The sequence below is a fragment of the Harpia harpyja genome, chromosome 8 (genome assembly GCF_026419915.1).
Source record: "Harpia harpyja isolate bHarHar1 chromosome 8, bHarHar1 primary haplotype, whole genome shotgun sequence".
Lineage (NCBI taxonomy): Eukaryota > Metazoa > Chordata > Aves > Accipitriformes > Accipitridae > Harpia > Harpia harpyja.
The window spans coordinates 40,813,846-40,958,024 of NC_068947.1; the positions used below are offsets into that span (position 1 = coordinate 40,813,846).

The 144,179-nt window shown below is 39.8% G+C and overlaps 1 protein-coding gene across 4 annotated transcripts; it reads right to left on the reverse strand.

Annotated features, from left to right (window-relative positions):
• Positions 1-26,386: 26,386 nt before the first annotated feature.
• Positions 26,387-98,512, reverse strand: NECTIN3 (nectin cell adhesion molecule 3). 4 transcript variants are annotated; one of them, XM_052794504.1, is made up of 9 exons: positions 98,220-98,512; positions 70,271-70,609; positions 62,779-63,075; positions 60,780-60,897; positions 58,092-58,243; positions 43,775-43,913; positions 42,291-42,372; positions 29,964-30,026; positions 26,387-29,419 (listed from the first exon to the last, which is right to left on the reverse strand). In XM_052794504.1, the coding sequence occupies exons 1-9, from the start codon at positions 98,434-98,436 to the stop codon at positions 29,243-29,245; spliced, it is 1,584 nt and encodes a 527-aa protein (XP_052650464.1). In that variant the 5' UTR covers positions 98,437-98,512; the 3' UTR covers positions 26,387-29,242. The 4 variants fall into 4 exon arrangements, with proteins under 4 accessions (XP_052650464.1, XP_052650465.1, XP_052650466.1 ...); XM_052794505.1 differs by having other exon boundaries at positions 29,306-29,415; positions 98,220-98,510; XM_052794506.1 differs by lacking the exons at positions 26,387-29,419; positions 29,964-30,026 and adding an exon at positions 38,820-38,985 and having other exon boundaries at positions 98,220-98,509.
• Between the last annotated feature and the right edge of the window lie 45,667 nt (positions 98,513-144,179).

Here is a 144,179-nt window from a genome sequence, read left to right on the forward strand (position 1 = left end):
TTGCCTTAACATCTTTCTTTTTTCTTTATACAAGGTGACGTGTGCTGAACGTCACATTCAAAGAAAATATTTTAGTTCTCATTTTTCTTCCTTCTATCTACAAAGCTAAACATCATCTACATCAAACAAATATGTTCCTGACCTTCTGAGACACGTGGCTATCCAATGAGCATGTTTTCTCTCCCTTCAGTGGAGCTCTGGTGTTGAAATTATCACACTTTCCACCCACAAGTCCTTTGAACCTTTAATGTCATATGACGTCCAAAGTAAGTCCTCCATGGTCCAAAACAATTTGGGAAAAGTTGTCATCATTCCTCATCTCCCTCATATAACCCAGTCATTTGAACAACATGCCATGAAATAGCTACAATAAACCATCGACCCACTTGGCATGTAACCAGTGGGCTAAGCAAGGAAACTTCCCATTGCTTTAGTGCCTAGGGACCTGCTTCATCTGCTGTTTATAGTAAAATGTAGAATTTTTTCAATACATCAGTCATCATCTATACTGGGGCCACAAGTTCTTCAGAGAATCTGCTCTGCCTTTCAGGAGCGGCAACCCCTGAGCACCAGCCAGCTAACTGTACTCCATGATATCCTCCAGAGCACCCACGTTCATGCAACTGAGTCAACCTCCTGAGCAGCAGTCAGTGCACAAAGACACACTCTTTCCAGAGACAGGCTCACTTCAGACTTCTGATTCATCTGGGATCCTGCCCAAATTCTTCAGCTGAGAGAAGAAAGGCATGGAAATACCACTCTTCAGCAGTAAAAATGGAGGCCTAAATTCAGGCAAGTCCCATTCTCTAAATAAAGCTTAGAGGGATGCAACCCTTTCTTCTAGAGCTAAAAGAATCATTGTTCTGTCAAACACTTATTTTGGCATATTTTCTTAAAGCAGAGGGGCTTCTTTGAGCCTTCTCTGAGACAGGCTGCACAAACCCTGTGTCTATGCTGGATAACCTGAGCTGACACATGCTCACAGCAAAGTTTTTTCCGCAGCCATATAAGCAAAAGTGTGAAGCTACTATTTGGCAACATTTTTACTTGCCAAGATAGTTTCAGATATAGACTCTTAAAAGGAACATTACCATATTTTGCAAAGTTTTTATTATTTTGTCTCCTGCACTTCTCACGTACTTTTTAAAGCTCTAAATTTATGTGGAAACTAACCTTCTGCATTACCTTACTGTCCTTTACAAAACTGTTAGATACAGGCACCCCCTTCAAGAACTTGAAATGGAAGTATTTACATGGCTGTGTGCCTTGCGAAATTCACTACAGCTGCAGGGCACTCAGGGGATACTTGATCCCCCCCCACCCCATTATAACACAGAACTATCAGCAGAGTAGTTTGCACATGGAATAAAGGAGGGAACTTGAGAGCCGAAGGCAGGCATGACTCCAGAACAGAGCTGTAAAGCATTTGACATCTTTTGTAGATAGTAATCTAAAGGTGACTCCTAATGCATCAAACCAAGATGGAATAACTTGCAGAAGGTGCAAACTCAGGCGAATCCAATAAAGAATACCTTACAATTTGAGCAGTTGTGATTTTTTAATTATTATTTTAAAAAGCGGGGTACAAAAAGCCCACAAAAAAAAACATACTCACACACTGAAGGTTGGTAAATCACCAAACAAATTAGAAGATCTTCTCTTGAAAAGAAGTAAGAATCCCTGAAAATGAGATTTCTTTTCACAAATCATATACCAACTAGAACACTGTCTCTATCGCAACGATGCTGAGGGTTGACAGACAATAACAACATCCAAAGGAACTGTGCAATTAACTTTAAGGGCCATTTATTCACACTGAGTTTCAAGAAAAAGGTTTCCATATGAAGCCCTCAGCTTTCCTGTAAAACATATAAAAGAACTGGCACCAAAGACACCATCTGAGTCCTCAAAACCCCCTCACTTAAAATATCAGTAGATAAAGCAGTGAATAGATACAGCACTTTTACATATATTGATTCCCCTAATGTTTGGTCAGGTTGGCAAATAGTGGTTTTGTTAGAGGAGGCTGTGCATTTCCATGTTCCAGCCTCTTGCACCCACAAGCACGCTGCTAACACCAGTTACAGTCCTTCCAGATCCCGCCCTCCCCCCTATACTTACTGGATGGCCCAGCAGCTCAGCTGCTCCTCCTCTCTTAACCGACTTACATCTGGATTTTGTTTCTTCCAGGTCTCTTGCTTGATTTTTTGCTGCTGGCACTTTTTTCTTCCTCTATAGCTAGAGGCTATCGGGTGGTGTGTGACAGATCCATCAGCAGCCTCTGTCATCTGACTGTGACCTACAACAGCTGACTAAGGCATCTGTATACCTGGGCCTTGTCCCTCTGCCACTCTAGAGAGCTACTGTCCAGACGCATTGCCCCTTTTGAACATCTAAACCATGCCAAAGCCAATGAGTCCTCCTACAAACTGCTCATGGCTCTACACCAGATACCACGATACGTGCTCTAAGCTTGAAAAGTCTCAGGAAGGAGCCTTCACGTCCCCTTCTACTAATGGAAAAAATGAAATAGAAAAGGGGAAGGGAAAGATGACAACAGATTTTTTAAGAATCTAATGTGACCACCTGCAGCAAAAATAAAACTTCACGTGCAATAAGCACACTGGCACTAGTATGCATTGCACAGGTAAAAACATGCTTGAATAAGAAGTTCCCGAGTTATTTGTCAGATCAATCACTGCAAGATGCAACAACAGGGTTTTACTGACATTTTCATATTGCAAACATTTTTTATTATATTCCCCCATGTATTCCAATAGCTGTGCTATCAATACCATTGGTAATAGACTTCAGGTTCTCCAATTTCTTTGTATCTGCTATATTTAGATTTGTTGTTTAAATCTCTTGATCTGTGTGATGGGTTAACCCTGGCTGGATGCCAGGTGCCCACCAGAGCTGTTCTATCACTCCCCCTCCTTCTCAACTGGACAGGGGAGAGAAAATATAACAAAGAGCTTGTGGGTCGAGATAAGGATAGGAGAGATCACTCACCAATTACCGTCACGGGCAAAACAGACTCAGTTTGGGGAAAAATTAACTTGATTTATTACAAATCAACCGGAGTAGGGTAATGAGAAATAAAACCAAATCTCAGAACACCTTCCCTCCACCCCTCCCTTCTTCCCGGGCACAACTTCACTCCCGGATTCTCTACCACCCCCCCCCAGCGGCACAGGGGGACGGGGATGGGGTTTACGGTCAGTTCATCACACGTTATTTTCTGCCGCTTCATCCTCCTCAGGGGGAGGACTCATCACACTCTTCCCCTGCTCCAGCGTGGGGTCCCACCCACGGGAGACAGTCCTCCACGAACTTCTCCAACGTGGGTCCTTCCCACGGTGTGCAGTCCTTCAGGCACAGACTGCTCCAGCGTGAGCCCCCCACGGGGTCACAAGTCCTGCCAGAAAACCTGCTCTGTGGGCTCCTCTCTCCACAGATCCGCAGGTCCTGCCAGGAGCCTGCTCCAGTGCGGGGTTCCCACGGGGTCACAGCCTCCTTCGGGAACCCACCTGCTCCGGCGTGGGGTCCTCCACGGGCTGCAGGTGGATATCTGCTCCACTGTGGACCTCCATGGACTGCAGGGGGACAGCCTGCCTCACCATGGTCTTCACCACGGGCTGCAGGGGAATCTCTGCTCCGGCGCCTGGAGCATCTCCTCCCCCTCCTTCTTCACTGACCTTGGTGTCCGCAGGGTTGTTTCTCTTACATGTTCTCACTCCTCTCTCCGGCTGCCGAATACCGCCGTCCCAACTTTTTTTCCTTCTTAAAAATGTTATCACAGAGGCGTTACCACTATCGCTGATTGGCTTGGCCTTGGCTGGCGGCGGGTCTGTCTTAGAGCCGGCTGGTATGGGCTCTCTCGAACACAGGGGAAGCTTCCAGCAGCTTCTTACAGAAGCCACCCCTGTAACCCCACCCGCTACCAAAACCTTGCCACACAAAACCAATACAATCTGACTATTGGCACAACTCATCAATTGTTGGCAGCATATTATTATAACTAATCAGCATCTTACAATTAAAGACAATGGCTTCTGAATAAAATTAGTTGACTGGAATCCTTTTTGAGCCATTCAGCAGTAGCCATTAGAGAAAAAGCTTTACCATTTCTAATTTTGTGTTATTGATCCAAAAATGTTAGCGATAAAACACTGCTGGAAAACTTCCTGCAGATTATGTCAATACACACCGAGTATTAATACAATAATTTTTAAGAAGCCAGACATGATGATTCATCCCTTTTAACATGTGCCTGGACTTTGGAATTACCTGTTATGATTTCCATATCATTATTTACACTAACTGAGAATCGTACCTTTCTCCCCAAAAAGTAATTTTAAGCGTAACAGGAAAATTCATCCCAGCCCAAGCAACAGTTCTCCAAATAGTTTCTTTAACTGTCCAGATCTATTTGACTTTGCAACAGCACAGGCAACTACAGGTATGAGCTCTGAGATCTGCATTTTTGGCAAGTTCCCCTATGATGCAATTTGTTCTTGATACAGCTTCACAACAGAAATCAGTCAAGGCAATCTCTGGACTTTGCTGTCTCCGGTGCATCTGCCCAACATAGCCTGTGAGAAGACTGGAGCGACACACTACACCAGTGGAAGCTGTGGCATTTGGGGAGAGGTAGCAGCCTCCAGCTTTTGGCACAATCTGAACTCAGGTTAGCTGGGAGCCCTGCCTTCTTTTAGAGGCAACACACTGCTCGTCAGCTGCTGAATGGCATTTTGCCTCCAAGAGGCAATCTTCCAGTTTCCAGCATTGTTTATGGGCATGCTTCACATAATTTGGCAGGGCAAATTGTTATCTGGCACACCAGAAAGGTTGCTAACTCCAGGTAGAAGATATTTTAAGATGCTTTTATGCCAGTATAATTTCTTCTCATTTCCATTTCTACCAGGGAATAATTTTTAGCTCAATGAAAAGAAAAATATATCACCCTATTATCTTTCCAGAATAAGATTATTAAAATGGGAATTCAACCACTATCTTTACAAAGAAATCTTTGTTTGCAAGCCCAGCATATCAAGCAGTACATTCAGAGTGCCAGTGAAATTTAATTGATGGCATCACCTTTCCCAACAAGGCAGGAAATCTTCAAAAAAAGCTGTAGGAAGTCTGAAATATCTCATCTTTCAATAGTTTGCATTCAACAGTGTTGATTATTAATGCCCTCCTTTTAACTCCTACTCGCATAGCAGAATTTGCTGTTCGCCAGCTCACACAGTATTAACTTCATCTACAAGTGTCCCTGGCACCCTCCAATACCACAAGAACCCAGGGCTATCTACAGTCTCCACATCAACATGGGTTGTCAGTCTGCAGATCAGCCTCCCCGGACCAGTGTCCTGAGCCCACATGAGTTTTAAATGCCTGCAATGATCAGTCACACTCAAATGACAGCACAGAAGCAACAAGAACACAGAACCTGTTGCTTTTTTTCTTTTTTTGCCCCCCCTTCAAACTATGTCATTTAATTTCTTTTTTTTACTCTAGTCTTTGATGGTACTACAGAACTCAGCAGCAGGGTGATGAAAAAAGGTACAGCTCAATTCCTGACCTACCTTGCTGCAAAACACAGGAGTACGGAGTATGCCACACTACTCATTAGATCATCAGGACATCTTCCTGAGGGCCTCATGCTGCAATGTCACTCCTGTGAGAGACTAAGCATCTTCCTATTTTGGGAGAGTCACTGTCCTCTGGGACATACCTATACACTACGGAAAATTTGTCCCTCCTTCCCACATGCTGATTTAGGGAAAGGGAACAAAATAGACACAGTTGATGTGCAGGGAAAATACATTACATTAGTCTTCACAAATGGCAGATTCTGGAACAGGCACTTGGGCTGTTAAGATAGTGTTTAAATGAAAAAAGAAAAATACAACCAGAATGGCAGTAAATGGACCTATATCAAGTCATAAACAAGCAGAAAACTAGAAAGTGGCTTCAGGCTTTAGTCCAAAAATTGTTGGGACAACCTCACAGTAATATAGCACTAGACAGCAGGATTTACAACAGCAGCATCAATTTTATCCTGAAAGGCTTTCCTGTTACTCATTTACCACCAGCGTCAGCCGAATTCCAAGCCATGATTTCAAGTGTGACATCAGGGTGAGTTTTCATGTGTCAGGCTTGATCTTTCATAGATATTCCTTCCTTGGCATTTCTATATAACCATCGTAACCACTTTATAAGAATACTGACGCACATGGATTTACCAGTGCCTCAGCCTTTTGCAGGATCCAACACTTGTACAGTTGCTTTTTCCATTCTGAGCCCAAGTTCATCACTTTTCCACACCGTATTTTCCTCTTGCTTTACTCACCAGTTCCAAATCTAAGAGGCCAAAGGAGGTGGGAGGGAGGAAGACCACCTCTTCCAAAGCATTCTCTTTCCAAGCAAAACTAAGCTGCTTGGATATGGACAGTCTGAGCAGTTGCTCAGACTAAACAAGGACAGCTTCCTTGATGAATACATGACAGCGCAGGATTTCAAACGAGCAAGTAAGTGCTGGAAGTGAATAAATAATTCAGTAGGAGAGATGGCAAGTGTGACATTCAGCTAAGAATTATTTTATTATGAAAGAAAAAGACTCACTGAAGATTATGGGAAAACTTTCTAGAGGACAGGTTTTCTGCCAGCCGATGATTTGTGCAAGGACTGCATTGGTTAACTTGTATTTCAGTGCTGTTGGCAAGAAGTGGCTCTTTACATGCACGGCTGCATGTTCACATTTCTAAAATGCTGCACTGTTGCCATGAGCACCACCCACGGGGTCCACTGTGCCCTGTACAACAGCAATCACATACTGGGTTCCCTTGACTTTGGAGATCATTCTGCTAAGCTTTGGGAGAGATGATAACTGTTACATATTCAAGCCTAAACAAATCAAGTTAATTTGTTTCCTTGGTAGGGAAGGAGATTTTATATCAAACTCATACAGGTAACAGGCTTATGTTCAAACTAAACTTCTATGCAGCAGAATACATCACCCTGTGACCCTATTGTCCTCTAAAGAGCTTTTCTGTAATTTCCAGTGAGCTTTTAACATCTTCATGGGAAATAAATCTCAGCCACCAACACATGCTTAGCTTTTCTGCCACTGACCCCCTGTGAAGAAATGAACCAGAACTTCTGAAAGGGTTCAGAACTGCCCATAGAAACTTCATTTTTCTCCCCATTTCATAGCTTTGTTTGCACCTGTCTGTGCATTGTGCAGTCTCTTCTGATTGCACTTAGTACAAGGCATTGCGTTTCCTGGCCAGATTCTCATCTTTGGATTTGTGTTGCCATACCCAACAAATAATTATCAATGAAGTTTGTTTACTCTGAGAAGCAGCTCCACTTTTAGCCCTCTAAAGAATTGCTGAAGTATGGAGTATTTTCAAATTCTAGCAGAGATAGAGATTAATTCCTGAATGCTTAACTAGATTAAGTCTATAGACATTTATTGCTTAAGCCCATACTCTGTCTTTTTCTTTCAGTAATTACTGGTCTCCCTAGCAGAAAGATTTTGAGAGCCAGTCATTCCAATGAGGGTTAATTACTTTGTGTCTGGTCTTTGTCAAGAAGCAGCAATGGAGTCTCTACATTTATCCCGTTGAAATGATTTTACTAAACATAACTTTTAATTTTCAGGTGAATATAAGGCATCGAGATTCAATGGTTAGAGCTTTCAGACTGAACCTGCCTAATCCAGCCAAACAGGAACCTACTGTCAAAGGGGTGGTCTGCCTCCCCCAACACGCCCATTCCTACTGAAATATTCCCATTGTTTCCCATTGACTGGATTGACCAGTCAGGTGGCTGCAGTGCAAACCTTTGATCCAGCCAAAAAATTAACATCCCCCTAAACTAACCATGATTAGGTTGGAGTTGACTCATCTATCATTCTCCTGACAGCAAGACAAAATGAACTGTTGGATTTGATGCATGGTGGAAACAAGCAACTGGGAGAGTGGTATAGCCTATTTCAAAAATCAGCCTCTACACAGCTGAGTTAAAACTATGGTTTCATACTGTGCTAAGTCACCAAAAGGAGAGGAAAGGGAAGATGTTTCCAGCTTGTTGTGGCAAGGGATGGAGGCCTGGCAGTAGGATTGGTAAAACTATAACCTGATGATGGTTGCTTGTTTTTTTGCTGGGACAGGGAAAGTGGTGGGGGGAGATAGAGCAGGATAATGGAATAATCTATAACGAGCTGGTTAGCTACAGGGAGAGATGAATCTGTTAGGCCAAAATTAAAGCTAAGCTGTTTACATGAAGTAAAAACATTGGAGAATACACTTAAGTCCTGAGTATTCCCATGGAGTTGATCACAATTGCACTTGACGTGTGAAATTCTATATTAGAAAAAACCAGCATTTTTTTAAAATGAAAAAATAGCAACTTCTGTATCCCACAGTCAAATGAGATGAGAGTATCTTGTCATAAATATGCAGAATTTGGAAACAGGATAGATTAATGGGTAAGCATCAGAACTCAGAAACCCCCACTTCATCACAAAGACCTCAGTGCTTCGGATTCAATCTTATTCGCACACCACCTTAGTATCTTTCTCCTCTCTATTGAAGAAGCTTTATTTGCTTTTCATGAAAAAGGGTGAGAAGTCAATTATACTTGAATTCAAGATGTTACTTGACTATGAAAATTATGCCAAGAACCAAAATAAATCATCTGTTAACAGGGGGGAAAAAAAAAAAAAACCCATCTGTACCTTAACATCTTTATGACTCTACCTGTTCCTGTGAAGAATTTCTTTCTGCTAATATAAACTAGCCCAGGACTCTCTTCAGGTTTTCCTGCCTGCTGGTACAAATTTACTCTGTGCAGAGAACAACTTCTGAAGAACATACATGATGCAAAGCCAGATCTAAAGCATAGTGGAGGACTTTCAGTTCCTGTGGAAGGTTTTTGTGAGCCTGCTAGCTGCCTGGACTGCTTTGTGACATGGTGTGACACACAATAGGAGAGGGAAGGTCTCCAGGAGTTCTCTCTGGTGTGCAGTGAGACAGTGAGGAACTTGTTTTAGTCTCTGGAAGTCACAGTGGTACAACCTCCCAGTCTTATTGGGCAAGACAACAGCAGTGGCTGCTACCTCCCTTCGTTACTGTATTACCATGTGGCACTGTATGACTTGTGTTCAGCATTTCTATTGCTGTTCTGTATAAGAAGCTCACCTAGGGCAGCTAATTCCTAGCTTTGAATCCAGCAGAGCTATTCTGGCAGCACAAAGGCTGTATTAGCTTCTAGGTATGTGCTTTCCAACACCACCTTAGTTGGAACTCTGATTTATTTATTACACAGTCAATAGAAACATTCGACCCTACCAATTCAGTTGAGCACCGGCGCAACTTTAGTTTCCTCATTTCCTTGTATCTATTTTCATTTCTATGCTAATTTGATTTTTCACTGTTCTTTAACCACAAGCAGCAGCCTCTTGCAGATTTCTTGTTCTGTTATTTACTCATCTGCGTTCAAGTGTTGTCTGTGACCGAAATAACCCCAAAGTGTTTCAATGACTCCACTAGTTTTTCCCTCATTCCCAAGCATCATCCTTCTCAGTGTTGTACCAGGAATAGATACTCTAATATCCGAGCTCATTGATACAGAAGATAAGGAATAGGAATCCTGTGTAAATTAACTCCCATTGGCAGCGTTCCCCTCGGCACTACTGCAACAACTGGGCAAAAAAAGCAGACAACTATGAGAAGGAGGCATCTGTTCTTTTTTTCAAAGCAATTTATTACCAGTAAGATGACCTACAAATAGGAAGGTCTGCTGCTCTGCAAATGCCAGCTCTCCTCATGTGCCCCCTTAGCACTACTTCACTACAAATCTGCTAGTTTTTCAAGCACTGGTATGACGAGTGGTCTTGAGAAAGCAGCGTTTGCCTCGCCAGTTCAAATCATTGGTTAGTCCAGCCCAGTAACTGTACTGCAACAACAGCCAGGTCTTCCCATTGCAGATACGTGCAGAAGCACAACAGGTTTGCCACCTGAAGTCAGTCAGTCTGCGTGCACTCAATCCTGGGCTCACAACTGCAGCCTAGCAGTGTCTGCACATCGCAGACTTGCCCTCCCTGCTGAATATACTTCCCCCAAATCAATAGCCTAATCAAGGCACCTGCTCGAGAACTTAGGACAACATCCTCCTCCCAGAGATCCAAGTTCTGCCCGCAGCACCCTTCTCTGTATGCTCAGAGCGAACACCACCCCGCAGCACCCAGCTTCCCTCCCCGCACCCCTCCTGGCCCAGCCGGGCAGCCCCCCGCCCCGCTCGCCAAAGAGGAGCAGGAGGCACAGCCAAGGCCCCTCATTAGCACCTGTTTTCCTCCTTACAGCCATCAGAGAGCTGAGACAGGTCAGCACAGTTTGTAACAGCACACACAGCTGGAGACCGGACAGATCTCATTAGGCATTTACAAATCCACCTTTAGAATTGAAAATGAAGCTCAAACACTGAAGCAGCTGCAGAAATGCATCTTTGACCAGCCTGGGTAAACTCTCAATTTACCCAGCACTTGGAAGAGCCTTACAAGCATCCTGCTCAACATGCCATGGCACTGTGAAGGATTTCTTGCAGGCCTTCTGATTAGTTGGAATTTTCTTTATTATTCAGTAATGGGTCTAGATGCTTGTTTTCCAGATTCTTCCATGCTGCCAATGCAGGCTCCGCTGTAACTACAGATTGACATTTCTTACCGAGGTGCAGCAGTAGCGATGCAGGGGATACAACCAGGCTTGGACAAGTGTGACATGTGCCACGGGAGATTTATATCCAGAAAGGACACATCCCTGCCTCCTTCTAAAAAAGCCCAGGTCTTTGCTTGAAAGGCATTTCTGAATATTAGGGAAAGAAATGCTCTCTGCCCTTTTCTGCACTGACTGAGGAGCTTACACGTTCTGAGCTGCACAGATGCTGAAGGGGCGTCCCGGCTCCCTTCTGACATACTAGCCCATAAGCTATTTGTGGCATCTCCCTTTTTCCTCTTCCCTCAGCCACCGCAGGGTAGGGCAGGCTGACTCCCATGCCTAACTGCTTTCCTTAGCAACTAAAAATTCCTTTTCAAATTGCAAGCAGCTTGACCTTTTACCTCTTTTTCCAGCCTTTTGAGATTTTTGATGTGCCCTTGATATGAGACTGATCAGTGTTTTCATACTGGCAAGATTTAAAATCCTTAGAATTCACACTTTATACCCAGTTCCCCAAACTAATTTTACTTCTTTATGCATTTTGTAGACTATCTATTCTTCAGCACTTCCAGTAAAGTAACACTTCTATTTAAACATGTTACATGCTGTTCCTTAATAATGCTCTTCAGCAAGCAGCTTAGGACAGGAAGACAGGACTAAGGATTTTCCTAGCCAAAACCGAATAGGGTAAACAAGCAAAAAACCCCCCCAAACCAGGGAGAACAGTTATGTAGAAATCCCATGGCAATCAGCAGGTTCCCTTCATCAGAGTATCATGCTCGGACCAATAATAAAATGGCAAACAACAACAACAAAAAAAGTCTTCACATATCTTCAGCTGACAGGTTTGTGACCCAAGCACATGCAAGTTTCTGGGCATAAAAGGACCTTTTTGCCACTTTCCTATGCCCATATCTGTACAAAAGAAGGCAGAAATCAGATGTGTCTGTTCACTCATAACTAGCTGAGCATCCACATCCTTGCTTATGCATCCGTCACTGCCTAAACTTTCATGTGTCACAGTTGATCAGCCAGCACTATGTTATACTGAAGAAATACTGCTTCCCTGAAAATGGCTATTTGAATTTAATGGTAAATGTTTTATATCCCAGGGTTATCATCACTATTGCAGTCAGATTTCTACAATTAATTTGAAGATCATTGTCTGCCCTTGATGATTACATGGTACTTCTCCATGGCAACATTGATTTGTGAAGTTTAGTTTCAGAAAGAGACGAAACCCCAAAACCCTCAGATTTCAACATAGCTGGCAACACCAACAGCAAGAGCACTCATGCTGCAAATCCTACCAGACAGTAGCTGTTTGTCTAACTTCTGTGCTTCAGCAGTTGGCATGTTTAGCATTGCCCAGTGCTTACCTGGCCCTCTGCTATGGGGCTTGCAGCTGACTAGTCATGTGTTGACTCATTATTTCAGACGTGCTAGAAAACCAGCCAAAAGGAATGGCATGGGCTTTATAATATTTCGGGTTCCATCCTCATCTAAATGGAGCTGGGCTGCTGGGGAGGTGCCATTTACTTCTTGCCATGTTACAGCAGGACTTGTTTTAAGTTTTCCCCATTGCATGGTTCGATCATGCTTCTGATATTACTACTACAAAGTAGTAGGTAACAAATAGCACCTAGGCTTTAGACTGTTTTCTATGTTGGAAGATCCTAAAATAGTCTGTACATTTGGTGAAGCACATTCAAGACACCTAATAACTTGCCCAGCAGCAAAATACCTCTAAGTTGCAGAATGATATACGCTTAGCAGCAGACATCAAAGCTGCCACAAAGCATTAAATTGACATAGCAAAATCAGACAGAATTACCATGACTATACCTGGGCTGAAAAGGGTTATCAATGTTGAAAGAGTTGTAAGTTGCCAGTATTTCCTCATTCTTCAATGAATCAGGGACCTATTGCTATTTTGTAAGAAGACACAAAACCTCAGGAGAATCAATAAGTAAAATGAGAATACTTATCATAGATTCAAAAAAAGCCAACCCCAAATCTTCACCTTTAAGCAACTTTTGCCTCTATTGTATGGGAGTGCTTTAACGTGGGGATTAATAACGGCTACTCAGTCTCTTCTAGTCTGTTCTCAATATCCCCTTACTGAAGCTTTTCTGTTTTGAAAAACTAACCAGAGCAGGGACAGAAACCTTGCTTTCTGCCCACCAGACAGCTTAACAAGGGTGGTGGATTCTCTCTCCTCTCTAGCAAACACCTCATTATTTGTATAAGACAACACACCTCCACCAGGAGAAACCTTCCCATTTCAGTGGTCCTTGGCCTTGTGGCCCCTCTCCTGCCCCTGGCAAGGGGAGCCACAGAAGCCCTACAGACCCTCACAGCGCAGGTTAACCCCTGGCTCTTCACTGGATGTACCTCTGCTCTGCAAAATGCTGGGGGCTGGGGGAGGGGGGCTCATATGGTCACCCTGTGCACTGTTAACAGTGGAGCTGTCTAAATGAGTTACAGTAAAACAATAAGGGTTCAGCTTCTGCTGCACGCTGTTGAAGAAAAGCCTTGTCCAAAGGCATCATTGCTGTTACAACTACCAGCTTCCCACCCCTGTTGCTGCTGAACGCAAAGTATCTATTTCAGATGCAAAACTCATCGGGCTTTAAAAGCAGCACAAATCATTAACTTAACACCCAGACAGCAGGTCCATTGCGCAGGCCACAGAAGAATGTTGGGTGGGAGCAAATGAGCAACTACAGTTCCAGCAATGCCTGACTTAATTAAGGCGCTCTGTTCAACTAGCAGCTTCCCAGCCAGCAACATTAGCAGCACCCAAATTGTTCACGGTACCAATTGATAGGATTTCAAGTGCACTGCAAGTCTGCTCTACAGGACTTCCTGGCCACTCCCGGAATTGATTTCGTGCTAATGCCTCAATGTTCATGTTATGTATCTTCCTCCTACAAAAATAACATTTCAAATAATTAAAGCCAGGTTAATTACTCTGCCAGCTACTGGGAACACTTACAATGCCACCACATGTGGCAAAGGAACCACATGCAGCTAAGGAACACCATGCTGTTTCCCATGTGTCCAGATGGGAAAAAAAAAAAAACCCTCTGCCACCTTTTACATAAATAAGACTACTAACTAAAACGTGGATGTGATGTGTGAGATTTGATGGGGTATTTGGTGTGAGATCTGAAAGCCTAAGTAACAAGTGTTCACAACAAAGCAGGACAGAGGAAGGCTCAGGAACTATTTCTCTCTCGGGTGGTTACATCTGACAGTCTGGCATTACCAACAGAGAGCTCAGCTTTTTTAACCCAGCCCAGTGAAGGGCAAGGGAGAAATACAGGTGCTGTGTACCAATGCACTAAGAGGCAATAACCATGACATCAGAAAGGAAAAATTCAAACTGAAGACAATTCACCTCAAGAGTAAATAGTAAGGATTTACCAAATATACCTGTAAGATGGAAATCAGGAGGTCCCTGGCCAGCAGAGCTATCAGGTGTTCAAATAGTCTTTTACAAAACAACAGCTTTACACATGAAGCAATGTCAGTCTGTGAAAGTGAATGTAAGAGCAACTAGATGTGACAGTGGGGAAGCTTACTTTCACAGCCTGAGACATCCTTCTAGCCTTACATTGAAGTTCTTAAGTACTCCATATTTCCCAGCATATTTCACTGGGACATTTTTCACATACCCACCTCCCCCAGTCACCAACGTCTCAGAGCTCAAGCGTTTGTAAAAACAGGGAAATGGTTCGCCTGCTAGGCTTTTGATCTAACCATCATCTAAAATGGGAAGATGAAAGCATTTCAGCTCTCTGGGAAGCCTGGCCACTACTTACTTCGGTTTTCTACAGATAAAATATCTGGGACTACACAAAAAATTCAGAGTTGCAGTAAGGACTTTGTAAGACTTGAGAGATACATAGTGTAAGATCTGTTAAACCTAAAGCAACAAGTAGCCTGTGTTCTCTCTGTTTTCATTTATAGCTCCGGTAATTCAGCAGCCATGCTTTAATTTTCCGCTATCTGTTCAGACAGCATTTTTCCCCAGGTTCATAAATGTTACCTAAGTGAGATTCCAACAGAAGTCTGTTTGGACTTTAGGATGTTTAACTAGCATTATAAAACTAATCCTCCCCCTTTCACTGTTCACCACATCATTGACAAGCTTGTTTGCACTGTCGGTTTCAGGCAGCCTTAGTAAAGTCTGGGAACAGCTATCTTCCACTGCTAGCATTACAAATGGGATGAAAGTGTCTACCTCGGACTGAGCCCCTAACCCTAACTTTCTCTTTCCTCGCTGGTCAAGACAGCAGAAGATCAAATCTTGGTTTTTCAGAAACTGCAGAGTAGATTAACAGCTAAGAAAAGAATGAAAAGCACAGTTTAATATTATACAGTTCTGAAGTGGACCATGCGTTCCCCTTGACTTAATTATTTCTGAAGCCAAATAATTCACTGTTTTTTACCAAACCCCACCATGCTGCTTTTTTTCAGGGAGTAGAATATGGGGAGTGTGTATAGCACATTGTTTTGGCTTTTTTTTTTTTTAACTGGACTTGGTGCACACAAAGAGGTACATCAGTCTTTATTGTGACAAATAGCAAGCCACGTCCTTTTTCACTTATAACCTTTGACCCTCAACATGACTTCCTTTTCCATAAACCCTGAATCTGGGTGCTCCAGTGACTCTGAGCGCAAAAATCTTAAAAAACTTAAAACAGATTACACTCAAGGTCTGCCAGTCGCGAAGGATGCCTGCAGGACAGCAGAGTTCACTGTGTCAGGCTGCTTTGCCTTTCATGTACCTCCCCCTTCCAGATCTGAAGGCAACGATAATCAAGCAGAGTCCAGGACAGCAGTGTGAAAGATGATTTTACTGTACAAGGAGTTTAATATGCCTACCAAGTTTCAGACGGCTTCCTGAAAACTGGGAAAAGTTCTGTAAAAAGTCTTAGTTACAAATTAATTACCCAAAACCTGTGATAAAGGTAAAAGACCAGTAAGATTTATAAATTGATATATTTACTAGAAGTTTTCCTGTTATGAAGCTACATGCTACAATAAGCCACACTATGTGATCACTCACTAACGCAATCCTGACCTTACAACAGAATTTATGAAGAAACAGGAGCAATAAAGTGTGACTGCATCATTGCTCCTTCTTCTGCCCACAAATAATTAGATATTTTTTTTTTTAAATAAAATATTTTAGCTGGAGCAGGTCTCTGGAGATGATTAAGTAGTATTAAAGGCACTATTAAGAGACTGAACTTGTCTCGAGCTACACCTACCGTAACTATCTGGTTTGCAGATAACCTTTGATTCATTACCATGGCAGCAAAGAGCAAACCATGCCCCTGCAGTGCAACAAATAGTAAACCACAAACCCACAGCGTGACCAAACACACAAAGCAAATTTTCAGTTTATAAGAGAGTCAACATTGTTACCAAGGTTAAAGTTTAGTGATGACTACCCATCATAACTATATGCGTAGTACACCCATGTATTAAACCAAGTATATAGCAGGACTCAATTCCTCAGTTACAGAAGCTTGACTTGATCCATATGTTAAAAAACACAGGAACTGAGGAAACAGAGAACAAGTGTTGGCCTCTGCGGAGAAGTACCTGGGGGTCCTGGTGAATAACAACCTGGCCATGAGTCAGCAGCGTGCCCTTGCAGCAATGAGTGCCAACTGCCTACTGGGCTGTATTAGTAAGAGTGTAGTCAGCAGGTCAAGGGAAAATTATTACTTCCCTCTCTCTGGATTTGTGAAGCCCCGTGTGGAGTACTCTGCTCTCGGCCCTCCCAGTACAACACAGCGGTTGCCAAGTCTCTTGCAGTGACTAGGGGTGACAAAAAATTCCAGACTTCCAAAATGAAGCAAGCATACAATTAAAACTAAAGTAGGACACTTTTTTTTTTCTTTTCAGAAAACCTCCTCATCTGTAAATTCAGACCATCACTTCAGTCTCCAGAGGCTATTCTGGCACCATATGTAATTCTCTGAGAAGAGCATCCTATCATTTTTTCCTGTGTTCACCAAGACAATCTTCATTCTTTTCTAAGCAATTCCTTAAGCATTCAGGGCATTTTTAGTCACTGCAGGCAACTGCAAAAGAAGTAGTCCTTTAATTACTTTCACACCCCATATGGTTAGCTTCAAAAGCACAGGAGTAGATGCAGGACTGACAGCCTATCTCAGTATTTAGCAGGGACTTGTGGGATGAAAAATATGCATTCAGTATAGCACACGCTGGTGACATACTAACCAAAACCACCTGCTACCCTATCAACTTCATACAGAGACACTTACTGGGCTGACTCACAGCTGCTATACCTGTGACAGACTACACCACACAGATGAGCATGTTTCAATGCACAGGCTCTGTTGCAATAGCATTTTAAGCTGCTGAAGGTGCCCCATCCTGATGCAAAAGGCTCATTTTCTTTCCTCTCTTCACCCTTGCATCCCAAGATGCACTCACACAAAAATAAATGGAGAGAAGCAGCATTATCAACAACTGTGTAACTAAAGAGAGATCTATTCTCTATTACTTTCATTTATCAGCAAAAAATCCACTGAAACAAATTTTAAAAAAGTCTGACTTATTGGGAAATGTCACAGCTGAACACATTCCTGAGACACAGCTATTAAAGGGCAAAAACATGAGTGAGGGAGGATACTGAGGAAGAACACAAACTTGAAGCAGTACAGCAATAAAACTGAAACTTATTTCCCTTCCAGGACATTTTTTCCCTGTAATCTGAAATGCAGAATTTGCGCAAGACCCTGAGATGCAACAATGCTTCACTTCACAATAAAACTGTGCATCTTCAGATTTCACAAAGGCTAAAAGGAAGCCTAGGTTCTCTCGAGAAAGTTTAACATCAGCTCAAATCAGAACTTCATCTGTGTTTTTTCAGAGGTTTGCAATTTGGGAAACAAAAGAGCATTTCAGTTTGGTCTAAGCAACTTCACAGTAGATGCAGTGTTCTCTCAAGTACGAAAAAACAGGGGAAAGCTATGCTTACAGAGACAAAATTCACTTGAAAGGGTGCAGCAGCATTGCATCATGATGGTCATATAATTTTATATTCTTCTATCTTATAACTGACTGCACAAATGGAAAACTACTCAATAGTTATGCCAGGCAATCACAGACCTAATGAGGGTAGCAGTATTGACCACATACCTGGCAATAACCTTCAGCTTTCTTTTGTAACTACCTGTACAGACCTACTGGGAAAGATACAATAGTTTTGTCCTGATATTTATCATTTTAATTGAAGATAAATAAAACCTATTATCAGTAGTTATAGCAGTTAGCCCCATGTGTTCATATTTTGTAAACACAAAGCATTTCAGTAACAGCAAAGCAATTCACAGAGGGAAACACACAAAAAGCTACCTTTGATATTTTTTGCCTAAATGAAAGACTTAAATTTGAGAACTGGGTAGGGGAAATCCAAACAGCAGGGCAAACAGCAGCACAAACAGCTCACCTGTATTAATGTACCAACTACTCAGAGTTTAATACATTTTACACTTAAGTTGAATTCCATCTTTTTGCCCTTGACCAGCTGATGTCAAACGGTGACTTTCTGGAATTGCAGCCTTACAGAAGAGCTGGCCTTGCTGGCCTGTGAGTCTGTATAAATATCCAGAACTTTTCATTCATCTGCATTTACAGAACAAGTGTGTGCTTATGTTGGTATTAGAGCCCAACACGCACGAACAAGAATAACTGAGGCCATATTATCCTGTTACTTTATTTACGGGAACATTCAGTAGTGAAAACAGTTATTTGACAGCTTTCAAAGGATTCAAGAACACTTCTAATGAAGAGAGCCAGATTATATTTTAATTATTTCCTGATACTAATCAGGGTGAGATACAAGCTCTTTAATAGAGCTGAAGGTATCCTGAGATAGAGCAAGTGCTATCCAGATGCACAGCAGTCCTCAGCAATCACTATTCCCTTTAGCCTCACTTGTTTAGTGCTCCAGTAAAGCACAGTGGGACTTGAGTGACAGCTTTTAAAATGGGCTTTTGACACTTGTGTGGAAGCACATACCAGCTTCCTACTTGGTTAGTTTTTTTTTTTTTTTTTCTTTTTTTCAGTTTGCACCAAATATTGCAGTATCTTCAGAAAATATCAGGTATGCCAGTAAGTCTAAATCAACTGTCATTCCAAACAAATACACTTGTTAAATGCACAGACATATAGAAAATGGAAAGCTCAGTAAAGACTTCAGACTCAAAGTCACAAAGGGAAGGGGAGGAGTTGTTAAAAAGCCCTAAATAGAGGGCTCTTGTTTAGGACTTGTTAATTATGTCAGTCAAGCATGGTCAATGATGTCTGATCTTTTGAAATCAAATTTCCATCTCCACAGAAAGAAAACAATGCTTAAATTCAGAGAAGCAGCAAGCCTATCGCTGTAAGAGGAAGTAGTAAATAAGTTTCAGGGGAAATATTAAAAATACTTAGATTTCCTAGAGGGTTCCAAAATTCCAGTTACAAAAGCCAGCAAATAATTCATGCTGGTGTGTGCTATTATTGATACAATTAAACTTGCAAGAAATGCAAAGATGGAGTTTGACAGGGAACGTATGGTTTCCTGACCTACATCAACCAACACGCACAAAGGGGCAGAGAATCTTGTCATATGCAAATTGTGCGTAGGAAGCTTCAAAGAGTTTTCTTTCACTTATTTCCCTGCATCTTTTAAAAAAGATTTATTACTGTGTGGTATAAACGGACCCTATGAAATATTTTTATTTGGATTAGCAGCAACTTGGCCAACTGGATTTAGGGTGACTTCAAGGTATGCAATTTAAAAAAGCATCCTCCCACTTTTTGCAAAGTTTGGCATATCTCTACCTGGGCACATAATGGTGAGCACCCAGCTTCCCAGATTCTTGTCTAAAATAGCCAGAGCGTAACATGGTGAGCTCCCATATAAATTGCATTAATTAAGTACAGCACTTAATGTGGTCATTTCAGATTCAAGTTTACTTGCATATCACCTAGGTGGTTTTTTCTCCCTCTTCACTGAAAGTTTTCTCAGGAACAGGAAGACATGAATTGTATGTATTCAAATAAAGACGCTATCCGACTATTAACATTATGCTGTGAACTGTAATAAAACATCAACAGCAGAAAAACCCCACTAATACCTTTATGACTATGTGTGGTTTCATAAGGAAGCTCTTCCTTCTAATGCAAGTCAGGACTATTTCAGAGGGTACTTGTCTAATGGTGCTGGAGTAGGTCCAAAGCAGCTCCAAACATTTTCAGGGCATCCATTAGCCTACTAGAACATAATCATACTGTGATCTACCACAGTTTCTTTAAATCAACATCTCAGAAGTGCACCAACATCAGTTCCTTCAACTCTAGAACATTAGCATTTAAAATTAAAAAATTCCCCAAAATACTGCTAAAAGTGTCAGCAGAGGGTATGGGCGGAGGGAAGGTGCAAGGGGACAGGGAGAGAAAAGTCCAGAATTAAAGTTGGTACCAACTACGATTGCTGATATCAAGAGAACCCAAACTGCAGCAGAAGCCCTCCTGCTGAAGTTACTCGGCAGCCCCGCAGAAGAAGAACAGACAATTCGGTAAAAGAGCTGAAAGTCAAAAGGTGCAGTGAGCACCTACAGCATACAGTAGCCTCCATCTGTACACCTCCCATGGCTTTATCTTTAGACACAAAAGGCTGATGACTTTTTCAAACAAAGGCTTGCAAAGTTCTGAATCGTCTTTGGGTAAGATCGTTTACATTCTTGCAAGAGAAGGACTGATCTGAAACCTGAAGCTTCCATCACAACAAGCCAATGTCACTACTTGCTATGGTTATTCACTTGTAGCTTAAGTTGCTTTCTACTTCAAGCTGCCACTTCGTGTTCTGGGATCTTAACAGCAGCTTCTTCCCCCGCCCCTCCACTAGTCTTTTTAAAAAGAACTGATTTCTTATCTAATTCAAAATTACTGAGTTATTTCCCAATACAGTAACCCAACTACTGATTACTGTACAATCAACACTTTCAGCTACAAGTATCCATCAAGCATTTTATTTCATAGATATCCACGGGGTCAATTATGCTTGCTCTGCAAATCACGCACTCAAGCCTGATCAGTGACACTAGAAAACCAATTATCTTTGGCTTTCTAAATGAATCTTTTCATGGACTAGGGGACAGCTCTACAGCTATTTAATCTATATACAGATCCAATCTTAAACAGATGGTGAAACTTGGATGTGATTTCATAGTAACACATTTGAAAGTGACAATTCCAAATCTCTCACTTTGTCTCAAAACTGTGGCTTTTGGATACCCTACTATAACCTACAACATTCAGCTAAGTAGCATCAACAGGCAAACTAACCAGATTCCTCCTGCTATTAGGACACATCAGAAACTGAGGAGCTTTCTAGACAGTTGTCACCTTTGGTTTATTTTAAATGGTTTCAGAAAAGTGAAGAGTCAGTCACTGCTTTGGCAGAGAATAATATTTTTTTGTTGATTGGTAGTACTACTTTATTATGCTAGAAGCATGGAGCTTATTTGTACCATCTGGAGACCAAGATATTTTGTCATGAAATCCCACTACTGAACATGCTACCTCACTAGCTATCCTGCCTCAAGAAGGCAATAGGTAAGGAGTCTAAATGATATCACCTTCTTGTATAAGCAGAGGACTGTTTCCTCCAAGCTGTTATAGTCCACTCCATGTTTGCCTTTTTTCTTGCTTACTCTGTGACGTATCACCTGAAAGTAGAGTGATTTAACCATTCCTAATGCTGCATCGTCATTTTTCCAGCTATAAGGGGGATAGCTGACGTTGACAAGTTTCCCATTTTCCGCTTCGAAAATTTCTCACAGTTAAACACATACACACACACATACACACCACATCCCTCACGCTGTTATAAAACATGAAAGAGGAGAAAAAAAATTATGCAACACTGAATCTCAACCATTTCCTTATAGAGTCAAAAATTAGTTAACACTGTCCCAAAAAGCCAAAGCAGAAGGATAAGAGACAAATATGGTACAACATAGAACCTATTCTCCATTTTAGAAATGCATTAGATATTTTCTCCTTAGTAAAACCCTAACTAGTTATATTAGTGGGATATATTTAGCCAAGAATATAAAGAGAAAGGAAATCCTAGGGGAGAGACTGTTGCCTCTCCCTGCTGGAAAAAATGGTATGAGATGACTGGGCAAAGAAGGACCCTATGGATGTAGAAGGAGCAAAGATGTAGGGAAGGGATAGGAGACAGACGAGCTGTAGAATTAACAGAAACAAAGTAGGGTTTTTTAAGGTGTCTGACACCTTTTTGATCTGAATTACTTTAATTAATAACCCTGAATGGAATACATGGTGAATCTGTAAAACTCCCTTTTAAACACCAGAAATGAGGCAGATCCACATTGCAGAGGGCAGGCAGGAGAACCTGCAGGTTCTGGTATATGGACACTGGATGAACTAGCCTCTACAAAGTCAGAGGACACCAGGGACTTTGCTGGCTGATCAAATGAACAATCCCACAATGAAAGATTCTGGAAAGTCATCTTTCTGTCCAGACAGAAGCCTTGATAATGGCCAAGCCAAGTTTGGAAAATTAGAGACCGCTCAGCTTTGTTGTACATAGATACATCTGTGCCATATGGCTTAAGGCATCAACTCCAGCCAGGAAGAATTCCTGATCTCCAGGGCAGGGTGAAGTGTAGAGCAGACGTCTTGACTTTTTAGTTAAAGGTAGTGGGACTTTTAGGACCCAATTTTTTAGTAGCCAATTTTAAAAGCGCTTGGAGAGCCAACACAAAACACATCCAAACACGTGAGACACTTTGCCTTACCCACTATTTGTTATTTGTTATTAATCCTGAGCTGCTAGCAATATTCCTGGCCACAGGAAACAGATCCAGCTGACAGTAAGTGACACATTAAGTCAAGTCACAAGCATTAGTAACAAAGCACTGTACCCAGAAATGGTGCAAGTCTTCCTCCAGCAACCTTAAGCCTTTTGTCCATTTGCTTAGCCTACCTGGATGAACCAATCTACAAATGATGCTATCCAGTCAGTCTGGATTTTAAAGCTACCTGGATTAACACAAAGGCATTTTATTTGCCCATAGCAATTTCTCTCTTTCCTCTCAATTCATGCCAAAGAAGGAAGGAACTTTGTCAGTTGTGGGATTAAACTCAGGCAGCTTCAGTTTTTATGCTTAATAGGAGCAGACACATAAGTAGCTGTAGTCAGGTCTTGAAAGAGCCAATTTAGTCAAACAGAAGACAGAAATACAACTGCTCTGTTTTCATCTACCACACTTGACAAGGAATTCAGCTCTTGTCACAAACAGTACTTAAAAGTAATGATTCCAAAATTACTACATTAGTTCAGAAAAGTTCTGTAGATCTGAGGATTCTTTTTTTTTTTTTTTTTTCTTACGAGTACAATATACTATGGTGACAGGAGAGAGCACACTTAAATCTTTTAATTGGTGTCTGTCTCTCCCTGGACCAGCCAGCAGGCAACCAGTAGGACTGAAGCACCTTTTCTTGGTACGCTGCTGCATTGCACATGACCTAGTACTGCATATAGCCATAAATTAGCAAGAAAAACTTCACTTTCTGAAGTTTGTTATGAGCTGAATGGTGTAAACAAATACTGGCCTAAAATATTTTGCTGCCAACTAAGGAGCTGTTCAAGCACAGAATATCTCAAGTCATACAGAGAACCGTAAGAAACTTAATAGGACAGGCAAGATGAAGTGTCAGAAGATTGAAACTGCAGGCACACCATCCCTAGAGACAGGATCTAATGCAGCAAGACCACTAGGAGCAAGATTTTAGAGATCCAAGACAGTAATAAATAAAACTGAACATTGGGAAAAGGACAAGTGGAAAACAAAAGACAGTTGAATCCTTTATAGCATCTCTTAAACACTTTGCTTACAATTGTTAAGTGATACAGCTGGAATATTATTTTCATATAGATGCAAAAATGGAGTTACTTCCCAGCATTTAGACTGAAGTCACATGGCACTGGATTAGAACCAGAGACAAAAGTGGTAGACAAGGATTTAGTCAAAGATATCTAAATTATCAAGTTACATTAAGAGCAGTAAGAGTACCTGATATACTGTCACACGCATCATAAAAATTCAGAACCCACTAAACATTTTACTAGAACAGGAACAAATTCAGGTGCAGTGCAACAGCAAATATTAAGCTTCTTTCTCTGGCAATCAGCATTAAAAAAAAATTATTTCCTGTAAATCTGTGTTAATTTTAATTCTAATTTATCCCAGTGGAAGAGTACATTTCAAATTGGAACGTAATAGATCTGCAGCTAAACCCAGTCAAACTAAAATGACTTTTTAATATATTTAGCATATTCTATGCATTCTATGCATAGCCCTGCACAGTAAATTCAAATTCATCTAAGCTGGTGAGCAAGCTGAAGTTTACTTTGTCTCCAATTTGGTCTCAAAATGGTGAGCTAAATTCCAATTGTACAGTCTTGATTACTAGTAACACAAAGGGTAGAAGAATCACAGCTTGACTTGTGGGCTCCTAAGTAGAATTTATTTTCTACTGGCAATTGAAGGATCTAGATTTAGATACAGCATAAAATCAACTCAAGTAAGACCACAAAACACAATAAGGAAAAGCTGCACTGAGGGGTTGTCAGTGCAGATTAAAATGCCTAACACACCTCTACTTGGGTTTTACTTTGAATAATTATTACGAAGATTCACAATCTATTTTTTGTACATTTTCATTTGGTATTATTCAGCTAAAGGTATTAAGCTAATTTACCAGGAACAATGCCATACTTTTGAATAACTACAGAAACTTCAAAACTTTACTTTCTGTCAGAAAGGAACTCTGAGGTTTATTAGAACTTTGAACCAGTACTTTGACAGGTAGGCTCCTTTACAAGTTCAGTTTTTGGCTAGGGATCAAATCATAGGCCTCTACTTTTCAAAGCAGCCGGTGATAATAGAAGCAGAGCGCTGAACAGCATAACCTAAAAGTTGCCTAAACATAAAGACTCAAAGTTCTTACAGAAAGCACTCTTCACAATTAGGTCTTTTCACAGACTGGTTTCTTAGCAAAGTCACTCCTGCCTAGCAATTTTTCACTGCTTACAAATATTTTCAAAATAGATTATCTCAGTTACAAAGCAAGACAAAAAAAAAAAAGGAAGAATGAAGGTTGGTAGGTTTTAATGCCACTGAATTTTCTAAGCCATCTACCTCCACAGGGGAATAAACAAAAAATTTTATTGTGTTATCCTGCTGAGATTCAACCAGTCTTCAGCTTTTGCTTTTTACTAGTTGTCACCACCTTAAAAGTTTACCACAACATATACATATCGTTATAGCACTTCATTAGAACATAAGTATCTTTAACAACCTTTCACAACAAATGGCCATTTAAGTCCTTCCACACCAAGCAGGTTCTTCTAAGTTTCTCCAGTACTCCAGAGATCTACACCACCAGTTACAGAAAACCAGGTAACATGGCTTTGAAACATCACTAAAAATGCAGGCTAGCTTGATTAACCTCAAACTTAATGATTTGATGACATTGGGAAGATGTGTTACATGTGTATGCAGCAATGAAGCATTAGCTTTGCTATTGGAAAGCAACGTGTTTCCAAAAGCCAAACCCAGTTTTCCAATACTCTGGACATGTACCACAAGCGGATAAAAAACCCAAGGCCACCTGCCACCAGGCAAGCGAGCAGTTAAGAACTACCAAGGCCCTATTTTTTTTTTTCCTGGAGCTTTAGCTCTCCCAGTCAGTAATCCTTGAAGTGACCTAAGTTGTCAAGACAAATTCATCTGCTCTGTTACTACCTGTTACTACAGCATTCACATACAGAGCCTTCAAACAACACAGTGGTTCAGATAGAGTATGTTCAGGTCTGTGGCATCAAAGAAGTTACTATACTGTATTTTAAGCTCTTATCTACACAATACAACATTCTGCACCAGAATTTGTATCACTCAGAGAAGGAAAGAGCAGTAACACTGCTGGAAAGCAGCTACAGTTAAGAACTCTGAAGGTGAAAACCTTCCCTCCACTCTTCATGAATTATCACACCTTTTTATTGGGCTTTCCTTGAGCTGGATACCCAATACATTAGATCATTTTGTGACCTAACAGCAGTAGTCCTTTAATAATCTCTTGTAAAGTGTTTCCCTTCTTTTAGTCAGGGAATTTTCTCAGTTTTCCTTTCTATTACATCCACAAACATTTTGGACATACACCAAACATTAAAGTTTGCTTTCTATAATTAGACTAGCTTGTAGAATTTAAAGATACTTGAGCAGAGGACAATTTACATTTATCAACACTAGAGATGTGAATTACTACTCTTCCCCTCCATTCCTACCTCCCTCAACAGTGATTTGCATGTTCAGTTTACCCAAGTGCTGGATTTTCACAAAATCCAGTATATGCCCCCTGTTAAACAAAACAAATGTTGAAAGGATCTCTCATTTCAGCATCCAACAGAACAGATACTCAAAATTGGTACTGTTAGGAAAACCCCACATGCTCAGAGGAAGAAACATGTTGCCATGTGGATGCATTTTCCATACCTTAAGCAATCTTAAATCTAAACAACTTATGAAAAGTTTATTTTGAATGTTTTTATTCAAATCAAAATACAAATACAAACATTTGAAAATGTACAAAAATAAAAAAAGGATGATTTCTACATCTTAAAGCAGATCAAACTCACTTCTATATGTGCAATCCTTTCCATGGAAAATCCTAGTCAGCCAACATTTTTCTGTTCTCTTCAGAGCATTCTATGCCAAATCCCTGCCCCCCCCCCCCCCCCAAATCCAGCCACACTTAAGACTAACAGCAACATTTCAGAAAACCTAACACACTAAATGTCCCTGAACAGATTACAAAGAAACCATTTCTCACAGGTAATCAACATGGTAATATATTTCCCTAATGACTTTAGGGAAAACTACTGCTGATGGGTAGTTTGCAATTCAAGCTTTCTGTAGTTTGTTGATATATAACTTGAGCAACACAGTTGGACTACATTTTTCTTTTTTAAGCTACTTTTACGAATTCAAAAAAGCAAGTATAGCTTTGTTGATAGCATTTTTCCTGCCTCCTTCCTTCCCCTGAATTTTCAACTTTTCAAACAAAAACGTATCTGCAAATAAGAATAAAAAGCAGTAGAACAGGTCTGAACCCAAAATAATTGTTTTTTACATCACCTGCCAACATAATAGGAACTGAAATAATCACCTGCTCAATATCACATTGTACTAATTAACATAGTGGAAGCATTCTCACAATAACACTGTTTTGAACCACCCTATAACGTATATCCAGGTATTTTTTGGTATAAAGTTTTGCTCAGTGATATTGATCAAATTATCTCAAGCAGTACAGTTCTTCGCAATGCTCTGTCATTCCATTGCTTTAACATTTGGCCAAAACACTGTTTGCTTTTCACGTTCTGGCAGTAGATGTTTTTCAGAGCTGCAGTAACGTAAGGATAGGTGAGACAATGCTTCTGGAAAGAGATAGCTGCTTAAACCGACATTACTGGAAAATGTATTTTGGGGGCACACAAGCCCTTTTTTAGGTCTCAAATACAGCAGGAGGCTTTAAAGTTGAAAACAGTTGCTCAATTTATATGAATGTGCTTAGCCCCTAAAAGAAAAGCAAGCTGACAGTGGTTCAAAAAAACCTTGAAAAAACAGGTTCTCTCCAACGTTTTTCTTTGCCATTCCTTCAATCGTCAACATCCACATCACATAACAGAAAGTGGCTTAGCAAAAGAACAGTTAATGTCTACTTGTACAGTGTCCAGAACATGGGCACCTAAGCCATAATCTTCTAGCTGCTACCTGTAACAAACTAGAAATATTAACCTAGTCCTATTATGAATAGGGATCTCATTAACCATTACTATGACGGAGATTAATGCAGGGTGAATAGAGGTTTTATATCGGCATCCTGCCTGCAGCGCACACAACTGTACTTTCAATTCTATTGCTTCTACAACTATGACTCTTCCCTCTGAAAAATCTTATCATTTGCAGAGAAAACACTAATATCACAGAAGTAATGTTTAATTCTGTAACAATAGGTAGTTCAGTATGACATAGCTGTTATTGTGTCTTCAGGTCATCTGACTGAAAATCATTATTCTGTACTTATGTATATAGAATACATGTAAGTCATTTAAGTTTCTCTAGCAAATTTCAACCAGTGTCTTATTTCCTGCAGTCTTAAAATATTTTAAGAATGTCCTGTGAGCTAGCTTCAGCACTAATACATTATATACATATTTTTACCTGCTAAATATTTAATTTTTACTCCAAAGAAAAAACTTATTTTTCTAAAAAGATCCTGAGCACATTTTTCAACCATTACCCCACACTCAAAATCTCATGGGATACTGTTAGGACTGGTAACATCAGGACATTCTCCAGTTACTTCACACTACTGGTTAGGATTAAAAGAAGGTGCTGAAAACTACTTGAAGTCTACTGAAGCTTTCCTTTTCTTGCCGAGATGTAAGAACACCTCATAGGCAGTTTTATTGCAAACTGAAAAGAAACCAAAGAACGTGAAATATATTTATTACCAAGCAAGACAAACTCTGCAACACTTAACATGGGAGTCATACTTGGAAAAATGGCTAAATAGCAATTTGTAGATAAGATGCAGCTACACATAAGACACTTTCAGGAAGTTTTGTCTGCCTAGTCATCTACTTCCTGCAACTAAGCTTGACATAAACCTACTGTGAAATTACAACCAGCAAGTACATCAACTGACAGCCAGGATCAATATAAAACAAAAAGTTTCTGATGCAAGGAAATTATTTCACTTCTAACAAGGTGGGAAGACACAGAACATATGTTATGAAACAGCAAGTCAGTATTTAAGAGGTAGTCTAGTTGCTCATTTGACTGGGCGAGGTAGAGCTAGTTGAGAAATCAATAGCTAAGGCCAGTCAAAATGATAATTATCCCAAGTTTTGCAAGATGCAAAAAAAATGACTCTCAGCCTGAGACTGCTTATATCACCAGGGATTCAGCTGTCTTGCTCGTATTTACTCACTTTTACATAGGTAAGGTTATTGTAAAAATCCGTTCAGGGAGAGAATGCTTCCAGAAATAACCAGGGAAACAGCTTAACTACATTTTGGCACAAGTCAACTGATTCATCTAATTTACACATCTTATGACTATGAAGGTTAATAAAGCTAAACGGCTCTTCTCTTTTGGCAGGTTGATATAGCTACAAAAACGAATACATACCAAAGACTAGAAGCAAGTTAAGTCTTAAATTCCATAGGGTTTACCTATATAAAAGTCTCCATGCAAATTCTTCCCACAGGAAAAAACCCCAATTATTTTAGAGATGAAAACCAACGAGACACATTGGTCATATAGTCAACAGGTATTAAAACCCTTTTATCTTAAAAGTTAAGACATCTGGGTACAGAATCATACATAATGCTCCCTTGGATTGATGTAGACTCTTCCAAGTCCTGAGTTTTGTGGGTATCTGCTGCTCCAATTTTTGTAGTATGTTTGCTGATAAACAGGGTACATATGCTGAAGACCTTCTTGTTCCTGTGGCTCTTCAGTCTCGCAAGTAAGTTGCCTTCCATTCACAGCTTTCTAAACACACACAGAAGTAATGAATTTCATAGTTCCTGTATAGAACCTGCAACTCCTATTCTTGTTAAAGCTTTAAGCAAGCTAAAGGTGCATGATCACCAAAGCAGTCCTATGAATTAAGAAACATGAACTTAAAAATTCCAATCACTAACAGATACGACAGAAGTGTTAGTAACTACTCAGAGTTAACCTCAAACTTTTGTTTCACAGTAAGTTAGATTTTAAAGCCCAATAAATCTAAAAAGCAGATTGCAAACTATGAAAATGCCTGTCAGCACTTCTGTGCTTTGTTATTTTATTCAACAAAAACTTCAAAGCTATAGCGTTGGTGTATTTAAATTAGTCAGCTAAACTACCTAGGAAATACAGGATATTAAAATGATATTGACACATTCTACTTCATGGATAGCAAACCCACACATCCAACAGTTTTGACTAGGATGGAAAAATATATTGTTTTACACAAAAAACATCCTTATAAGCTTATTTTAAGGCACAGGATGAAATCAAAGCTTCACTCAGGAATTCAAGCCATATTATTTACCATGTGCTGCAAGTTTCCAGCATCCTTCTCTCTGTACTGGCTTTGCAAAGCAAAATGTTCTTTCTGAAAGAAAAGTTAGAGTGGAAACAAGTCAAAATCCAGCACTGCAGAACAGGTTTGGTTTATACAAAAAGTCATCACAAAATATACTCTGCCTTGTGAAGTGTCTTAACTGACTACCATTTAGAACACTTCTTACAAGCTGATCTCTGGCAGAAAAAGAGATGCTATTGTCAATTTAAGAAGTGTCATTTAGACATTTAATTTTTATTAATTTTTACTTTTTTATTTAAGCATAAGCATGTTTAAGATTAAAAAACTTTATTTTAACATGACATTGACTTTAGATAAGCCACAGGTTAAAAACAAAGTAAAATCCAAAATCAGTTATAAAGTTTTCACAAGCATCATATATATAAGTGCTGAGTCTGATATTGTACAAAAAATATTTAACTGAAATGGAATTGTACAATACTGAGAGTAGAAGGCAGTACATGGTTGTTTCTTAATTTGATAAAGTTAAACAAAGTTACTTCCTACTGAAAAATAAAAAGCTTCTAATGAGGCTATCCAAAACAAAGAAAATGCTTTTCAGTACAAATTAAACTAATTTTATTTTCCCCTTATTAATTAAAGCAGCATAAATATATTTACAACTTGCTACTCAAGTTTGCTTTGCTGACTGATTTTTCTAACTGACAGTCCACACTGCCTAGCTGTTTTACCATTAACTTTTACTGTGAGGCCTAAAACCTGTTCCTCAAAGTGCATCTCTCCAAAATATTATTTCAGAGGCCTAGCAAGGCCCGATAGCTAGATGTACACAAGGAACTAACTGGCATTCTATTCACAGGACAGGACAAGAGCTAACAGCAAACAAAATCCTACCAAACATATCACATGAATGCCCTACATCTCAATGTCAACTGTAGGTCTGCTCCTACTGTTCAGCATGGCTTGCTAATAAAAACATAGCCATATACGCAGTAAGTTCTTCTGCAACTCAAATAAGAGTCCATTGCTTGATTCATTAAGCCCATTAGTCCTTTGGAACATTGGCTATGCTAAAATAGTAAAAAACCCCAAACCAACTTACCATCCAGCTGGGTCCTGCTACCTAATTTCCCTCTCCTACTTACAAAAGTAGCCTTAGAAAGTCAGCGTATTCTGCAGTTATTTGCCCTTTCTTGGTTCCCAAAGAACAGTCCCACTACCAAAATCAATATAGTTTTACAGACTGCTTAACATTAAGTTTCAAAATTCTTTAGCACCACATAGCTATTACAGTAACAAAAAAGTCTTAAAGCTGATGGTGATCTAGTGATCAAAGCATTTGAGAGGTGTGTCTATCACTTAACTTCTCAGTCAGGTCTCATAAGCCCCATAATAAAACCAGAAGTTCTCAGGTAGCAGATGGCCATGGCTTTCTGCCCTACCTATACCTCTTACATTCCATAACAAAACTGTTCCCATGCGTACTGGGACTCTGTGACAGGTTTATGAGCTAATGCATTGAGTCTGAACATGCATAGCAAACATGAACATTCCCAACAGTGTGACTACACTTTGGCCTGACAGAAGCGCTTGCGTTAGCCTTCAATTTGAGAGAACAAATGCCTATCAATAAAATTACAAGTACATAAAAGATGTACATAATGTACAGATGTTACTCCTGTCCATTAAAATATATAAGGCTTAAAGAGAGAAGACATTACTTCTAGATAGAAAAAAATATCTAAATATCTTCGAAAGCTTCTCTGCCTTGTCAACTATATTACTTCTGGAACAGTTGGTCTTTATTAGTACCCCTGATATTGTAAGGAGTCCATAGCTGTGGCTTATTTAGTATACACTTATTAGTAGCAACCAAAACCATATTCAAGTACACAAATGCTTCATAACCAGCTAGGCTGAAATCATCTAACTTTAAGAAATAATACCAGATGGAAGTCTTGCTCATTGTACACACCTGAAGAAAAGTGAGCTACATATAGCTTATCTATACTTAACAATGTATGGTTAACGTGCACATATAAAAAGTAAAATTTATTGGTAAATGCTATTGTTAGAAAACCAGCACTACTGGCATATAGATCAGCACACTTGCTGTGCTCTTGGAAGTAAGCTAGAAAAACACAGCAGAAAGGAACTTCTGCCAGAGTTCACCCAGACATTTTGCTGAATTAGAATCACCCATACTGACACCTTGCCTGAACAGTGTTTGGAGAGACTATTCAAAAGCAGCTTGGACCACAAATAATTTTCCTAGGCAGCCTAATATCTTCTCTGCTCTTCTATTAGCAAGCTTTTCTAACACCTAACACAAAAATCTAATTTTTGCAAAGAAGGTTTTTTTTGTGTGTTTGTTGTTGTTGGATTTTTTGTTTTGTTTGTTTATTTGTTTTTTGTCTTAGCCAAAGGAGAGCAAGTAGATTTTTGTTCTTTGTAATGGTCCTTCACTCAGTGGGAAGGACATCATGTCCTCCAAATAATTCTTTCAGAATGGCAAATTGTTCCCTTCAGTCAGTACTCATGTACCAATCACGATTAACGCTGTTTAAGTGCCCTGCATACCTTCTGATATTCTCAGTGCTTAAAGTAGAAATTTGGTCCCATCTGAAAAGGCAGACTACTGCTAAATTGGCAGCTGTTGGAAGACAAGAATAGATGTTTATCTGAGTAATTCACCACACTGATCCAATGGGAGACAGGAGGCATCTAGATTTTGCTTAGATCTCTCCCTTGCAGGATCTTGGGACTTTTACTGCTTGACTCATGATCCACTAGCAGCATTTCTCAACGAAGTTGTTTCCCCTACCCTTTATTCTGTAAAGTTCAAGACCTCCAATCCATTCTCGTTCCTCAGTCATCTTCCTTCTAGACAAAGAATCAACCTTCTACCAACCTCCGAGATTGTTTTGGAAAAGATAGCAAAAACTCCTGGAAAACAAGTAATTCCCATTTATGCTGTGTAAAGAACGTAAGTGAAAGAAGCTTGCTTCATAGTAACATACAACTAAGTATATCTGGGTCAAGTATAGGGAGCCTTCAATGACTACATATCAGATTTTTTCAGAAAACGGACAACTCCACAGCTTAATACTGTTTGTTTTAGCTTCAGTCTGTCACTAGCCAATTTCACAGCTTTACCATTGCTTTGCCATCAGCAATCTGAAGGTAACCAAGCAGGCAAAAGCTGAAATAACATGACAGCAGCTGAAGACAACAGGCTCAGGTATAGCCAAAGCGAACAAACATGTACCTTGAGGTTAGGTAGTCACCGGTCTAAGATATCAGAGTGATGACTTGAAAGGTGAAGCTTTATGGACAAGCAGAACACAGCCTTAACAGTTGTAAGAATATGACAAAATGGAAGACATTTTGGGACAGACATATGGTGCCTGTAATTGTCTCTAAAAAGAGAGGACAACCGCACTGCAGTAAGAGCAACAGCATGAAGAAAAATCATCAATCAAGGCTAGCAAAGAACCATCACATCAAGAAGAGTTCCTTTCTGCAATGGTTCATATCAGAACAGAATACTAACAGCCTACAATGTGTACAGTTCATAATAAACCTATTCAGACTAACAGTAGTTGGATATAATATCTTCTTCACTACTTAAGTCAAACAGGTCATTGTTTTCGACACCTGCCTACATACATGAAGTTGCTGAATATTTCCATGCAACTAGTAGTTACAACACTGATCAGCTTATACACATCTTGAACATGCAAAATAAGTTAGAATTTGAGCTAAGCAGAAGAGCCCAGGCCTAGAACTGCCTCACTGCACAAAACAAGAGCAGAGCACCATATCCTCAAGAGGACAGACAGTATAAGAACCTTCCAAACAGACCAAACAGCTACACTCAACTTATTTACAAAACCATTTTGTGGATGTTTATATACTTACCTCTAATTTGATTGTATCTGGGAGACAAAGTTCTACTCATTTCAGGAAGAAATGCTTCCTTGCCCTCTTTCTGGGCTCCAGCTAATAAATACACTGCACGCATTACACAGAACACACTTGAATGTGTATTTTCAAATCCCAAGGAACTCAGTTCTTTGTTAGGCATTTATGGTTTTAAACTATCAAAAGTGGTAGAAAGTATCTAAATGCTGCATTTTTTTTTTCTTCTTAACCTTAATTTTAAAAAAGAAAACCTCTACTTCAACTATACATTTGCATCTCTGAATAAAGGTGTTTTTTTCCAGGTAAGATTTAGTACAACTAAACACACTTCCTCCTGAGTAGAAAACCTTCCTACAACTGAGTCAGCTCACTTTCAGAGGAGCCAATTTTGATCCCAATCACTTTATCTGTTATTTAAACCTTTTCAGAAAGTAATGCTTCACTAAAAATAGCATAAACTCAGTATTTTTACAGTTACACTAATGCCTAATGGCACTATGGGAAAAAAAGGACGAACAACTATAACCAGCTGTCCATTCTAGACCTTCATACAAACGAGACACTGCAGACTAGGAATTTTTCCCCCTTCCTGTTCAGTAGCAAAAAAGTTCGATTAAGTAATAGTTTAAAGTCTCATTCAAGACAAACATAAATAAACCTTTTCCTGAATATTAGATGCAATGTCTGAAAATCCCTACTGGTTAAATCTTCAATGTAAACAGAGGTCTGCATGTATTGAACTAATACAGCAGTAGATGAGTAGTTGATATGTTTATAAAATTATCAAGAGCCAATACAGTACAATCATTCCAGAAATCACACTTTGATTTGTTTGCTTTCAGTTTAATTAGGTGTTTCGTATCCTATCCAGTTCAAAAGCTGACATTTAATATATGAATATGTGTTATCCCTATGGATTTTCCACGTAACAAAACATTCCTATTGATACTGAGTGGAAAGCAAGCCTCACAGAGGCACCACAGAATGAATCAAGAGGTGTGTGGCAAGAGATGAATCATTTGCCCAGTTCCACCAGTCAAGCTCACTTATCTCTTCATACCTTAAGTGGCTTTCAGACCTATGGAACCATACTGGTTCCGTATTGATATTCCATTTCATTTTGGATGTATTGGCATAAATTTTGGATAATAATTCTGTTTCTAAAAATCAGTTTAACTTTCAACAATAATTCTACATGAGCAGTGGCTTACTTATAAAAAGTTAATATAACACCACAATTTTTAGATTAGACAGAGCTATACATTGATTATAATGTCAGCTACTTAACACAGATTTGAAACCTCCCTTTCCAAAAAAGTTTTTTTCTCACCATTATGATGGAGTAACTTTGTAAGTGAAATGGGCTATTTCCAAACATGCAGTTAATCACCAACTGCCTTGGTTAAAGAACAGTCAATTTTAATCACACCAAGCAAAGCTACCTTATAATTATGATTTAGGATACAGCTTACACCATGGTATCATTGCTCCTAATTAAGTTCTTCCCTCTATGCCACACTTCACTAATAGTATAGGGGCAGAACACGCTAAAGAAACAGCTTTTGCACAATTGCATGTTTGTTTCTGTTTTGTAATTCCTGCTCTTCCCAACAGCCTCACAGCAGTAGGAACAACACAAAGTAGCTAAGTTGCATGTCTTACAGCAGAAACCCCACCACCCTCAACAAGTATTCATACAGGTAGGTAACATTTGCAGTGGTCATACCCCCATGTTCTTACCTTCAAAAATGTTTTTGAAAAGAACCCCATCTCAGCAATATTTCATTCTTTTCTCCTCCTTCCCCTTAATTGTTTACTTTTCCACATTCATGATTTAGTTCAAGTTTTGAAGTAATTTTGAGTTATTTAACTTTTAACATCACCTGCAAATGCATTGTGAAACAAGTTAAAAAAAAATTGTCTAATATTTTCTTCTTTCTCCACTCGTCCAGTGGTTCTTTTCCACCACGTTCACAGGCTTATTTTTCCAACTGTTGTTTGTCATGTTTGCGCTCTTGTAATCCCCTTTAAAAGTTTTTTTTCCCCTGCCCTTAAAGTCATACTGCTTTTGCTTCTCAAGTCCTAGACTGCAATCTGCAGACCAATTCTGAGAATATGCTACTTACCACTTACCAAAAGGAGACATTGCTCTTTCATACCTGAACTAAGAGCATGAATTTACCACACAAGAAGGCAAAACACACATGGGGAACAAGAACCCCCACATCATCACCAAAGGCTAATATTCTGTGAGCAACAAAAATGTGCCTGCTCAATAATTTCTACCAACAGTGGATTTAGACAAACACTGGAAACGAGAACAGGAGATTCCAGTGGGTTCATTTATTCAATTTAAACTAGAGACAAAGGAAATCATCTCACGTAGCATGAAAACACAACACCTTTGCTAGAGAAAGGAGTTGTACCTTTTACTGCCATGGAGCAAGCGATAGAACCAAAATCATCAGATTCAGTCAAAGAAAACTGGTGCTGAGCTACATTGTTTCTATGCAGGATGACACAGTGTATCTGGGGTTTTGTGCTTCGATACTTAAAATAGTTTGCATTGTCTTTACATTTTGCAGAGTTTCATAAAAGCATTGAGTTTTACTCTAAACATGGTCCTTCTCAAACACTCCTTTAAAAGCCTGAACCAATTCTCAACATCTTCATCTTACATTTTCTCATCCGTTCCAATTTAGAAATCACATTACAAAAGCATCCACTAATAAAAAAGCTTGTGCCTCATTCTAGTCCCTATCCAGTTAATGGTTTTTATCCATTGTAAGATCCTTTATCAATACAGATGAGTTTATCTATTCACATTTTGTACTTCCTTCCACTCAGTCTTGTTTGCATAAACAGCTCTTCAGTCTAAGGCAAATTATAACAATAATGCTTCCTTTTTCATCAAGGGAGGGACATTCCCACCTCTATTAAGACCATTAGGAAAAGAACTAGACAAGTTAAGAGACCCAGAATCTATAAATGAATTAATATAATGCTAGGTATAAGAGTACTGTGCGTGATCTTTTCATATTTGATCCAGAAGTATCATCATTCAGTAAATGGTGTTATATGCTTTTAACTGTGCTAATACAATTTCACCATCTTTTCTGTTTTGAATAGAAAAACAAATATTACCATTAAAGAACTTTAGCATTTGACTGGGTTGCTTGGCTAAATACAAAAGGTATTCTTATAAGTTGCAAGTCGGAAGTCAGTCTTGTCATGGCTAGAATTACCTGCTGGGCTGTATTTCCCTTCTCCACTTTTATTTCTGCTGCTACAGGAAAGCCTTATTAAATTCTGAATGTTTCAAGGACTCTGAACATTCATGCATTGCATTATACAACACAATTATTTTTCCTCTTTCCTTAGAAGCACCTGTCAAGCTAGACTTCAGTTCTTTCACAATGTCAAAGACCGTCCATCTCCGTCATGTTTCTAGGCAAGAACTTTTGCTTCTTAGCGACATATTTTTTGAAATACAGTGAAACTAATGATTCAAAGGATTGCCTGAATTAGTGCCCCCTCTCCCACTCTTATAAATATTATGCAACAGAGGAATTTCTCTTTAAGCCACTGGAATTCTTCCATTGCTCAACTTTCTCTTGATCTGCCTCAAAACTTAGCTGCCAAGCAGAGAGCCCTCTCTCACCAAGGACATAACCTTCAGGTTGCTCACTGCTCTTTCACATTACATGCAAAAAATAGTTCTGAGTAACAGACTAGTACTTCCGTGACAATGATTATTAAAAAACCACCCAGACAAAAGCAATAGCTTTGTTGCTAAAAAAGTTGATAAAGATGAACCTACAGTCTTTGCAATTATCGTGGTTTAAGCCCAGCCAGCAACTAAGCACCACGAGGCCACTCGCTCATTCCTCCCCACTGGTGGGACAGAGAAGAGAAAATACAACAAAAGGCTTGTCGGTCAAGATGAGGACAGGGAGGGATCACTCACCAATTATAGACACAGGCAAAAACCAGACTCAAATTGGGGAAAAAAAAGACAAAATCAATTTAATTTGTTACCAATCAAAACAAGATAATGAGAAGCAAACCCAAATCTTAAAAACACCTTCCCCCCACCCTTCCCTCCTTCCCAGGCTCAACTCCACTCCTGATTTTCTCTACCACCTCCCCACCAGCAGCGCGGGGGGACAGCGAATGGGGGTTGCGGTCAGTTCATCACACATTGTCTCTGCTGCTCCTTCCTCCGAAGGGGGAGGACTCCTCACTCTTCCCCCGCTCCAGTGTGGGGTTCCTCCCATGGGAGACAGTTCTCCATGAACTTCTTCAACGTAGAGTCCTTCCCACAGGCTGCAGTTCTTCACAAACTGCTCCAGCATGGGTCCCTTCCACAGGCTGCAGTCCTTCAGGAGCACGCTGCTCCAGCGTGGGTCCCCCATGGGGTCACAAGTCCTGCCAGAAAACCTGCTCCGTGGGCTCCTCGCTCCATGGGTCCACAGGTCCTGCCAGGAGCCTGCTCCAGCACAGGCTTCCCACGGAGTCACAGCCTCCTTCAGGCACCCACCTGCTCCGGTGTGGGTTCCTCTCTCCACGGGCTGCAGGTGGATATCTGCTCCACCGTGGACCTCCATGGGCTGCAGGGGGACAGCCTGCCTCACCATGGTCTTCACCAGGGGCTGCAGGGGAATCTCTGCTCCTGTGCCTGGAGCATCTCCTTCCCTCCTTCTTCACTGACCTTGGGGTCTGCACAGGTGTTTCTCTCATTCCAATCTCCTCCCCCACTGCAGGTTCCCCTTTCTTAAATATGTTATCACAGTGGTGCTACCACCATCACTGATGGGGTTGGCCTTGGCCAGAGGCAGGTCTGACTTGGAGCCGAGGAAGCTTCTAGCAGCTTCTCACAGGAGCCACCCCTGTAGCGCCACCCCCCCCATTACCCCCCCCCCCGCTACCAAAACCCCACCACACAAACCCAATACAACAGTAAATAAAACTATTTACACTACCATTTTTTCATTGTTCCACTTAATACTCCTATGTTTTGGACTTCTGCCTTGCTCTTTTAGGGCCATAAGTGAACAGTTCTTCTCAATTCTTAAGTGATTCACATGAATACATAAATTGGTATCTGCAAACACCAGTACAGAGAAATTATGAGTACTCAGTTACATAGTACTTCTATATACATGTAGCTTATTATTTAACATTAGCACGTAAACACTAATACATACTTTAAGTATACTTAAAGCTTCCAAGTCTGAAGGAGTAACTATGAAAGACTTTGGCTAGCCAGTATTATCAAGTGTCTACAACATTCCCCTTCATTTTAATACCAACACCCATCTACTCAGATATGGGTAAAATCTAGTTAAATATTGACTGCTGGGACACAAACAGGAGAATTTCAGCTTATTCAGTTGCATCTGGAATACTTCACAAGATCCAAAAAAACCTGCTGTGCATGATTTGAACAATAACTGTACAGATGATTGTAAAATTTGCACATTACATATAACAACCAGAATCAGCTTAAATTGAATCAATCCACTTAGAATCCTCAATTACTGTATTCAGAAGACACCATTTAAGTTCATTCCCTCTTAACTTTACCTTGCACCTTCGCGCAGCCTGTCATTTCCACTCAGATTGAATTTGATCATCTATTGCTGTTGACAATGCAGTGACACTTCACCTACAGTTCTTTTCAGTGTAACCAGAAGCTTACATCTGAACTATTTAGAGAGGCTCACCAGCATGCTTCTCATTTATGACTAGACAACGCAGTTCAAACAGCATTTGGAACATAAATCATGTGGCTAGTACAGACTTTTAGTCTAACAGGACAAGACATAGTGACAGGCTGCTAACTTGCTTCTTTTACCTTTTTAAAGCTATTTAAGCGTTGGCTTATTACACCACAAGAATGCAACCAATCACTTCTTGGCTAAAGCTAGTATTTTGACACTTATTTCTATTAGAAAAAGCAGAAGCTCTTGCCTCAAGCATAAGAAAAAGTACATGTTGATTATAGGTAGTATCAGCTAGGAAAACAGCTCCAGTTCTTTTCAGTTTTGGAGTTCCACAGAAGAGAAAAAAAGAACAGGTACACTAACAATGTTATGCCAATGCCCATTATTTTTAAATAAAGCATAGTTAACATGTAGCCTGAAAAAGAACTAGATCTCTCTCTTCCCTTTCCCAAAACAACTTAAAACTGTATTTATCCGGCTTGAGGGAAATGAGTATTAGATTCAGTCTGTTTAGTGTCTTTTCTTTATTTATAAAATATATTTACATAAAGCATTTTATTATATGTTCAATAAAGACTACAGTCAGCTTCAGCTTTTCTTAGTTCTTAAGTATTCACTAACAGAAGCCACAGTAAGCAAAACCAAGAAAGAATTCAGACAGAAGAGTTCTGAAGAAAACAATAAGGTATGCACTTTATGAGTAGCCCTGTAAAGGATAAATAATTGCATTTCTTTTTGTTGTCATTTTGCTATCTAGCAGCACTACAGATGCACAAACAACACAGTAGTCCAAATAACACAATAGTCCATATCTTCTGATTCTACAAGATGATCTTTTACTGTAATACGTAAAGCATAGGATTGTATTAACAGAAGCATGATTCAATCTTGCATTTGTTGAGTATTTTAGTGACAGAAGAAAGAGTTAGCAGATGCCCAACCTGAGCATAGAAAAAGCAGCGTCTTCACTGTCATCCTAGGTGTTATACCACCTTCGAGATCAGAAGACAAAAACCTATTATGCTTTTTGCCAACTAAATGTTTTATACCTTCATAATACTATAATCATCAGGCTGCTACTAAAAGTAGCAACGGATCTCAGAAAGTTTTCTTGCTTCATTCAGCAACAATATTAGCAAGTATTAATGTAGTATTTGTAACACAATATTCTTTTCATGTGTTACTTTCATAAGAAAAAGGAAAGCTTTTATCGGCAACTCTTATTTGGTGAGCTTTAGTAACCAAAAATTACATTAAGAAAATCTACAACAATATTTTCAGCATTACTAAAAACTCCATCAAAATCCATCTTGAAGGTGAATGCAAATTTTTCCCTAGGGCACCCCTCTATCAGAAAAAAAGGCTTCTACAGGTCCTTAAAGCTGCAAAGGTATACCAGAGCATTGGAAAAACAGTGTTCGTTACAAAAAAATTATTGCCTGAATTACCTCAGTCTTATCATTCAGCAGATCAGTGGTTAGAATCACATTATTGATACAAAGTACTGAAGATGGAACAAAAATCCCATTAAGAACAATTACAATCTAATTATCAGTAATAGTGATAGGTGATTCAAGTTTTCTTCAGTGTAAGCAGAAATTTAAAAATCAGACTGATTTAATGTATACCGCCCCCCTAAATTATCACTTTAGGGGCTACAGTCAGGTTCTATAGTTTTCAGGAACAGACTGGTTTATTATATGAAGTGTAATAATCGATGCTGTTAACTGAAGCCATCTGCCATGAACAGGTCCCTTCTGTGTTGCCTAGTGCAAAAGAAGCCTTCTGAATTCATCTGGAGTTTCACAAGCAGTTCAATCCATTACAAAGCCATGCTGTAGCTAAGAAGGACAGTCCTATCCTTCCTTGTTCCCCACTTATTTTAACTGTCTCATTTGCTAGAATTAACTTTCCAGTGTATCACCTCTATGATGCTGTTGTATCAGACTACACCCACACAAACACTAAATGCTGGTAAGGAACTTTATTGCCTATTGTTGTCTTGTTCGGACAGCATTACTTTAGATCACATGAAGCTACCCCTGAAAGCATACTAAAAATTCAAGTAATTGTCACAGAGTTAGTACAGAGTCTTTTGTTGCTGATAAAAGATAAATTCAAGAAAAAATATCAAATTAGAAGGTACGTAATTGCAAGCATTTAAAAGTGATTTAGTGATCTTCACTGGGAATCAAAACCATACTTTGGTAGATGAGCTACGCCAAAGCCCAAATTCCAGTATATCCCCACCACTCAAACCTTAACAGCTTAAAAGAAGAATGGCAGTTGTTACTAGCAAGGAAGATGATGATGCTGAAGTCACTTAAGTTTACCAAGTATATTTGTTTCCCCATATGAAGATTGTTTTATAAAGCTATATATATTCTCTTAATCACCACACAATTTCAGCTATAGCTTTTTCTACTTCAAGAGGAGCAGAGTCTGTCAAACACTGAGATAGAAAAAGGATCTATTTACCCATTTCCTGACCTTTAAGGATGACTTCAACACCAAGGATGTAAGATTCAGATATCACATATGTAGGGAAACTTCTGGGTTGTGAATCAACAATCGATAAACTCCATACATAATCAGAAAAGCAAAATCAGACTAAATTAACATAATAAAGGAAAGTTAACACTTTTCCTACCTTAATTTGAGATGGATATAACCACTTACTCACCTGAAGCATAGCTTCTTTCTGTGGTACAGGGAATGCTCTCTCCTCACAGGAGGATGGTTTATGAGTGGGTGGAAGATCAATCCTGTAGTAAAAAAAGAATGAAATATGACATGCCATGTTTGTGAAGTCCAATTGAATGGTCAGATATTATTTATTTTAGCTGCCAAATCATCCAACAGTCAACATTCAGGGACACACACATTTCAGTCAGCAATGATACATATATGAAATATTGTAATGTTAACAGATCCCCCCCGGCAATAATTCAGCCACACACTTTTAGTAGAAAAGCACCACCTATAACTTGTTATTTATTGTGTAAGGTGTTAAGTAGACTGAACTCCACCACACACACTCCGACTAAGTAGGATTAGGGACTATTGGTATCTATCATCATTTCTATGTTACGAGATACAGCTTGAGCAACATTTGCTACTACAGTCTTTCTTTGAAGAGACTTTGAGAAAGCCTTACAATGAATTATTACATGCAAGATTTCTGTATTGTAACTTTCCCAGTGAAAGCAAATGGTTATAAAAGAATTGAAATGCTTAAGACTATTCATATAAATTCTGTAGCTGAAGCATTTCAGAGAAACAAAGAAGAAAACAATATTTCTAACCATGTTAGAAATTACTCAGTTGTAGGAAAACACTTGACTCATCTCGCTAGCTCAAGAGATTTGAATGCTGAAACTTATTTTATGCTAAACACTAAGTTACTTTATTCTACTCCTCATTAAGTATATGCAGACATGACAGACACTTTCATTTCTCATTCAGTTTCAGTGTTAACTGTATATGGCATGTGTGAAAAGACTTGTATTTACAGATATTCAAAGCTATCATCAGTCCTTATGCATGTTCCAAACAGGGTCTAGACACCATCCACTTTAACTAGCGAAATTTTTTCAGACTAATTTTGTTTGCTTGTTTTTGTTTGACCATATTGGATGCTTAAAAAAAGTAAACTGCATGTCTGCACCAGAGACTTGAAGAAGCAACCAACATTCCAGAAAGCACATTAAGTCAATTATTTCTAAGCACATGTCTGTGGGTGCTTGCTTCATTTTACACACATATCAGGATAAACCTTAGTGGACCTTCACTTCTGCAAAGCGTGGTCAATTTGTTCTCATGTTAGACCTACAGTTACAATAAACTGGTAGTCTCTGGCATCAGTCAAGATGAACCTCTCCCCTGCCCTCCAATTCAATCAATGAGCATTTTCTTTCAAAAAAAAACCCCAAAACTTCTGAAGAGATAAAGAATTAGATTACCTCTGAAGTCATTCTTAGCTTCCTCATTTTTATTTTTTTTTTTAGAAATGCAAGTGATTTTACATTTGTCTACTTTGAAAATACAGCCCTGAAATTATGACAGCTGAACAGCTGCTAAGGAAACTCAGACATTTAAATTCCTGTATAGAACAAATGCTTTCTACATATTGCTTTCAATTAAAAAAAAAATCCAACACATACTCACACTTTGTCAAGATAGGATGGCCTTTTTTTCCTTGGGGTCAGCAGCACTGTCACAAAGATGGTAATGATAAAAAGAGCAAGGACTGCTCCAATCACAGCCCCTGCTACAGCAACAGAAGATGTCTGCTTAAATGGCACATCTGCAATGTGATAGCATAGATTACACCTTTCAGAAGTTCACATACTTTCAATACTCAGATAAGCTATTTCAGCATTGCTCTGAGAAGTGTTTCTTCCTTCCATGACCAAAGAGAAAGCCTCGTCCTGCACTAGCACTCTTGTAGTATTTGCTCCAGTTACCCAATTAAAAAACTGGTTAAATTAAGAGACCTCATGAATCACTAATGTGACTTAAAAAATGTCATTGACTACTTTTAATAAATACTAGCTGCATACTTTTATTTTTGATTTCAAGGCAAGATGAAGTTACAGAACACATGCGTTGCACTTACATGAGCAAATGAGGCGTTAATTCAAAAAGCTAGACAACTATGGCTTTATTGGCAATCTTTCTTTAAAGCCACTAAAGTCTGCAGAAAGGAAAAAGGGAAACTTAAAAGCAGGGGAAAAAAGATATACTACTATGAGCAATGAACACGTCAACTCACTAATACTTTGCTTACACTTATCAAAGCAACCCCTAAGACCACCTATCATCTCTAGGACTTCACGCTTCAACCTACAAGAAAGTCATTTTTATAAATAAGTTTATCAAGGGGGGAGAAAAGCTTTTTTTTTTTCTTTTAAAATAATTTTTCTTTTGACCTCAGCATTGTCAAATCTGATGTTTAAGAACTCATACTAAATTAACATGCTTGTCAGTCTTTGAAGGTCACCCATTTCACTATGCTACAAATTCAGTAAGTTTTAAGTCTCACAACACTGAAACCTGCTAGCATACTTTAATTCAGTATCATCAGTGTTTCAAACTTGCACCAACAGGCTTATCAAAAAGTTGTACAATTAGAATAATTCACATTACCTTCACTAAAACATTTTCCTGTAAAATATAGGTAGCATATAGAAATAATGCTCTGATCTACATTGATTACTGGATCAGAAAGGTAACAGCAAAGGAGTTTAAAATTAACACAGCTCTATTCTTGTAACATATTTCTAAATGCAGTTTACTTCAGCTATTTTCCTTCAGAAATAATCACATGCTGCGTTTCTCCAAATACCACACAACCATCCTCTATTTAATCTCTTACCAGAAGAAATTTTAAGAGCTTCTTAAGCTGTATATTCTATCCACAGGTCAAAAAGCCCAAACTATGCAATATGTTTTATCAATTACTCATAACTCTAACGCTGTTCTGCCTGCATGCTGGAAATCTGGACAAAGTCATCTTTTTCTCATCCCTCATTTAAAAAAACAAACAAACAAACAAAAACACAACAAAAAAACCCCAAACAAACCACCTTACTTCCAATCTGATAAAGGGATTCCTGTCCTCTCACTGCACATGAAAGACCTGACAGCAATACTCCCCTGGGATGACTCACGCACGTATGTTTAAGTAGCTTGAACAAAACTGAAATAAGCATTTTTTGCAACTGTCTTAAAGTTAAGGGATAAAGTCATAGAATAACAACTTGCAGGAAGCTAATTCACTCCAGAAGATTAACATAACACCTTCAGTGATCATTGTTCTATTCCACAAACAGCTTTCTTGGCATAAGCTCCATTTGTCCGTCAGATAGCAGTCTATATACATAAGAACCATAATTCCCATCTTCTCCTGAAGAATGGGCACATGAATCAGTGGAAGGCTCACTTAACCACTGCATTTTAATTGGCTTAAGTTTAGTTTACACTGGGTGTCCTCTTGTTTAAGTGAGAAAGTTGCAGGTAACTAATACACACTGTTAGGTCCCAAATTCATGAAGATGCTTTGGTCTTGTGATTACAAGAGATGAGTTTGACTGTTTCATACTGTACTGAATTTATAGTGCCTTTTTTTCTGGTAAATTCTGCTATAACATTAAAACACCATGAAGTATTATACTTTCATTGAAAGTTCAGCCATTGAATCCCATTTTGGGCAAGATGACAATAGCCACGTATTTACCTCTGAACACCAGGAAAAACAGCAATATCCCAGCAAATGTAGCAATATACAGGAACTGAACTGAAGTGCAATTACCACAGGGCTCATTTAATTTGCTTTTTTGACTTGCTTTGGTAAAAAAGTAGGCACGAAAATTCTATCAAACCAGAGGAATGATCAGAAACCCAGACTACCATGCCAAGCTGAACAAGCCAAAGAGCACCTAAGATGCATGGTGCCAGCTAAGCAGCATTTTAACCACCAGTTGGTCAGAAATAGATGGGAATTGATTCACTCCAAGAAATATGGTTAAAGCAGAGCTACAGCAACTGAAAACAAAAAAATAAAAAAAAAAATTTTTTTTTTTTTTTTTAAAGAATGTGAATCCTAGATAGTGTATCAGCTGTGGTTAAAGTGAAACTGTTTAGACAGCAACTATCCCTATTTATCATTCTCAGGGTTCATACTTCTTAAAATAGTTTCTAAAGACACTTGTTTAGGGTCTCCAAGAGGAAATGCTAAAAAGCCCATAAAGCCCATCTTAAACAGCTTAAATACTTTAGTTCCTTCTACCCAGCCTCTGGTTTTATCTTTTATTATGCTTTTTCATCTCCAATTTTAAGAACATACCTGTCAAACATTTTTGAACACTACCTACGTCCAGAACATAACAAAAAGTTTATTCACACAACAGCCATTTGTACTTACAATCAATTCTTTTTACAGCAGACATAATGTACAAAACATTGCAACATGCGTAAGCCCTATCCCTATTATCAACTTCAACTCCAAAACATTTCAACTTATTAACCCATAGGAATTAAATATATATATATTTTTAAAAATCAAACCAAAAAATCCACAGAGACAAAAGCAAGATATCCCATGTGGAGAACAGGTTTATGGTTACATTTATTTCCAAGTAACACCATCTTTTAAAGATGATATATCAAATATTTTTTATTTGAAGAGAGGTATGATCTCTTTACTCCAGAAATAATTGGATCAGAACCTTCTGCTCGAAATTTAACTCCTTCCCTTGTGTTTGCACTCAAACTACAGATACACACAATATCATTTGCCATTGTTCTTGAGACTTTGGTCAATTGTATATCAGTACTTCATTAATCCAAACATGAACTTAAATTTAGGGATGCTATTCCATTTGAATTTCAAATAAAGCTGTTGTCTTAATTTTGAAGACATGCAGTCATAGGCAATCACAGTGTATTGTCTACAATGCTCAATACAACTATTTTTGTGAAGCTCTAAATACTGTAAGCTACCAAAGATCATGAGGATAGAAAAGAACTTCCGGCATGAATGCTCATGAAGCAGCCATAATTATGCGGCCTATTTCATTTTAAAGGTAGCAGAGATTTTTCCCTTTTCAGGCTTCAAATATTAATAGCCTTATCAGCTTCATTTTCTTGAGCTAAACACTTTAAAATGGCACTTCAAAGGATCTACCATTCTAATTATGAATTTATCATTGTTCTGTAATTCATTTAAAGTTATTTCATTCCTGCCTACATAATCAGCAGAATTAGTTTGGTGAACCTGCTCAAGACAAAGTAGAACTACTTCGGGTGTCAAACGAGATGTCCCACATACAGTGCATACAATGTCATTTGAAAGAACAAGAACATGAACGTGTTGTTAAATCAGTATCAATTATTTGCAGGGGAAACAAATCCACTGCGGTACAGAGACTGCACAATTTATCTAAACTCACATTTCATAGATTCTGTAGTTGCACCATCAGAAAGTGTGTTTTCACTATATGAAGTAGCAATGCAAGTGTCCACTGCCCTACTAATAATCTGAAATTCTAGTTACCCTCTTCAAAGCAAGCACTGTGACTTATTCAGAAGCAGCGTAAAACCACTGTTTTAACTTCTGGTCATAAAAATTCTAGCAAATGCTTTGACACCTCTTAGCATGCTTGATGTTTATTGCCACCCAGGAAAATAAGCAAATTCACATTAGCCTCCAGCTGCGAAATCTATTAGAGTTTTCTTCTTAGTTGTGTCCAATTCTCCAGCTTTCAAGTTCAATAGTAAGATTTCCACAAAGCCTCAGAAACAGGTCTCTAATATTGTACCCTGTATACTTGCAAAAACAGTTTTGTATTCGTTAATGAGTCTTGACATCCTGCCTAACAGGCCTAACAAAATATCCTACTGTATGTATATATACAGACATTAGCATAAGCTTTAGAAATCAATCACTATAAAAAATAATTTTTTATCTTATTCGAAGACAAGCCTTTGACCTGTTTACACAGTTACTCCTCAAAATTTTGTTCATAAGTTAGTTTCAGTGCAATGACTTCTTTTAAGTACATAGTTACAGGAAGGCTCATTAAAATGCTAAGAGGTATTTATTTTTGTGCAGAAAAACCTAAAAATAAAGCTTTGATTCTGCTGTAACTCATTTTAATTGGTAAAGTATTTGCTATACAGAAGCATTAAGTTTACCATGGATGGTATCTAGATTGGAGTAATTCACGTAATCTGCGAAGTAGAAGCCCCCGAAGATTATATTTGATCATTGCCTTAGGTAAACTTCTTTTTAAATCAGAGAGCCAAGACAGCCACTTTTTATTCTTGAACAATTTTGAATGGCAACTTTAATTTAGCATTTTTTACCTCTGACATAGACCAATATAAGCACTCTGCATTAAAACTCAAATCTTAAACAGTAGTACAGCATTGGGAAAAAAAAAGCAGCTCAAATACATTTTCCCCAGATTCAGTATTTCCATTGTGTCAAGTCACAATATAAAAACCTTCAAAAAAAAAATCAGTTTCAAAAAGTTTATTCCTCCTCTTGCGTAAGTATAAACAATCTGAAAGTGATCAGCCAATGAAATGAACTGTAGGTACACGTTTAGTTTTCAGTGGATACTACACATACCACTCCCTCCGAGATATTACCGAGCCATCTATGTGAGAAACAAAGTCTTCTTCATTGTCATCGTAACATTCACCACCCATATACTTCATTCCCAATGTTCCACCTTCATAGTAATCCATTGGTCTTTCATAACGTTCCTGGTACCTGTTAATATTGTCTATATTGTTCCACTCTGGTTTTTCAGGGTCTTCTAAATAATCTTTAGATATTAAGCTGTTCATTGGATGCTTTATTTCTTTTTTTATACTGTCAGGGTAAGAATCCACATCATCTGACTGAAGAACATCTATTTGAGACTCTTTTTGCATATCTGATGGCGGAATGTAGTTCTTAGCAAAGTAGTCACCACGAAACGTCCGTCTTCTCCTATAGCAGATAATTCCAACCAGAACACTGACAAGTATGAGGAAGAGCGCCCCACCCACCGCACTACCGATGACGGTACCCCAAGTGTCTTCCTGCATGGCTGGCAAGGTTGATGTTGGGAAATCTATTATTCTAGGTTCTGTTGCTAAACCTGTGATGCCATCAGTCGAAGGATGCCAGGGAATCGTGGGCAGTCGAGTGGTAGTAGTAGGAGGATCTAATGGAAAGAGCAAAGAAGTAGACAAGACACAGAAAAGGCACAGAATGTCAATGCAAGCTAAATCAGTTAAGGGTTTATAAGAAAGCAAAGTTGATGGGTATGTTCTACAAGAATAGTTTTTCATTCTCAAGTTCATGGCACTACAAAAAGTCTTGTACTTTCCACAGGCTTTAAACTAGCTTCATTGCATGTGGTTTTGAGCTACGCTGCAGCAGGATAGGAACTATGGGGAGAAAATAAAATAATCTTTAAGTAGGCATCTGGCCCTCCTCAAAGGAAGGAGATGCAGCTTTTCTGCTCAGATGTTCACTGTTCTTAGCACATTATTTACCTCCCCCATGGAAGCAAGCTGTGTATTAGGAAAAACCCAAGCAGTCCTCTGTCTTTCCAGCTAGCAGTTAGGAATACTGGATCACATTAATTGCTTATGCCAGAGTCAATTATTCCACATTAAGTTCCCACTTCAGAAATTTTTCAGGGCACCAAGTGTAAGAATGAAAAACTATGAGTTGTGTGCTCAGTCAGCAGCACATGAACTACTGATTTTTAAGCTATTCTCTCCAAAAACATTTGTTGCATTAATACAACTTACTCGGCTTCACCTTGGGATTAGTGAAAGAAGCATAGTTAAAAATGGCATGTATTAATCTCTAAATAACACTTATGTTGAGCAAGGAGCTTTCAGGATTTTAGAATAAAACAACTGGAACATTTGAAGTAAAAATGGTTTCTATGCATTCCTCCTAAAAGCAATTTGATCCCTCATGCACAAAGAAATTTCCATATTCATTCTTCAATATAAAATATCAGCTGATTTCATGTCAGGTTATGCAAGTAAACAAGAGATTGCCAGATACCAAGCTTCTCCAGCACTCAGCTTTTTCCTTTGTTCTTTAGGTCTACTGGAGATGTATGCATCTGTATTGAAAACAAGGTTGCAAGTGGTGGGCTGATGACACTGAGAAAGCCTCCTGAGATTATCCCAGTCAATCGCAATGTTACATGCAACTCCAGTTTCTATTTCTGTGCTGCAGTGAATAAAACCAGCTTTTTGCCTTGCCCAATGCAAGGTAGGTTTAAAATCAGTAAAGCAACAAACACTACACATGTCGTTATAGCTTCAATCTTTTAGAGAGAATATTACATGGATAGCCAAGTAGCTCATTATGTCATGTTATTTAGTTAAATGCCCATAAGCAAGATCCATGGAACTACCACTACCATGTTACGGAGGCACCCTAAATTTACCACCACAAAAAGTAAAATAAATAGAACTGGAAATTTGTCAAATTCCAAGTTATTTGACAAATCATAACTTTAAAGATTCATAAATATGATTTTTAATCTTACTACTCAGATGGCCATACAATTCTCTCATACTAGACAGAATCGCCACATTTGTCATGATCACTACAAATCACACTTCAGACTGCACCTCACTGCTGAACACATTTTAAGCTTGACATAATAAGCAAATTGTTACACAGATTTTCAAAGCACATAATTATATTACTTGACTATGTAAAAGTGGTGATTTGTTAGGGAGCTATACATAAATGAAATTAATTTGACAGAAGATAGGAAACTGAACAAGGAAGATGCACTATCAAAATGAACAAGAGGAATTCAGATTATGATTTTAGTAAAAACTGATTTAAAGTGAGTTTAATAATTTAACAAAGAAGTAGAGATTAAGGAATCCAAGTTTACCAGGGTTCCCATGTCCCACAAATCCTTAGGTCAAGAAGTTAAACTCAAAACCCTCTTCCTTGAAAACGTATTTGCTTTAGACACAAGATTTGTTAGCTTATTTCAGACAGTACCAGCAATTTCTTCTGCCAGGCTATACATACTTTGGTTTTTTTTTAAACTGGCTTCATAATTGTTCAACTATTTCCCTCTGATACTGAGGTCTTAAGTCCCATCCTCCACATCCACAATATAAAATACACATTCACAAGTATGCAGTATTTGCATCCTGGCAAGTTTAACCATCACATATGTGAAATAAACACAGTGGCAATTACACTATTATTAATATATTAAAATACCAGTGTTTTACAAAAAGCTTTTCCTGCAAAACTTGATTCATCCACCAGTTGTCAGGCTGTCCAGTTGCATTATCTGCAAGCACTAGTTAACATATTAATCTTAAATTCATTGCAAATGTAATTCTTCAGTGTTTGTTTACATGTATTCCTAGAATCTACAACCATGAATACTTCTACTATCTGTGTCAGTACCTTTCATTGTTGAAGAATGACAAACTTAAAATCATCCCTCCTTGTTCATAAGGCCAATTATGACTAAGAACACGTGAAGTTAACTTCTGACGTCACCCAGAGCTTTCTGAATGTAAAACTAATTTTTTTTTTCTTCACTTCCTGCACCAAGCAAGTTTCCCAAATAGAAAACAACATTAAGACCAGGAATGCCAGAGTTCCTTACCTCTAGTCCATAACTTTTTGCTTGCAAATCACATCTTAAATGTTATCTCCAAATTAATAAAGTGCCATTCTTCATGTGTTGGTATGAAAGACTATATTCTTTCATACCAACAAGCTGTTTAATTTTAACTTTTCACATCATTGCCAATAACCATTTCTTTGAGTTCTTAATGCTTTCCACAAAACATTAAGCACATTGATTTTAAGTTGTTTCAAATGACACTTTATTCAAAAGTATCAATTTCCAACTGATTTTCTTTAACACTTTACTTATGACCCAATGTTTAAAAGCTTTCATCTCTTTCAGTGATGTAGACTTGTGTTGTTGCAAAAACCACAACAACTTAAAGTACCCATGCAGGCCAGGTAGCTGAAACTGGCAGAAATTCTGAAAAAGTTTTAGGTTAAATGCATTGTGATTTCCATTTTTTTGTCTCTTATTATGTTCTGGGCCCTATTCAAACCCTTATTACACATACCCTGTAGTAAGGATGAGGACAAGTGAAGACCCACAAAAAATTTCTTCTACTATTACATAGCTATCGCCCTCATTAAAATAGGATAGGAGAGGTAACTGAAGAAAGCAAAAACCTATTTTCTGGTATGAAAGAGTAAACCCATCAGCTCCCACCATACATAAAAAAAGCCAAGTTTTCCTAGTTTGTTTCAAAGCCATTGATAATCTTCTGTCAGGAAAAGCAAGATTTGCTTTTTACTTCAAATGAAGCCCTAATAGCTTCTCAAAGCACCACGGTCCTTGCACAATATGCTTAGTTTTCCATCTATTACTTATTTTCCAAATGTTTCCCGTGAAAGTCAGTACCAACTTTCAACAGCTTCAGTCTGATATTTTTACTTTTCCCTTAAACGACTATTCTTGATACAGTTTTCCCAGCTTTAGAAATAGAAACAACTTACCTTGGGCAGACGAGTTTCTACAATTAAGTTTAGTAGAGACACCCGACTACATGATGTGTCTTATGTCCCTAAACACTACATCTTCCCCCCTGGATTCCCCTGCAGTACATCCTCATTCAAACGTCCAAGACCCATCTTTGCTTCCGTGGGAATTCAAAGCCAACAAGAAGTCAAGTGTCAGAAAATGAATGGGCAAAGATATGGATGGATCATCCTTAGAACCAGACCATTAGCTCCAAAAATCTTAGTTTAAGTCCTGTCTTGGTATCAACAAGCACACCATTGTAAAAATCAACTAGAGCGCACAGTATTTTAAAACTACAAACCATTTTGGATTTAGCCCACTATGAAGTATTTAAGAGCTAAGGTGACCAGCTCTATAATAAGGAAGAAGAAAATTCAATACTGGCACACATCTCCTTTGGCTAAAATTTATCACTTAACCATTACAGAAACAAAATTTTAGAAGGGAAGGTGCCTTGGCTAGTTGTGTATTAATACAGACAGTCAAAGTCTGCCTAGTTTCAAAAACAATTATGAAGTCTAGTTCTCCCCATTTAAAAAACAAATGACAAACCCCACACGATTCAAGATCCACACTTCGACTCCCACATCCCTTTCTTTGCCATCTGCAAGACAAGGACCTGCTATCAATTACTTATAACCCAAAAGTGAGTTGGCTTTGCACAAATTACAAGATTTCTCTCTCTTTGCAGTTCTCATTTTAGAGTGGAAAGTGTCTGCCTGTATATGTATTACATGTATTTTTGCACAGAGACATTTACCTCTGCTTCTTAAACTGCTGTTATTGCTAAATTTCCCTTAGATGCTAAGTACCTAAAAATTTAAGTAGTTGATAACTCTGTGTAGCTGGGCATTATAAAACCAGCCCTTGCAACTGTTGAAAAGCTTATGTTGCAACTCCCTTGTAACAACAGTTAAAGTAGCCTTTCCATGAAAGAAGGCTTTTTGAATGCCCGAGATTGAATGATTTTGAAATTTATCATTGTTTCTCCAACCATTCTCACTCCAAAGTCAAGTAGTGGGCAAGGACATTGTGTAACCCTCTCCCCACAAAGTGTCTTGTGTACACAGATTCCACGTTGGACTTAAACATTTTCCCATAGGATTATCTTCAGTTTGTTCCTCCTCATTTTGGCAGCATGACAGATATGAAGATTGGTATCAGACTAAAGCAACTGACGATTTCTTTCATCAATCATCCACTTTCAAAGTTCAGTGTACTTTTGCAGTTTCTAGCCGGGATTTCCATGCATCAAGTAGACCATTTTGGCATTTCTTTGGGACTCAAGGAAAAAGCTGTTGCCATTAACATAACCTCAAGCTTGCAAGGAATATTCAGAAACAATATTGAAAGTTCAAAACCTGCTCTACGAGGCAGCATACAAGTTAGCAGTTAGGATATCCTGGGACTCACTTCTCTATACAGCAGAAAAGCAGTTTATCAATACCCCTTCTAATATACTTTAGAAAATACAAGAGTGCCTGTATTCACAATGTTCTCTCGGAAGACTGGTCTATATATGAAGAAACAAAAGCAAAAACGATGATCAGCCTCTGTTACGTTAACCCTGACGATATCCAATCTACAGGAAGGTGACTGTACTTAAAAGTCACATCTTGCTAGAATTGCTGGATTGCTGGCTAACAAAGACAGGGTTTACTTTTAACAAAACGTAGTCTCTTCCAAAGGCAGTCATTTGACAAGATGACAGAGGAAGCAAGTATTTTCCTGTCTGAGTGTGAGTCTTGCAGGTCACCTCTCTCTTGCAAACAGAGAAAGCAAAAGCCTCAGTAAACAGTATGAAGGCAAATGAATACAAAGCCAAGAAAATAAAGTTCAATTCCTTTTGCAAACAACCTGAATAGATCTATATTACAAGATGAAGTGCTTTACATATCAAGCTATCAGCTTGTTTGGGAAAACCTGTTGCTGTAGGGCTATGTCAGGAACTTCAACAATACTTGATCACCTCTGAAGTCCATGAGGAGCATGACTTGCTTTTGGCTGGACAGCTATACAAACAAAGTTTAACTTTATATCACTGAACAAGTAAGAAACAGCAAAGATAACTGTGCCTTGAAACCAGTATTAAAAGAATTCTTTAACTTCAAAAATCATTTTAGTCTTTCCCTATCCATATAAAGATGTATCATCTCCTTTAACTAAAAGCTGGTAAACCTACCATTTAGTCCCTGTCAACTACTTCTCTTATATTTCCCTATTGCACTTCAAAAGTATCATCAGAAACATTAGGAGCACAACAGAATTTATTAAAAATACAGCTTTATTTTTTAACAATACATATTAGGACCAAAAGCATTTTTTGTTCAGCTTCCATTCCAATCCTATAACACATTTCAACTTAATAGTTTTTTCTAGCAGTTAAAAAGCTTTACAACTACCAGCATCATGACTGTCCAGAAACATTAACTTCATAAATCCTCTGACAGCTTCATAATTAAGATTTGAAAGATGGCATGATCATACAGCTTTGTCTGCTAGCTTCTAAGTTTCACTTTATGGTTTTGCCAAGTTTTATACAGTGGAAAATACCTAACAGAAAAATAGGCTAACTAAAAATGATTCCTTCCAGTACAGCAGTGTCATGTTCACCATTACTAGATAATATCTGCTCAGTTAAGTCAAATATTGAGATGGTAAGCAGTTTGACTTAAAAGTTTACTACTTCAGTCTTATTTTCTGTACTCCTGACTTGAGTCTCTATGTTCCCTCTGAATTATTATTATTTAAGATAGACATTTTTGCTATTTCATCACCCATCCTGCATCATTTTAAGGGCATTTCATTTAAAGAGCCAGTCACACTAAGAAGTTCAAGTCACAATAAAGTGTGCTTAATATTAATTTCTGAAAACAATACAAGTACTATACTTTGATTGCCTCACCTCTCATTTTAATCAAGTCTCCTATATACTAAAAGTTAATACACAGTGCTTTTAATCAGTTTGGTATAATCTTCTCTAAGGTATCTAAAGCAGAGTGCTGGATGCTTGTCTCAGCACTAAATTGATGTGTATGACTTTTCTGAGCATTAGTTTTAGTGATACAGCACCAGATTTATTCTAGAGTTGCCTAAAAATGACCTGTGTTTTCTTAGATGTTGATCATGCTACACACTCCAAGATTAATGCTAAGATTTTAAAAACTGAAATTAATTTAATGTCATCTAAAGTATTTGTTTGTAGAACGATGACCCTGTACAATCTCTAGCTAGCTGAGGTTCAGTTTTGGCACTCCCTAAAACGAGCTAAGTTTTGCTATTTGCAATTAAGTTACTGCAGCAAAACAAAGTTGCTGAACAAAGCTGAAAAGCAGCATGCATGTAAACAGCATCCATCAGTCCCCACCAAAGACCAACTACTACAGCTTAACTATCTCTGCAGTAAGCTAGTTTAAGCTATGTCGCGTTTGCCATAGGCTAGAACATAAGCCATCACCACAGCTCAATTAGCATCTACATCTATTCTGCTTTTTCAAAAACTTGATGCGTTTTTCTCCATAAAGGAGGCATTAGAACCAAGCACCCAGAAGTAACTTCTCACAGAAGTAACTTTCATATTTGTTCGCAGCACTTAGCAGTCTTTTAATAGCTAGAATTTTATATAATTTAAGTTGTTCACAAGCAATTCCACTGTCTGAAGCTCTTTAGAAGCTTCCAGTTAACTAGCTCATTAACTAGTCAGTTAATTAGAACCGACTAGTTTTCCACAATGGCCTGCAGCGTAGCTATGTCAGTCTGAAACACCATCCTTTGTTCTAAAGAGGCAGATAACTATCAAATATGAATTCTGACAGATGTGGCTTCAAACATCCTGGACCTTCAATTTTAGTCTTAACTTCTCATTCTCATCTCAATCCTTAAGTGTTCATATTTAGTTTTAAGTTTTTAGGAAGAAATCACAGAATCACTGAACCACTCATAGAATGTTTTGGGTTGGAAGGGACCTTAAAGATACCCTGGTTCCAACCCTGCTGCCATGGGCAGGGACACCTTCCACTAGACCAGGCTGCTCAAAGCCCCATCCGTCCTGGCCTGGAACACTGCCAGGGATGGGGCATCCACAACCTCTCTGGGCAACCTGTTCCAGTGCCTCACCACCCTCACAATGAAGAACTTCTTCCTCACATCTAATCTAAATCTCTAAATCTAAACCCTCTTTCAGTTTAAAGCCATTACCCCTTGTCCTATCACTACATGCCCTTGTAAAAGTCCCTCTCCGGCTTTCCTGTAGGCCCCCTTTAGGTACTGGAAGGCTGCTATAAGGTGTTCCCTGAGCCTTCTCTTCTCCAGGCTGAGCAACCCCAACTCTCTCAGCCTGTCTTCCTAGGAGAGGTGCTCCAGGCCTCTGACCATGTTCATGGCCCTCCTCTGGACTTGCTCCAACTGGTCCATGTCCTTAAATCTATGGAATCTCATCTTAAATCATCTATGTCTGTATCCTGTAACTGGCCAACATGCACTCAGACACTTAATTTACATTGTGGAATAACTAATGTCAAGAACTTACTGAAGAGCAGCAACACCATACAACAGAATTAAGTTTTAATTTCCACATCTGTATTATTTTCCTTAAAAAATGATAATATATTAGCACTTACTGATCAAGCTAGCTATTAGCTAATTTAGCTAATCCATTATGAAAACCTGGAGAGCTTTTTCACACTTGTACAGCACTATTCACACCCCTTTAAGTCATGCTGTTCTTTCACAAAGAAGGTGTCATAGTAAAACGTTAATTAAATTTTGTTAATAGATACGAGGATGTTTCCCAACAGCAATGGGGCTAAACAGACACACAAATTTGTCATATTATACGAAGGAGATCAGCAAGAGTTTTGCATGATATACTTAACTTTATGATTACTGGATATCTGCATCCTGAGAAAAGGAGACAATGAGTAACTGGAGTACAACGCACATATTCAGAACATAACCCTAACTTCCATAAAGCAAAGCATCTTTGACTTTTCTAAATGTAGTTGTTCCCCTCCCACTAACATCTGCTTTTTCAATTTATTACAGACAAGATACTGTTTACTGCACTCAGTATGTCTTGCGAAATACAAGTTAACACTAGAAAAAAAACAAAGTTCACTTCGGAAGAGAAAGCAACAATCTCAGAAGCACTATGGGAACTACCTCAACCTTAAAAATTTCCACTGTATGTTGCTGTTACTGAAGAATCAGTTTAAACCCAAGTTTTACTGTAGCTCTCAAATCTGTACTTTAAACAGTTTTTCACACAATTAAAAGGCATAAATATTTTATGTATCAACTGGTTCTTCAGTTTGCTATTTCAAGCAAAAAAATTCCAAGTTAACATACTGTCTTCACTGAGAAGTAAGACTTACCTAATATGTAGATAGTCTTCTGATCACTTCTCTGACCAAGGGAATTAGTCACCTTACAGATGTAAGTCCCGGTGTAGTTGTAAGTCAATGGGCTGCTGAACTGCAGAGTGTTGTTGACAGATAGCAATCCTTCAGGCCATTGTCCATCCGACCTAACACAAAATAGTTAGTTGTATTTCAACTGTGAATCTTTACAACTAAAGTCTAAATGTAACTAGTTTAAAATAGTATTTGAAATAGCCTAGAGAGTGAACTTTTCACTGTGCTCTGACATTGTCAGTGGGCTTTCATTGGATGTTCTCAGTGTCCAACTGAACATTTAGTATTTAATTTCTGTGCCAAATCCTTTAAATGTCAAATCCGCTGGCACTAGCAAGCTGTCTACAAATGACCACTACTACAACTAAGAAAACATTATTTTCCTCCAAAAGAACTTGGAGGAACAATCCAACCCAAGCTCTAAAAACTAACAAACTAAGCAGCACTTATACTGCTGTCAGGATTATCTGCCTGTTCTTTTGCATCCAGCTGAGCTATCACAATTAATATTTCTGTCAGTACACACTTATTTTGCAGGACATTTTGACTAGGATTTCTGAGCAAGAGTTCAAGCAGTTTCTTCCCTCTCAACCTGCCTTTTGTCATCCCCCATCACTTTTCTATCCAAACTACAGCACTAAAACCTAATTTGGTGCTTGGTGATACATTTGGGGAAACAACTGCTTAGAAGAAATTTGTTTCTAATCAACTGGCTTTTCCAAATCTATCATTTCCCTGTAGGATTTTGCATGTGATTGCAGTAACAACTGTGTAAGCACAACAGAAAAAGAGGAAAGGGCAAACGCACTGGAACTATTTTAGCAGAGCTGCCAACTGCCCCATTAAACACCTGTCATTTCATGCCATTGCATCCCATTTTGCTTTTATCTAAGTAACTATTAACAGCTAAGCAAGACTAAGTCAATATTCAAACATGTAATCAGAAGGTCTCAGTATCTTAGAAGGATTTAGCAAGTATGATTTTTAAATAGTATCGAACAAAAAAGCCAGCCCTGGCACTTTTAAATAGGTACTCAAATGGAAAAAACCCAGTTAACACTAAACGTGATCTCCAACAAATGTAGGTTCAAGACAACATTACCATTGCTGTGCTGACAATGATTATTGCCCAGAATTGCTTCAGCCATAAAAGTGATTAAGCATGTACTTCATAATTCATAGTACCAGAAGTATTTATTTCAAAAACCATGATAAAATAGTCAATTGGTTTGAAAGCTCTATTCTAATAAAGTCCTCATACATGCAACATTTTAAAGTATTATTGACCATGAAAATATTACTATCCTAGCAAATACAATGTCACCTTTGCTTCCAAGGGATAAAGATTTTTTGGTGTGGTAGTTCTAGAAGCTATTATAATTCAAAACAAATAAGCATACAATTTCATTACAGCTAGTTTCCATTTCCTTAAACACTCAAGCTATCCTTCTTTTGCATAGAGTTTTCCCCCCCCCCTTCAAGTTCCTCATTCACCAGTATTACAGCTTCTTGGATGGGTTTTGTTGTTACTCAAACAAAAAACGTACACCGGTTTTATTCCAGAGGATTAAGCTTTTCTCGTAGAAGTTGGTTCAGTTTTAACCTTAAGAAGTTTATAAGTGACCTCTGAAGCTTGAAGTGCTTCAAATATATTTAAAAACTTATATTTCTTCTGAAATTGAAAATAGAGGTTGTATTGATTGTTCTTACATACATCTCAAATTCAAATCAAACAACTGAGAACCCAGTTTATCTGAAGAAACAAGCGGTACTGCTGCTGAGAGCCTGATATGCTTTTTTAAACATAGGAATTTGTGTGTTGAGGTATCTCATCACACTGAGTTTGAGCTAAGCATGGGATGGGGATGGCAGCCTACTGTAGCACGTAGGTAAAGCATACATTTTACTAAATCTACTTTTGTGTAGCCATGCCATTCTGACTAGAGTTAGCTGCAATACTGACTTAAGATTTCAATGGCTACTTTTAGGATTGAGTCTGTTATAATAATTTGTTTTCCTGTAAAACTACCATCAAGCAATTCCAAACTTATCAGTACAACATTTTCAAGCCACATTATGACTACTGTTCCTATATGCTAAATCATATCTACCATTGAGAAGGTAGAGCAGTGGATTACTGCTTCACATCAGTCAATATTCCTGTGATCTTACCAACAGAGGCACTATAACATAGCTACATAAGAATTTACATTGTCTTTAGGGAAGTTATTCCCTTTGTTTCTACAGGCAACAAATCAATTTAAAATAGCTGGGTTTAATTTTTTTTTTTTCCACAGGACAGATTTTGATCTATGGTTGCTTTTGTTGTCTTCCTCTGTCTGTCTCTTGCCCAAAGTACATCCATGGCTGCAAAAGCAAAGCAGTAAATTTCAGAGTAGGGCCCACCCAATCCATATATTCGCAAAATGTGGCTGTTACGTAAGAATTTTTTTTTGTAAATTTACACAATATCCCCTCACCCATATTCAAACATAGACACATCTTGTATCCTCCTTTTAAAAGGCTGGATAATAACATTACAACCCAATACAAGTCATGTACTCTTTGTTTTCAAAACAGGTGTTTACTGTAAGCTAAGAGATTATACCACTTTAATCATGTGGTAAATCCCTTTTTATAAATATTTACCTGGTCCACATAAATTCCATAGGTAATGGATTTGCATCAGCATTACATCTGAGCTGAACATTCTCTCTTCCAATGAACCAGTTTCCATCGTAGCCAGTTACTGAAACTTCTGGGGCATCTGACAAAAAAAGATTTAACCTATCAACAATCACAATATTTTCTTTAAGCATGAACTGTGTGTAATGGTCAGCTCAGTGGAACAGAAGGTGGTTTTGGTTTTTGTTTTTTTTGGTGTGTTTTGTTTGTTTGTTTTAAATTTAAAACCCAGACAACAACAAAATACACAAAGAACACCAATACAGGTCCAAGCTACAACATACTATGCAGCAGGGGATTAGATCAGGAACAGTAAGTTGTTTTAATCAGTGCAACTGTCCCACTGCATGTTTTCAGCAAACATACAGCACTTTGGGGAAGTGAGAGGACTTCAAAGGAAAAGAATCAGTTTAAAGTTTCTTGGAAGTGGGGAATGGGAATTTAGAGCTACTTCTCACTAACAAGATAGAGCAAAGGATCAGAAACAGCGTTTTGAAAAGCCAGGTAATTAAGAAATCACCAAAAAGTTCACAGATGCCAGTTAAAACAGTTAACAGTTATCCACTGGCATCATAACATAGAATTATGTTGTTATGGCTCTAAAAAGCAAGGCGGTTACTTCAGATAAGCTGGAGAGACCCAGCTGAAATATTTAGAAGCCAGAGAACAGAAGAACGAGTATGATTTGGTATAAGGTCATACAGCAGAGATGGAGAAGTAGTTGCAAAAGCTGTAAGTGTAAGGGAAGACTGAAGGAAGACTAGAGCGCAGACATAAAACCTCTGCTTCTCAATTGCTGCTGTGTTGCTTACTACACGATTTTGCTAGAAGTTCTGAAACATGCCTTACCACTAATTTCAGACAAAAATAAGTTTAAGACCAACTTGCCCCCTCATTTCACTTTAAATATGGAACTTCATTCTCTCATTCACTGTTTCAGAAGATGATGGGAACAAATAACCTTTACTTCCATTTCTGTATCAATGGCACTTCAACCTAGAACTTCATTTCAACATTGACAAAATAAACCAGTACTAATCACTTCTATGCCCAAATAAGTGATTCTTTACCAAACAGAACAAAAACAAACCCACAAGAGATTCTAGTCAAACCAAACCAGCAAAATTTACTTTTTCCAGCCACTAATTGAATTAACAGACTTCTAAGATTTAGGAACTGTAAAGCAGCACACAGCTGAGATAGGACACCAAAGGAAGAACTTGAAAATAGCTTGCTTTGGTCACATATGCATTGTGTAACAAAAAATGGATCACATGCCTAAAGCTTTTTTGTCTTAACTGGTTATAGCTAAGCAGCCTTGTAAGCCATCTCACTTCATATTCATGTGTTTTAAAGCCACAGATTTGTTAAAGCAGCCTGGTACAGGTTTGAATTATATGAGCAATCTGAAGCTGAGTAACAAATGTTAGGAATGTATATGTTATGTTCTTGTTTCCTTCTGCAAATTAGAGTGGAAAAAGCTTAGTGAGTAATTTGAAAATAAACTTACTGACCCCCATAAGACCTACTTTCAACTTGTCATCTCAAACATGAATCTTCATTAGAATTATTTTTTAATACTGCTGAAATTGCAAGGCACTATAAACAGTTCACGGATCAACTGAGTTTGTTATTTTCTCTATAATCTTTTCAATGCTAAATATAAACATGAAAAATAATGTTTACCCATGAGCCAATACCCAAAACAAACAACAGAAACATAATGGTATTCTAGGTTTGTGACTAGATTTTTTTTAATTTTTTTTTTTTTAAATACAGACACCCTAGGTTTCTACTCCTGCCCGACCTACCTCTTATCACATGTTTTTCTATACAGTTTTAATTTCCCTTTTTTTTCATGAAGTAGTTAAGTGCTCATCTCCTTCCTGCGGAAGGTATACACCAATGAAGAGGATGGTTATAAGATATACACCAAGTAGTAACTACCTTACAGAATACTTACACTGTATGTCCAACACATGAGGGTATCTTATCTCCTTTTCCAAAGCAGGGTGCCTCACAATACAAGTTATACGTCTTCCTCTTGCAAATCGCGTAGGGACAATCATATACTGACTTACAACTGTCACCGTTTCATTTGGAAACAAAGTAGAGCTGGATTCCATTTCACCAAGACCTCCTTCCCAGTCAATCTCTGCAGCAGGTTTTCCAGTGGCTGCTGTACAAGTGGCTGCTATTGTTCTATTTGCACCATCTATTAGAGGGTTTGGTCCTTTTGTTAAGCTCACAACAGGTTCAACTAGGGAGGGGAAAAAAAAAGTAAACTTAAACAAAACAGACTCTACATCTTTGACACTGTTGCTATATAAAAGAGTTAGATAAGATCTAATCCATTTGCAAAAGCCCATGCTAATCAGATATCCTAGAAATAAGATCATGCCATATCTCAGAGATGATAGCTATACAAAGCTTTGGCCTGCTGATACCGTTCACCTTTGTCAGCTCAGTTTAGTGTTGCTTATTCACTACATTTAATGCACTGAAAGGGAATTCCTACATGGTTAGGTTCAGAACACCAACTACAGTGCTCCAGCTCAGTGTCTGACAACAGACAGCTTAAGCTATTAGGTTGAAACTATACCATGAATTTTAAAAACGCTTAGATTCTGCTGCATATTCAATACTTAGAGTATTAATCTATACTGTCAGTTTGTGTCATTTCAAAGCTACTTCATTCAGTGTTTTAACACCCAACATTAAGGGTTTAAGCTTCTGTTGATCAGTACAATACAAATTGATTCCATGCTGAAAGTACAGTTAAACTCTAAAAAAGTGTTTCTATTACATATACACACACATTATATATAGAATCTAATACGAACACACAAATATACATAACATACATAATTTTTATATAAAATTTATATGGTTTTGATATACAAATAAATTGTTTCTATATATAAATAAAATTCTGTCTATATATTCTTGTGAATAAAGCTCTATAGAAGTAAAAAATTTCAACTCAATACTATGTCCAGGACTCAAGAAATCCACAAGTGGAAGGACCTAACCTCCTTATAAACCCATTGCTCACCCCAAAATTTTAGAGCCTTAGAGAACACTTCCTTCTAAAAGGAAGTTGAGTTCCTGATGTACAAATCTACTGTTGAGGGCCATAAACTGAAAGCTTTCAAAAAAATATCCTTCTTATTTAAGAAATCTGTTTCAGCCCTGTACAAGCTATCCACCAGTTGCAGCCTAAACGAGAAATACAATTTGGTGTTTCAGATACAAACCAAGGTTTTGCTTTCTAGGATGGCGCACTTCTATCAACACACACATTTCCCCACAGCATACCAGCCCCTTACATAATCCTCGTCTTTCCACCTTATGAGGCAGAGTCCTCTGAAGTGAAGTCATCACTACACACCATAACGCTTCAGAATCCACCTCAGTGGACCAGCTCTCACTAATCACAAAGCAGAGGCAACTCTTGCAACTTCTGTGCCTTTCAGTATCCTATAATGAGGAGAACTTTACTTCACAGAATTTCTAAGAAGTTGAAGCTGACCAACATATCTTGAAATGAAATAGAGCAGAGTTCAAAATACCTGGCAAGACGCTTCTCCAACTACCTATACTTTCAAGAGATAACTGAGTAACAAATATTTTCAGCTTGAATGAATTCAATGCCAGAATCAGTTTTTTTGTTTTCTGCTCAGTCTAACACCGCTCATGTCTGAAGAAGGTGGTTTATTATTTGCTCAATTACACTAAAATGAAAGGCGACTACTAAATGGATAATCTTATAAAAATACGTGTTTTCTGTTCTATTCTTTGAAGTGCTTAAAGAATATGCCTCATTGCCGAATTGTAGGTTGGTTGTTTGGGCTGATACTCAGAGTAGATTACTATCTACTTTGTTTCTCTGAATGCCTACCCTCTGTGATTTGTTAGTGACCCTACTGTAAATAAACCAACAGCAGGGTTTTTCCAAAGTCCTACATTCACTCCTCTAGAGCTGAAGCATCTCTAACAGAGCTTCTTTCAAAATTTCATTCCCTGCTCTCCAACACTAGCAACAACTAAAGCTTTCTGCAATAAGCTTGCATATTTGAACTGATGTACATATGAAGCATTCTATAATCTGAAAAAAGCCTTTAAAACCTAGTATGGAGAACTTGACATCATTTAGCTTTGTTCTTTGACCCACAATTTTGTTTCCCTGATTTAACAAGTATTACCAGCTTGTTCCCCCAAAATCACTAGTAGTAACCTTTTCAATAGCTTCTGTAGTATTACTGAAATGCAGAAGTAAACACCCAATTTTACATTTAGCATCTTAGAAGCATAAAGATACTAATTTTAGCTGTACCCCTCCCCACCCAATATCTCCATCACAGTGAAATCAATTAAATCAGCAGCTAATCATTAGCTTTTCATGCCAGAACTTACAGACCTAAATCATTTCAGCTGGAAATAGTTTCATACATTCTACTCCTTTGAATTTTCCTCAAAAAAGAGTACACAACTCCAGAATTTGTCCTCTACCCCTTTGTGAAGGGATACATAAGTCAACAAGAAGTCTTAACTAAGGTAGCAGAGGTCTCCAGACCCAAAGCAGACTACTCAGTATGCTGCTTCACTTAACATGCTTTTAGAAAAAAGTATCTTCAAGTATTAAGTGATAGTAGCCAGAGAACAGGATATAGACTCATTTAAAAAAGCCTAGTTTCTGCTAAGGTTATCCTTGTTAGGAGAACAGCATACTTTGTTTTCTCAAGTGATACCTGAAATCTGAAAGACTGGCCAGTTTCAGTTCATTGTATAATTCTTAGTTTTACACTTGTCAGAAATTAACAAAGCTGAACTGTTCAAAACTACTCAACTTAATAAAATATACTTATTCCCAGTCCAATGTGTTTTGGTGCTTTAGTTTTTTTACACTCATACTTTTTTATACTTTTATACATATGGTTCAGCTTCTACTGTCACATCTTCCCATAAATCGTGATTCTTGGACTACACACCAACTACAAGATAACCAAACAGCCACATACTAAAAAGTGGAAAGCAACAGCTGTTACAACACTTCTATAGTCTGTCCTTCGAGGATTACTATGTCCCTGCAACTGAAGCAAAACCAGCAGTAACCCAGCTACTTATTCTACAGCCTTTCTAGCTGTTTCACTCATGGATTAAGATAAATATCTTGTGAATGAATCCCTAATTACAAGGGGCCATTGGCATCTCACCTCTCACAATGGGAAACAGTTTTACTGTTTTCAACCTGGAAAAAAGATTACCCAAAGTATGGGGTTTGGACAGGTTTTTGGCTGGTGTTTTTTTTTTTTTTTTTTTTTTTGGAAAGTGTAACTTCTATATACAGACTCTTGTAGCAGTCCTCTTTTGTCCCAGGACCGTTCAGTGTGCCACATGAATCATACTGAAGCATGCCCTACAGACTTTCATTGCTCACAATGGTGGTGGTAGTGGACACATGAAGGAGGTTGGGAGAGCATTAAAAGAAGCTGCTTCACCCAGTCAGTAGAAACATTATGCTCCATTCAGGTCAACTGAAAAAGATGGTGGGAACAATGCTTAGTGTGGGAAAGGAAGCCACCAATCCCACAAAGATCCAAAAGCAGAAGGAACCTGCTTCCACAATGTAAGCGTTCAAGGGCAGTTGCAGTTTCCCCCATACCCTTTAAGTAACCAACAGAATAGATACACTGACTGAATGGACAGAGGCTATCAAAAGGTCACTGCATATGGATCACCTCAGTCATATATCTTAGGAGAAGATTAGTCATGCAAATCCAAAGCAATATTACAGCATGAATTATATTCAAATTACAAGAAACAGTGGCTGAAGTATAGAAGCTAGATATGCAGCTGTTTAGGAGCTCTCAACTAATTCACACATCTGTGCTAGCCCTTTTACTGATTCATGACCACTACTTAATTTAACCTTACTTACTCTAGCTTTACCTTACATTCATATAGTCAGAGATCTCTCATTGTGCAAGTCCTTACTCTTCTTTATAGAAAAACTACATAATAAAGCATCCAGAAAAGAAAGAGCCTTAAATCCTATTACATGAGGTTTCCAGGCCTCAAAGTTGCTCTTGGTTTTAAGTACTTCATAAGCCTTTTTCAACTGCTTCTGTTAGTTTTAAAACTAATTTTCTTCTGCCACTGTGCACTGGAGGTCTGGATGAAATTGGCATTATTACAACACAAACACTATTATTTCCACTTACCATTAAAGTCACTAATTCCTTGGCAACAGCATGACACTGGGAATTGTCAGCCCCTTCATCACAACTGACATTTACTTGAATAACTTCTTTCCAAAACAATACTTCTACTTTTTATTCTCTCTCCCCTCAAAGCCAGCAGCTGTAGATTTCTGTGTAACTTCTCCTGTTCACTAATTAATCCTTTATTATTGACTTTGGGTTTTTTGTTTCTTTCTTGTGTTTGGGTTTTTGTTTGTGTTTGTTGGTTTTTTTTTGTTTTGGTTTGTGGGTGGGTTTGACTTTTTTTTTTTAAAGACCAGTCAGTTCACTAATTTGTTATCTACTTGATACTTTTTCTTGCCCCAGAGTATTGTATGGTATTTAAGTATGTGTACATTCCATCAACTAGCACTTTTCAAACACCATTACTTTATCAGAACTGTCTGAGAAGATCCATTTTCCATATTGTCTGACATGCATCTTGCTTTAATTCGTTATTGTAAGAATTTCTACATTAGTGTGTCTGGGATCTATTCATGGTGACAGACCTACACCTTTGACGTTGTCATCTGTGCAGCTCATTCTTTACTTGCAGCATTGGTGGGAGCTAACCTGAAGAAAAGCAAGGTCTACTTTATCAATTCCTATGCTGAGAAAACTAGCTTAAGACAGTAGAGTCAAACCAAACCAAGTATTTAAAATAGTTGTATACAGTGCTCAAGCTAGTAACATAAAAATTATAGCAGCTCTGCAAGCTACCCTGTCACACACCATCTCTTCTGCCTTCAAATATCATTTTGGCCAGTTTAGTCAGCATCCTGAGACAGAAACAGCTTGACACAAAATTCTTTGCCATTTTTTTGTCCTAGTTTCCAAGGTAAGTTTGAAGAACCAAAGTTTTAGACAAGATCAATACACCTGTTTGACCCAAAAAGCATTTTCATATTTTCACTGTCTTAACCTCTTCTTTTACAGTGCATTTCCTTAAGACAGTATGAAGCACTAAGTGAAGCAAACTGGGAGTGAGCAAAGTCACCAAACGTGGTAAGTCTGTTAAGCTTAAGTAGCATAAAACAGAGGTTCTAAATATGGTCTTAAGTGATCAGGGTACTGTGGCAAAATACAGGACATTATATCCTGTAGTTATTTTTCCCTCCATTTGTCTTCAGTGTCTCTGCCTTACAGTGTATAAGCATCTACTACATGACTAAGTATGCCCACTACATATAGGAAGGAAGTGAATTCTTTGCTAAATAGGAACAGACAGGGATTAGGAAAAAAGGCAATGCTGCTTGGACTGGAAACAATTTCAGCCCTAGGACATGAACTTTTCCGTCCTCACTTAAAGGAGAGTTTTTTAGAACAGTGGGAGAATGCAGTTAGAATAAAGCTTATTTAAGTTATATCAGGTTTTAAATTTTGATTGGAGCTATTCCATGCCTTAAGACTGATGAGAGTGGAACTGCTGAGTTCAGGCCAGTAAAGGTCAAAAGTTATTCAGTTACATGCATATTCTGAAACCCATTACTTCCCCAGTATTTTTACTGTTTAAGTCTCAATGTCAGTGTAGCCAAAAGTTTTCAGAAGAACAGAAAACACGCTGCTGAGGCCACAGAACATAGGTAAGTCCAACAGAGGGTTAGCTACCCAGCTGTATGTGCAAGCCAAGCAGCTGCTAACTAGGATGGAAAGGCATCTTTGCAAGTAGTAGTTGGGTTTTGCAATTCAGAGGTTGATACCAAGTCACTGAGAGGCTTACAACTATCAGCAACCATCTACATCAACTAAGAAAAAAACCCTATGATCAGGACTACTGTATGCCTGACAAATACTTCTTTACCTATTCCAACTGCCATTTTTGATAATATGTATCTTATCAGGCAAGTTGCAGTCCTAACATTTTCAAATGTAGAATAATAAACACATGGGCCATACATTTGCTTTCCTAGTTCCTCCTAAGGTTCTCCATAAACCTAAAATTTGAAGGGCAAAATGGACACACCTACTAATGTGACCTGAAAAAAAAAAAATCTTAGAAATAGGAACTGACGAGAAGAGATGAGGGAAAGCAGTAAGAAGCTCCCACTGTATGTTCATAAAGCACAATAGCTGAAACCTGAAATCAAAAGACTGCTACAATAGCCGCAGACATAGCTACTTGTAGTACAGTACAGACAGAATACAGATGGAAAAGAGCTACGTGCTTTGTATATCACATAGAACTTCTTTGGCCAAGCTACTTGTTTCAAAGTGGATTAAGCCACTTGCTGTGATGCATTTATTTTGCCCCACCTTGTGGTGAAAACCAGTTTACATACTGTGCTACAGCCATCTGATTTATCTCACACAGTATTCTACTGCTGTGGAAAGCAGAGATCAAAGACCAAGAAGATGCTAAAAAGCACATTCGTTTACAAAAAGAGTCATTGAGGACCACCTCAGCTGTAGAAAATATCACTTGACTACTTGCAGCCAATACAGAAGTAACTTACTCTATTATAAGAAGGTATAATACTATAAGGAGAAGGCAAGTCAGTAGGTTTTCAAGTTTCCGGACATAGTAATCATTTTACCTCATATTGCACTACCACCTAAGTCTACCTGTGCTTCAGTACTAGTCCTTTATGACAGCAATACTGAACTCTCAACAAGATAGACAAAATTAGTTTATGTGAAAAACTGAGTTTATATAAGCTTCACATTATGACTATCCACAACCAGTCAAGGGCTTAAATTGCCTCTTTTTTCCCCCATAATTCCCAGTAGTAGTCTAGGCAGTCTTGCTTTACATTTATACTGTGCAAAGAACAGTTTACACTACCAGCCCCAAGCAGCTACATTAACTTATCATATTAGCAACACATTTATGAGGAAATTTAGCCAAGGTGGTAACTAAACCTGCATTTGGCAGCTTCTCAGCACACACACACGGTCTATATTATCAGCACTCCCAGGTCTAAGTTCTAAAGCACTGCCCAAATATTTAGATTAGCACAATGCCTAAATAGTAACTGCTTATTTTTAATATCTGGACAACCAATGACCAAGTTCTAAAGAAGCAAGACCCAAAAGAAGTCTCCTCAATGATGTTACTAAGTATACCAAGACACCTGTTAGGAAAGACTGGCAAATACATTTTTTGTATTGTCATTGGGTTAAAAGGTAAAATAAAATGTATTAATAAGTTTGCAGAATTTCACTAAGAAGTTTGTGCTATTAATTTCACTTCCTTTCATAAAGAAGTTGACTTACCTAGTACTGTTACAGTTGTTGATGACTGTGTATTTCCAAGTGGGAATGTAACTGCCTTGCAAATATATTCTCCTGCATCAGAAAAGCTTACATTTTTTAAGATGATTGTTGCATCAGTAAGTGAGTAGTTTTTAAATGACACTCTTCCTTGGTATTCTCCTTGAACAGATATTCCATATTCAGGATGATGAACAGCAATAGTCTGTGAACTTTTACCATGTATCTTCTCCCAAGAAACTTGTGTAATTGTTTCATTTACATCAATTATGCATTTCAGTGCAACCTTCTTCCCCCAAACTGCTGTCACATGTGGATCAACAATTGGTCCAGCTAAGGCACCTAAAAACAAAGCAATCATTAGTTGGTACACAAGGTTATGCCTCCCATTAAGCCTTCTTCAGTATTTAACTTGCCTTTTTCAAAGAGAATTCCTGCTTCTGACTAACAGTATTCTAGCTGATTCACAGCAGTGTGGAAACATTACAAAAGCATGCTTTAAGCAGAAACATTAAAGCTAGGTGTAGATCAACCATTCTTCAGAGAATTTTATCACTAATACACAACTTTCTATAATAATGACCTGGTAATTGTTTAACTGGTGTATCAATCTTTGGGGAATTTAACTAGATATGAGCATTGCATGTATTCACATTTACTGAAAAAACAGTAATCAGACATAGTACTTTAGCAGTCTGATTACTGATCCAGAGCATCAGGTAAAAATTTAAGTTAAATTACTGCACTTACTTCTACTTTCAAAAGATAAGACTCCTGATAACTTAAGGAGAAATGCAGAAGTGAAACTCCTACCACTTACTATACCAGTCACTACTTAAAAAGCAAAGCTACAATTACAAAAACCAAAAAAACCCCCAACCCCACAAACTACTCCATCTTAACAGTGACAGTCGATCAGTATCCTAGTTTCCAATAAACATGTGTACCATCATACATATGCAATCTTCTGCTACACTGTAGTGTAGTGTCTTCACACTAGATCTTCCCTCTGTATTAACACAGTAAATATGCAGGAACAGGTATAGTCAAGTGTTTGCTTAAGATTCATTGTATTTCCATTTAATATCCAAAATACTTTTCCACAGTAGCAACTGCATTCTGAGTTGAGCATCTTACACCACCTTCTTTCAAAAAAGGAAATCCACCAGGACAAAGCAGCAGCTCATTAAACCACAGGTTCACAATTTCTTTGCCAAACAGATGCTCTAGCAACTTCAATCATCTGTTCTCTTGGAGTAAACTAACATGATGAAAAAGACTCAAAGTCTTAGTCTGCATTGTATTTCTTTTTATTGTGCTTAAGTTTTAACAGAGCCATTTCAACTACTCTGATTTTCTCTTCAGTTATCAAATCAGTACTCAAGCTGTTACCGAGAAAGTTCACCCATGGAACAAGATTCAAGTATAAATTTTAGCGGCCTCATTTTCACAAGCACAAAGAGGTTGTTCAACTTGAGACATTAACTGCCTTTTCAGTCAACAAGTTCCCACAAAAGAGAAACTGTGTGTTCAGGAAAAAATTCTCTATATACCTTTATGTACAAGTCCATTGTTAAAAGCTTTCCGTTTCCCATCAATTGATTTTTCAGTATTCAAATCATAATTTAAGCCAATGAAGTCACCTAAACAAGCAATTTAAAGATTCAGCTATGGATTTCTTCAGCATAAAACTACTGACTAATGCCAATAGTATGAAAGCATTAAGTTGCACAAATAAATCAAAATAAACCAGAACTTTATACCAAGATAGTTGATATGCCAGTTACTAAGAGGGGCTGGTAAGGGGGAAAAAATAGCCAGGAAACTCAAAAAACTGAGTAATTTTCACATAGAGTATATCTACCATGACTAATCCACAAGTAATGCAAGAACATTTTGTCTAGTCTCCTCATGCGTCTTGAACTAATACATACTGTTGAGACAAACACTGGAAAGAGGGATTCACTTTCACCATATTCAAGTCTGCTTATCACCATTCTCAACATGCCTTAAGCAAACAATTTGTATCCACTTACTAATCAAGATCTTATTTATAACTTCTCAAGGCAAAAACAGCATCATGAAGTTTTCTTACATTTTTTCTTTAGATTTGACAAAGTTTCTTGTGGATTTTTTTCCCCTTTTCTTTCTGCTCACTTGGAAGACAGAAAAAATAGTTTATGTCTTCCCTCTCATTTCCTCAATCATGTGTACTCTGACAGGTTGTATGTTCCAGCACAGCTTTGAAACATGGAATGAGGTTCATGCATAAGCCACTTAATTGAAGACACTGTCAGATAAGTAATTATTGTAACCCACCAGTAAAAGTTGAGTAGCTAAGTCCCTATTGCACTAACTGATTTTTTTTTGATCGCACAGTGATTCAATCCACATTGGTAATACTTCACATCCAAGTCTATCACAAAACTACCTTGTGTCCAAAGCTAACAGAAGTTAAGCAGGTAGATAGTCCTCCTAGTTGATCTACTTGACAACCTATTTTCCAATGTATTTGCCAACGTGCTAATAAAACTCTCAACCTATTCCACATATAACACTGTTAGTTGCATGCAGACACTGACAGTCCACATTTCAGCTTCTCAAACTGCAACGGTTCTTCTCTACCTGTAATTTTAACAGCCAAGAGGACTTTTAAAAAAGCAGTCATTTACTACTCATGGCTTCACACTTACTTATTAATACCATGAGACTGCCCTACCTCAACTTAAAGTCTTAAGATAAAATAATTTCAAAGCTGATTATCTCATTTGAGAGTACAGGGAGGGAAAGCACGATCTTCTTGTTCTTATATCTTTGGTAAAACACCTTCCAGAGCAACATGATTTTGGCCTTTTTGAATTCTGACACCCCCTGCTCCCTCCCCAAAATGAGCTGCAGTACCTCTTCATTTTCCCACCCATCCTTGACATCACCACACAGACCAGATTTCAAGGCCCAGTACTGCAAATATCTCAGCCCAAATTGTACAAGCTATTGTTTTATTTCAGATAAACACTAGATTTCATAATTTTTTCCAAACAAAATTTTTATCAGGTTTACATTGTGTTCACTAGCTCTTCCGTTTCAGACCATTGCAAAAATCTTATTCAAAACAGCAAGGCACTGACCATTCTCACTTAACTTGTCAAAAAGCAGTTTGAAGAGTAAACAAAACAGAAAAATCCCCAAAACTCACTTCTAGCATTAAAAGCCACAGAACTAGGAGCTATCAATATTGACCATGATAACAGAAGCTGTTCACTAGTAATTCTTAATCAAGCTTCTCTCACTAACTGAAAGAAAGATACTGAGGAATTATCAGGTCTTGAAAACATAATGACCTTCTCAAAGTAATCATGCTACTAATTAAGACAGTACTCCCCACACTTCCAGGCTTGTTATTTGTTGTAATAAACAGCAAATCTAGAGATTTTCTATGTGGAACAGCAATGCACAAGTCTAATAACAAAAGCAATTGATTTTGTTACCTGCTATAGAACCCTGGCCTGCTTAACAGCACACCACCGGCAAGACTGAGAGACCACATTGACACTTCCTAGCCACTTATTTTGCACCAGCTGTCAACTGTTTCCACAAGACAATAAAGCCATACTGCAGAAGAGCAGAAAAACTTAAGTTCTTCCCTACATCAGCAAATTATTCAGCTCATGGGTATATCTGGCCTTAACACACACTAACACAGGGAACCAAGAAGAGTTCCAAACAAGAGCAGACCAGAACAACAAGAACATCCCATTTTGGTGACAGCAAGTTACTATGTCAGCAGAACTTCCATGAAACACTCTTAAGGTCAGGCTAAGCATTATTTTGTTAGGTCAGTTTAATTTTAGCTGGCATCAGAAAGCTTAGACTCATTCTTCCAGCCTGCCTTCTCCTGCATCAGCACCCATCAGGTACCTAAGAGTGCCCAACCTACAAAAACTCACTTGTTTTCTTCCTGATTTAGCCTTCTGAATTGGCTCATTCCCTGCTCAGTCAATCACTAGTGGCAATGCAACAGAGGCAAGAACACAGACACACATTCTAGTGGCATTTTCAGATTTATTTAGCTAGAGAATCAAATCACTTAAGGATACTGCAAAAACCAAGCCTGAAACCTCAACTTGAGGCTTTATAAAAATATATGCTTAAATTACTAGAACAAAGTCAGTATGTGTCTTTTGAGTACCAGAGCACAATCAAATTACTGTGTCAAAAAAAAGATCAGAACCAAGGAATGGAAGGGATTCAGATTTAGTAGTAAAAAATGCTTCAACACTAGCTTCCAATCAGAATTGTTAAAAAAATACTTAGAAAAAAACCTGCACTTGCATCAAAGAGAGAGTATTATAACCTAGGGTTGTTCTCACTGAAGGATCTACTTTATCACAACCCTTGCTTGAAGCGGAGTGCTAGTTTGTCAATGAAGTTTTTGGGGCAAAGTGGGCTGGGAACAGGGCACAAAGTTGGCTTCTGTAAGCATTACATTTACTAGACTCGACTCAAACTCCTTCTTTTCTATGGCACTTTTTGTTTAAAAAAGCAGCAAGCCAGAAGCATATTATTTCCATCTTAGAAGAGTAATTCTTAAAACCTTGTTCAGTGTTTATCACAGCAGTGTAACAGGCATACAAAAGCCTACCAGAAGGCAAAAAAATCTGGTGAAATGAGGCATAGCAATTGAACAGTCTGAAGCTGAGACTACTCAAATCCTCTTAGCCTTTCTCTGCATTTGCCAGCTATCTCAGGCTGCATTTCCATTTTATTAATGTCCAAGGGACTAATCTTTTGAATCCAGAGGTCAACTTTACCTGATACCAAAAGGAAACTAGGAACATAACAATTGCTTAAATAATGACATATTCCTAGACTTCTCCCATTGCATTGATATATCACTACTGTGGCTCATGTACATTCATCACTTGGAAACATATCTATAACTTCTGAATGTTACCTTTTTATACCTACAAATGGACCAAAACTAGGTTCCAGCCTTAACTTTATCTAACACGTAAGCAGCTCTCCTCTAGGTGACTATAGCCTACATGCTTACAAAGGCTAGAGTAAGAGGAACATCATTTTTAGTTGAAAATTGTAAAAAGAAGTTGCACAAAGGTAAAATTTTTCAAGCAACCTAGAAGTTGAAGACATTGGCCACAAGAACTGATCGAGTTTGAGAATGCATGAAAAGGTTAGTCTCTTGATTTCAGTACTGTCTCAAAAGTTAACTGTTGCTGAAGCAGGGGTTTTACTCAAAACATCAAGCTCAAGACAGACAAATTCTCAGTTAAGTGCTATCATAGGATGTTCTGCAGAATTTTTAAGTACTTTGAACCTCTACCTGCTGCTCCTAAGGGTAGAGCTAACAACATATTACACCATTTTACCAAGAGGCTTGTGTTACTCAACTACTTCATTCCTCACAGCTGATGGAAGGGACAGTCAATTATCTTCCTCTAGTTGCTGAATCAACATGTATATCTATATATAGATAGATATTAAGGAATACTGATATTTGTGGGGAAGGCTACAGCGACCATTCACAAGATAGCACCCAAAGCCCACAGAGAGAAGAATCACACTGCCTGTTAAAAGGCCAGATAATGCAATACTGGACATAATACTCTCATCCTAATACAAATGGGTCAAGATTATAAAGTATGCAAATCTCTACAGCGCCACAATAAACACTTATTATGAGGAAGATTGACATTTTCATCACAGAAAGCAAGGAAACAGATTAGAAAGAGATATTCTACTCCAGTGCAACACAAAGTCAAAGAAAAAAAGTAGTTAAACTCAGAGTTTAACATTAACATAGTTTGAGCCCAACTCATAGAGTCATGAGTTGGAGCTTCAAAAAAGCTCTGCACCTCTGCACTTGAAGTCAGACATGGCTGTGACCCACTATTATTATTTCACAATGCCATTTTCTTCACATGTTAACTGGTGCTTCTGTTCTAGTTTCACTAACTCCACACAGGGCAGAGACCATGCCCCTGCATACTCTGCTTCCTACCATGCTGCACAAACCTTTAGTATCTAGCAGCAGGAAACTAAATACAACCTAAGACACTAGAGAAAAGTTTAAAAAAGGTTAGGCTCATGATTCAAATTGAGTTGTGAAGTACACTCTTAAAAAGCCAGTTTTATAAGGTTAGAGCTTTAAATCTAACTACTCACCAAGAATGCTTACAAAGTCCCATGAACTTTAAAACTTCATCTGGAATTTCAACTTATTAGCATCAGCGCCTGTTTTACACACTCTTACATTATAATCTTCTATGTATGTTAACACAGAGCAAATTAAGACATTCATGTTTATCCTGATACTAAGCATTCAGATGTTTACAAGACATGAACTAATAAGTGAGGCAAGCTATGAGGCAGCTGGAAGTTCTTCCACAATGAACATTCCAACCTCTGTTTAACCAGACAAACCTCCTAATCCCACCCCCTTTAAAAGGAAATGGGTCAGGCTCAAGTGCAGGACTGGAAGAGAATATCTCATCCTTAGTCGCACTCCCTCAAAAAACTAGTAGTAAGAGTAAACAAGTAGTTCAAAAGTTATCCATAGAAATATACACCACTTCTCCCTAAACACCACAAAGTGTTGCACATTCCATTCAAATAAATTTAAATCCCCAAGTACCGGAACAATAGGTATAAATACACTAAAAGAAAAGCAAAATAGCTTGAAAAAAGCAGCTATTCATGTAACTAAAACCTTTGATTGGAAAGTTTGTTAAGGAGTTCCAGACTATCTTCAAAATATTTTGAAACACAAAAGACAAGTCAATAGTTCTGACAAACTGACCTGGAAGATGAGGTTAAAGTCCTCCTATATGACATCCAGTTTAAACACGAAACCAAAATATCTAACAGATACAGTGGGAGGTCAAAAGGAACATCACATTTCTGTATATTGGTGGGGCTGCCAACTAACTGCATTAGATGTTAGTGAAGTTATGTACAACAAATCTTTGATAGTCAGCCTGAAAAAAGCTTCAAGCTCTAGTGGGTCCAAATTAGAATAGTAGTCAGTAGAAACAAGTATAAGTAACAGATACAGGATGTTAAGTAACTGGTTAGAGAGCAAAGACTGTTCTGAAAGTTACAGCAAGTATGAGTATATGGTGATTATGTTTCAAGACTTAAAAGTGCCACTGTAGAATATGCTAATATGGAAGTAAATTCTCTACCCAACATCAGTGAGGCTCCATCTTGAGTTGTTCAGCTTGATCATCATACTTCAGGTATTAGCCACCCAGAGAGTCTGAAAGCAAACAAAGTGTACTCAAAGGCCTTAGAAAACATGACCTACAAGGAAGGACTGGAAGAACTGATCATTGCTCTCAAAGGCGGCAACCCAATAAAGGTCCTGAAGTACTTACACTGCAAAAAGAGAATGCCTGCACTGCTGAGTATGCTTATGGAGGTTAGGAAGGAGATAAACTGAAGCAATAAAGAAAAAAAAAAACAAAACACCACAAAAACAAGCAACAAAACCCACTGAAATCAAGAAAACCTTTGATGCTACGGAAAGTGAATTCCTCAAATGAACATCCTGACCAAAATGGTAAGACTCCACGACCTCTAGAAAGGTTTGATGTTTAGTTATAAAAACACAAACATCCAAACCAACCTAAGCTGATCCTGAACTGGGGGTAGAGATATGATCTGTTCAAGGATTTTGCCAGCCTAATTACTATAAGATTATTAACAGACCTTTTTAGCAAAGTAATAATCTGGTCTTCCTTCAAATTCTTGTTAGCTGATACAACACACATGCTGATGAACTCGATTACAAGCTCTTCTTTCAGGAGCTTATTTGCAACAATCCATTCCACACACTTATACCACTTGCTCCCTCATGACCTTTTGGTTCACCCAGACCTCACTACTCAGTGGATTTCAGACTACATTGCTTTTAGAAGTCTTTTCATTCCCAGTCCTCTTACCAGCAACCTGCTGATTCACATTTTTCCACCTGTGTTTCAAGACTACCCTCACTTGCTTTGCAAATCAAGGAATGAACACAGTTATATATGAAGGGATTAGCAAAAACAGAAAGGAATTATCTCAGAAGACATCTAGGATGGCCAATTCATTCCATTTTCAATGCTCAGTTAGCAGCACTTAAAAAAATTTCTGAAACCAAAAGTTCTAGGTTCGAGCACCAGTGCTTTTAGCTAACACGTATTTACTTAAGACAGAACACTCAACTACTTTTTTCATCCTTAGGTCTACTGCATTTGGTGTTTAACTTGAATGTTATATTCAACCTGTTCAATTAGCTGTCTTCTCACCAAAAGTTTTTGACCATTTGCTGCTTCCATTTGTATCCCTTCCAGTTACGCTTTTCAGTAAAAGTTTTCCTCTTCAGAGGGACAGCCAGCTCACAGCAGGTAAGTCTTCTCTATTACTTATTTCTTGTATTCTCATCCACAAGCAAATATTCAGCTTTTGCAGATATTCAGCTTTTGTCATGTATTTAAAAGCTTTTAACTCTTCAAAGCTGTGTACATGAATCCACGCAAAATCTCTATTAGCATCAGTTTGTCCTCAACTGAGTCAATGTGACATACTCAAATCACTCTTTAGAGACTAGTTTTCTCATTCTCAACCACAAATAAGACTTGTAGAAATAACAGACAGCCTTCAGCTTTGAGAAAAGTAACTCATTCTGAGTATGATCATTAGTAAGTTATTTTATAAACTGATGTTTAGACATAAGTTTAGCGTTGCTTTCTTAAAATTTCTTTTAAAAGCTCCATTTCTTCATTTTTTTGCAGGGCTGTGAATTCAAGATGATAACATAAATTCCACTTAGGAGATAGAGTAACACCTAATCACTTAGTTTTAGTCAGCTAGTGCTTCAGCTTTTCTGCCTTCTATAAATTGAGTACACAGAGCTTCATGTGCCTTTAAGTCAGCCCCATCACGTACTACCAATCGCCTTTCATGATACAGAGACAATTATGTACATTACACAAAAATCGCCACTTTCTGGACATCAATTCATTCTTAAAAGTTTTCAATTCTAGTATGCTCTTCAGAGCTAAGTCTAGAAGTTCCAAAACTGGCATTACTATGCTTTAAGTTCAAAGCAGATGCCAACATAATATCATGACAGAGGACATGCTTCAAAGCAGTACATTGCCTAGTTCATACCTTTCATGTGCAGCTGCCTTCATGCAAGACCTCTGGCAAAGATAGTCTTCTTACCTCTTAAGAGTGTAAAACTGATAAGACAACACAGCTTCCAGTCCACAGTCCAAACTTTAGAGATAAGCACGAGACATTCAAGCTGCTATAAATCACCATTATTCTACCACATTCAGAACTGTATGTGAGACGCTCAGCTGAGCCACTGAAGGACAATCCAGTGGAGGCAAGGCTTAGTGTAGGACTTCCCTTCAGGTAAGAGCAGCACTCAAGTCAGAGACACACCTGACTTGAGCAGGATCGCCTATATAATTGACTGCATAGATGAAAAGAAGGCATCAAAAGATCCAATATTTGATTACAAAAATAAATGCGTGACCTGAATATTTTATGTAAGTTATTGTAGACTGGGGCAGGGCAGGGGGGGGCTAATCACCTCTGTAGCCTCACCTTTCAGCAACTCTTAGATAAAATGCTTCAAAAAAAAGGGAAGACACTTTGATCAAGACGGCAGTTCTAGATTGAGATTCCTTCCCTGCACTCCAGATATAGTTCCCCATCACCTAGAAACCTAACAGCATAACTTGTCATAATAACGATTTGTGCTCTCACCAAGGAGAAAGTTACCAAGAGTCACATGCGGAAATATAAGCAACAGCAAGGGGAGGGGGGGCAGTTTGTCAGGACAAACATGTACTCCTAATACTTTCAGCTGTCCCAAGCCTGATCTGACCTGTCAGCTTAACCCTCAGTTGATTTAAGTAATGATCCATCTTCTGTTGATTTCATAAGCTTTCTGCATCCATAGCATCCTATGGCAAGGAGTGCCAGCAATCTTGCCACCAGTTCTAAAAAACACCTTCTTAGCTTGCAACTTTCCTCCTCTTAGCTTCATTTGACAAACACCTACTTCTTGCACTGTAAAAGTTAATCTCTATATATGTTGTTGACATCACTCATGATTGCCACAGACTCCACCATATTCCTCCCTCTCTTCCCTTACTCCCAAGAAATTGCCTCTTTTCTCAACTGAGAAGTCTTAGCCAACTTTCATACCTTTGATCCTTGCTGCCTTCCTCTGAACCTACCCCAAACCTAAAGTGGTTTTTGGGTTGGTTTTTTTTTGGTTGTTTTTTTTTTTTCTCACTTTTAAGATCAAGGGACCAAAACTGAACAGAAGTATTTGAAGAACAGGCAAGCAATCTATTTACATGTTAGCACAGTATGTTCTGTTTTGTTCTTTTACTCCAACACTTGATTTGCGCCCCCCCCTTTTAAAAATAACTAACACAGAAAAATCATCAGTTCACAGAACTGACCATCACATACCCAAGGCCTTGTTTCCAACAGTCAGCTCAGAAGCAATAATACATATGAAGTTTACTCCTTCCCTCCACAAAGGAGGCCTCATGGGCATCACTGAACATTTATCTACACGGCAGCTTGTTTCATTGTTCCATCACTCAGTTTCATAAGGTCCTCCGTAACTCTGTAATTCATCTTTATTCCAACTTGCTATCAGCAACAAGTAGTTATGTTTAATTAGGGCATCTGATACTCCAGGGAATGAAATAGACAAGATCCTACTATATCCCCCAGAACCACAGCTTCCACCATATGAATTCTCTGCAGAAAAAGGTCCTTGCAAGACTGCAGTGACTACTTACTGAATGTTTGGTCAGATAACTATCCTCCCACACTTCCTTCCAGACTCCAAACCTCTCCACTCCTTATCTGGAAAACCAATTTAATGCTATTTAATGCTATCGCAATACTGACCAGCTTGGTTTTTTTTTGTTTGTTTTTTTTTTTTGAGAGGAAGAAGAAAATTGGGGCAGATCAGGCACTATAAATATCACACAAGTCCAAAGAGTTATTGCCCATCACTCCTACTTCATTTCAAAAATCTGGGATTTATCAGTGATATAGCAGCACAGCCTCTTCCACCTAGCCACAAACTTGCAAAAACATGGCTTGGTAGGAGTCACACACTAAGTCCAACAAACAACTTCCCTTCCAAGTTACATGATTGTTGTTTGAGCACTACCATATAATAAACTTGCCATTACATAGACTAACAGAAATTCAACAAGGCAACTGCAGTCAGAATCCAAAAATGCAATACAAAGTGATCAGTATAGGATTTTTGTCATTGCTGTTTGCTGTCTTTCATTATAAGGTAGAAGGCCACTATTCTGCTACACAGCAACAGATACATACACTGCCATACTAATCATAAGGATAACTGCAATGTGTATCTTGTTAGATTACCTACAAAGCTCGTGTCTACCCCAGAGTGTAAGGTATTAGCAGCAAGACATTCTTCACTCAATCATTCTGACTTCATCTGTCAGAGCCAGGCATTCAGAATGCTCAAGTCCCAGGAATCACTATTTATCAGTATCAGCTCGTAGAGAAAATGCATTCACAGAAAGCCTGTGATGTCTCCAAAGTGTTCAACAGGTCATCTCCGACACAGGTATAAGCTATATTCATCATTTCCAACCAAGATACCTACCAGTTACCACAAATACAAGTGAACTGCGTATAGGTTTCTTCATAATGCATTTCTCATGGGCAAAGGCAAACAAGCTCTAATGTTGATTTAGAGAATAATGATTTCATGTTGGTAAAAGGCAAGGGACCTCTAGAGGCGACCTAGTCCTGCTCAAAGTAGGTCCAGTTGTATCAGACTGCTTGGAGACTCATCCAGTCAGGTTTTGAATATCACCATAGAATGAGATTCCTCAATCACTTTAGGCACCTGGCTCCAGTGTCTGATCTCGCTCAGAGAAGTATTTTTTTCTTACGTTGACCTGGAATTTCCCCCACTCCAGCTTGTTCCCATTTCCTCGTGCTGCATCTCTAAGGAAAATCTGGCTCCATCTTCTTGACACGCTCCCATCAGCCAGCAATAATGTCGCCTTCCCCTCAGCCTTCCCTTCCCCAGGCTGATCAAGCCCAGCTTTTGCAGTCTCTCCTCATACATCCTGTGCTCCAGCCCCCGACCAACGTGGTGGCCCACCACTGGGCTTGCTCCAGTACTTCAGTGTCTCTCTGGTACTGGGGAGCCCCAAACTGGGCACAGTGCTTCAGTGTGAAATAGACGTGAAGGATCCCTTTCCTCAACCTGATGCCATGCTTAACAGAGCCCAGGATGAGGTAGTCTTTCTTTGCTGCAAGGGCAAACTGCTGATACATGCTCAATTTGGTGTTCACCAGGACCCTACATCTGTACCTGCCAAGCTGCCTTGAACACCATAGCCTGCAATCATGAGGTTTCTTCCAGGTGCCTAAAGAAGGCTTCATATACTTTTTGATCAGGCCAGCAGTAGCAGACACTTAATAGCATCACCTGTTTTGCTCTGTCCTCTTAACATTACCAATAAGCTTTTAACTGGCTTGTCACCTGCTCAAGGGCAAAGGTCCATACATTCTATCCACTCTTCTGTACAGCACTATCTTTCTCACCTTCCGAGCTTGCCTTTCCTGAAAGGTATGAATCCAGCTAATTGCACTACTCCAGTCATTGAAGCTATCCCACCACATTGCCAGAATCCTAATGAGGTCACAAGTCTGTGGTTGCGCACAGTCCTCATTTGTGCTGCCTTCACAATGGAAGGGGAAAAACCCTCTCCCATCATGTCCCCCTGACACTTCTTTATTGCTCCTTGTATCTTATCTTCAGATAAGAGAAAAATCTGAGGACATGCCAACATATCTAGTTTAAAGCCCTCCTCACAAGTTAACACTATTGGAAAAGAAACTCCCATCTTTCTTTGTCAGACAGACCCTGACTGTGGCTCAGCAGTTCTTGTTCCTCAAGGACAGCTCAGTGGTCAGAGAATTCAAAGTCCTACCTTCAACAACAGCCAGATGCATTCACTCCTACCCAAGTCTTTCTCCCTCGCTGGGATAGGCACCCAGGTTGTGGGCTCTATACTCCTGTCCTTCATCTTTGCCCTCAGAGTTCTTTAGTCACGCTCCGAGTTACCCTTGGCAGAATCATTGATGACCATACGGATATACGCAAAACGTAGCAGTCAAAAGATCAGACTTAGTCTCTCCGTAACATCCTGGATCCAATGGCCCTGAAAGGGGGAAAGATCTCAAGACATCAAATCAGGTCAGCAGATGGGGTGCCTCCAAACCTCACAGGAAACTCCCTCTGATAACCATCACTCTCCTTTTCTTTCCAACAATACTAGGTCCTTCACACAAAACAGGAGACTTAATATGCACAGAACTAGGTACAAACATATGATGAAACTACTAAGCAATATTCACGTCCTCAATCTGATAATTAAAAGTGCCAAGACAACAATTTTAGGTACTCCCCCAGCAGTACAAATACCAGCTAGTAGCCAATAAGTTAATAAGCTTTCTTAAATAGGAAAAAAAAGCTCTGTCACAACATCTCTCAGTTGACACCTTTTTGAAAGACAGTTAAGGTACCACTATGCTGACAGGCCTAGCAGATACTGCTGAATGCATGACCTATGGAATTAGCAAACCAAAATTTGATCCTAAATGTTACCAAAAGCAATAGCTGACTGAGGCATCTTCATAAGCAAGTCTTTCTGCCATTAGTTCAAGTAGAATATTACATAAACCATTTTTCTCAGTTTTTTTTTTTGAAGTAACAAATGTTCAGTGCCTAGCAAAGTTACAACCCTACACTGCAACTAAGGGAATCCTACAGCAGGTATCTTCAAGGCAATAACACTGTATTAAAGTAGTTGGGCTGGGCTGTAACTGGTGAAGTCTTACTGTCCTTGAATTAATACCTGATCCTTTGGGCATTTCCCATTATTTACACCAGCCAGCAAAAGCAAGCTGCAATGGTCAGCCAGAATCTACATATTAACTATAAGACTGCATGGCACACTTGTTGGAATGACAGTCAACTCAGTTGGCTATGAGAAGCAATAAAGATCTAAATCAAGAATTAGTGTATTTCCATGCCTGCATTTATAGGCACGTGCAGTACTACAGCAGTACTTCATAATTTTATTACACAGTAACTTAATTTTCTACACCAATATACTTGCTGTTCTTCCTATGCTATACTGCACTTCTGACTCCACTTCTCCATACATTGTTAACAATAGCTTAAGTTTGCCTTTATCTATGGACTCTGAGAAACAATTAACCATCAATTTCTGGATTGCACAATTACTGTTTAAGTTTCTTACATTCAAACAGAAGGTCTAATAAAAAGTGATCATGTTTAAGTTACTTTTCCTAGAACTAAGTTGTATTTTATCTACTCAAAAGTAGCGGTAGGAAGGAGAAGGACTTCTGAACTGTGCTGTCAATAATGGCCAATAAAGTCAAAGTGAAGAGTACACAGATTGCTTTCCTTTGTCTTAGGCAAGTTAAGTTCATTCAGTATAAACACAAGATAGTTTAATAAATCAACAACAAAAAAACCCCCAAACAACTTTTAACACCTACTACCAGAAATGCTGGCTGCTATTGACAAGCCAAAACGATGGCCATTTAAAGCTGTGGCATATTGAAAAGCAGTGTCTATTAAATTCTTAGTAAACTTAACCAAGAACAAAGTTTTAAGCACAAATAACATCTCCTGACTTAGGGTAACTTAAAAAAAACCAAACTACAAAACCAAACTACATAGGGCATTTCAGCCATGTCAGGGGGAACAAGACCAATGGAAAAATACTGTTGTATCAACATGTTTAGTTGTCTTTAATAGGATATTACTTTTACATAGGAAGACTAAAGAAAAATTAAAGTCAAGCAGAAATGGACAACGTTCAAACTTTAAATGGAGAAAGGAACATGGCACACTCAGAGGGACAGCCCGCTGCATTTGGTTTTGTGAGTGTACACAGTCCTTACAGAAAGCTCAAGGGTAAGTTAGCAAAAAAATCTGTACAAGCAAAAAATACTGAATTTCTTAAAATAAGCACCTAGGTATCAGGATTTTGGGGGTTTGGTTTTGGGGGTTTGGTTTTTTTGTGAAATTAATTTTAAGGAAGGACCTGAAATTGTTAAGCATACAGCAACAGTTATAAGCATTCAGCATTCCCTGCCCCCACAACTGTACCTCCTACACTGAAATTAGAAAACCATTAAAAACTGGTCAGGAGCACTGACATGTGTGATGTCCTAGATGAAAGAACAAAGACCTTCAATCCCTAGCAAAGCCCCTACTCCCTTGAGCAGGCCACTCCTCCACTTTTTATATGTTGTCTTCCCACATATCACCTACTCTAGAAAGAGCTGAGGTCTGGGGGAGGAGAAAGGAGGTTGTACTTTGCACTACATAAAGTAGCAAAGTCTCAAGAAAGATCAGGAAGACAGCTAAACATTAACTTCACATTTTCAATTACTTGTAAAGTTTGCATGTTGTCTGCCAATATTTAACAACTGCAGCCATATTATGAAATACAAAACGAGCATATCTTGCCAGGAGCAGCAATTCATAAAATCAAATGCCTAAATCTCAGCTGTCCATGACAAGATCCGATGAGTTACCAGTTTCATTACAAAGTTATGCAGATGCCTACTGCCCCCTGCGCTGCTGACACTGCTGGCTTTTTTTTAGCTCTTAAAGGCCACCCTCCACTGCAAGCTATTCCAGGAAGTTAACCCTTTTTGTCCAGGAACTGCATCAAGACAGCAAGGCTAGGTAACCAATAGCCAAGCATATTAATGCTGTATAATAGCTGCTCAATTTACTGCCAAACTACATTTTCAGTGTCTGTCACACTGCCACTCAGCTCTGTGCTGTAAGGAACTGCTCTTACTGGCTGCTTATTGAAGTAACAGAAGAAATGCAGGCAAGTGTTCCTTTAAGAAATTCTCTAAAAGTTATTACTTACATTAGGAGTTAACAATGGGATCCAATTTTAAACTAAGCTTTTAGCAGTCAAATTGCTTTATAGGAAAGACTTGTTTAAGACTTTACTTGGACATTTTCAACTTAACAGAAAAAGACTTCCAACTACTACTTTTCTTCCAGGGCTAGCAACTATAGTATACTAGCTCCTGCCTACCCATGCACAAAATGAGGCTCATTTGGACTGAAAGGGACTTCTGGAGGTTATCCAATCCAATCCCCAACTGAAAGCAGGGCCAACTTTGAAGTCAGATCAAGTTGCTCAGGGTCATACCATAATCAGGTTCTGAAAATTTTCAAGGACAGATTCCACAACCTGTTTCAGTGCTTCATTCTCAGTGTGAGAAAACATATTGCTAACACGTTATTAGAATTTCCCTTGTAGCTTGTGTCTGTTGCCTCTTATCCTTTCCTTGTACATGTGTAAGGAGAGTCAGTCTTCACTTTCTCTCTCACCTCCTATTAAACAGTCAGAGACAGCAATTAGGATTGCCCACTTTACACTTTTCTCAAAGCTGAACAAACTCACTTCTCAGCCCCTCTTCACCATCCCGTGCTGCTGACTCCCTGTCTTAGTGGCCTTCCACAGACACCTCAGCATCTGCCTTGTACTTGGGAGCTCAAAGCTGGGCACAGTACTCCAGACGCAGTCTCACAAGCTCTGAATAGTAGAGAATTATTGCTTCCTTCAGCTGGCTGATCATGCCTAGTATGCTCTTCACCTTTTACACCACAAAGGCACATACTGACCCACAAGGACCACTATGTTCTTTCCTGTAAAGCTGCTTTTCACCAGTTAGCACCACATCTACACTGCTGCGTGGGATCATTCTGCCCCAGAAAGACTTGGCATTTGCTGTTCAATTTCATGAGGTTTCTGCCAGCTGTTTCTCCAGCCCACAGATGTCCCACTCAATTAGCCCTAGTCTCCAGCATATCAATTGCCCCTCACAATCTGGCAGCATCCACAAAATTGCTTAAAGTGCATTACTGACCTGGAAGCGGGATTGGAATCCATACAAACCGCCCTGCACTGATCCTTAAGGGCATGCCACCAGTAACAAGCCTCCAGGTGGACTTCATACAGCTGATCAGAACCTTCTGAGTCCAGAAGTACACACAATTTTTCACCCACTTAATAATCCACTTAACTAAACCATATCTCACCAATTTGGCTACAAGGACATTTTAGGAAACCTTGTTAAATGCCTCTCAAGATTAATAACACTCACTGTTCTCCCTTTGTCCACAGTCTTGTCCTATGTACTTAGAGCAATCAATTCAGGACCTCTTTTCAGAGGAGTCTCAAACTGTGGAAACACCACAACTCCTCTTCCTCACTTCATTTTTCACCTAATTTGCAGCCACATCAATTTATCACATCTAAGCCATGTCTCTTCAGTCTTTGAAAACAGAGCTGTAGAGTAGCTCTCAAAACGCATCACCAAGGGAACTTTCACTAACAGTTCCACAGAGTCCCATAGTTCTCACCTCCTTCTGTAAGGCAGAACACTCTCAGCAAAATCTTTAAAAGATCTTACATGAAGCTTACACACAACTATTTCTCAACAACAGATTACATTCTGATTTGTCAGAAAGTAACATAAGTTATTAACCATTCATGTGAAATCACTGATGCCTCAGCTGTGATAATTAATCTGGTTATAGTCAAAAGCCTTACTATTTTATAGCCATTGACCTTAACAGTTGTCTTATACATATAGAATCATAGAATGGTTTGCGTTGGAAGGGACCTTAAAGATTGTCTAGTTCCAACCCCCTGCCATATAAGCTATGTGCAGAAGCTTGAACTACCTCTGATACCACAAACTGCTGAAACGCAGCTACGCAGAACTTACTATACTTCTTTCTATACAGGATATCCTGGATAAATGGGTATATCGCACTTTCTAGCTAGTGGAAGTAGACCATTTCATGCTACCTCAGCTACCAATAACACATAAAACTTTCGACAGGATGCATTTAAATCTCCTAAGAAGTGATTAATGGTACGGTCACAACCACCGAGTTAACATGGTTGATTTCTTTAGATCTATAGCGCCTCTTTAAAAGAAAGTTTACCTTTTGAAGTCAAAAGTGCATTGAATTGTTTAAAGCACAGAAGTAGCATCACTGGTGAAGGGCTAAGCAGTGGGTTTTTATAATGCAAATACTATCAATCTTTAAAAATATGTTCAAAAATGGGATTAAGCTTAACAGCTCTCGATCTTTGCTTCTCCAACCTCTAGTAATACTCTTTAACAAAGCTGACTAAGTATATTTTTATTATGGCAAGGGCCAACCGGTGATGTAGGAGAAATTAAAGAAGGAATCTGGGGAAAAGATTACCCCAAGTTAATACAAGTCAAAAGCTTTGCTCTCTCAGTTACTCTGTTATTATGAAGAAGTTCCTTGCATTTGATGTAGTTTAACTTATGCTTGACTAAACTGACTATTGTTCTACCAGATTATGTACACTGAAAAGAAATTAAAGGTAGTTGCCCAACTTGAACATAATCTCAACTTTTTCATATTCTATCTCCAGCATCCCTTCATCCAATAGGCTGTTCTTAAATGCACTTGTCCCAGCAATAATTAGTTTTCAGCTTAACCATATGCACCATGGGTGGTATTGCAAGTGAAAAAGAAGCAACAGAATTGGGCAAAGAATGCCCACACAAAACAGGATTAAGAAAAAGTCAAACACTAATTTGTAATCTTCTAACTCAAGGGCTAGTGAAGTTAACAGATGCAAAACTAACTAATAAAATCATCAAGCTGGCTCAGTTTTTTTCCACTCATCTGTACACACATCAACTATGGAGACCTGTTTGACTAGCCTTTACACACCTTTTAGCAAATGTGGTTTTTTGGCAGGAGACTGCCATTTCAATGACTTCAAATTCTGCATGTACCACTGCATTACAGTGATAGCACTATGTCCTGGTTTCGGCTGGAATAAAGTTAATTTTCTTCTTAGTAGCTGGTATAGTGCTGTGTGTTGGATTTAGGATGAGAATAATGTTGATAACACACTGATGCTTTAGCTGTTGCTAAGCAGTGTTTATACTAATTTGAGGATTTTTCAGCTTCTCATACTGCCCTGCCAGCCAAGGCAGTGCACAAGAAGCTGGGAGGAGACACAGCCAGGACAGCTGACCCAAACGAGCCAAAGGGGTATTCCTTACCATATGACATCATGCCCAGTATATAAACTGAGGGGGGAGTTGGCCAGGGGGCACCACAGCTCAGGGATAGGCTGGGCATTGGTCAGCGGGTGGTGAGCAATTGTATTGTGCATCATTTGTTTCGTATATTCTATTATTTTTATTATTTTCCCTTCCTTTCCTGTCCTGTTAAACTGTCTCAACACCCCCCCCCCCCCCAATTCTCTCCCCCATCCCACAGAAGGGAGAAGTGAGTTAGCAGCTGTGTGGTGCTTAATAGCCAGCTGGGATTAAACCACAACACACTAGCACCTTCAAAGTATTTAAAACAGTCACTCAAGCAAAACATTCTGTTCTGTTCAAACTAATCCCAGGAAGATATTAAGGACAAGTTTAAAAACTCTCATATGCCAGCTTTGACTAATAGAAAAGGAGAAAACAATGATCCCCTGTAGACATTTAAAGGTATCTTAAATGCCAGATAATGAAAATCTGATATGGGAGGGTGGTCAGGGTGGGGTGGGGGGATCAGCAAGAGCCATCTACTGCTACAGGTAATCCTAGTACACCAGTCAACTCAAAACAAGCTACACTTGACTAGCCTTCACATTGAGAATGCAAAACCATGCTATTTTAAGGCATTACAAAATTAAAATTGCTTTACTTCTGTACACTACTTGACAATCAACTGAAAAGAAGGAAAAATATTGAACAGAAGAATGCAGTAGTGATAAAAGATGATAATCTAGAAGCTTGTTACTTTCCACTACCTGAACTAATAGTGACCTTTTTGATAACATGCTGATGTTAAACTTCACCTATTCAGTTCCTCACACTTGGGAAAACAGAGGTAAAAGAATAGAGGACAGAGATAGAAGTTTCAAGACTTTGAAAGTTTTTTTTTATTCTTGCTGCTAATTTTATTCTATTGGTAACTCATGGACAGAAAGACCAATTTTTGAGTTCACATTTGAAACAGTACGAAAACTAAAAGTTAATTACCTGAAAAGAATGAGAAGAAAAATAACTCCTGAAGCATTCATCTATTGGATAATTAAAAAAAAGTTTGTTTGGTGTTTTTATTATGACTTGGAAGTTGCTGGGCTATGCCTTGAAGCTCTTCACCATGAGCCTATGTACTAAGTTGTGTAGTAAGCAACCACTGGCCTAGCTTTTCCAGAACCAAGGTAAATATTGGCCATGAGCCCCTTCAAAAGTCTTACTTATACATACCTACACCTCATTTTAACCCACTATTTTACAACTTCACTGTCTTTTCACATCCAGGGGAGTAAGACAAGCTCTCACCTAACAGCTTTTTCATCTCTCCTCACTTTATAGACACAGTTATCATATTCCCTGACATTGTCTTTACCGCACAACTCACTCTTTACTTGCTTCTGGACGAGGGGATTGAGTGCACCCCTCAGCAAGTTTGGAGACAACACCAAGTTGGGAGGCAGGGTCGATCTGCTCAAGGGTAGGAAGGCTCTACAGAGGGATCTGGACAGGCTGGATCGATGGGCTGAGGCCAATCGTATGAAATTCAACAAGGCCAAGTGCCGGGTCCTGCACTTGGGTCACAGCAACCCCATGCAGCGCTACGGGCTTGGGGAAGAGTGGCTGGAAAGCTGCCCGGCAGAGAAAGACCTGGGGGTGTTGGTCAACAGCTGGCTGAACATGAGCCAGCAGTGTGCCCAGGTGGCCAAGAAGGCCAACGGCATCCTGGCCTGTATCAGAAATAGTGTGGCCAGCAGGAGCAGGGAGGTGGTTGTTCCCCTGTACTCGGCACTGGTGAGGCCGCACCTCGAGTGCTGTGTTCGGTTTTGGGCCCCTCACTACAGGAAAGACATGGAGCTGCTGGAGCATGTCCAAAGAGCAATGAAGCTGGTGAGGGGCCTGGAGCACAAGTCTTATGAGGAGCGGCTGAGGGAACTGGGGTTGTGTAGTCTGGAGAACAGAAGGCTGAGGGGAGACCTTATCGCTCTCTACAACTACCTGAAAGTGGTTTTAGTGAGGTGGGTGTTGGTCTCTTCTATCAAGTAACTAGTGATAGGACTAAAGGAAATGGCCCCAAGTTGTGGCAGGGGAGGTTTAGATTGGATATTAGGAAAAATTTCTTTATTGAAAGGGTTGTCAGGCATTGGAACAGGCTGCCCAGAGAGGTGGTAGAGTCACCATCCCTGGAGATGTTCAAAAAACACCTAGACGTGGCACTTCAGGACATGGTTTAGTGGGCACAGTGGTGTTGGGTTGACGGTTGGACTCAACCTTAGAGGTCTTTTCCAAACTTAATGATCCTATTCTATTCTCATCTATTTCCTTATATTTTACCCACATTCAGCTATTCCATCTTTGCTTTCTTAGCTATTCTTGGGATTTCTTCCCATGTTTACATGACACTCTTTTCTAGGCAATCCATCTGCTTTCTAACCAGGAATAGAGAATATTGTTAATGACCCCTTTACCTCTAACAAGAAAGGCTGATCAGCCTATCTCATGCCTAACCCAGTAATTCATCATCTTCTCCATCCTCTCAATAAAAATACATTACTGCATTTCAAATAGCTATGCTCTGAGGCACAGAACACAACTGTCCTTCAAATACATACTTTTCAAAAAGCTTGTTTTACATAGGCTAACCTTACCAAAAAAACCCATACAAAACCCCACATAAAACCATAGAATGGTTTGGGTTAGAAAGTACCTTTAAAGATCATACACACCTCCTCCTCTTCAAACAACAAAAACCAAAACCACATGGCATAAAATAATAATTAAATAATTGCACCTATAGCTATTCTTCACTAACAAAATCTGGCCATTCTGTTAGTATCCAATTATCAGGTCACCAAGAAAATTCCTCACAGGAACTTCTGCATTAGTATCTACATACCAGTCATTACAGCACTCATCAGGATAAAAAAAGAAAGTTCAAATAATCCTGACTGAATACAACACATCCATTCAAAGTTGGAAACAAGCAGCCTAAGTACAAACACAAACAGTGCTAGAGCAAAGTAATGCATCATCACACAGCTCATCTTTAAGAGGCAATGTACCCAGACTCCAGAGCAAGCAGACAACACAAGCAATCTCGGCACTCTCACTTCTTTGCAGACTTATCTAACAAGTCTGTAGCCACATGTTCTGATAAAGAACTCTGTTTGGACAAGGTTGCATTCAACCACAAGACAGCAGGTCAAGCTACCTCCGCAGCAACAATATGATGTAACATGGGAAGGAAAGTAATACTCTTCAGCTTTACTGCTCTTGAATAGATAACCAAATGAACACTAAAAAAGGATGACATTTACTAACAGCACTGCAAGCAGTTGGCACTTAAGATTACCTTCTACCAGTCTGTATACCAGGTTTTGTATTTCTCTTACCCTACTTCCATTCACTACTGCTTTTGCTTCTAGAAATTGAGATTTAGACTTTTGACTCTAAAGCTTCTAACTCAATTTCACTGTGAGCTCTACAAATGCTACTCATTAGCCCCACACACTGCTTACTGAAGCAACACACCCCTAATGCCTTTTCCCTTTTCATAGAAGATGCATTTACATCTGTGATTTTTGCGTACCTTAAAAGCTCTACCACCAGCACCTGAAGGGTAATCAGCTGGTACAGATGTTCTGCAAAGGCAACATATTTTTGCTTCTCCTGCTACAGAACAGTCCTTTGTTTCCCAATATCATCCTGTGAGCAATACTAAAGGGGATGGGAAAGTGAACCACCTACATTTGACCATATTTCTAAAGAGGATACTTGACTCTCTAATCTTACAAGAATGAAATCCTGCTAGAGCCCTCTTTTGTTCAAAATCAAGCAATCTTCATATTCCATAACATAAAATTAAGTTATTTAAGGAGGCAAGAGAAACACATTGTTTAAATCAAGAAACTGTTCAACCTTTACATAGCTCAAGCGGCTACACAACCATCACAATTCTTTTATAATACTCAAAGCATTCAGATCTTAACTCAAATAACACACACTCAAAATTACACTTCACTTCCATATACATATATGGGAGTTCTTGCACACCAGAAACTGACATGTTAGTTGGCATACTCGCTTTTCATTCATCCTAAAATTTATGACTACTGTAACCTGCTTTCACCCTGTCCATGCAAGTTTTAGAACCACTTCTTTCAGAACAACTCCAAATTGCACTATTTCCATTCAGTGCCACAAATAAATCGAAACTGTCTTGTCTAATATTTAAATAACAGTCAAGAATTATAAGCCTATACAATATATTTTATTGAAATGTTAGCATCTACATTTTGTTATTTTGTATTTATTTTACATGAGCACCACAGTTTAACAATGATCTTGAACACGACAGACCTACCACAATGGAACAGCACACCTCAGAGTATATTGAGTTATCCTCAAGTACAGATTGACCAAATTCTGGCTTCATTTTTTTTGCTAATTATTAAACAGTCCAGGTTTAACTCTCCCTCTATTTGAAGTTACTCTTGTTATTTCTGCCAGTGCAGTTGCTCTGTTTCTTCACACAGCAGTTCCATACACTGCCCTACCTACTACATATTTCAACAACATCTCCTTCTCTCCAACTTCTCAAATACCTTCTATAGTATTCCTATTCCTTCTCCTACTGTTGTCATATTGGCTCACCTAAGGCCTTTTGAAAAGTGCATTTCTCTCCATACCATTTTCAAAAAATAAATGCATATTCAGACATGAATTTCTAAGCTAATCATTGCCTTTTACATACAATGAGGAAAAAATGTTGTCTTTTTGAACACTCTACCACACTTTCTCATTTCCAAGGTAGTAACCTGGTTTGCTTGACCTCATATTTTTGTCATGACTTAACCTGAAAATCACAAAAAAAGTTTTCAGTCAAATAGCCTGTTCTGGTCAATAGTTACTTGGGAATTTCCTTTTTTTTATTTGCAACTCCACTTTTGTATATGGTACACTCTATACTTGAATTATCTGCATCTTTGTAATCCAACCCTTCCAGCTCCACTACAGCCTGGAGTTCTGTACTCCAGGCTGCTTTAAGAAAAAAAAAAAAAAAAATCAATAAGAACTTTAAAACATATGCCCCACAAACACTTTTTTCTAGCCTTACTGAGAAGCTTAACATAACCAACAATTCAAATTGAAAAAAACCACAATTATTTCCCAAAGTCCCTGAAAAATGCATCTTGTATGTTTTTCCTTTCTATTCACCTCACTTTACAATTTGACTTAGTTTTTAATTCATGCTTGCATTCCAAACACTTTGCAACAAACCACTGTGTGCAAAGTAATGAGGCGCTGAAATCATAAGGAATTCATTATTTAGTAGCACACAGCTCCTCATATACAGCATAGCTGAAAAATACTTGCCACAATGTATACCAAGGTATTTTATAAAGGTTATGATCATGTTTCTTATGGATGTCGTATCTCTCCCCTAGTTCAAAGCTACACTACAGTTGATCATGTAAGTTTAGTACATACTTCATTGCATCACATACTGTTTAACTGAGAAGTGGAAGAATTACTTGTACCTGTAAGCTGAACCTGATAGCCTCGCTTTCTTAAAACCAGCAGTATTTATTAAAGCAGGTCTATTTTTATTCAAAAAACCAAAAGTTGCTGTTATTTCAGATTCCACATAAATTTTCTCTCTTCCTTTCCCCTTCAGTTTTTTTGTTTGAGCGTTGGAGGTTTTTCATAATATTTCCCTGAGGAATTATAGATCAAATAAATCATCATTTCCAGCTGTCAGTCACAATAATGGCATAAAAATTGATGTGATTTTATAATGAAGTTATTCTACTAGGTTTGTTTGGGTTTTTGGTTGGGTTTTTTTTGCAATGCCATTTTCAATTCCTCCTTTTGCTAGCATTATCAGAATTGACCAACCAGTAGGAAGAATGGTGACCAAAAGTAGTCAGCAGGTTTAGGTTCCATCAACATCTAATCATGCTCAAAATGTATTTATGAGCACTCTTGAAAGCCTCAGTCATTACATGATTTTTCCTTCACACTCACCTGTGACAGAGATAATGAAAACAGTTGTGGGAAATTTCAGGGGGAAAAGTAATCTAAAAACTAAGATACTGACAAAAAAACATCTTCCCCTGCTCCTTATCTCACAGTCCAAAAGTCACTAGTATTTTTTTAAGTTTCCCCTTTTATCCATAGATTATACTTCAAAAACTTGCACTTGAAAAAGAAAATTATTTCAACACAACATTCCCACTTTTGGCACATGTTCTGAAGTGTTATCAGTCAAGTTCACATATGCCAAAAGGAATCTGGGAAGACTGACATCTGAATTACACTCATTAAGACTAAAATAGTAAGCCACCGCATGACATGGCACACGGATGCTCTTAACTTCATTGTTACTATTATCTTCACGTTTACATGTAAAAATAGCTTGGCAAGGTTATGTCAAGTCTGCAACTTCACCTTTTTAAGCGCAAAAGAGCGGAAATCACCCGGAACAAAGGGAGGGGGAAAAAAACTGCTGGTGCAAGAAGTTTGCCAACCCTATGAAAACTAAGTCTTCAGGCCTTAAGGTTTTGAAATGCAGCGCCTTCTTAATATTGAAAAAGTCGATTTACCATAAATAAAGCCAAATACTGCATAATAAGTGTTTGTTATCAACTAAGAGCTCCAAAGTTTTATGCGTGGGAAATTAAAATGTTGGATGTATTTTAAAGAGGAAGAAAAGTACGTCTTTAACACTTTTTAACACATTCAGCCAAGCAGCTCTAGAGAACATACAAGAAAGCAATAGATCTTGTTTCAGTTATGTCAACAGCAACTTAGTTTAGTAGCTGATCTATTAAAAAAAAAAAAAGCAAGCCATCAGTTTAGAGACTTAATCCTGTAGCCAGGACATACTCTATGCAACACAGAAAAATTTCTGCATGAGCAATTCAACTCTTGGACCACTTCACTAACATATAGTTCATCTTCTCTAAAGCAGCATCCCAGTGATCTCTGGTCAAGGAGACAGTCACCTAGCCCCGCAGAACTCTTATGCTGTAAGAAGTATTACAGTTGTTACTCAGCTTGACTAGGACCGAATCGTACCTCCCAACAAAATTTATGTGAGCACATTAGCTCTCAGTAAATTGAAACACTAACAGGTTCACCATCAGGACAAGGAATGACAGCGAACTACTCTTACTCCTCCAAAATAAACCCTATGTGCATGAAGACCCACCCTTCTGTGCCTTTCTTTAGGGACAGATAGAAGAACATAGACCATTTAACAGGGTTCTCTTAGCAAATGCATGTGTTTAAGCTTAAATTAGTAATAATCATCTTTTCTGAAAGCTACATCATTGCCAGAGGGGGGAGACTATTACATGCAAGAGCACAATCTTACAGCAGCAGTGCCTCAACTCCCTCCCTGAAAAAGCATTTCTCAGATTCTATACAACTGCTTTATGGTGGCATGGCTTGCGAGTCTTGGTATTTTTATCACATGAACCTCCAGAGACTACCTCCTCTAACTTGTTCCTCCTTCCTTCAAGAGGGAAAGGACATAGTGTATCCTATAATAAAATATCCTTGCCAACTATTCATTACTGCATTGGGAATACAACAGCAGGATGATGGTTTTCGATGTGCTCTTGCCCAAGTCCACTTTTTTTTCTCTCATCTTCCACTGCTGTAAAAATGACACTACACAGCACGCAGTGAAAAAAAAAAATCCTGCTCTGATTTAGTTTCCAACTGCTACGTCGCTTGCTTGTTTTCCATAGGAAAAAGCACGGGGGGGGGGGGGGTGTGGGGGGGGTGTCTTTTCCTACGAGTGGTCACGCCGAGCCACACGGTGGCCCCGCACCGCAGTGCCCCCAGCAGCGGCTGCTCAAGAGGGGGGTGATGGAGAGTACACAAACCCACGCTCACACCGAGAGAGATAAGCGATCTAAAACCATTAGCCCGCCGTAACTAGCACCGATTTCACCCTGATTAAGACGGAACAACGATGCGAGCCAACAGCACCAGAAGCAAAGAGCGTACTATTCCTGCCCCGAAGTACACCCGGGGAACAAGAAGACCCACCCTTCTGTCCTTCCCACCGGCTTTGGGGGGGGGGAGAAGCAGCCGTGAATTCCCGCAAACAACCGAAAGCCCGCCGTTCAGGACGGGAGTTACGGCGGATAACCTGCCGCCCGCCGGGGGGAAGCCCCGGCCCCGCCACCGGACGAACTTCCCCCGCTGCCCCGCCCTGGGCTGCGGCCACCCCGGCCGGGCGGCGCGGAGCCGACCCCCGAAGAAACTTCGCGGAGGCGCAACGGCGGGCCGGCTCCCGCCCACGGCCGCTCGCGCCGGTAGCGGGCCTCCGCCGCGGCAAGCGAACCCAACGGCCGCCACAACGGCCCGCACCGCCCCGGCCTCCCGGGACGCCCGGCACCCGGAGACCGGCCGGCAGCGGCGCTAGCTGCGGGGTTCTCGGCCAGAAGGCGGGGGAAAGCTCCCGGGGCTCTCCCCGGCGCGCTGCAGCCTCCGGCTCCAACCCGCCCCCCCCCCCAGTCGCTCCCGCGATCCCGACCACGTCCCACCCGCCCTCTCCGTCCGCAGGGCGGCCGGCCGGCAGGCAACCGCCACCCCCGCCCCGCCGGGCGCGCACACAAAGTTTCCCCCAACTCGGCCGAGTCCCCCGGCGCTGCCGGGGCTCGGGTTTCTCTCCTCCTCCTCCACCCGCCCCCTCGCCCTGCCCCGGCCGCCAACGGGAAAAAGTTTCACTTACTGCAGCAGAAGCGGGAGAAAACCAGTCCCAGCAGCCCCAGCCCCAGCCCCGGCCCGGGAGGCACCGCCGAGCGGAGCCGCCGCCGCCGCCGCTGCGGCCACCACCGCCGGAGGAAGGCACCGCCGCCGGCCGCCGGAAAAAGTTCCCGGCGGGCGGGAGGAGCCGGCGAAGAAGGGAAACCGGCGGCAGCCTCCGCAGCGGCTTCGGCCCCTGCCATGCTCCGGGCTCGGCTCCCAGTCGCCGCCGCTACAACGCCCGCCCGCCCGCCCGCTCCCTCGCCCGCTCGCTCCCCGAGCAGCCGCCGCCTCCCCGCACCGGGTGCGTGTGTCACTGAGCAGGGAGGCGCTGCGCGCCGCTCCCCGCCCTCCTCAGAGCGGGCCACACCACCCCGCCGCGGGGAGGGGGGGGGGGTGGGCAGAGGGAGGCGTGTGCCGCGCGCGTATCTACCTCGACCCCCGCCCGCCGCTTTTCCACCCGCCGCGGGGCAAGTCGCTTCGCCCCCCGCCTCTCCCGGCCCGCTCCGTGGACCCGCAGACTCGCCCGCGCACCGGGCGGGGGGGGGGGGGTTCCCCGTGGCAACGCGGGCGGCGCGGGCAGCTGGTGGGAGGGAGTGCCACGGTGTCCTCCCCCGGGGGGCTGTTGGTACGTCCCGCCCCGCCCCCTCCCCCCGCCCCGCCCGCCACCGCCCCAAGCGTGGTCAGGGGGCGCCGCGCTCCCCGGCGGTCCGGCCTGACTCACCGCCCGCCCTCTCCCCGTGGCGCCTCCTGCCTTCCCCGGCAGTCTCGCCGGCCTCCTTCGCCTCGCCCGGCCCGCTTCGCCCCTGCGGGGAAGGGAGGCTCCGCCACGCGTCCTCCCAGCCGCTGTCCGGCTAAGGCGGTGGGAGAGGGGAGCCGTGCGGCCGAGGCATCCCGCGCGGCCCGGCCCGGCCCGGCCGGCCGCTGCCGTGCGGCCTGGGGACCGGTCAGCAGTGCGTGCCGCGGGCGGGGTCCCCCGGGGGACTGGCCGCAGCCCGGTCCGCCGGGCGCCGGGCGCGGTCACGGGCGTTCCCGTTCTCCCGGCCGCGGTTGGGGCCGCTTCCCGGGCTCCCCCGGAGGCGCGGGGGGCCGGCCGCCGCGGCTCCCTCCTCGGCGGGACGGGCCGTTTCCTTCTCCGCGGGGCGCCCGCCCGCTGCGGGGCCGGGAGGCAGCGGCTCCTGCGCTGGGCCCCTGGCAGCGGGCGCGCAGCCTCGGCCCCGGGGTTTTACCAACAGCAAACTTTCCTGCCGTTGTCCCCTGCTCGCTTACTCTGCCGTTGGCAAACCCCTCGTGAGCGGCGTGTGATGTGCTGCCCGCTCGCCACCGAGCTGCCGGGCAGGGGCACCCGCTTGTTTCCACAGCCCCTCCCGGCGTGGCTGGTGTAGGCGTCTCGGCAGCCGACGGGGAGCGTGGAGCGCACGGGTACGAAAAGATGCGGACCCCATCCTAAGGCCGCGAGAGAGGACTGTATCCGGAGGCAGACTCTGGCAGAGCTAAGGGGTCTGAAACCATCTGGGAGCAGCGTGAGCCCTGCGCAGAAATCGCCGAGGAATACCAAATATGGCCCTGCACAGCCCTCGCACAGGGGCCTGCAGGGGTCCGGGGGGCAGCGGGGAGGGTTTCGGTCACGCTAATGCCTGCATGGGGATCGGCGGCTGTGGCACAGCACGTAGCTTTGCTCTGGGTAAGGCTGTCATCGATGAGGGCAGAGTTGCTCCGGAGGGAGCGATGGTGCCCCAGCCACAGGTGGAGACCGATGTGGTAGTGGTAGGGCGAGGTGGCCGCTCGTGAGGTCAAGAGGGGATTCGTGCCTTTCCCCAAGGTCCCAGGAGTCCGGCTAAGGGCTGTCTCAGAATTAGAGCAGGCTGTAACCAGGTCACAAAACTGAAGGTGACTTTTCTGGGAAATAGAGTTTCTTTGCTGCATCTCAGCACTGATCTGAATGTCAGTGTTGTGAGCACAATGTCAATGGATGTATCCCCAAATCAGATTTTCAACAGAAGAATACAGATGCTCAAAAGAATTGGGGTGAGAGTCTTGCTTCTTTACAATGTAGGTGTGCTTTTTCATTTCAGATGAACTATCCTTACAAAACTTCAGGGAGAATACTGAATAGCTGTATATACCATACCTGCTGCTGAGACGTCTGCTGGGAGCAGGTTCCATATAAGCCCCACATTTTCCACAATACAGTGTAATATTTTATAATTTCCTTCAATGGTGGGCATGAACAGCACTTTCTCTCAGAGCTACGGATGGCTAAGTTTATCAGATGCTCACAATAGTATGTTCATCTGGTCTTCAGCTACACTGAATGTTTGCCAATTAACTGGCCTCATTAATTTGTAACTGTGAAACAAAACAGAATTCAGGCGAAGAGTTCCTAGAGGCAAACTGCTAGCCGTGATGGACTTTCGATGTTCATCAACATTTTGCTATGCAAACCAACATAACTGACAGGACTCTCAAAGTTTTGTGAAATTGATGTAATTCCGTAAATCTAATCCTCAGCTAGTACAAAACTTCCTGTGCCAATGTGCTGTGGGATTGGGACTCAGGATTGCTCAGGTGATACACAGGATCTTGTCCAAAAGTGCATAAACAGGTTTGTATGACAGTTTGTTTAAAGGAAAAAAAAAAAAGAGGTTTTTCCCACTCTGCTGATACTTTTGAAGCCTGGTCTTTTAGTCTGTTGTTAGACTCTCTGCCGTTTTGATTCCGTGGAAACCAATACCTTCCACCATGCCAATAAACCTGGATAAATATAATACTGAATTAATCATTAGAGCCCAATTTTTATTTATGCTAAGAGCCTTTTTACATGGGAAAATTGATGAGCATAATTGTAGCAGAATAATTTATACTGGTGTGGCTTTGCTGATGTAACATTCCAGCTAGATGTTTTAATTGGGTGTAATTATTCCATTTCCCTGCATAGGCAAGTCCTATACAGATAAATCCCCTTTTATAGTTAACAGTCGAAGCAAATTACATCTCATAATTACATTTACACCATGTTTAAGGCACTCTTAGGATGGGCAGGAAATATAATGGGGCCACAGTGTAATTGAGAGTGCAACCCTTAAAATCCTATTTGTGACAACTGTAATCAAATTGTCATCTGCTATAATATTTTCATTTCTTCTCATTCCAAAACAACAAAAGGCATTAAGTCTGTTCAAAATGAAATGTTTTGAAGGTCTAGCACCAAAATATGTACATTGATTCATGCAGGCTAAGGAAGCAAATGCAGTTTGTCATATTTAAACAGAACTGTGCCCAGTCTGTAGGTAACATCTTCCAGTGCCAGATTCAGCACTGTTGTAATCAGGCATCCTGGGGACTTTGTGATACAAAAGGAGATTTGACTTCATGTTATCAGGGCTAAATTTGGCTCCTCAATGCTTAGAACACTCCTGAAGGCATGATGCTCCAAACAATTAATCTTGCATAATATTGAATAAATGCGTATAGGACACAGTGGCTCACTTCTTGTAAATCTGTTGTAACTGGCATATTTTTTCATAAAAAGATGGTTTTCCACAGTTGGCAGCAGTCCTGTTCAAAAGCATCTCTGAGCTGCAGAAATACAAAAGACTGTACTTTATTTCCAGTCTGTATTTCCCTCTCTTTCTGGCCATTGTCCACCCACCTGCCCTTCCCCCAAGGAAAAAAAAAGCCCTTACTCTTAATTTAGACCGGGGTGTTTGGCAAGCATTTACTTCTCCCTTCTTAACCCTTTTGGTCATTTGAAAACAAAGTCCTGAAGCAGTGTGAAATTAACTTATATGCATAACATTTGAAGTGACGGCACAAATTCCCACTGGAATGAAGGGCTATTCACTTCAGTGGGAATCGGCAAATAGATTTGTAGCAGAACAATGTGCTCTTCTGAAAACTCTCGCTTCCATTCGAATGGATGGGATGGGGCCTCCCTTGTGATGCTTGCGCACCACCACCCGTTATGACCCTTTAAAATAAAACCACACCAAACCAACCCCAAACAAAACCTGCCTTTTTTTTTCCACGGGCTTCCAGCTGGATGAGATATTTAGCTTGTTGTTACACAGAGTTTCTGTGATTTGCTAACAGGTGGTTGTGTTTCTGCGTCGTTCCTCCAGCTGAAGTCAGAATAGTTGTGTCTCTGGGTGTGCCTCAGCAAAACTGCAGCCAGAGTTACTGTTTTCTGTGCTGTACGGAGAAAGGTGCCTGTCCAATTCCTTGTCTAGAAAGCCACAGAAAAGCATCTCTGTAGGCTGTGCAGCAGACATGATTGACAGCGGTTCTAGCAAGACCAAAGAACGTGGGCTGCATGTTTATGTGCACGCATTTCCTGACCCAGCGGTGGACTCGGTGCTCTGACCGTTATGAACATGTTTGCAAAAGGCGCAGACAACACCCCACAATGCAGAGAGTTTGACTTATCGCTGGTAAATTATGTTTTTAATAGTGTTGGATACAGTTAGGATTTGGGGGGGGGAAGGATGCTCTATAACCATGACTGTTATTAAGAAATGACTAAGATTAAGAATATGTTGTAAAATTGGATTATTCTCATTTTTCCCAGCTCTTTGCATACAGTATAGTGCAAAATGATCTGGGTTGTCATCTCATAGAAAAATCTGTCATAATATTTTGATTCAAATCATAAGCGAGCTTAGCCAAGAATAACATATATACAGTCGCATGGTATATGATATTTTTAAAATCCATTTGCCCTGTACTTTGCTTATTAAAGATGACATACTTAAATCTTGTTTCAAACCAAGACTATCCCTTTAAGGAGAAATCTGAGTGACTGACTCCTTCTTCATTGCAAAGTACAATTAGAAAACTGGTTCTCTTGCACACAGAGTGGCCCTGCTCTCACATATTTGTGCAAGAACTTTTATGTGTCTCAGAAAAGTCCCAAAGCTCATGCTTTTTTCACAAAAGAGTAATGCAGTTACTGACAATAATCACCCTCCAACATTATGTTTCATACCCATGGTCAGGAGTACGTATCATCCAGTCTACAATGCAACTGAGATTCCTGTTGTCTCAGCCAAGAGATTTAAGACTCCCAGCCAACTGAGTAAATTCCTCATGCATTTCTGACAGAAAAACAATAATAGGTGAGGAAATGGTATGGTTTCCAGTTAGATCTCTCTGTTTGCCACTTACCTCATTGAGAAAGAGGACAGAAAACTTAAGGATTCCTCTCAGAAGAATATTTGCCAGACAATGCTTCCTCTGTTTTCTTTCTGCTCTGCTTCCCTTTACTGTAGTCTCTTGCTCTCCTTCTGTATGCCTGTTTTCTTGCCTTTCTCGCTTCCTCTTTAGCTATTTATGTATACTTCTCTGGAATTGTGATATTTTATATTAATAAATACAAACCACCCTTGATTCGTATGTGTCTGTATGGACAAATGCGCAGTTTGCTTATTTTGTTCTAAAACTACCACATTTCTTTCTAGGCACAAGCATTAGATACTTGGGATGAGCAGAAAGAGAGCATGGGAAGGCGAGAGAGAGAAAAGTGAAGGGAACGGGTGGAGAAGAGAGGAAAAAGAGAGAATGAGCAAGCGAGGGCTGTTACCATGACGTTTCAGAAGCATGGTAAGTGGTATGGTTAGAGAGGAAAAATCTCAAAGGACTGTACCCTGTTCTATAGCTGGGGAGTAGCTGGTGTAGCAGAGGGAGGATGCTAAATCTCGCTTTTTGTTTCACTCCCCCCGGGGCTGCTCCCTAGCCAAAACTGTTAGCCAAAAGCCGAGGGGGTTGCCGGTCTGCTTGGGTGCCAGTTGGACATCCCTATACTGCAGTCCCACTTCCCTGCCCTTGGCAGTGGTCTCTCCAGTGGCCAAAAAGATGCCCCCAGGCACATCTCCATGGTCTGGCTGATTTCCCTGCACAAGAGAGAGCCGCTGACCTGCCGCTTCATCCAGCCCCTGCGTGGTGTAGTGGTGGAGGAGGGATAATTACCCAAGATAGTCCTGGTTCAGCTCTGTAGGAGGATTCTTGCTGTCCCAGTAGATGTTTGTCTCACGACTAAAGAAAACAGAAATGGATCTGCTTTTCTACAGGGTCAAAACCAAGAAAGCTGACTTCTGGAAAAAAAATTTATATCCCGATGAGGTCACAATTTTATAGTGCATACCTACATTTCAAACGATATTTTCATTGTCCCGATTCACTGACATGATGCCAGCCCCAGCAGGAGGTTAGTTCTTGATTCGAGGAAAAGGGAGTTTTAACATTCATTTTAATGAGAACCTCTATTCATTTTTAGTATCAGCACTGTTACACCAGCTTCACTTAATTACGGGAGAAGAAGCAGGTTTAGAATTCCCTGGAGGAACTTGCTGTTTTTTCTTCTCAGACTTACTCTCTTCATCTTCTCAACTGCTCCTCCCTTAGTCTTTTCATTTTCCTGGAGAGTGCTTATTCTTATCCTTAGAAATGAGCACGTCTCGGCGAGATTTTAACTCCTATAAATGGTGTAATCTTATTACTTTGCCTTTCTTCTTTTCCACTGTCTTTTCCTCTGTGGACTGATTGATAAATGCAGCAGGTTTTCCACGATATGATGAGTGGAGTACACGAACCCAAAGGTTGTGCCTGCGTGTGTCCTAGGGATGTAGCTTGGGTATGTAATATACGAAAGATGCATCAAGGTAAAGTCACAAGGTAACCGCAGTAGCATGCTGTATTCCTGCTGCTTACATCCATGTTTTGTACTTGAAATTGTATAAACTTCTGTGCATTCAGAAACCGGCATAAGATTGAAACATGCCATGGTTCACTAAGAAAAAGTCATCTTATTATACCTGGAGGTTTCTGCTGCATGAAGCCTGTGTACATTGCAGTTTCTATTATGTCATTTTTTAATATCTATAAAAATTAGTGTCAGCCTGAAACTAAATGAAGGTTTGAGTCTCTGAATGATTTTTGAGCACATTTTAAGTCACTTACAGATCAAGTCTTTCAAAACTTTGAGTGGCAAAGGCGAATGCGTATTAATTTTAGCTGGCTATTTTTACACTTTTACATGTGTAATTGAATTCAGAATTTGCCCTTCTACTTTCAATCTGAAAAGAGTAGCCCAGAATGCACCTACATGCTTTTGATCCTTTGAAAAAAAACCCTGTAAACTGGAGGAACCTTATTAAACTTTAAAAACAAGTCTCTGTGCACAGAGTGCTTCATTTCAATACAGCTTTTTAATAGATGCTGTTAGAAGCATACAGAAAATCTCTAAAGCTCTGCTTTAACCTGAGCATTCATTGGTCTATCCCAAGGTGTGTCTTTACACAAAGAGAAGTACCCTGGTGTGCATGGAAAGCATTACTGAGGTTGAAATCTTCGTCTACATAAATATCTTGCACCACTTCAACTATTCCCATGTACAAGACAAAGATGTCTTTATAAAGAAATGAATACCCTTATTCCTGTAAGGAAAAAGAGTGCCTTTATTGATAATAACTACACCTAAATTGCAGTTATGTAACTGTTTTACCTAGAAGTCACCTCAGGATCAAAACTTATGTAACAAGGAAAAAATCTGTGTAGATTAAAGGCACATGAACAGTGGATTTTTTTTCTTTGGTTGTCCAGCCAAAATATGGGAAAAATGTAATTTGTGTTGTGCCAAAAAAAATATTGCTCAGTTTTTTGACTTTTACAAACTTTTCTGACCTCTTCAAATTAGGTCATTTTCTAAACAAAAGCATCATTTAAATGTGAAGTATCAATGCTTCATTTTGGAAATATTTACTGTTTCATTGTTTCAGTCCCCCAGAATGAGACATTCTGCCATTTGCTGGAAATTGTCCCAAATTCACAAATGTTTTCAGATTCTGCAAAAATGAGGTTTGGAGTAATATTATTTTTGTTGGGGGAGGGCGGGGGGAGGTGGGGAGCAAGGGTACACCTGCACCTTATTTAAAAGTTCACAAGGCCTGAGAATTTTTTTCTTTAATTTATAGTAATCCACTCAGAAAGGATTAAGTGATCCAAAACAAGCCACCCTGCAACAGAAATACAAAAGTCCTCTTTTCAGCTTACACAAAATAAATCAGTTTAAAGGAGTATTTTATGTGAGATGTACAATACTGAAACACCTGACGTTCTTCTAATGACATCCTTTAGCAGACACAATCAGGAAGAATACAGGCCTAACTGGTAAAACACACACATGTGTAACTAAGTATGAGAAGAACCCAATTAAAAGAAAGGAAACTTGCCCTAAGTTGCATCTATTGTAAATACCTTGAGAAACAAAGGCCATAAACCATATTTCTTCTGCCCACAAACTCACACCTGCTAATGCCTCGTAAAGTTTGTTGCATCCTCAATACTATCCTTCAACAGCAGGTTCCAAGGCCTAATTATATATTTAATTATCTATTTTTTGTCAGCTCATTTACATCCAAGTACATTCAACAGCATGTCATCTGGGATCAATTCTTCAACAGTGATTTTATTATAGTTTCTATATAATGTTACTTTGGTATATCCACCCTGTTCCCACCCCTGAGCATATGGTGTCTCTTTTTTTAATATGTCTGAATTAGAGAAAAGTACCAGCATTAAATATGAATCTCTTGGCTTTTGACAGTTGCCAATCCTAGAGTGGTTTGCAAATGTTTTTGGTATCAATTTCACTTCTGTACCGCAAGTGCTTTGTTAACATCTGCCCTGCAGCGGATGATCATTTTTATTTACTGATTTATTCATGTATCTATATTTTGGTGTGAAAACGTAGTCGTAACTTTTGGGGCTTTAATTTGCGGAAGGAATAGAGCAGAATGAAACGCAGTCAGTCACGCTTTGCACTTGAAAGGAACAATGCCATTATTTCTTTGTTTTCTGCAGTAATCCTAGGTATAATAGGTAGAATGGCAAAAATAAATTGAGGTCTTTGTTGCAATTCTCCCTCCCTCAGCCAGAGAGCCATGCTTTCTCTCACGTACATCGTCTATCAAATGTTGTTTAAGGATCTTTTTGCACCAGCTGCTATCCTGTTTCAGTTTTTGCTTCAGCTAAGCTCTCTAAACAATTTGATGAGCATGAAGAACGATGCCAACCTGACAAATCCTGTTTTTCGGATTTTTCTCCCAGAGTTACCCGGTCGTGAAGCACCACGATGGTGGCCGTGTTCACTTTTGGGGTAGTGAGAGCCATCAGCCTCGTTGTCTCGTGGTTCTGCAGGGCGGGAAGCAAGTTTGTGGAATTGCATGATTTTTCTGTTAGACTTTTCATTTATTACCTGTTTACAGTTATATGAACACAAATACTTGTTAATATTTACAATTTGGTTGTGTAAATGACTTCACATGGTTTGGGAAGGGCAGCATCTAGTTCATGAGCTGCATTTTCAGAGAAGACTCCACGTTCCCACTATAGACTTCTGCTGTTAGCCTTGAGTGGGCTGGATATTTAACTTAATCATTTCAAGCTGAAATGGCCATTTTATGTTAGTTTTAGAGCTTCTTTAATTTTATCAGTTATGTTCTTCCTCTGCTTGCAATCAATTGAGCGAAACTCACAACAAATAAAATAGGAAATACAGAGAAGTAACAGATAGTTCCTATCATCCTTAACCCCTGCCACCCCAAGTCTGACTCTCTTGAGCATTTCAGAAACTCATGGTTTTCCATGAGCTGAATAATGGTGCAATGCTTTAGAAAGGTTTTACTAGCATGGGGTTTAAATAAACTGCGTAAATAGTTGTGGTTATATGAGTAGCATACTGATTCTAACAGATCTTGTTGGGGAGAGGGGGTGTTCAAGAATAAATGCCATCATAAAAATTAGCCCCCCAAAACATGTAGAATTTCAATGAGAAAGCAAGCACATTTTCAGCAGAACAGAAAATATTCACACTTCAATTGCACAAAATGTATAACAAATTGTAATCAAATTTTCCATGAATCCTTGGCTGAGACTGATCTAAAATACTCAGTCCAAACCCTGAGAGCTGTTTTTAGCTGCATCGTTTGTTGGTTGTATCACTTCAGTTTCCTGTGAAAAGCTTTCATCAGGGTTGTAAGCTCTTGGAAAGACAGATGAATAAGAAAGCTTCTCCTAAATCAGAATGACTTGTATTCTTGTTGATAATATTCTTATTAATAATCTTAGAAATGAGGAAGGAAAATCACTTACATGAGACAATAATAAACAATTTCACTTGTAAGGATATGAACCTTGTGTTAGAACTGAGGTGTTGGAATTCTGGTAGGTTGTATGAGAAGAAAAGTTGATTTTGGTGCTGCCTCTGCCTGTTCAGTCAAACAGAAGGCATTACACTCTCTCTCATATGTGTGGAAAATAGTATAAATTATGTACTATGCAACTTCTTTCCAGGAGGAAAAATGCTATAGTCCTTAATTTCGGTGTATTATGAGCAGAGATTTATGCCATTAAATATTTATATGTCCTTGACCAGTAATACGTAAGTATGTTAAGGGCACAGAGGTAGAAGACAGAATAATTTATGGTTTTCTAGTTATATGTTACTAGAGGAACATTTCTTGTGTTCTAAGCAAAATAGAATTATGATTGCAACCCACTCATCATTCTAATATGTAGCATTTTTCTACCTATGTATGGATATATTTATCTAAATTGGTATTTTAGATGCAACATGTCTTATGAGTGACCTGATCCTGCAAAGACTTATGCATATGCTTTATTTTATATGGCTGGTGTGACCAAAACTATGTCACTGACACAAGTATAGTTCAGTCTGTGTTAACCGTAGCAATATAGAAGCCCTGATCTAACTTGATCGCAGTGAGTTGGGAAATATCACCAAAACTATTTTTTTAACCAGAAAATGTAGGTGAATTTAAATCAGACTTTCTCACAAGAGAGTATACACCATTTTCAAAACGGCTGGAATTTCTGGTGTGAGTGAGAATCTCTAAAAGTCAGCTGAAACATGTAAAAACCTATTTACTGAATTATGTTTACTAGATTAGACATCTTTAGTAGACAGAGAAGACAGCATGAGCACTGATAAAGAAAGAAGTCACTACGGTACTGATGTGGGGATATACTGTTGGAGACCCAAACGCAGAATCTGACTCAGGCAAGAGAGGAACCTCAACCTGGGAGATAAAGGAATGTTTTTGGTGAGGTGCTAGAAGGCTTGCTTTTAGATACAGCTATAGACCACTCACGACTGTTAAGTGGAGACAGCTTGGAAAATGCCTACTGGATTACTTTCATGAAACAGAAATACTGTTTCTTATTCAGCTGCTATGACTGTGTCTATTGTTCCTGCTCCATTTTACAGTGAATATTTTTACATCCTTTATTGTTATAACAGCAGGGATAGATAATTTTTTTTCAATTACTGGAAAAGTCACTGAAAGTATGGTTCTAAAGTGACCGAAATTGTTCACACCAATGAGTGTAATTTGGCAAATAATTACAACTGAAAAAATATGGAAGCAGTATAAAAAGACCTGAAATGTTTCATTTCAGAAACACCAACTGCTTATTTTGACATTTTTTTAATGAATCATTTTGGCTTTCCCTTTAAAACATTTTTCATTGGTGAGTGGTCTATATTTTTTAAAGACAAAATAATTAGAGGTACATAATCTGAGAACAAAATGCAACATTTCAATGAAAAATACACAGAAAAAGTCCATTTCGATTTCAGTGTAGAAGATTTTGCCCCCGTATTTTTTATTGTAATTATTTAACTAAAAAGAATCATATTTTGCTCTGCTGTATTAGTAATGACTGTAGGTGTCAATAACCCAGTGTATGGATATCAATTTAGATCCGGTTACATTTTGGAAGGAAAAAAACCAGAACTGTGTGACAATGCAATTAATACGGTTTTCAATGTTCACAGGTAACACAATGAAGTAAAGGTGACTACACCATGTGTGAATGCATGACCAGCCTAACTAGGTCCTGAGAACTGAAGTGTATTAGAGCAAGAAATGAGGCCAGGGCTCTGAAGAGGCCTGCCTTAATTCACTCCGTCCTTTCAAAGATGTACAGGGTGTGATGAGGCAGCTTTGCAGGAAAAAGCTGTCGTGGTAAGGACCTCATCAAGAGCCCACAGAGTTCGTTGAAAGACTGGCGTAAGGCCATCCTGTATAGATAGATATTAGGAAAGGCATAGGCTTGCTTTATTTCCTCAAGTCTCAGAGATCTGCTGAAGAAGCAGAATGGGACAGCTACAGGAGCAGAAAGCTTGTTGCACTCAGAAGTGGGTATCTGGAAGATGTGTTTGAAACACACCAGAGCCCCACTTCAGAGCTTTGGCATGGAAGTGCGACACGCATATCTCATAAATTGGGCAAAGAAGAGTTAAGATGCATGGCACAATTCCAGAGTGTACAAGTGTTAACTATTAAAGAAGCTGTGCTGATGCAAAAGAAAAAAAGGATTTGGACCATGTTCTTTCACTTATTTTTTTCCGAACTGATGTAAAGCTGATCCAGTGAAACCCCACCAAGCATCTGTTGGCTCCTGGCTGCAGCACAGAAATCCTCAGTACAAAATTCTTCCCCATGAAATGGTGGGGTTCCGGCCTTTGTACAGAAGTCCTTTCTTCCACCAGTCAGTTAAGAGCCACCACACTGCAGAGTTTAAAGCTTTTCTCCTGTATTACAGCAAAAGTTTGCAGACGACACCAAGTTGGGAGGCAGGGTCGATCTGCTTGAAGGTAGGGAGGCTCTACAAAGAGATCTGGACAGGCTGGATTGATGGGCTGAAGCCAATCGTACGAAGTTCAACAAGGCCAAGTGCCGGGTCCTGCACTTTGGTCACGGCAACCCCATGCAGCGCTACGGGCTTGGGGAAGAGTGGCTGGAAAGCTGCCTGGCAGAGAAAGACCTGGGGGTGCTGGTTGACAGCCGGCTGAATATGAGCCAGCAGTGTGCCCAGGTGGCCAAGAAGGCCAAGAGCATCAGAAATCGTGTGGCCAGCAGGAGCAGGGAGGTGGTTGTTCCCCTGTACTCGGCACTGGTGAGGCCGCACCTCGAGTCCTGTGTTCGGTTTTGGGCCCCTCACTACAGGAAAGACATTGAGGTGCTGGAGCGTGTCCAGAGAAGGGCAACCAAGCTGGTGAGGGGCCTGGAGCACAAGTCTTATGAGGAACGGCTGAGGGAGCTGGGGCTGTTCAGTCTAGAAAAGAGGAGGCTGAGGGGAGACCTTATCGCTCTCTACAACTACCTGAAAGGAGGTTGTAGTGAGGTGGGTGTTGGTCTCTTCTGTCAGGTGTCTGGAGATAGGACAAGAGGAAATGGCCTCAAGTTGAGGCAAGGGAGATTTAGGTTAGATATTAGGAAAAATTTCTTTAGTGAGAGGGTTGTCAAACATTGGAATGGGCTGCCCAGGGAAGTGGTTGATTCACCATCCCTGGAGGTATTCAAAAAGCGAGTGGACAGGGTACTCCAGGGCATGGTTTAGGGGGCATGGTTAATGGTTGGACTCGATGATCTTGAAGGTCTTTTCCAACCGAAATGATTCAATGATTCTATGATTCTGTGATTTTGTAACTGCTTAAGCAAGCACCTCTGTAAGTTGAAATGGCTCTATATCCCCTTGGGTTATCAATAGTGAATTAAAGTTTGCATGTGCCAACTTTTTCACAGTTGTGTGAAAGGAAAACAGAGGGGAAAACTGAGGGGATTAGTCTTAATACCTTAGAGCTAAATAAATATTTACTAAGTTTGATTCTGCCATCATTTCATGGCCAATGCTAAGTACAAGGTGACTGCAGGACTGCTGAAAATATACAAACAATATTAATCTGCTGTTTTTTTCCCCATTTTGAAATGTATCATAGAATCCAATTTCATGGCACGCTTTGATTTTATATGTGTCCCTTCCCAGGTGAAATAGCCATTTTTTGTCACTTGTGACACTCTCATTTCTCATATGTGTTTCTAAAATACCATGCTCAGTTTCCCCATTTAGATACGCCTTTATGCAAAACTATGGCAGAGATTTACTGCTGCAGCAGCTACTTTTTGACTCCATCAGGCAGCCAGCTATTTTCTACAAAGTCCTTCCTGTTACAGGATTCCAGACTACCCATTGATCACTCCAAACAAGAATGTGAACATTCAAAACCAGCTCTCCTGCTAGCAAAAAGAACTTCTTTGTTGCTCTCCATATAAAATTCAGCTGGTAGTTAATCAGTTTCATTCAGAGTAGATAAGTAATGATATTAAAATACCCATGTAGGAGCAAATGTGTAACTTTCTGATACTTTATATGAGTAAAATTCACTGGAGTAATTAAAAAAACATAGAACAATTATTTTTGCACTTTTCACCTCCATGTAGGGTTACTGTAATTCACAGAAATTGCAGCTGTAAGTGAGGATGACAAATTCATGTGTTGTAAAGTGTAGCACCTTCTACTGACTAGGTTCAGGCTTTTGCAAATGAAAGAAGTTCATGCCTCTTCTTCTTTTGGCTCCAGACGATTTCCAAAGTCAGCTGAAGGCTTTAGACATAATTCTCGGGGTAATTAATGGATGGAGCCCCAGCAACACAACAGATCTGGTTTCATCCTTTGAATGGCTGAGGCAGCTTCTTCCTCCTGGGGCGAAGGAGAGCACAGAGCTAGAGAAACTGCACTTGCCCACCTATGGACTGCATCCCTATGGCATATCCAGCTGCCACTAGGAAACCTTGCAAAGGTGCTTGGCAATGCGGACGCAGCTTATGGCTAGCCTCCTTTCGGAAGGTTATGACAACCTCCCTTGGAAGTACATTATATGGCTTCGTGGAAGCCATGTAACAGGTGATAACTTGTTAAAAAGTTTAGTAATTTAACAAGGAGTGCCACCCCCAACTTAACCCTCCAGGAAAAAAATTTCACAACAGGGTAAGAAAAACCCAACTAAGGGCTACTAAATTGTCACATGGATTGTGCATAAAGACTCCAAGGCTCAGGATGATACCATGGACACCTAGAGGAAGTGTCTTGTACAAGGTGTTCTTGGACTTAAAAAGCATAGGGGGATTAGTCTGATGAAAAGTAAATTTATTATCATCAGTCTGGATTTCCTTCATAGGCAGCGAAGAGGAAAAGGCATTTCTGTGGTGCAGTTCATCTCATCGAAAGGTGGACAACTAAAATAGGATAGACGAACACACCCTTAAAAGTGTCTGCTTCTCACTTTGGACAATTAGAAAGCCTGAGCTAACTAGCTCAGGTGCAGACATGTACATTATAGGCATATAAATTAGGGAAAAGGAAGTCCAGTCCTTATGAATATACTTTGGACTAAGACTCATCATAATTTATGCAAGTCATTTACATATGAAGTTTACATCTTTTTCTAATGAACAAAGTATGCACCTGAGCAGACTTTATGTGACTGGAGACAAGCTTAGTGCCCTCTGCGCAGGTGTGAAAAGGAAATTGAAAAGTGTTTGAGCGTACTTTAACTGAAAATGAGCGCAATAGCTTACAAGGCAAAGGGAAGAGATATTGCACACTCTATGACTAACTCTGTTACACCCTCTTTGGTCACTACTAGGTACATGCGTTGTTGACTGTGCTATAATGCCGGTTGTAGGCACCATTCTTGTAACTGACCCAGACTCCGAACAGCTGCAGAAGGGAAAGAGCAGGATTTCATTCCATCTGGTTCCCAGCGCTGAATCTTTGAGCACCTCCGTAGTGGAGTACCAACTTCACTAATTGCCAGAAGCGACTCCTGTTTTCTCAGATGCACAAGCAATGCAGTGGCTCTACCTTTTGGAAGCTCTCAATTTGCTTGCTTATTTTCACTTTACTGAAGTTAGATTCTGGTCAGGTTTTTTTCTTATTTTGCTGTCCCACTAGAGCATAAACAGCATTAGCATCCAGGGAAGCTATTGAGACCAACGATTTCATGGACTACACAAAAAGTGACTAACAGCCTGGTGTTGAAACCTTGGAGGCTCTAATAACCATCAGTCTCAGCCTGGTGCTGAAACCTTGGAGGCTCTAATAACCATCAGTCTTCTTTCCATGCTGAGGTTTTCCCTGACGTGAATCCCAAACATAATTATGTATATGCAGCTTTTGTATACATATCTTTTAAAATGACACACCTTCAGGGGTGTCAGGCTCTAAAGGACACACAGGCTTGTTTGGATGTTGGTATAATGGCATGTGCTGTTACTATTCTCTCCATGTGTATGAGGACATAAGCGTACACATGCACATGAGTTCATGTCTAAAATCACTCTTTCCTGAGGTTTGCCCTTAACTAATTATAGAAATGGTGCTACAAACCCATTTTCCACTCTAAGACTTCTCCCTTCAGTGGCATCCATCTCAAATGTGAAATCTGGATGGTGTTTTCTCTGTTTTCTGGCACCCCACTAGGGAATTAATTTACAAAACATACCCCTACATTTTTAATCCACATGACAAACCCTTTAGTTCCACTGGAGGATGAAGTTCACGAGAGATTAACATTTTGGAGACCTATGCACATGGACATACAATCACAGTAGTTTTTTATTGACCTTCTGCTGATTTCTTTTCCAACTTAGTGCCATACACAAAAACGCCTGGCATGACGCTGAGTTGTAATTCCTGAACCTGAGCCATGTAAGACTTGTCAGGTTATTCTGAAAATTTCATATCCGTATCAAACAGTAGTGATTCAGTATCATCGACTGACTTCACTGACTGCTTTAACATCTTTTCTGGATTTGCTGAAAGGGAACATTTTCCCCATTTTACCACGATTAAGATTTATATTGAGATGAACAATGGTATGTCTTGACATTTTGATAGGGTGCAGCCATTTTCTGTTGAAGAACTAACTACCAAAGAAAATAACAGAAAGCAGAATAATAATTAAAAAACTTACCAAACTACAATCAAACATGGTGACATTTCAGAGGTATCTAGTTCCTCAGCAGTCGTCTTCTAAGTTATGAGATCAACTTAGCAGAGGTAAGACTATAGTGTTGGAAAGGGTGGCATGGTTGAGATATTTTAAAAGAGGTAGTGAAAATTAAAAACCCAGTGGAAAATTTGAGAAGTCTTAGTGGAAACAATTTTTTCTAAAATAGTATTTGATCAGAATATTGAGATTTATGCTTGTAATTAGTGTATTAGGTACTTTTATGATCATTGGTGACCAGAAGCTTGAGTTCTTCAGACAAGTTTGTCTGGAGAGCATGGCAACTTAAGCAGAAAAGATGACCTGTTGCCATGATTAAGAATTAATTAAATATTGACTTACTTAGAAAGACATCTTGGTTGAATTTCTTATAGCTACTTAAGTATGCTGTAAAATTTTTTATCCCATTACTACTTATGGTCACTGCTTACTCCGGAACCTAAAAGGTAGACCTAGGGAAAAAAAAAAAAAAAAAGAGGGAGAATGCTGATGTTTAAATAGATGCCATATTCCCCTCAGAATTCATGCTAAATCAGTATTGTGATGAGGTACATTAAAATCATTTTGTTATGCGCATCACCGCAGATGCTTATTTTTGTTATTGCAATTTGGGTCATTACTTCTTGTGCATAGCAGCTAAAATCTTTATTATTTAAGTGATATTCATTTAAAAAGAGAATTTTAAAAATGGTTTCTTAGTGTTCAAAGTACTGACTATACAGAATTGCAAAGTTCCACACAGTGGATGGTAAGTGAAAACAAGAAAGTGTTTTAATCATAAATATTATGGTGAATACCTGTGTCAAAACTGTGAGTCTAATTTGTGTTCCTCATGATGATGTAATATGTGGCCAAATTACAAAATTACCAGTTTGAAAATGAAATTCAGTGTCTAGTATGGCTTAATGCCCATATGTATGAAAGAAAGAAGTGCAGTTCAAGAATTCATTTTACATTCCTTTTGCAATCCTTGTGCTAAAAAGCCGGACCTGAAAAGCCATTGCAGGCATTAGACTTTCAGTGTTAGTCTTGATATTTATCATACCTCTGAAACCACATTGATATAATTTTGAAGCCACATCAGTAATAAACATAATCCCTATCTTGGATACTTTAAGTTCTATCCAGACTGTAATTTACACTGCCATCATCATCAATTATATCACAGTTCTGTCCAGGACTTCAGAATAAGTGTAGGAAATGTAAGCCCACACTCAAGCACTCTATAGAAAAACACTTTATTATCTTGCTATTCACTGACACCCAGGAGATGTACAAAGCAGCTTACGCGGTGTGCAGCAGCAATAATATTTGCAATATTTTCTGTGGCATGGAAGCATGGGAGTTCGTGGCAGGTCACCTTACTCCGCGGTGCTGGTGGGGAGGAGGGGGTGCCCCACACCCAAGGGCCAGAACAGAGACAAAGCTTAAGACTCTATCCTTTGAAACTCTCCTGCGAGCCATAAATCTGGGAACCAAGCAAAGTGGAGAGATCTAGGACCTCAGCCCTACAATGGACCATATTTTTGAAGCGCTCCTACAACTTAATATAGTCACAGAAAAGACAGTATCCCACACGCACACACTATGGATTATAATTTGAACTGGTGCCTACGGTAAATTCTTTACTAGGTGAAAATCACTCAGTTTAATGTGATTGGATTTTCTTGATGGAACTTCCTTTTCTACCTTTCTGTGGGAATTTGGGGGGGGGGAGCACAAAGTGACCCACTATAAGAAAAAGTACAAGTAAAAGAGTGTAAGAAAAAAAAAAAGATGTTTAAGCTTTTCTGTGCTAGAAGTCAGGGGGAGGGAGGTTGCACGTGATGCACATATGCACATACATTTATTTATGCAGATAATGTAGACGTAATTTGAGATTTCTCTTTCACGTAGCAACATTTGTATATAATTCTCACATTTTGAGTATCCATGTCATTGTAATACCATGCTAATTCATACTTGGTCTCTGTATTATGAGTCACTTCATTACATCTCACTGAAAAACAAGACTGACCCATGTTTGCGTTCCCATGACTGAAATAGCTTTGGAATCTGCATGCAGGCTTCTCATTGTCTTTGCTTGCTTTTGTCTTCTCAAACTCCTAGTAAAGGAGATTTTTATAAACTGCTCATTGTTTCCTCTGTGCCTGCACAACATTGTACCAATATTACTCAAGAATTACAGACAACTTTAGTGAATGCATATGTACAGACCTCTAGGAATTTCTGATCTTTGTCTTCTGTTGCAATTTGAGCCTGTACAAGTTTGTCTGACATGTGAACTGTGCAAAATCTTTTCTGAGCTTTTTTTAAGCTCTGGTTTTGTCCATGGGAATGTATGGCATTTTATTACTTCAGACGTGAAGATGTTTGTTATAACAAGGACAGAAAAGCAGAAACTAAAAGCTTGGTGAAAGAATGCTAGTTAACTAGCTAGCTAGGACTCTGATCTTCACTTATACCAATCTTGAGTATAAACCATAAAACAAGAAAAAGTTTATTCATAGAATACAAACACTAAAATAATAAAAAGTGTCTTTTCAGATACACATTAAGGTCTGCTGTGTTTTACTGAGATCATGTTTGTTAATTCCAGCAAACTTCATGTTGTTACCTGAAGTGATTTAATAAATCACTAAATATAATTAATCCATAGCTGGACAAAGGCAGACGTGTTTAGAAGGTGAGGTGTATAGCTTTAATTGATTTCTTCTTGTGTGTCTATGTTGCTGATGGTTAAGGTGAGATAAGAATCATTTCCAATGGGTTTGTGTTTTCAATGAATGCATGGATCCCATCATATGGCATTGGCAATAACTAAAACAAGAAGCTGATGCCATGGTCTGAGAAATCACACGTAATGCTGTACACAGACTGCTGTACTGCACAGAAGGTGATGGCTGCAGGAAGAAGGAATGAAGTGGAGATATTCCCCAAGAACTGTATCAGGAACCTTTTCATCCAGTCCAATGACATGCTTCTCATTGAAGTGTGTTCCCCTAGAGAATTATTCTTGCTTTTATTCTGAGTTCAACAATTTATTTTAATACTTTTATTAGTTAACCATAGAGTAAAATATCACTAAATCTTCCAGGAAAGCTATTGGACGTTCTGATGGACATTCATGTAAAAAGACAAAGCTGTCTGAATACCAATGGTTAAAACTTTGTAAGTAAATATTTTATGTTGTTTTGATAAAAAGTAATAATATAATTTGGAAATAGGGAATATTATTTGGCTACATCTGTATTACTTGAACCACTTTAAAATTAAACCAAGGTATCTGATTCTGTGAGCTGCAGATCATTTCCACCAGGGAACCAAGTATTGTACATTCCTGTGTCAAGTGGTCAATATTGAGGGTGTTTAAGAGTTTGCAGAATCTGGATCCAAGGGAAGAGGTTCATATTATTTTCCCACTCACTACATGTTTCCTCTCATGGTAGAAGGTGGCTGCCCCAAAGAACATTTACTGGAATATTTACAGATGAGTTATAGCATTGCTGATAGCTTTCAGTGAACACTGCTGTTTTACAGTAGAAATCCTGTAAAACTAGGATAAAAGCTTTGAAGATAAGAAAGATTACTATGGAAATGACATTATTTGGAGAGGAAGAAGTAAATGTACTACCATAAAAACCTTTAACGATGGTTTTACATACACGCACATAAAAAGAGGAAGTGCCAGCCAGGATCAGTGGGTGCTCTGATTTTGGGGGTTTTAGGTACTGAGTCAGGGGTTTAGGTACTGATTTATTCACATTAGTTTAGATTCTCATTCATGTAAAACAGTGTAGTTTTTCTGGAATATGTGATGCTACATTGAAATATATAGAAAATGCCTTCTGCCCTCTCTCCCTCTCCCTCTCCTTCTCCTCCCCTCCCCTCCCCCCATCTTCAGACCATTTTCTGGATGGCTCTTTTTAGAAATGTACTCATTATGAAATATGAGTATCAAGAGTAATAGACTTTATAGGATACTGTAATTCTCAAATATGAAGAAGCTAACTTCATGCTAATAAATCGTATTTCCAGTAGAAAAATGATCAGACTGAATTTGAGTTTTCTTTCGGCCTTGCTGAGAATTGAAAGATTCAATATGTTTTTAATTAAAGCAGCCTAATGGAAGTCCAGATCATGCTCTCAATTCTTTCTTTTCTCAAAGCAGAGGAAATAACAGGTATGCTAGAACTGTGGCCTGCCGGATTATGAGAACTGAGAAAAACAGTGGTTTGAGGGGTCTTTCCTGATCCAGCTGAAGATGCTGTTTCAAGAACCCATGCAAGAGACACCCCCATCACCACTGGGCAGTGACCGGTTGTCCTGTTTGGAAGATTTGATTCCCCACGCAAGCCCAACCTTATGCCAAGATCCCAGTATGTAATTTTTCCTTTTAACAAGCATGCTGTCCAATGCTCTGTGTGTGCATTAGTCAGGGTGTGAATAAAGAAGAGCTTTCCTGAAGTCTTCTGGCTAGTGAGGGCTAATGAATCTGAAATAAGCATGGCTTCCAGCCGCACGGAAAGCAAAATGAGTGCTCTTAAGTCAGAGCTCCTCTACCTCTTCCCTGCCAGCTCGACTGGTTCCCTTCTCCCTGCCTTCCCACTGCTGCGTGCTCTTTCCAGAGGCAGTGGAGTTTCAATAAACGTGTCCTGCAGGCCCTCAAACCTGCCTGCCGATGTGACTTTGGAACCAACCGTAAGAGACCTGATTTGATTATGCAGCACCTGCTGGCTTGTAAATCTAGGACTTTGACCACTAAACTGCTTCCCCAGCTTAACATTTTCTTAGCCACTTTGATCTTTGTAGGCTTGGGATCCCTTTACTTAAGGAGCTAGGTTGTCCAGAAATATATGTCTATTTGTAACGTGATCTGTTTTCAGTCTTTAGACTGAAAACACAAACACAGTATTTAATGCAACACAAGGCAGAATTGCTTTTTATTTAAAGAAAAAAAGGAAAAAGAAGAGAAGCCTAGGCAGTGAATACAAAAGTGGTCAGAGGGCATAGGCTCTGTTAAACAGCTTCCATCTTTTGGCAGTCAACACGCGCAGGCTGGAGCTCCAGTGCCTGTAGTTTGTATTGCTTCTCTCAGGAGCCTTGCCACTGCGATTGCAGGCATTCGTAAGGAAACACGGTGTGTGATTTTTTACAGCTGAGGGCAGAGTAGGCCCCCCTGTAGATGGTGATTACAGGTTATGCATAACTGAATTTGTCAAGTACTTGAGGCTGTTGTGAAGTGCTTTAAACTTCTATTTCAGGGTCGTACTTTCCTTTCAGAGCAATCACTAAAACACAAAAATATTAAATAGCCAAAATCAGTAGCAGGAATTGTTCTTTCCAGAAACTGCAGCTTCACAGAGATTAGCTCATTTTGGCCTCTTTTTTTGTGTGGATCATAATACTGTGGTATATTACAGTGCTGAAAAGGCAACTGAAATTGAGAAGATTAAAATGGTAGCAACTAGGCTGAATCCTAAGAAATACCAATGATCTAAACATCTCAGTTACTCCCTCTAGAACAGCAAATATCTGTAGCCCATGTGGGTGTCCCAGACTTCAGCATACTGGGTCACTGCTGGGGAGATGAGTCAAGGGAAAGGTAGAAGGTTTGCTTTCTACTCTGCTGGAAACTACAGGCATGCTAGTGTTGAAGACATAGGAGTTTTGGCACTTATTTAGGAAGAAGTAGAGCAATTATGAAGAACTATGTACCTAAGACACAGGAGGGATTCAAAGGGGATGCCAGAAAGATGTGAAGTCAAAGCAGTAGTGCTTCCTCTCCACCAGCTTTAGACACTGACACCATCTGTACTGGGGGCATAATAAAGCAATTGCTGTGATCTTCCAGAAATTATTTAAATAAAAAGAATCAAGGAATAAAATAGTAACAGAGTTAAAAAAATCAGCTGGAGGAAAAAATCACAGAGGGCCTGATTTCCAGTCATGTGCTTATTCCGCTCCTTAACAGCATAAAAGGTCTGCAGAGTAAATGGGGGTTCAGCGTGAGCAGTGCATACATCACGGCTCATGTGTATTATTTGAGAGCTGGTCTTACGGTCTTCTCTGGCCAATTTAATAAATAGCGAAGTGCAGAATGCTTGGCATAAAATGTAGCACCATCTGTTCTCAAAGCATGGATCCTTGTCTCAGGGAAGGAAGCTGCTGTTGTTTTTCGTGAGAAGGTAGTTAGTTGCCTCGCTGGAGGTGAGGCTGACCTGGAGTTCTCTGAGTATCAAGTACAGTAACAGTTTTATCATTCTCCACACCATTCCTTGTCTGATAAGCCCCAGAAGTTATTTACAGTTCAAATCATTCCAAGGTCGCTGGCTATTACAGTAAGAGAAGACATTGTGAGGCAATGCAGATTGTACAGCATAGCAGCAAGTTCCTACAGGTAAACAGAAATTTCTCCAGGTTACTGTCCTGTGTTGGCCAAATTCATTAAAGAGAAGGCTGGACTAAAACCCCTTCGGGGCAAGGTGTCACGAGCTGAATTCAATTGTGATACAAATAAAGTAGTCAGCTTTCTTGGAGGACACCTGCATTTATTCCATCTGAAAAAAAAACATTTTCCTGACACTGCTCAAGCACTGATCCCTTTGTGGGTACCAATTAATCACATTATGTGTGAGCAGTCTTTGACTGTGTGCACTCCCAACTGGTTCCTCATCTGCCTGCTTGATCTCCATTAATTCTTCCTCTAACTTCTCTTCTGACAGTTTGTGCTTTGGAAAAGACAGAGAGAAACTTTGGCTCACAAAGATCACCTGAGCCTCAGAGACCTGTATGCTTCCCCTTAGCCACGTGGGTGGCTACAAGCCTATGTATACAGGCCATCACAGATTTCCTCCGCTCCCCCCATTCACAGCGGGTCTGACTCCAGCACTTTCTATTCCTCACCTCACCAGGGGCGTGGTCCTGGAACATACTTCATCTGCACCACGGTATAAAATAGACCACTTACTTAATTTGTAGCTCTGTTTCCTATGGAAGCAGGATAATATAATCCCACTGCATTTTTTCCTCCATTGAGTATATTTGAAATAGTTGGCCAATTTCAATAATCTTTCATAGAGAGATAGGCTTAAAAGATAGTTCAATTCCTACAAATGTAAAGAAAATAAGTGGTCAGAGAGATGAACAAGATCCTTTTTATGCCTTTTTATGGTAAATGCTACTGTTTAAGCTCCCATCTTATTATGAACATGATAATGCACACATCAGGAGGTGTGATAAATGTCCATCGATGGCAGAAATTTCACCCTGAGCTCAGAATGAAAAAGCCAAAGACAAGTCAACCATGAGACAACACTTCACAGAGAATGAAGCTTCATCAGTCTGGTGCTTGTGGAACCTCCTGTGTGATGGATTTCTCACTGGGGACCCTCTCCTATCACTGTGAATTTCATCTGATTTACCCATCCCATGGGTAAATAGCCATGAAGAAATGGAAAGATTGTGAGACAGCCAGCCATATGTAAATCTTGATAACAACAGAATAATAACTAGTTCTAAAATGTATCAGTTCTCAAGTGTTCTTTTAAACTAGTAGCCAAGTTAACAAGCCTCAATGTTGCAGTCACTATCTACACAGCATAAGTGAGTGGGGCTTGTTTTGCCACCTAGAGTATCAGAGGGACTGCGCATAGTATTTTTCAAAGTGTTCAGAGATGTACCAATTACTATGGTATCAATTGCACTAGAAGATTATCAAGAGCTTTCTATCCTGAAGTTTTTAGCAAAAGAATTAAAAGATCTGTACCCTCATGAGTCCAAAAATTCTTTATTGTTTAATACTATAATCTTCTTGTTATAAATAAGGGGTCCAGTCATACAAAATAATCCAAAGCCTTTTGCAATGCATAATCCAGTGAAAAGACTCAGGTTTTGGTTGAAAGTTGGCTAAGCTGTTTGTAGCAGGTAGGGACAATAGCAGGATTTTAAAGTGGTCAGCTGTTTGAAAGATCCTCCGATAGAAATTTGTGAAGGAGAGCAGTGGTTCACTGTCTAGGGAGGACTTTGTGGAAAGAAAGTTGTTCACATCTGTGCATTTAACAAGAGGCTTCTCTGGAATGAGTGTTTTATAGACTGCATGTCAGGAACTGCAACACCATGTCCAATTTGCACCTCCATTTACATAAGTTTAAATACAAATGAAATCCCAAACCATCATAACAGCAGCAGCTGAGGATGAAGCACAGATAAGCCAAGGAAGGGTGGACAACTGTCATTAATATTCATTTATCAGGGTTGCCAAATCACCACTTTTAAAATAAGGGTGGAAAGTCAGAGATGTTTAATTGGGCAAATAACTTCACTACTTTCTTATGCTGCTGAAAGGAAATTCAAAGGATTTCCAGACATTAATCTTTTAATTAATCCGAAGGAAATCCTTGGATGATGGGAAACAGTTACAAAGTGGACCTCAGGGATTGCCTCGTGTAAACTGCAGGACTAATCCAGGGATTCGAACATGGATATCACATCCTGGCTAACCATCTATTCAACTGGTACTTAAAGTCATCCTGCAGCTAGTTACACTGAAGGTTATTCAGCATGGCTTTTAATGCACTTGTGTGGACAATGTCTCTATCAAAAGCCTCTATCAGCTATTTACAGGACAATTATATCTGCTCTTCGGACTTCTTTGTTCTCTTTTTCTGGTGCTCTTTACTTTCTCCAGCTGCTTTCGCAAAGAGATGTTCAAATGCTGATATGTAAAAGCAATATGTTAATCTGGACCTTTAAAGGATCGTGGAAGATGTGCCCAGATGCAGCAACACCAGTGTAATCCCTAGTATGAAGGCTGCCAGCTTTTCATTGATCAAATACATCATGCTCAATAAGGCAGTTCTGCAGCTGGCTTCATAACTCCCATGAGGTCCTTTATAGTGTTGCTAGGAACCTGTAAGTAAGGTATCATGTCATAATTTGCCAGAGAATAACAGTGCGTACAATGCTTCTTGTCTACCAAGGACTGAATTCTTTTTTTTTGCTGTGGTCCCTCAGCATACCTATTGTTGCCTTTAACTGGCTGAATGTTTTCAATGATTTTCAGACTGATTAGTATTAAAAAGTGTTGAACTGGACACAGCTTTCAGATAAACCTTAGAAATACATATAAAAAAAGCTTCATAAAATTTTTTTCAACTGAGGGTTTGTGCCGATGATGTGAAAAGTCATGAGTCAACAAGGAGTGATAATCTAATTCTTCTCACATGTATATGCATCCTAGGTTTTTACACAAGCCAAAGTTTAATGCGGTAGAATAAATTAATGGCAGTTGTCTCAGAAGAACTAAACGATACTTCCTCTATTCTGGTTTTGGGTTTTTTTTTAATATTTTCTCTTAATTTGTCAATGATTCAATATTGTAAAAGACTTTTGCCCACTGGTTAGCAGGGAAGCCTACAGGAACTTTCATTCTCCAGAGCACAGCGCAAATAAAATGAAATTCAGGAAAAAAAATAGCCATTTAATTTACTCCCTGAGCTGTTTGTACCTCGCCTATGTATAGACAAACAAAGGAATATTTAAGGGAATATATTAAAAAGAAGCAGTGTAGGCAATCCTAGGATTTGTCATGCGTTGTGTTCCCAGGGGCACAAACTTCAAACAGGCGAAAACTTTACAGATCCCTTTGCTTCATCCCGCTCCCTTCGCTTCACCCCGCTCCCTTCTCCTGCTCCCCCCTCCCTGCCCTGCCTAGGCTAGACACCACACAGAGCCAGGGCAGTGGATAAGTCAGTCCTTTTGACCGTCTCTCAGGGGAGAAAGCGCGTTGCATTTTATGGGCGAGTTCATCTCTTTCCCGCTGACACACCTCAACAGGCTTTACCTGAGGAGAGGGAAATGAGAGCTGTGTGGGAAGCAGGCTGGGTTGGGAATGGAGCCCTGTACTGGGGAACACTGGTCCAAGGCTTGCCTTCTCCACCCGGCATTGCTTACTGACCCGCATTGCCCCCACTGCCCGCAGACTAGCTGGTGGGGTTGCACCGCAGCATGGTAGTGACTAATTTTTCTCACAAATAGATGCATCCTAGGTTTTTAACAAGCCAAAGTTTTAAGGTGGCTTAGCAGGGGGTGAAAGAAAACCCAACTGTTCAGAGGGACGGTGAAGGATCAGAGTTTCGCTGCACACCCACATACTGATACAGTGGTGTAATACACTCATAAATAACCATCTAAACCAGCCCAGCTAGTTCAACAACAAACAAAAAGTTGTTATATTGTGTTTTTCCCCGAAGCTTTGCTCTAGACTCTTAAGGCACCCACCCAGACTCCAGCAGTAGATTTTGTGGCCAGACTACGGCTGGGCTCCTAAATCTGTATTTTGGCAGCTAGCGGGGAACTGACAGAGCACCAATAAACCTCACTGAAGTCATTGCCTTTGAAAACCAGGCCTCCTTCATTTCTGTGCTGAAAATGATCTTAAAAGCCTTCGTTTAAGCACCTAAGATTGAAAATATTGTCTAAAGGTTTTACATTAACCATAGATTAAACAGAACTGTCAGCTAGCAACAAAATAAATGAAAGTCATTCCCCGCTCTGACCAATGTTGCTTTTTCTCACTTAGAAAATATCTAATTCATTGTTTTCATGTGCCCCCTGAGCAGTTCATGTGTTTTCAGAGCCCAGACTTGTTTTCCTCCTGCACCTTTCACAGCTGCATTGAAGCTGTGTCGTCAAGGGATCAGCCAGGGCTTATGCACTCAGTGGCAAAGACAGGCAAGCAGAATACAGCAAATTTTTTTTAATCCTCCTGCCTTGTCATCAGTGTAGCAGCTTTTTCAGATCCTCAATTGTCTGCATTCCTGTGGAAGGCATACCACAATCAGAAACCACTTTCTTTCTTTCTTTACCTCAGTCCAAACAAACTCAGCCTAGCTCTTCATTTTCTCTCTCTTCGACCAATATTAACTTTAACGTACATTGCTGCCTTCTCAAATCTTTGTTTCACTTATAATTTCCTTTGTGTTATACCCCAGAAATGTGAACTTCTAATCTACATCTTGCTTTAATTCTATTACACTTACTTCTTAACACATGTGATCCTAATTCAGTCCCCTTATTTTTGGAACTTTCTAACTTTCCCATGCAACTCATTTAGATGTCATTCATCATTTTCTGACTCATTTTTATTTCCCTCTTTCTATCCTCCTTTCCCTATTAAGAGGAAAACACAAGAAAAAAAACCCAAATGACAATTTGAATCAAAAACCTCCAGTCATTTATTTTCTAGTAGGTCTTCATGTGAAGCGGTCAACAGAAAAATGTCTGTTTTAAGTGATGGAAGCATAATACATCATTCATGCAAATGAAGTGGCATGTTTGCTTTGCAGTTGTCTAATTTTTACCTTTTCTTCAGTCTGGGAGGACAAACAAAAAGCTGTATGTGAAAATGAGAATAAAAGGCACCTTTTCCTTTAAAGTCTTGAATTGGAATGAATGTTAAATGCCAGTTCCCGTCTCCTGAAAGCAAGCTTCTAGCAGGCAGACAGCCATTTCGGAGAGCAGCATGCTTTGTAGCAGCAGCAGCAAAACTAGGAAAGTTCCCTGCAGCTCAAAACAAAATAACAAAACCTCTATCTGTATAGGTATGTTAAAGTGATGTTGTTGAGAACAGCCTGTGCCACCTTTAGCTGGCAGGGTAACATGCCTTTTCCACTCGGTGCACAAAACAATACAAAGAATGAAGCCGCAATACCAGACTGCAAACAAAAAGACCCAGCAAAGCATGGGGAAGTGACTGACTGAAATTTTCAGAAGTGCCCAAGGACTGCTTCAGCAGAGAAACACACACTGAGTGTGGTGACACATGACAGAACTTACTAAAGATGAAGCCGGTGCCCATCTTCTCTATTTTCTCTTGGGACCTGTGGGAAGCAAACATCATTCCTGTGGCAGAAATACTTATCCTAAGGGCGGCAATAAATTAGGCCTCCAGTGCAGTGACTGCCACGGGACATCCCCAAAGCAAAGAACTGCTGCAAAGCGGTCTCTCCGTGGACATTTCCCTTACTGCTAATGAGGAATTACCCCTGTCCCCCTGACACCCCAGCCCGCTGTCACAGCCTGCCGTGATGCCCCGGCCGCAGGAGGCTGGTGCTGCGGGAGCTGCAGAGCCAGCTTGGCACGGGCGCTCCGGCAGCGCGGGAGATGGGGCAAGCAGCCTCTTGGAAACAGCTGCCTGGGAAATGATCTCCAAAGCGAGCGGCACGATGAAACAGAACTGTGCTTCCCCTCTCACATTTATTTTTTCCAGTCCTGTGGATTCATCAGCTTCGTGTTGGAAAGCTGCTTGGTACTCACTGGAGGTGGTACTGTGCTGATGTGCCTCCACGCCAAATATGCTGAGGGAATTCCTACTGTGAAAAAAATGAGCTAAGGAGAGGACAAAGGAGCACACATATGTATTCCTAATAAAAATATAAACACCACAAGTCTGTGGGCTGATACGTTTGAATCATATTGATTTGACAAGTTCCTGCTGGCGGTAAGAATGAAAGAGAAGTCAGTGAAGTGGCGTGTGCATGTGCTTACAAACCATTTTTTAACCATGTCAGACGGCCTCAGGCTTCTCTTCTAAGGATGCCTATTTCTTTAGCCCAAAATGTGTCCAAAAGTTTTGGTAGAGGGGATCAACTTAATAACTTCACAACTTGCAACTGTGCTTAACAACTTTCAATGTATTCAGCAATTTCAGACATGGACAGGAGATCCTCAAACTTCTTGCTCGGTGGGTCACTTGTCCTGTGAAGACTTACAGCTCCCGCCCTGGGACAGGGCTGTTTCTAGGACTCATTTAGGTGTTTTCACTCATACCCATTTTGCCCTGCTGAACTGAAACTTGTTAATTCCATTTCTTAACAAAATTTATAGTCTTGATCGAAAGCTCAGCTATTTAGATCATTACCAAACCATTTACCTGACTCATGCAATATAATTATTTCACTTAACAGCTACTGAAGACTAAATTTTGAAAAATGTTATAATTTCATAATCAGTTTAAACTGCCATAAATGAGTCCCACAGCTGATAGAAGCAATCACACTTTGCTCCCAAGCCTGGTGGTATTTCTGGCACACGGAGTCAGCATTCGTAGCTCTGCTGTTCTGGGGTAAGGAGTCCGAGTCTGAAGCCTATTCAGGACATATAGCCTTGGGTTCAATGCTGCCAAGACCTCCTTTTTGACTTCACAAAATTTCAGACATAAAAGCAGACGTGGGGGAGGACAGAATGAAGCCTTCTGCCAGATTTTGATTCAGTTCAAAATCTACTTCAGATGGCAACTGATACAGAACTTAATTTATAACCCCAGACTTGGATCTCCATGCAACTAAGGTGCATGGCAGTATTCCTTTGTATATTTGTCTCCATTTATCCTTTTGAAACATTTGTTTACATTCACTACTGATGTAATTCATGTTCAAAATCCTTTGTGATGACATACATCATCACTAACACAGCAAACACAATGTCCCATACTTGGGTTCAAAGCTCAAATATAAATCCCCTCTCCAACCTCTGAAGTGAGATGTACAGTCATGCAAAATTTAGAAAATCCTGTCATGGATGATTTTGTTAATTTTCATCTAAGCATCTCAAGGAAGCCACCAGCCATAAGCATATAAATACTTCACAAGCCTTAGGAAGGAAAAGTGAGGAGTACCATCTCTCTGATGTCTTTGCAAAAGCTTCACCAGTGGGTCCAGAGGAGGTTACATCAGTACCTCTGGTTTAACAGACACTGAACATTTTGCAGGTGTTTGTCCCTTGTTAGGTTGGACTTTAGATCTCTCTTGAGCTTGGTATGAAAGAACTAGCAGGCTCAACAACTTGCACAGCGAGTGTTAAGCAGCTAAGCGTTGTTTGCTCCGATAAACAAGCTTTCTATAGGGAAGTCTTTGGTAATGTATACACTTCCCAGAACTCACGGAACAGGATGTGCTTTTGGATGCCAAAAGCAAGTCACTGGAAATGGCAAGTAGGCATTAATTACTGTTGTTAGCATACTGAGCACATCTACTACCTTTTACAACATAAACAACTGAAAAATGAGAAATTAAGTAACACTCGATGAAACCTGACAATACATTACATTTATATGACATTTTTTTCTGAAACACTTGTTGCATCAGAGATTTATAGGCCAGATGCGGACTGCTTTAGAACCTTGTACTCGTGACTCCCCTGCGTGGCACGTCTGTCCCCTCAGAGCATCTCCCTCCCCTGCTGGATTTCCAGATGATCCAGAGCTACCACCCTGCTTCTAGACTGTTTTTCTGTCACCAGACCAGTGGGGACATCTTAAGTTAGCGGGATGTCACCAGTGAGGGCAAATTCACTCCTCTCAGCTGTGAGCGGCTGATGTTAGCAGCTCTGAGGCTATTCTGATGCACTAGGGTTGAGATCAGCATCTGGATGGGGCAGGACACAAGATAGGTTCAAACCTATTTCAAGCAGGTTGAGACTATATTCCCCTTTCTGCTGTTCTGTTTTTAGCACCTTGTGACTGGTGTAGAGGAGTTCTCTGCCCATTTTTTCAACCTCTTGTCCCCGTTCTAGTAAGTACAGCTCAGTTTTACTGTTGGCAATATTACTATTCATCACATTAGAGGATGCTGAATAGTAAATTAAAATATGTATGTGTAGGCAACCTGTGACTACTTGGAATGCACAGTCCATAAATGTTTCTGGACTGGACCTACAGATAATCCTACTTCAAACAGCTGGAAACAGCTGCCCTGAAAACAGAACCTTATCTGACAGTGATTGCTAACTGGTGAGTCAGTTAGTGGATGGTGTTACATCAAAGTGGATTAGGGAGGAACAAATCTAAGGTTTGCCGATAGGAATGGATATGAGAGACAGCAATAAAAATGGAATAGACCAAGAGAGAATGGATATCAACCTCCAAAACACTGAGCAACAGGCTGGCCAGGCAAGCTGTGTAAGAATTAACAGGCTGACTAGTCTTGCAGCCAGAAGGTGTAGAAACCCTATTTTTTCCAGGGGGATTAAGATAAGATAAAGTAGTTAAGATAAGGCATCATAATATTTGGTGTTTCTCTAAAAGAAAACAAGTACATGATGTTGCTTTGCAGCTAATAAGGGTTATGAGCCCTACATGTATCCCTGACAAAACACCACCACAGGAAATGAAGTCCGCCCATGCGGCTGCATTCCTGGTATTATTTTATTATTGGGTAAAGGACACGTACAAAAGCACACTGCTTCCTAATGCCAAATTAAGGTCTTAATTCAATACCGACTCAAGGAAATGTGACACCTGCTGAAGCAAAAAGACTATTTAACTTACATTCATAAAGATCTCCCATCCAAACTCGAATCACGCCCTAGGCTGCCAGACTTTGAGATCATAGCCCATCTCACTATGGGGCACAGACAAAGCTATTGCAAAGCTTAACGCTGCTGCACACAGCGAATGAATCACACATTCTGGTCATTTGAGTGGGCTGAATAAGGTTTGTTACATCAAGATATGGATCTCATTCTTCTGAACAAAGCAAAACATTTAATGAAAAACTGACGTTTTCTTAATATAAATGAGTAAGCACAGTAATTTGCACTTATATAACTCTTTCCATCTCCTCCAGAGCTCAGAGCTTCTTAACAGTGAAAGGTGATTTTTTTCTTTACTTACTTACATTTTAAAGGAAAAATTGAACCACTTGTAAATGACTTGCACAGAGTTGAGTCAGAACCCAGGTCAGTCTCCTGCTGTCATTGTCATACATTGCTGCATCGTCCTCACTACCAATTTAATAGTTTACTGTTTGGGGTTTTTTGTTTGCATACAGAGGATAAGTTTACAGCAGTTGCAGAATGATTTGTTACTTCATTATATAGATTTATCCTGCAAGCTTTGGAATGTAAAATAATTTCTGTACTATCCAGTATAGTTAATTTATAAATACTTAAGGCCAGCTTTGTCAGAACCAGTAGAGGATGAACAAAGAACATGGTAGCACATATTTTTCTTTTGGCATCAGCACTGGCTTACATAGCTCTCACTTTGTTCTCTTGTATAATTTTTTCATGGCACTCCATTTTTAAATCTGGTTCACTGCACAAACAGAGGTTGATACACAATGGAGAGAGTGGGATGTAGGGAGGGAGTAGCAATGGGGAGAACTGCCCTGGCCGGCTTTGCTACTGAAAAAGAATCCATGAATATATCACCAAATTTGCTGCGTCCCGGACATATTGATTATAAAATAAGTATATATTTTAAATGCTGAACCCGGATATCTCAAAGGTTCAATGAAAGCATACAAAGTCTTTATCTTTAGGTCACTAGTTCAAATCACAAGTAAAAGATCTGAGGTCCACTTCTTAGCGGAAGAGTGCTAATAGCACTGGTTTTCACTCTTCTTAGTGCTCTTATTAAAGAGGCAACAGCAGAGGGAATGCATTACCTGCTCTGCCCTAGAGGCGGGTCAAGGCTGAGCACATTGGCAGGTCTGTGTGTAGGATGCTCTTGCTCACTTTGTCCCTAGTTATTTGTTGAATAACTAGGAAATTAATCCCTTGGGTAGTGAATGTGACACCTTCCGACACCACAGATTCACACGGGCAGATAGGGGGAAAGAACGCAAAGTGTCTATAGATTCACGGTGCGTAAATCAAAAGCCACTCAGAGGTAATTTGTATTGGGCAAGCATAAAACTGATGCAACCCAGAGTCATGCCAGCTCCTAACTGATCGATAAGAATATTCAGTAAAGCTATTGCAAATGTCCAGCTTTTAATTGGTGCATAAAGTTTTATGAAACCGGATCATCACATAAACAGTAACAGCATGTAAAAACTGCAACAAACACACCGACAACAGCTTAATAGTAGTTCTGACAGAACATAATTCATAAGAACCTGTTTACCACTGATATCCTTCATGAACTTATATTGGAAATAAAGGCTATTAAATTGCAGTCAACCCATGAAATTATTACTACAAACATTCATTATTTTATGAAGCAGCTTATTGACATTCCTTAGCCTGTGGAAAGAATTATGAACTCTTGTTACACTAGTACACCGTAGCTTGGCTTTAGATTATAAATTCATCACTGTGTTCATAAGCTCTCGCCAGTGTTTCATTGCTTATGCGTAAAATGTGTACACATTTACCAGTCTTGCTAGAATCACAACTAGATAGAAATGATTATGTTAAAATGCCAGGGCTTGGCATTCTTTCATGTGCAGAAACGAAGCTGTAGTTCTGCTGAAGATGAATTACAGGACTGCATAAAACAAGGCATACTTTTTTCACTGTGTTAACAAATAAAGTGAAACTTAGTGCACGAATAACTATGCCATGCTGGTAACTCAATCTATAGTCTTATGAGTTTTATTCATGGGTCAGCATTACTGAGCTCATTACTGCGAGCTCAGCTACCCTGAAGGGCTGACTATTGAAGCCTTGTCTACAGATGCTCATGTAGCTCCGCTGACAGAGCCTCTCATGTAGACCCAGATCAGGCAGATGATATGAGATGCTTACCATTGGCCAAATTTCTCTGGCAGCTCCCTGAATTATATAAAGATCTTTTCTTTTGGAACAACTGCCCACAGTAATAGTTTTACTGGCATCATATCTACCAGAAGATGTCTCGTTTCCACCTTGGCTTGAGGGTATCAGCAGAACTTTCTGAATGTAGACCTAGCCTGACCTAAAGTACTGTAGGAGATATTCCTCTAGGGTATGAACCAAATCATAGACTGGATTTACCTCACTCATGGTCTCTTTGGCTTGTTTTTAATTTTTTCTAATCAAAGGAGTTTCCATTGTTTCCCTTGGCTATCTGTGTCACAACTGCACTTGGCTGAAGGACCAGGAAGTTGTTCCTGTTTACTTAGCTTAGTTTTTACTTTCTGTTATTTAAAGCTTTTCTTTCCATCCTTCAGCAGTTCTTTGGTCTCCTTGAAGTTTAAACCTGTGCATACTTGAAGCGCTCTCAAGCCGGTGATGTTAGGCTTTCCAAAGTTCTCACAGTCATCAGTAAATAAAGTGGCTCTAAATATTCATAAGTGGGAAGACAGAAAAAGTCCAAAAGATCGTAAAGATTCGCACTGGCTCTGAGGATCACCTCGAGGAGATCTGAAGAAGGAAGCAAACAGTAATGGTTATTCTGCCAGCACGGACATTTTTGTATCATGTTCCCCTGGAAAAAACCTCTTCCTAGAGCTCGTGAGTAATCTCACAAGCACTTCTTATCTTTATCCCCTTTAGAGGAAAGTATCATGCTCTGTCATACACCTCATCACTGACTGGCAGGAGATGGTGCTGACCACTGTGTTAGGCATTTTTCTGTTCTACAAGTTGTTTGGTTGTGCTTTTCATTAAACAAAATTTCAAATGAAGTCTACTTAGAAGAGTCAGTTTTGTTAAGTAATCTCTTTGCCACACTCTTGCTGCAAACAGATGGATTATCAGTGATGTACAGTAGTAAAACACTTTTCTCATCTTGAGTTTTGTGAGATACCATATGTGCTCACACAGATAATAAAAGACAACACATTATTCCAAGAGTACTGGAGACTTCTTTGATGTGAACTGATAAATCAGTCCTGATAAGAACAAGCAGAGCTCCAGTCCAAATGGAGATATTCAATTACATGAGATTTTCACTTGTCAATGCATTCTGACAGACCCATTTAATATGTCAATATCCTTTCAAAATGGAGTTGGACACTACTGACAGCATAAATGACATTAAAACTTTTTTCTGATGTGCGTTGCTTACTTGGTCTATGTAAGTCTTGTGAACTTGGGGAGCTCTGCTTCTGCTAATTTGGGAAGGATATTTATATAACATTTGCTTTTCATGTTGTTAATCAGGGACCTTGAAACATGGTTGGTAATCTGCCTGGGAGATTTCTACATGGCTTGTATTCAGACAAGGAACATGATATGATCTGTGCATAGACAAAAACTTGCAGCTGGTTCAGGGTGGAGTTGAATAATATTTCTCCTCGTTCAGACTAATTGCAACAGAAATCTGAAAAGAGGGGTCTGTAAGCTCTCATTGCTCACACCTGACCCCTACGCAGTGCAAGAAAGTGAGTGCACATTTCTCCAGTGTGACGGGAAAACAGACCAGCAGCACTGACAGTGGCAGCTGCCAAAGTTAGCCACGCTGAAGCCTGTTATTTCCAGTGATCCTCAATTCCAGCTCCAGCCTACGACAGGATGCCAAGTTGGCCAAAGCTTTGATAGGGATCTCCCTTATCCTTCTCCTCCTAGCACCATGGAAGAGCCAGGACAGCTTGTGAATGAGAAAACTGAATTTCATTTAAAAACCAGAGAAACCCCAAAGTGAGTAGGCAAGACAGTATGGAAAGAAAACAAAGAGAGAGACATCCTGTGCCCACCACATTACTGAGGAGCAGGTCTGCCTGCCCTGCTTGCTCTTCATCCAGCTACCCTTGGGTAACTTCCAGGGCTGCAGCACTGTGCCCCAGGAAAAGCCTCCCTCTCCATCGCCTCCTGCCCTGCGTGCTGTGGCTGTTCCCGGAGCAGCCGCCCAGCCTCTCAGCCCGAAGCCTGGGTCTCTTTTCCCCCTCTGCCCCCCACCCCCAGCACCATGCAGCTCCTCCTTCCCAAGGACTGCCTCATACCCCTGAAGGAACATTACACTGCACAAACACATGTAATTTTGGATCACATGAGTGAAAACAGCATAAACATAAAGGAAAACCATCCACACTTTGGCAAAGAAAACTTTTTAGATGTGTTGAATGATTTCACTGTAGAGTCAAAGGTTTTCCACAGACATAACGCAGGGGATTTTGATACACACATATGTCTCTAAATATGTGTGCAAGTACTCTGTGAGTATTTCCACGCGGAACTACACATACAGATGCAAACAACTACTGCTCATAGTCTGGGCAGCCAGGCATGAGCCCTCTCATAGTCTTTCCAGTGGTTTGAACTAAGCCCTGCTGAAAGACACCATACGAGTGGGTTCAGTAGTGCAACGTGGACTTGCTGCATCTCACTACATGGAAGAGCAAACTTGGATGGGCTTTGCGTGAGGGCAGGGCAAGGTCTTTTCTGCCAGCAAAATACAACCTTTCTATGCCCCCAGGTATTAAAAAGGGAGCCAGAAGACTTTTCTTCCTTATGAATAATGTCCCACATATGAGGTCAATTTTTAGATATTAAGGTTTTGCCCACTATTCTAGATTTTGTTTTAAACTGCCCTTTTATCTCATTCTCCAAGAAATCATTTTTGTGTGTATGAGGTATCCTCCTACCATTCTGAATTATTTTGTGATAGAGTAGTCCTCTTTCAATTTCTTAATTTTTGTATTTTTTCCTTCAGTCCTGTCAGTGAATGTAGTGTGTGAACTGGTTGAAAGGATCCGTGTTTCTCTCCTGTGAAAGGACATATTGCCTATTATACTTGTGCTCAGGTGACTTTCTCCTCTAGCTGCACATGTCCAGCAAAACTCAAGGGACAGCACATTTGACAGGTAAAGTATTTTACTAGTGAATATTTGATATACAAGCTTTTGAGAGGTAACTGTGTATGGCCCTTTCTTCCACAGCTGAAGATCACTGGCATAGTGTTACTGGCTTACTATATGAAACACAGAATCCCATGTTGGTTTTGATGTACAATTTTCCTACCCGTAACTGGGGATAAAGCAGCTTATCTCCTCCTGGGAATCACTTTGAGGTATTTGTACAAAAAAGTACATCATTAAGATGTTGGCTTATGAAAATTTTAAATAAATTTCTATTTTCTTTATTAAAAAATGCCTTTATAATGTGTATCAGTTGAAGTTTAAGTCACCATTACATTTTTCCAAACAAAGAGAAAATTCAGGATATCAGAAGTACGAGGTACTTGCTTGTGGGTCATCGAGACCCCTGGAGTTGGGGGCCGAGGTGGCTACCTAACAGTGCGGGCAGCGGTGACAAGCACACACTGCCATGGCTGGGGTGGGCTGCCCACCATCCCCACTGGCACCCCGTGCTGGGATGCTCCCTCAGGTGCTGCAGCACGGCTCCCTGCACGGGGTACCCAGCCAGGCTGAGCACACCTGAGTGACTGACACATCGCAGGTGGCTGATGGAGACAGCAGACATGAAATCACCGCTTTCCCCAGAAAACCAGACCAGCTAAAACATAAATGACTGGCAGAGAATTCAGTGATGCTATATTTGCAGAATTATTTTTAATTGCTGCATTAATCAGGAATGCAACTCAGTTTTCTGACTTCACTTACTAGTTATACAGTCATGTAATATAAACTGGAGGTGAAGTAGTTGGCTCCATAGTTTGGCTTTCAAGATGTAAATATTTTGAAATTTTGTGGTGAGAACCTGTGTTTGCAGTCCGAGTTTGTTTGGAAAGTATGTGGAAGTTTGGGAAATATATTCTTCAAACAGACAGTAATGTTACCAGAATCAGAAACATATGTAGATTTTTGCCCCAAGTTAAGTATGTGTTTGGGCATGTGTGTGTGTATATTTCAAAGACTGTCACAAAGACATTATAACTGATGTCCTTCTAATATGTTTAAAACATTTTCTTATGCTCTGTGAATTTTTCTATAAGAACAACAAAGCTTCTGGTGAGATGGCTATTTGCTCAAACATAGACGTTAACAAAAAAAAAAAAAAGCATTATCCTCCACTGGAATCAGAAAGCAAAAGCATACATGCACACTTCATTCTGAATATATCGCCTAATTCTCATTAGAACTCAGCTGACATTAGAGTTACAAAGTGGATCCCAGGATGTGCTACTACAGGGAAGCTGTACCTGTATCACTAAAAATCAGACACAAAAAGAACACCTTTTTGAGTGAGGACAGGTGCAAAAAGCTTGTTTGGACATAGCAGGGCAGAAATACAATGATGACTTCTTGTTCTTTTCCTTAAAATTAATAAAAAGAACTTGTTTCTCTATTTCCCCTTGTCTCAAAGTTTCAAAGCCTCAGTCTTGAAACTAAAGCTGTGGTGAAGAGATTTGGGATAGGATTATTTTATTTCTGGCAAGGTTTGCGTCTTTTTTTTGTTTGTTTGTTTTCTAGAGATTAAGATTTAAAACTGCTCATTTACTTTTCTTATCATTCTTCCTCCAGAAAAATGAGATGCATTAGGTTTGGCAACCTGGCCACCAAAATCTTAATTTTTCACCCTTGTAAATTTTACAAAGCTAGACCATGGTGGCAGGCCTCTCTAATGAAAAGATATTGATTTATTTTCCTCTCATGGCAAAGGCTTTTATTTCATTTTCTCTTTTTCTGGGGTGATGTGAAAGCCAAAGATTCATATACCAACATTATACTGCAAAAAATGAAATGAAAATATTTCTATTAGAAAAAGAAGAAATAGTTTATCTGTTAATTTTTATTGCTGCATGTAAGCAAATGCTGACGCAGTTGTTTTGGAATGAGGGATTAGGTGCTTAATATGAGTCTGATGTGTAGACTTAACTAGTGCTCCTCAGAACTCTGCTGAGATAACAGAAAGAACATTGCAGCCCCAGTCCTATCAGCTTCCTAAAGTCTTCAAGCAGTTCCTCATGAACGAGCTTACAGCTTGAGTTCATCTGATAACTCACACATGCTGACATTGGCTGTACAAATACTTTGCTAGTAGTACAGCTTCATTTGGCTAAAGGGAAAATGATGCCCATTTTCACTGTAAAATGCAACTTTGTATATTATACTTTAACAGCTGGTGGCATATCCCACCACCCCATTAAAAGTCTAGGGAGGTACTGAGCCAGGTCTACAGAGTTAGCTGTATATTTTGTGCAGAGGTGAGGGGATAAGAACAAAAAGTGGGTTTCCAAGAGAAACAGGAAGAAAAAGGAAGGCAGGCATGTATTTTGTGTGTTTGGCTTTTTCTGGCTTTGACAGGGAATAGCCTATTGCCATTCAATTGCTAGTTAAAAGTGCTGATATATTACCTCAGACTTCAGTACTTTATCACAAAGTGACTGGAAATAAATATTGCAATACTATTCTTGATAAAATGCTAGTTTTATTTGAAAGTTGACTACCTTGGTGTAATGGATGACATTTAACTGAACACTAGAAATTTTTACTTGAAACTCCCTGGCTTTCTTAGGCCTCCTACAAGTAAATCATACTATAGATTTATGATAATATATAAATATTCAATAATAGATATTGTTTCCTTGATTATTGATGAGAAGTGTGAATTATGAGAGGACTTTTGCAAATTTCCAGGTTAACAAGTCCTAGAGAAAAAAAGGTTTTAGTAATAGATTCCCTTCCACCCTTCTGGTAACACTAATTCTTTAAAATTCCCTAATGTGTACCACAGTGCTCCACTGTGTCACATATTACACACATGACTTTTAAAAACCCAGGTATTTTTCCAGTCCTTGATTATCTTGGTAACTCTAAAATAACGTAGTTCCCTTCTTAAATGGAAAAAGAGGGGTTTTGTCCAAAGCATGAGAGTTAAATACTTTCAAGCTCTCTCTAATGCGTGATATGAGACCTAATCAAGAATAAACCCCAAAAGAGATAAAATCAAGAGGTCAAGTGGTCAGGCATTAGCATATGCCAATTTGCACTGCTCACCTGAAAGACTGTTGAAGCCACGTCTGTGTTAGTGGATGCATCCCTTTGATTCACCTGTGGAACAAGAGATGACGGCACTGCAGATAAACTGACAAAAATTGACAAAAAAGCATCTGCAGAGAGAAGGTCACTACAGCCCACCAAACCCTTTCTGAAACAACATGGGTAACCAGGTGGTTTCCAACCTGCTTCAGTCTTAAGCAAGATGTCAGAAGGACAAAACAACATCTTCTGTCTATTTAAGAGGGACAAAGAGCCCTGGTAATCTTGTTTTGATGGTTGAAGTGAGGCTGATTCTCAGTGGCTGGAAGAAAGACCTTACCAAATGATTAGCTTACCAATCATTGTATTTCTGCTGAGCTGTAATATGACACAAACTGCAGAAAGAATACACTTTATAACAATCTTGGAGCCCACTACAAAAGAAATTTCACTATTAATAAACACCCCTTCCTAAAAAGCTCTTTAAAGTCCCCATTTCTTCTTTCAAAGCAGGTGAGAATCTTGTTTCTCAGTCGTGGGAGCTGAACCATCATTGCTTACATTTTTTTCACAAGACTGGTGACATGTTATAAGCATAGCTATCAACTGGCCCAGTCATATTTGATGCAAAGATAATTATATTTATATGGGTGTCTTTGATGGTCACTTCCAGCTCACACTGTTGATCTGGAGCATACATAATGTTGATAGCTAGATTTGATTAAAGTGTGGTTAGCAAACAGCTGGATATTAGTCAAGAGCAGTAAAGATGAAGCCAAGCTGAATGGAAAAACAAAACTGAACCTGTAGGATTGTTCACAGTGCTGCTGTTTTTATGAAGGGAACAAGCCTTAATAAAAGACAGGGGCCTTTACCTGCTAATTTAAGGAAACTTGCACTTCAACATATAAGTTTACCTCTGCAAAGACAAATAGAGGTATATCATTAAGAGAAGCTTTATCTTTTCATTTATTGGATGTAGGGGAAGGGAAGGATGTGTTACGGAGTGAAACAGTTAAGATTACACTTTGGTTGCACCCAGTTAGTGCTGGAAATACGAAGGGGACTCCTGTGGTCTCACTGGTGTTGACTGACCCTTACTGTGACTGTGTGAGAGACTGAAAGAGTTAACGTCTCAAACACTGTAGTGGGGCAAGTTCTGCATAAGGACAAACTCTGCCTAACAAGGAACCCTGCAGAGCCAGGAACCGCAGGTGAAATGGGGCAGCAGCAGCAGGAGGGGGGGCCCGGGCCGGAGGGTGCACAGCCACCTGGTCTGGTGCGCTGAGCGGGGCCACTTACCCTGCACGGCCAAAGATCACCTCTGCGGGGAAGGGAAGTTATTCCCCAAACGACCCCCAAGCCCACAGACCCATTTCCCAAAAGCTCCCAAACTGCTCATGACACCTAATTAGCCTAATGAGTTCAAGTGCCCACCCAAAGGAGGGGCCAGGATGATAAAGGACACAAACAAGTCCCAGGTGTGTGCACCCACTGGGACTGGACTCTTCAGTTGACTGAACCGACGCTGGACCCAGGACTGGTGACATCTTTCTCCTCTCTTTCTTTTTTTTTCATAATCCCTACACCTCACCCCTTTAGACATAACCTGCTGACCAAGTCTGGGACTAGGAGCTGATCCAGCTGCCCCTGGGCTCCTCTCTGAGGAGTCTAGAAAGCAAGGGGGTCTGCTCTGAACCTCCTGACCCAACAGGAAGGATCTCTCCTTATTCCCCGAGTTGATGTGTAGGGTTACCACGGGTTACAGGGTTTACTGGGGCAGTTCCATGCCAATTCTTGTTGTGAGAAACCACACAACCTGCTGTTATACCTCCCAAGTTCAGTTTGCTTCTGCCATGAATAAAATGTTTAACTAATCATTTGGTGTCGTTTCACCTTCATTTAGCCCAAGGGAATTCTGAATTCAACACGACTGGCTGGTCTGTCCAGCCCAGGTTGTGACAGACTGACTAACAGATATGCAGTTCTACGACATTCAGTTTTTCCATACCCTCTTTATGGGCAGAAGCTTTCATCCCATAAAGTAAAACTGGATATTAATTTTCCTAGCAGCTGATCAAGATAAAATGTATGTTTAACCTGTTTAGCCTCTTGCTGTTGAGACAAAAAAAGACAGATTTCCTAGAGACCTGGCTTGGTCAGAGCCAAATGGAGGTCAGCATCATCATGTCTATGCACAAGAAAATATAAGCTCATACTGCTATAAGCTACAGGGCATATCGTGTTTATGTGCATGCATCCTAGGAGTATGATCAGTAGGCAAATTAACTTTCATTAGTAAGCTTGTAATATGCCTTAATAATTTCCCTAAAATTAATTCTGTCTCATATATCAGTAGTCAGGCATCATTCCCATTTAAAAAAGAGACAACTTTGCACAGGCCTATAATGGACTGTGGAAAAAAAAAAAATTTCCCTTTTCAGGTTTGTCATGTAAGATATATGTAAATATTTTTAAATGCAGTTGACCATTGACATGACTGTCTGCAATTGAAGGACATCTTTCAAAACATGGCTTAGCTCAAGGTTGCTTTATGAATATCTACATCAATACAACATCATAAAACTATTTAGGGATAGTTTACCAGTGACCTGAAGGAGAAGGTCTCATTATTCTCTACCAAAAGCTTTAACTATGAAATTTAAGAAGAATTTTTTTTTCTAAGATTTTACCCACTCTGAGCAAAACCTTAGTTAAGTTAATGCCTGTATTTATACCTTCTTGAAGAAAATCCCTAATGATCACCCTAAACAGCAGAAAGAGGGACTGCAGTCATATATATATACTTGACTACACCAGCTCTATGGTGATTTCACTGTGAAACCAGAGCAGGTTCCCAGCATCCTCAGTGAGATATAAGCCTGACATAAGACATCTATTGATGCTGCGTAAGATGTGCCTAACTTTCCTGCAATCAGATTTTGTTTGATTTTGCTGCGTAGACCTAAATTCCATTTGGGTAGGAAAGCCTGTGGCAGGGAACAAAGTTACTCTTTCTTCCTCCCTGCATGGAGACGGGTGGGGTTTTTTTTCGATGATTGAGAACCGTGGCTCATTTGTTTGAAGGACATTGAAAGCAATTGGTTTCTTATCATGCTTCTTAAATGTGGGAGTAAGTTGCAATGAGGTAAAATGTAAAATATATACAACTTCAAGTCAAAATTTTCTGACTTTTTTGTTAATAATTAATAGCATACATCTGGAAAAGAGATCTGCCTGCCAGTGGGCAAAGAGCTTTAGAAGACAGTACTCATCTTTGTCTGCACAGAAATGGTGCCCTGAAGCTACTGATGGAAATGAGGCACGAGACAAGTGATTATCAAATATAAGGGAGAGATTGTTGGCTCAGGTTAGGCTGTAGCTTAGGAGCACAATGTACCTGTTACAGGCTGATCATTGTTAACAGCTTAATAACCTGACACTGCCTGTTCTAGGACTAGCAGGGCAATACGGCCTTCACTTGCTTTTAAAATTTTATTCTTGCTAGGAAATCAGCTGCAAGATAGATTAGTTTTATTAACAGAGGATTGTAATTCTTTGCCAAAAGGCTAGCTTCAGCAAAAAAAGAGATATTACAAATTTAAACTAGCTTCAACAGAAAACAAAAGCATAGTAATATGATGATACATCCCAAGTATGAACACAATAAAATATTCTGTGCAGATGAGGTTTTACTATAGGTAGTAAAGAAATAAACTTCACAGGGTGGTCTTGGTACTTCTGCAAGCATTAAAACATAGTACTAGATAGAAGTTCATGTTCATTTCATTTTATCTAAGGCTTTCTATGGCCAGAGAAGGTCACCGTGGTTAAGAAGAAATGGGATGATAGATAAATTACATGGAAATGATGTAAAATTTAATTGTTATCTCTTACAACCTTGCTTAACCCCAGTTCAGATTCACTTATAGTTCAGCACCCACAGTGGTAGCTTTGGTACGGAAAGACAAGGTTAAACTTGCTCATTTCAGGTCTGAATACAGGGAGACAAAAAAAACCACCAGTGCTTTCCAATACTAGAGCTACTCTAGAGCTCCCACCAGTGCAACTCAGTGATGGGAAAAGGAGAGGGTTCATCATAAATGAAGCCACAGCTGATTCAAGTATTTGAGCTATAGTATAAATAAGGCAATCTTTTAAAGACAGCACAGCTATTAAACAGTAATGAAGAACTGAAAAGCAACTCTGCATAATCACCATTCAGCTAAATGATGATTTCACAGATGGAAGAACAGATGAAATTCAGCCAAACGATTTTAGGGGCAAATGAATAGGCAATAATGTACTTAGGAAGCATTAGCCTCTCTTCATTCTCAGAGACAGTGACCCATTGTTCACAATTAATAAACCCTGAGGCACAAAGGGGACAGAGATAGTGGCTGCCTAAGATCTGTTCAAATCCACACAATAAAACAAGCATAGAAAACCGTACCGTGTTACTCTGCATCTTAACATAAAACAGAGCCTCGAATTACTTTCATGCATTCAGATTAAAATGCAAGCCCTGCTAAATTATGACGAGTTATAACTCTCCTCCTGGATGTGATGAAAGTCACTTTTGCTATAAGTTAAAGGATCATTGGTTAGGTAGCAGTTTAGCTTTCCTTTGCTCACAAGCCTTTCTAGGGCTGGCACAAAGAAGCGTGCAAAGGAGTCACCAGCCCTTAAATGCCAGCTTGTCCTTGAGAGCTGAAAACTCAGAAAGAGCGCACTATTATCTGTTAGTAGTAAGGCAAGTTAAAAATGAGGAATGCATTGCATGGCAAGCACCTGAGCCAGTAAAAACCTGAACCAATGGCTTCAAGAGATGAGCGACTCTCTTCATTTTGACAACTACCATATCAGCTACTTTGAAAAAGGAAAAATGTCTGACTGTAAATAGGTAATACCACTGTTCGGAAAGGCAAATGCTAATAAGTCCAGTAGTTCATCTTCATAAATGAGTTTACAGACAATTGTTACAACTTTTTTTCTCTGGGAAGCCCAAAAGAAATTGTCTTTTTTTTTTTTTTTTTTTTGGCACATAGCAGTGTAACTATTACTTTTGTCTTGGAAAAATAATTACATGTTCTTTCTTTTGAGGATGTTTTACCCTCTAGTATGTGTCAAAAGCTAGTTTTTGCACTAAGGCTATCAGGCTAGTGGTCTAAAACCTGCAGTACAAGAAAAGGACAAATAAACCTTTGCAGTAGTTGTACTATGGAAAAATTTGGTTTCGTAAGTGACTACCATTCAAAATATTTTACATTTCTGCGTTAAATTTGATGCTGCGGGACATACTCAATGTAACTTTAGAAGTACTATGATACTCTAACACATCTAGTCTTGACAAGCAGGATTTCTTCCTATGCAGTTCTCCACCAGTTGTCTCTGTCCTATCTCCATGGAAGTTCAGACCCGTAAAATTACAGATATAATGGAGAAAAAGAATAGGGAATTGATGCTTCTTTGTTTGTTAAATAGTAGA

Bases quoted from the DNA above. Each gene is read 5' to 3' on its own strand.
- NECTIN3 (XM_052794503.1), bottom strand. From the start codon at position 98,436: ATGGCAGGGGCCGAAGCCGCTGCGGAGGCTGCCGCCGGTTTCCCTTCT. The intron at 70,610-98,219 runs GTAAGTGAAACT...CTTTGTTTTTAG, and splicing joins TTTCTCCCGCTTCTGCTGCA to GTGCCTTAGCTGGACCAATT. The intron at 63,076-70,270 runs GTAAGTCAACTT...TCCCCTCCCTAG, and splicing joins AACAACTGTAACAGTACTAG to TTGAACCTGTTGTGAGCTTA.